Here is a 144,179-nt window from a genome sequence, read left to right as displayed (position 1 = left end):
GTTTCGGCGGAGTTGAGTCTAATTAGAGTTTTTCTGCTTGTTTTAAAGGTACCTTGCAGTGTTAATTTAATGTAGTACGACTTGGCAAGGATGCATATTCTCACAGGATGGCAACATAGTGAAAGAACTGGAAGCGAGGTGTAGCAAAGCTAATGCAGTGATCGTTCAGCTACGATCTACTCACTTCTGCAAGAAGGAAGTCAGTACCAAGACTAAGTTATCTGTGCACCGTTCAATCTTCCGACCAATTTTGTTGTATGGGAGCGAAAGCTGGGTGGATTCAGGTTACCTTATCAACAAGGTTGAGGTTACGGATATGAAAGTAGCTAGGATGATTGCAGGTACTAGTAGATGGGAACAATGGCAGGAGGGTGTCCACAATGAGGAAATCAAAGAAAAACTGGGAATGAACTCTATAGATGTAGCAGTCAGGGCGAACAGGCTTAGATGGTGGGGTCATGTTACACGCATGGGAGAAGCAAGGTTACCCAAGAGACTCATGGGTTCAGCAGTAGAGGGTAGGAGGAGTCGGGGCAGACCAAGGAGAAGGTACCTGGATTCGGTTAAGAATGATTTTGAAGTAATAAGTTTAACATCAGAAGAGGCACCAATGTTAGCACTGAATAGGGGATCATGGAGGAATTTTATAAGGTGGGCTATTCTCCAGACTGAACGCTGAAAGGCATAATCAGTCTTAAATGATGATTATGATGATGATGATGATGATGATGTTAATTAGTGTGCTGTTCGCCCAGTTTTGGATTTAGACTTTCTTTGATATGAAGAGCACAGCTTTTGTTAAGTCAGTTTCATTGCGACCACTGATAAGCTTTAAGGCCTTTTGGAGGACTAGACATTGTCACTTGCGCCTGCCCGTCTTACTCTCACGCCCTCTTTGGGTCCTGTGCTAATGTAGTATTCCTTTGTGTGTATTTGGTCTGTCATTGTGTATTCTAACTTTGGTTTTAGTTTTCTATAGATTTAGGAAGTGCTCTTTGTGGTCTGGCCGGTTGTCAGTTTGCCTTGGTACGCGAACCCGGCCGTTGCTTCCCTGGCAGTGGTGTTGACGTCCTACTTGACAGCAACCTCACTGTGGGTCCATGCGGAGCCTAGGCCAACTAAGCAATTCGCTTACACATTCTATTATTGCTGTATTTCAGTTGGTGTTGTTAACCCTCCTCGTGAATATGTTTACAAGGCAACTTCATCCAGTCGTTTTTAAGGGCTGCCCTTTTCCATTTGTTGATGCAGCTAGCAACTGAGTTAAATCAAAGTTTTTAAGATTCTGAATTTGTTTCCTTTTCCATTTGTTAAATTCATTAGCTCAACAGCTGTAAATAATTTAGACTTTTAAGTAGAAGCTTCTGCCATTGGTGAAAGCCAGTTGTATATTTTCTTAAGAGAACAAAGGTACGAATTAAAATTTTATATTGTTATTCTGAAATTTCTTCTTTAGTTGAAATTGAAATTTTGTACCAACCACAAGTTTGTCCATCAGCAAAGATCCCTAGCTTCCTAGGAGCTTTGAGTAGCTTTGGTTAGCAGTACCACAGCTCGATCTACTTTGCACTGGGTACTCTATGTTAGAGAACTTTCTTTGCCATATGAGTAGTTTTCAGAATTGTGACTATGTAGGCAGTAAAACAAATGGTTCAAATGGCTCTGAGCACTATGGGACTCAACATCTTAGGTCATAAGTCCCCTAGAACTTAGAACTACTTAAACCTAACTAACCTAAGGACATCACACACACCCATGCCCGAGGCAGGATTCGAACCTGCGACCGCAGCAGTCCCGCGGTTCCGAACTGCAGCGCCAGAACCGCTAGACCACCGCGGCCGGCTATGTAGGCAATAAGCTCAAATTGGAAAACGTTTATTCCACAATGGAGCAAAGCATTAGCCGTTTAAAAAGTGGTAATGATCAATGAGGTGTTAATAGCAGGGCAGAGTCTGTAAATGAGAAAATTAAAAATGTTTACTTAATCAGTTGCTATATTCGCCAGAAATTATAGTGTTGAGCTCTTCATTTTTTTTTCGTTTCCTGGTGCTTACAACCACATTAGTAATTGATGCATGCTATCGATACGTCATTACCTCATGCATCGTGTCTGTAAAAACTTCCAGATGAGATGAAGTCGGATTAAAAGCGGCAAAAGTTCTGGATTTAAGAAGGAAATGTAATCTGTTAGGTGCATGTGAGAAAATTCTGAATTTGCTTTTAGATTAAATTTTATTTTGCCGAAGATTAGGTACAGATGTGGACAGTTGGAAGGAATCTTGGAAAACAGTGGGAGTGTTACCTAAAAACTAAACTCCGTCCGAACAGGTCTTGGAAGGCCCACCGGTACTGACCGGCCGCCGTGTCATCCTCAGCCCACAGGCAGCGCTGGATGCGGATATGGAGGTTCATGTGGTCAGCATATCGCTGTCCCGGCCGTATGTCAGTTTACGAGACCGGGACCGCTACTTCTCAATCAAGTAGCTCCTCAGTTTGCCTCACAAGGGCTGAGTGCACCGCGCTAGCCAACGGCGCTCGGCAGACCGGATGGTCGGTCACCCATCCAAGTGCTAGCCCAGTCCGACAGCGCTTAACTTCGGTGATCTAACGGGAACCGATATTACCACTACGGCAAGACCGTTGGCACGAGATTATTACCAAATGCTAAACTTCAGGCATTTATGCCAGCTTCTTTATTTTCCAATAATGTTTATGTGATTGTGTTAATTATTTAAGAGACAATTCATGTAGATAATCTCACGTCATTAAAACGGCAATGGGTATGGGTTAGACCCTTTCGTCACTCATAAGTGACCCAGTACTTCACTGTCAAGTGGTGAGAACAAAACGCAGCGCTTAAGCCGCAACTGGTACATAAGTCTTTCCTAAAAGTCGGACCGTAAAAGCCGGACCGGAATGGGTTAGCTTATGTTTTCGCCTCGCTCAAGTTGGGTTGCCCCATTTAAAATCTCGCAGATAGCAAGAAGGATGCCGCTAGGTCACAAGCACTTGAGGACACTTGACTAAAGCACTGGCGTACCAGTTATAGGCAAATGGGTTCCGTTGGGTGGATGCTTGCTTGACAACTTAGGAACGCAAACAAATGCAGGAATACATACATGTGAAGTACCACTACAAGGAACAGTGTCAGGATCGGGTGGGAGTTTCAGGGTTACACATCAACTGCAGTAAGACTGGGAGGCGTGGATGCTCGGCTTTGACCGTTCGTTGAGTGAGGTTGCAAATTGAGCTCAACATTTAAAAAGACGATACGACAGTAAATTCAGCACCTTGGAAGGCAGTGAGGGAGATCAGTGTCACAAAGCTGCCTAGCAGAAGCAGCCAGAGGATCAGAAAGTCGATAGTCAACGAGTAGGCAAACAGACGTCAAGAGAGAGTGATTAAATTGTCAGCAGACAACCTGATGAGTCAGATGAGACGGTGAGCAGGCAGTCAGAATAGTCAGTCAGTGAATTAACGATGAAGACAGAGGAACTGAACAGAAGGAAAGAGACAGTGAGTTTGCTCTCCGGACGCTTGCTAACCTATTGTCGACTCAGTATTTGGACTTGGCCGATGCTTGAATCTTTAAGCATTCAGCTGCATTTCCTGTTCGGACCTCCGCCTCCAAATATTGCGCTAGGGCTACAGCTGTACTACACTCCTGGAAATGGAAAAAAGAACACATTGACACCGGTGTGTCAGACCCACCATACTTGCTCCGGACACTGCGAGAGGGCTGTACAAGCAATGATCACACGCACGGCACAGCGGACACACCAGGAACCGCGGTGTTGGCCGTCCAATGGCGCTAGCTGCGCAGCATTTGTGCACCGCCGCCGTCAGTGTCAGCCAGTTTGCCGTGGCATACGGAGCTCCATCGCAGTCTTTAACACTGGTAGCATGCCGCGACAGCGTGGACGTGAACCGTATGTGCAGTTGACGGACTTTGAGCGAGGGCGTATAGTGGGCATGCGGGAGGCCGGGTGGACGTACCGCCGAATTGCTCAACACGTGGGGCGTGAGGTCTCCACAGTACATCGATGTTGTCGCCAGTGGTCGGCGGAAGATGCACGTGCCCGTCGACCTGGGACCGGACCGCAGCAACGCACGGATGCACGCCAAGACCATAGGATCCTACGCAGTGCCGTAGGGGACCGCACCGCCACTTCCCAGCAAATTAGGGACACTGTTGCTCCTGGGGTATCGGCGAGGACCATTCGCAACCGTCTCCATGAAGCTGGGCTACGGTCCCGCACACCGCTAGGCCGTCTTCCGCTCACGCCCCAACATCGTGCAGCCCGCCTCCAGTGGTGTCGCGACAGGCGTGAATGGAGGGACGAATGGAGACGTGTCGTCTTCAGCGATGAGAGTCGCTTCTGCCTTGGTGCCAATGATGGTCGTATGCGTGTTTGACGCCGTGCAGGTGAACGCCACAATCAGGACTGCATACGACCGAGGCACACAGGGCCAACACCCGGCCTCATGGTGTGGGGAGCGATCTCCTACACTGGCCGTACACCACTGGTGATCGTCGAGGGGACACTGAATAGTGCACGGTACATCGTTCTACCATTCCTAGACCGGCAAGGGAACTTGCTGTTCCAACAGGACAATGCACGTCCGCATGTATCCCGTGCCACCCAACGTGCTCTAGAAGGTGTAAGTCAACTACCCTGGCCAGCAAGATCTCCGGATCTGTCCCCCATTGAGCATGTTTGGGACTGGATGAAGCGTCGTCTCACGCGGTCTGCACGTCCAGCACGAACGCTGGTCCAACTGAGGCGCCAGGTGGAAATGGCATGGCAAGCCGTTCCACAGGACTACATCCAGCATCTCTACGATCGTCTCCATGGGAGAATAGCAGCCTGCATTGCTGCGAAAGGTGGATATACACTGTACTAGTGCCGACATTGTGCATGCTCTGTTGCCTGTGTCTATGTGCCTGTGGTTCTGTCAGTGTGATCATGTGATGTATCTGACCCCAGGAATGTGTCAATAAAGTTTCCCCTTCCTGGGACAATGAATTCACGGTGTTCTTATTTCAATTTCCAGGAGTGTATAAACACCACAAGCAATAGTCGCCGAGAACTTAAGCGTAAGAACACGATGTCGGCGGCTAAGCGCGCTATACCTGAGGTATTAAGTCGGCCAGCATAAAATGAGAAAAGAGATAATTCACCCAGGACTTCACCGAAAAGCCGCAGAACATGGGGGGGGGGGGGGGGGGGTGAAATCTGCCGGCTGTCACTTCGGATTGGTATGTCATGCGAACCTAGCAGCTGCTACAGCAAGCACCTTCCTGGTTAACTGACTCTGTCCCCCAATAGTCCAGTTATTGAGTCGTGTCTATATCTAATCAAGCTGGCCCTGAGATTTATGAATTAATCGACGATATAATGATAAATGTAAATGTTTCCGTGTTTTAATCCTAAAATAAATTCACTTTAACTACGATCCGATTTGCACCTCATTTATAATGGTGACGCTTAAAATACGCAAGTGGAAAGGGAAAATATAAAACTATATTGAAATAAAGATGGATCAACACAAACTTCTTGCACTATCATGGAAGCGTCAACAGTTCTGTTAGAAAAACCTTTGATACAAAAGTAAGTATTAGTTGAGATACGAAGTTTTTGTCTATAGCTATCAAACAGAGTTAATGAGCAGTCCCAGAACATCCATGAGAGTTTTCAACTTTCAGAGTTTCTGTGAGTGCTAGTTGCAGTGTAAACAGCGCCTAGAGTCAGCCTTTCGGAACTGGCCGAGAACTAACGGATGTTCCTTGCGAGATAAAAGCTATCATGAAAGTGGAAATCCCAAGCCACACATAGAAGATCGCCACCTTTAAAACGAATAAAACTTAGCGGACGTTGTCGCAACGGCTGAAGTACTCTCAACAGGTTTCAGCAATAAATGTAGGCAAAAGTTGTTCTTACTATTAATTATGGAAAAATGAGTCTTCTACGTGCAGATAAAAGGAAACTGATAATGAAGACTTCGAGTAAATCGGCAGATGAAAACATACTATTTTTAATACATGAGACTAGTGTCATGGCCGGCCGGTGTGGCCGAGCGGTTCTAGGCGCTGCAGTCTGGAACCCCGCGACCGCTACGGTCGCAGTTTCGAATCCTGCCTCTGGCATGGATGTGTGTGATGTCCTTAGGTTAGTTAGGTTTAAGTAGTTCTAAGTTCTAGGGGACTCATGACAACTTCTGAGGTCCCATAGTGCTCAGAGCCATTTGAAACATTTTGAACTAGTGTTATGTAATGTATAATTAAGGAAGCATAGAACCCAATATAAAAGAAACATAGTTTAGTTTCTGAAACAGCAACGGTTCTCAAGGCATCAAGGAATAAAATTTACAGGGAAACTGACAACCTAAAAGATCAGGTAAACGAAATCATTTCAATATGATTTCCTAAAACCATGTTTTCTAGCGTATAGTTCACATTCCTCTCACATTTGTGTACCGAACATCATCAAAAATGGTTGGCTCTTCAAAGATTAACAACAACGCGCTAAGTGCCGTTATCACTATATTTTCAATATTTTTCAGATATCCTGACAACTGACTAAAACTCAGTAAAGAAACAGCTAGAAAATAGCATCGAAGGCTCAAGTCCAGGAAGCTACGCAACGTTTGATGCTAGTTTGTTGTCACTCCCACCGCAAAAGCACTTATACCAGTTTTCAGATAAAAACAGATTTAATGGAAAATAGCTATTCATTATTTGAAAAAATACTCAAAAAAAAGAAACTTACTAATAAATCTTTGGCATGATTTGATTCTATATTTTGACATCCTGACAAATGACTTCTCCCACACATGACATGAAGTACATTTGCAACTCGTCTCTAATAATATTTCTACGCACAACATCTTGCATTAGCGATATAAAAACTACGATTAAGTACTGAGATCTTTTTCTTGACAGCACGTACCAATAAAATATTCACTCTCCTCGAAATCGGTACTGAGATTACCCGGATACAGTTTCTGAATATCCTAGCAAGGTTGTTGCGGAGTGAGTACGAGTGAACGACAGAGTTACTTTTACGCCTACATACGTTTACAAGCTCATCGCACATATATTAATCATCCCCATAAAAGAGCTCACTAACGCTCTGGAGTACTGTAGATGGTGTAGTAAAGATACTAGGTGGTCACAGAGCCTCCACCTGTGACGTAAGTCAAGGCAGTGAATTACTGTGTGTGCGTGGCAGTAGGTGCAGTAACACATGTAGACTGGGAGACGTGACAGAGCTGCAGAAGAGAGCGACTGTGTTTGGACGTGTCCATGACCACATCGTGAAGAAATTGCCAGATTTGTTGATGTACTAATTCGAGCTGTTGAATGTTTCTACCAAGGAATGATAGGAATGATGTACTACATATAGCCATTTAAAAAAATAAAATTAAAAGACGGCGATCGTAAACGACAGTGATCGGAGACAAGTGCCACGCTTTGTCACACGCAATCGGCTTCAAATCTGACAACAATCACTGCTGAAGGTGAATTCAAGTCCATCTCAATGAGTTTCTGAGCGAATGATTTAAAGGGCATTGCATTCAGTAGATATTTGTAGTACAATGAAAAAAAAAGCCATTGCTCGAAGCACCACACATAGCTGGACGTCTTCAATGGGCTAAAAAACACAGAACTGGAAGCACCAAACAAACAGGAAGCATATACTGTGGTCCGACGAGTAGTCATTTTGCCAGTTATCAAATAGTGCTCGTCAACTGTGCGACGGCCAATACGGTGCTTAATACGCTGTGTGTATATGGTGTAGTTCGGGTCCGAGATGATTCTGTGGCGTTTTGGATGGGTTTTCGTAACAGTTTATCGAGAACGTGAACATGAACCAGAATAATTATTTCAGTTGTCTCGGTGATGAAGTGGTGTCCTTTCTCCTGCATCTTTATAATGTGTGTGCTGTGTAGACTGTCTTTATCCTCGTCATTTCCCGTCTTCGCGAGGCTGCACGCGTAAGTTCCTGGTTTGACGAACAAAAAAAATGGTTCAAATGGTTCTGAGCACTATGGGACTCAACTGCTGAGGTCATTAGTCCCCTAGAACTTAGAACTAGTTAAACCTAACTAACCTAAGGACATCACAAACATCCATGCCCGAGGCAGGATTCGAACCTGCAACCGTAGCGGTCTTGCGGTTCCAGACTGCAGCGCCTTTAACCGCACGGCCACTTCGGCCGGCGTTTGACGAACACTCAAGTTCACTTTCACTCCAGAAACGGCCCGCTAGCTCACCAGATCTTAAGCCTATAGAAAACATCTTAGACTACTTGAATTAGCGGATGAAACGTAGCATTCAACTTTCCTGCACGTTGGTCTCACTATGGGACTAATCAATAAGAGAATTCAGAGCGTATTTTGCGGGCTCCTGGTTTCAAGAATCGTTACGCGCTATTAGCGTGCGATTCATGAGAGGTGCTAAAATCTCATATTAATTCCCTACTGTCCTTTTGGTGTTGGTATTCCATGCACATGGCGCCATTGAGAAATAATTCTACCTACTAAAAATAAGAGACTTTTTACCCTCTCAACTGGGTAAAGGTAATGCCGGTGGCTGCGCTAATGTGTGAAACTTTTTCCCGTTTCCCCATGTCGAAATATCGGCGAGGTTCTTACCTGACTGCATTCCCCTAAGTTCCTAAGTTTCTTGTACATACTGAATCAACCAGTAGTAATGACACCATAAGACACTCGACTAACGCAACCAACATTGACTATACTGTCTACTACCAATAAGACAATGCTGTGCTTGTATGTAGTTATGGTAGTGACTTCCACAGATCTTTGGCATTTGATTAAGAACATGTTTCCTTTCTAAAGTAGCTACACTACGAGGAACATTCTAACTAGTTAGCACATGTCAGATACGGACTACCAGTTGTGAGTTAGCTTTGTACCCTGGCCGGAAACTGAACTGAGACTAGTTGCACTCCAACTCTGAGGAAATATCGTGGACCTTCCACTGGCATCCAAGGTAACAGAAATAAACAGACCACTAGTACCGGCCTTTTGCATTTAGACGTACACCCTAGATGGCTTTTTGTATTGTTCGCGATCTTGTTGCTCTAGATCTTCTTGGGTCCCGAGTGAGTCATCCGGAATGATTACTTTTGTCAACATGTCTTTCGGTACCAGCATCTTCTTCTCAATTTCGACCACTTTGTCCAGTACGCTCCCGCTACGAAGATATGTCAGAATAGTGAATTCTGTTAGGCCTCCTTCTGTTTGTTTTTCCCTGGGCTGCGTCTCTCACATTTTTTTGTCATCTGCTCTGTCGTTGAGTAGAACCCAACTGTAAGATCTCTTCTTCTTTGCTGTCGTTCGTCCTGGTCGGTCGTTGGTCATCTTTTACAGATTTCATTTGTCCTGTCGGAAGCTTCTAGCTGTCTAAAGCTGTTCAGTTGCGGTTCCCTGTTCTAGATCCCCTCTTATTCTATTTGCTATTGTTTGCAAGTGGTCTAGAAGTTTTAATGTACACTAGTTTGGAACATAGTACATCCCTTCCAAGATGCTCGATGATGTTTGTAGCCTGCACTTTTTGACGGAGCTTCCCTTGGTACCCTGCGTTCTGAAGTTTGGTGTATGTCACCACATTCCACACGACGTCCTGCCAACTACACTACCCTGTGGTTCACAGCTCGCATTGGCGGAGGGCAGTGTTGCCAGTGTCTACCCAACCGCGCTTCACCATTTGCTGGATGTACCAGCAAAACAGGCAATACAGTGAGCACATGGCACTAGAGAATGTACACACATCAAAAAAAGTTTTGCATCACCTCGGCTCCCAGTACTCCTGAAGATATACGTTGAATGTGGACATTGCATCACAGACACAGTCCCTTTGACTGTTCAGAGATGTCACTAAACCTGCCCAAAGATGTAAACAACCATGCATGAGCAGCGTCTATTAGATGGAGGGGGTCCGACAGCCGATCAGTTCCGTTCATTCCACCAGGAAGGTGGTACACGGCTCATGTTGTCTATAGTTCAACCATGCCTAGACGGTCAATATCGCGGTTCGAACGCGTCTGCACTTTACTTCGTGCCAGGAAGGGCTCTCAACAATGGAAGTGTCCAGGCGTTACAGAGTGAAGCAAAGCGATGTTGTTCGAACATGAAAGAGATACATAGAGACAGGAACTGTGGATGACATGCCTCGCTCAGGCCGCCCAAAGGCTACTACTGCACTGGATGACCGCTACATACTGACTAGGGCTCGGAGGAACCCTGACAGAACGCCACTATGTTGAATAATGGTTTTCGTGCAGCCACAGGACGTCGTGTTACGACTCAAACATGTGCAATAGGCTGCATGATGGGCAACTTCACTCCCGACGTCCATGGCGAGGTCCATCTTTGCAACCACGACACTATGTATGCAGCGTGGGCCCAACAACATGCAGAATGGGTCGTATAGATTTGCGTAGAAACAACTTATTTCTAGTAAAGGTATAAAATCAGGTTCTAATTATACAATAGTAATTAGTACAACTGATTTGTTATTCCTTTCGACACATCGAAATTAAACACGTAACCAGTCTGTAGTTGCCATACACTTTTTTATTACAAACATATGCTCTTAATGAAATTAACAGTAACAACGATTATAATAAAAGGCAGCTGCCATACTGAACCACCAGCAGGACTCTGATTAAAACATTAATATCTGTGTCTGATAGACACAGATCTTTCAAATTTTACTCAATCAGTTTTCACTAATTAAAACAATGTTCATAAAAATACCATTAATCAAATTTAACTGACATAACTGAATCACACAAACGTTTTAAACATGCTTCATGACTTACAAAAATGGTTCAAATGGCTCTGAGCACTATGGGACTCAACTGCTGTGGTCATAAGTCCCCTAGAACTTAGAACTACTTAAACCTAACTAACCTAAGGACAGCACACAACACCCAGCCATCACGAGGCAGAGAAAATCCCTGACCCCGCCGGGAATCGAACCCGGGAACCCGGGCGTGGGAAGCGAGAACGCTACCGCACGACCACGAGATGCGGGCCATGACTTACATAGAAACTGGCTTTAACATAACTCGTCAAATTCTAAAACTATTTCCAACAACTGGGACATCTCCCATGAACTAATCTTAAGCAATTCTAACAAATTAAAAGTATTATCAGATCAATACACTCAACTAGGCTTCTCTTTAGTACTACTTACAGGTACGAGGTTCACATATATTTCATCCCCAAAATATAAGAATAGCATATTAAATAGTCTTAAAATGGGGCCATTTCGATTTTACGCTGAAAATTAGTGATGGACGCGAGGAGACTGAAAGGTTCTAACAAATACGGGAGATTTCACAGACCAGAAGGTGAAGTAGAACTATACTTAACTTTGAGCTACAACGCTCCACCGGAAAGATGGAAGTGCAGGACACTAACAATGTAACCAGGGACACTGATCCAGGTCCTTAAATTTCCATCTTCCAACGTGATACCCCGATCGGAGTTTGCTCGTGTCGACCACTGCCGTTATCTGAAACATAAACACATTAGCGGCAGACAACATTCTGGCGCATCAGATACACAAAACATATCTGCCCAACTAGTTATAAATAAACCGTTAATTACACACGCCACAAAATGAACCCAAGCAGGACTAACCTACGTGACCACTTCCCCAGTAATGGCTCTTAAAATTTGATTAGGCATATCTATATAACAAATAAATAAAATAATAACATAGAAAAAGAAAATAGGGAAAATTATTTCGGCCCGCTCTCGAACGCCAGGCACAGACTTACACACTACTTGGTATGACCTCTAGCTACACATTAAGGACAGCTTCACGTCTATTTGTTGTGCGTAGCTAACACTCCCTTAAATACAGTAAACATATCAGGCGGCCAGACCAAATACAGTGACAAGTAAGTGAAAGATAGTTTTCAGTGCACTCGGGTATTCAATTGATATGACCAGAAGCCACCAAGGAACAATTCGACGACTCCAGTTCATTCACTTTGAGTAACATGTAACAGACGCGAAGGATATCTGTCCTTCATTACTCAATGAAATCCCAATCTCCGTCGGCAGCGGATCTGCATTCCAATGGCTAAACACGAGGCAGCAGCTACCTACGCTCCTCCATCGTACCGACTCGGCCCCTCGCCACGCTGCATACGTCCACAACGCCAAACGTCACTGTCGGTCACACAGCTGATACCGAAACTCAAGCCCCAGCAGAGCGCGCGCGCCGCAGATAAATATCCATTCGCCAAAGATGCGAAGAAGACAAGCAGGCATCGAAAATCGACTCACAACGGTCAGGATGACTATCTATGGAGACTGGCGCCAGCAGCGCACCAGCTCAACCATAAAATCTGTATTTATTTGCCTTTAGGTACGTGTTTAATCATAAATAAATTAGTAGATGAGCACAACTCAAATTAATCTTGTCATCATTCAAAACATTCTGCACAAAAATATCCTACAATCTCTTGTTATGCGGGGTTGGACAGCTAGCTGTCACAAGAGGCAGACCTGCCAGGGGAAAGGAGGGGGTGGGGGTGGGGGGGGGAAGTATTGTGTTGTCAGTTGAGAAGCAGTAACAGTAGAATGGGTCCGACAGAAGAGCTCAGTGGTTGAGAACGTATACTTGTCATTGGATGCCACCTGAGTAATAAATCCATCCGGGGCATTTCAGTCCTTCTACAGCTACCTGTTCAGGCCTAACGGCAAGTGTCAGCACGAAGATGAAGAATGTAAGAGCAGAGAAGGCTGTGAGACGACGTCAGCCATTAGCCTGCTGACTAAGACGTCACCACGACAGGAGTAGCCGCTACAAGAAGAGAATATGAGCGCCGCTCCTGCCAGCCTCGGCCGGACAGTAACAGATAGACACTGGCAGACTCGGCCTAGAAGAGAGCACCACGATAGCCGTTATTAGTGATCCTATGAACTGTGTAACAAACTTTCTTGAACATCGTATACAATGAAGGGCGTTGATCAATTACATGACGCCCTTCACTTGCGACACTACTGTAAACCAAAGTTAATTATCGTCAATCGACTTTATTGAAATAAAAACCATTAATGTGATTTGCTGGAACTGTTGCATAACTATCAAGAAAGCAGCATCCCTTAAGGACCCCACACGAGACGAGTGGGCAGGACCCCACACTGCCCAAGTCGACTTTTGGTTTTATAATGACACAGAAATGCGAAGGAACAACCACAGCTAAACCAGTCCAAGACAGACCTCATGTACTGATGGACACCGCACGAAATCAGCGGAATGAATAACTCGTGATTTCCGAAGTGCTACCAGCAGTCCAATCAGCACGAACACTGTGCGTAGGGAGTTGAAAAGAATGGGGTACAATGGTGGAGGAACTCCTCATAAGCAACAGATTTCTGAAATCAGTGTTAAGCGACAATTGAGATGGTGTACAGAGCGATGGCAACGGACACTGGGTGACTGGAAATGAGTGATTTGGAGTCATGAATCATGCTGTAGCCTGTGGAAATCCGATGGAGTGGTTTGCGTTTCGCGAATGCCTAGAGAAGGTTACCTGCTATCTTGTGTAGTGCCAACAGTGAAGTACGGAGGGGATGGTGTTACAGTGTGAGAGTGAGGTGCTGTTACTGTGCGCCCTTATCAAAACGCTAAATGGTGAACCATATGAACACATTTTACACCATTGTGTATTGTGTACAGCAAAGAAACTGTCCTGAGACGAAGACTTAGTGTACCACAATGACAATGCACATTGTCTTAAAGCAGTGTGCTTGGGGTAACGTTTTGTGGAAAAAACTTCCCTGAAATGGATTGGCCTGCACAGAGTCCCGACCAGAGCCCAATGGAACACCATTGGAATGAGCTAGAACATCGACTTTGTCCAGTCTCCAGCGTCCAACATCACTGCCTTCTCTGATCTCGGTTCTTGAGGGAAAACGGGGCTGTTATTCCTCCCAGACAAAGGCTCCTTACTGAAAGTGTTTCCAGCAGAGTTCAAGCTATCATGAAGGCGAAGGGTTGACACATCCCATATTAATGTTCACTTGTAGTTGGCTGAATACTTCTGATGAGTTTCTGCCTGAAAACAAAATAAATTATACAGTATTCCATTTACATTCATGAAGCTTTGTTGTATATTATGCACTCAAATGCTAATTTAATACTTCAGCATATGTTCTGACTTCAACTGCAATTAATTAATAATTATTACACGTAAGAAACATCATATTAGCTGTGTATTAAGATTCTAAACCGAAATCGTCACAACTACTTTTTAATATTTCGTCCATGGAATGACAGAAAATACTGTAAAGTCATGTTTTCTCTGACAAATTTTGTTCCATTTGTGACCAATATTATTTCTTACTCTGCCGCAGTCAGCTCATAAATATTTCGATAATATTGTATAACGAGTGCTCTAATCAGGTTCTTGCATTCTTCAAAATCGTCCTGCTTGTACTTGTTTAAACTTTCTCATGGTCGCCTCATAGCAAGGGAAACAGTTACAGTTTGACAACCTTCCATCACAATACTTAACTTCGAGCACAGGCTTAGAAATGAAGCACCTCGGAGAGTCCATTCTACAGTTCTGTCTCTCTGTAAATACTCACAGCCCCAAGCTAACTAATAAATGCCACTTGTCGCTTCAATTGTTATAGGTCTACATAGGCTTCTTTCCATTTAATTTCCGTCATCGTGTTGAATACTTCCAGTTCTTTCTTCTCTAGTTTTCCCTTACTCCGTTCATTCTCATATTAATTTCACAAAGATTTAATTCACTTACTTTGATTCAGAAAGGTGTCCATTATTCACCATTATACGTTTTCAGAACCATGCCAGCAGCCATAAAAAGCTTAATTAATAAGAAACTCCAGTTCTTAGCAGAACCTATCAATGCTTGTATGTTATTAAAAATCGCATAATAAGAATATCGCATACAACCTGACTTCTGTGTTAATTTTTTGTAGTAATGCGATCATTGTAAATGAGTGCTGTAAAATGTTTTTTTATTTTATTTTATTTATTTTATTTGGTTTTTTATTTTATTTTATTTTTATTTGCTGATGCGTGGCTACAGTAGTCTAAGAATTATCATATGTATCTAAGTTTAACTAACATTTAATATTTGCTGACAAGTTTTATGTGCTTTTAAATGTAAATATGCTTCATATTTTTTCTCTGATTCCTCATCCAGAAGGGTAATTTTATTTGGGATCTCTGGAAGGCACAATAGCATATTTGCTCTTCTTTCTCAATATTTATTGTGTATTCCTGTTTTCTGACATGTTCCACATCCCTTAGGATCTCCTAACTATGGATCTATTGGAACGAAAAATACATCTAATCTAATAAATTTCCACCTCACTCGTGTTAACGTTTTATATGAGTAAACTTGCTTTTATTGGTGACAGTCCACTTCGTCTGTATCAATCTACTCCTAATGTCATTCCTTCAATTGTCCTTTGTAAGCCGGCTTCCCATATAAATTGTTCAAAATTAAAGCAACAAAATGCTCCTATATAAACTAGTGTCCAAAATTAAAGCAACAAAGTGCTATTTCCCTGTCCTGTATGTAATTCATGATATAATCATACAAAATGTGAACAGATGTCTGTACGAACGTGTTGTCAACGGACAACCACGCCAATGATGACATGTCAAACGGGATAGTGTTTGCCGAACAGTCCAACACACACATTCGCTGTGTACAGAGTCACAGAGAGGACGCCTGCAAGACTCTCTGCGGTGGAGGGCTATAGCAAGAATAGGAGCAGCTCCAACTGATATGGCGTGATGGCTTAACGTGAATCTTCTGTTGTTTCTCGGACTTGGCGTCAGTTTATAGAGACAGAAACTGTATCCCGAAGACCAGGGCAGGGCCGACACTTGTCAGAAAGAAAGGACCGTTATTTGGCTGTAAAGGTACGCCGGTGCTGCCTTGGTACTGCACAGCAACTGGCGTCTGACTTCACAGCATCCACCGGATGTGTTGTATCGAGGCAAACGGTGTGCAGAAGGCTTCGGCAGAGTGGCCTTTATTGTAGGAGACCTGCTGCATGTGTGCCTATAAATGTTCTTTACAGAAGGGAACGTCTAGAGTGCACTCATTGACATACCACCTGGACGGTCGAACAAGGTGCCAATGCGCTTTTCATACGAATCCCAATTTGGTCTCAAAAGTGATTCTTGACAGATTCGCATCCGGATGGAACAAGAAATACGCTTTCAGGACCCAACCATTGAGGGAAGAGACCGATGTCGGGGATCTGATTGTCCATCCTTTTAGCAGGATGTCTCTGGGACGACGGCCGTTTACTATCGTGAAAAAAATAAAAACACCTACAGCCGTCCTTATGCGAGCTGATGGTTTGAGCTGATGGTTGGAGTGGTGACACATTATCTGCGTATCCAGTAATGCTGGCAACTCATGGGTAATGCATGGGGATCTTATCAACGAATACCGCATCAAAGACAGCCTGAAGATGACACAATGAAGCGTTGAAACTGATAGCGACAAAATAAATTAAAATAATAAGGACGGCTGTAGGTGTTTTTATTTTTTGTCACGATGTCGGGGAGGATTCCTGATGGCGTAGGCATGTTGACCACTCAGACACCTCTTCAGGAAGCCAATATGGTGAATCGGCAAGGTTTAACTGCGGTCATGTATCGTGACGAGACCTTGGGACCTCATGTGCGGTTATTGTGAGGTGCTGTTGCCCCAGACTTCGTACTGATGGACAATTATGCTCGACCTCATAGAGCACGAGTGGTTGATGTTTTCTGGGAAGCAGAAGAGATAGCACACATGGCGTGGCCAGCTTGCTCTCCCGATTTGAAGCCCATAGAGCGTGTCTGGGATGCACTAGGGAGTCTGGTTGCATCAGGTCAGCATCTACCAACCACTCTCCAAGGCTTGTGAGCAGCTCTGCAGAAAGAATGGGCGTTATTGCTCAGAATGAGATTGATGACGTCATTCACAGCATTCCCCGTCGTTGTCAGGCGTGTATTGCTGCCAGAGGCGGTCGCGCCCCATACGGAGCACATTAATAGTTCTCAGAATGCGTGTGTAAATGTATTAAGTTGGAGAAAAAACGAATAACATTTTTATTCTATCATTATGGATGTTGAACTTGTTTACGTTCTGTAGTCTTTACATTGTTTCTACTTTTCTGTCACCTGTTTATACTGTTTTGTGGCCAAATACACGTGACATTGCAAAATTACCGCTTGTTGCTTTAATTTTGGGCACCAGTGTAATAGGATTCTTTCATTTTTCATGCCCTTGTGAGTTCCTCAGATTTTAAGTTCAGAGAGTTTCTACCGTCCTTGCCTATCCTGTACGTTAAATTCGCATTCACTTTGCTTCTTTGAAGAAGCAAGTCTTCTGTAGTTCCTCTCCGACGAACTCTGTTGGCAGCCAGCGTTAGCGTTGATCTGTGTTTCCCTTGCACTTTTATCCTTCTTCCGATATTTTTGCATCAACAAAACATATACCATTTGTTTTGTCAAATAGTCCTTTCTAAATGATCTCTGTATTTGGAGCAGCTGGTTCCTTTTCATTGTCATCGAAGAGATTTTACATGTTTTCCGCACTATCTTACACACACACACACACACACACACACACACACAGAGATATTCCGTTACAAAAAAACGAATCTCTCCGGCCGGGAAGCTAGCACCGGACGCGGGACAAGTTCCGGTAATAATTCAGCTGCAAAACAGTGCCTTCTATCCGGTGGGGTGGCTCACGAAATCACCTGGAAGCAGGCCGAGTATTGTCTCCAGACTGCACCAACTTCACCTCGCCGGCGCGCTGCGGGAGGAGGCCTTCTGACAAACGGCCAGGGGGAGAAGAAGACGTACGAATGCCGGTTCCAAGAGTTCTGCAGAACTGCTGCCAGAAGCTACTGCGCGTTTGGACCGACCAGCCGCCCAGAGTTGCGCAGTGGGGAAAGTGAGTCGTTTGTTCGGCTCCATTATGACTCTGATAACGTACGTGCTGGATACTTGTGTGTGTGTGTGTGTGTGTGTGTGCCTGTGTGCTAGTGTTTGTGTGATGGAGAAGCGATGTTAGGGCCCACGTTGCTGAGCAGAAACCCGCCATATGGGTTTTGGCGAGAGTGCTGCGAAACTCTCACCCATGAAGGCCGCCGGTAAACGCACGGAGTTACTGCCCGGTGGACTACAGTTTATACGCAAGTTAAGACATAAAATCGATCGGGCTCCAGCCTTCCAAATGTTACACTAAATAAATATGGAAAGCGGTACAATGTTAGGCCTACTCGGACCAGTAGTGCCTTCATCATGAACGCAAACGATAACCACAAGGTGTGGCAAAATGTGATACGAAATCGTCCGCGTGAGAGAGCTATACTTGGAAATACTGTGTCAGCAAACCGATTCACGACATGAGACTAGACGTAACGAAATAATACATATTTATAATCCTTCTATTGGAAACGGCCTTGATTGTTTTGTTTTAACATACAAATTATTGCCTAATTTTTTAAAAAAAATTGTTCAAATGGCTCTGAGCACTATGGGACTTAACATCTGAGGTCATCAGTCCCCTAGAACTTAGAACTACTTAAACCTAACTAACCTAAGGACATCACACACATCCTTGCCCGAGGCAGGATTCGAACCTGCGACAGTAGCGGTCGCGCAGTTCCAGATTGTAGTGGCCGGCCTAATTTTACATTTCATGTGAAATATAGTGAATTTTACGTGACAAAGACGAGTACGTGTAACTAAATCTTTGCTTTGAAAAGAATATCCAGCTAAGCTCAACAGTAATAATATGAGAAGACTTTATTGTTTTTTTTTTTTTTTTTTTTTTTTGAGTAACTGCGTCGCGATATACTTGGTAGCCGTTATAGGAATGATCTAATGAGTCAAGTGAAGTTACACCATATGTGTATAAATAGACAAAGGACTTTATTTACCTGACAATATATATGGCAGTTAAAAACACTGTATTTACAAAATTATACATAATCTTCGTTGCTCTTCATCATCAATACTATCATTTGTATTCAGTCGACCAACATCTTCGATATTTTTAATAGAAAAGGCTGGATGTATGGCGATGAACAGATTGGATGAAGGCCGAAAGATATTCCACGAACTTCTTCACTTTTGTAACAGTCTGTTATCCTGTGTACAGCTTCCTCTGAGCTGTATCAGCCCATTTTGGTATCAAATGTACTATATTTTTAGCCATGACACCGAATGTTTTTTCAGTATCAGTCTCCTTTGGATGACTGACTTCAGTAAGTTTTCCATACACAAGAAAACTGTTTATCTTACAACTATATGAAAGAAATTCTTTATCTGACTTGACAACAATGTTCTACCAGTCACTGGGACAAAATGTTGTGTCTTGGTACAGTTATCTACTGAGACAAAATTACCATCATCAGGGAGACAGGAATGATGTCTTTGCGTGGACCTTTGGTCTATAATTTTAATATAACCCTTTTCTCTTTAAATTAGTTTGATTAATGTCATCGCTACTCTGTAATTCTTGCTCGTTCCTGTACTTTACGACATGTTTTGTGGATGACACTCTTATTTCGAAGCATGAATCCTAATTTTGTTGACAGCTTGTGGAAACCCAAACTGTCAACATATACATTGGATTATGTCACTCTAGGAAAAGACAGACTTTTCTAAATCAAAGAAAAAGCAAAGTAACAGCTGTAAGAAACTGACTTTTTGATGTCCACTTTCATTAAAAATTGTAGGATTGACAAAACTTTGCATCTGTGTAATGCTACAATTTACTAACGAAAGTATTATATTGCGGTGAAGTGTCCTTGTGTGGAGTGTGTGAAAACTGAACTCGTTTGACGTTATATGATAAATGGTTTCACAACTGGCTCTCTTCGATGATTTTCTGTTATGCCCAAGATCTACTTTATATTGGTAAAAGCTTTCAAACAATAAAACCATAAATTTTAATATAACATAATTTTAAGTTTAATTTTAACGTTAAATAATAAGAAAACGAGAACATAAATAATACTTACTTGTACTGTGTAACTCTGAATCTGATACAAAATATTCATCGCTGGATGTATTGTCATCTCAAATAATTCCTTCACTGATGCTGCCTTTATCGCTGTAACTCATATAGGATAACACTAAACACAATTCAAACTATAAAACAAGTAAACCCCTATTACTGAAACCATATGATGCTGGCGAACTGAGAAAATTCAGAACAATAGCAGGTAGTTCATATAAGTCCCAACTACATCACTTCAGCTGTCAGTGACTAAAATCGGAAGTTACAACCGGCTTCCAGTGTTTGGCTAACGTTCAGGTCACATAGCACCCCTTACCTGCTATTCTGGAGACACTTCATTGGATTTCCCTGTATTTTGTTGTTTCTGTGCTATAACTTGCGTGCTATAACAGTATTCTGTTTCAAGGCAATGGCACAATTAAGATTGACCACTATCGCGTCACGCTTGGTTCACTATGTTACAATTAAATGTAATTTACCAACACATCAGTGGAAAAAGCAAAGGAGATCTTCAGACAGACGGGGTGTTCTGTGTGTTCAGCGTGGCCTTGTGGTTGGAGACATGCAGTTATGAACTCTAGGAAAGAAGGTTCCATGAAGTTATTCCATCTCTGCGTTTATAAGAGATTCTGGTTCTTTCTTATTTATGTAGATGACGCATGCTCTGTGATATTCGATGTTGCTTACATATAAGAGCGCACTGTCTCAAAAATAATTTTCTGCTATTTTGTGACTTCAGTCTGATTAGAGAATGAAATTTCTGCGAGTAAAACGACCCACAATGACATTTACTCTCGTTTATCACGCAAATTTGGCTGTTTTTTCCGTGTATGTCTCGATTTCCGAGGGTGTTTTTAGGCAGGAACCAAGAGCACACTTGAAATGGCTACGAGCGAAACGAGAAGCAAAGACATTTACATTCTTGCTTGTCACAAGTACTCTGACTCTTGTTCAAAATATGTCGTGACTTCCCAGGGTGTGGTTAGTCAAAACTCTAAGAGGAAAGCTCAAATTTCTACTTAAATGTAACACTATCATGCTCAGGTACAAGGGTCAGTGGCTGGTCGATAAAATGTATTAATACTGTTCCAGCAGCTGTTATTTTGATATTGTTATATTATTGAAGTAGTTTCGACTTTCCAAACACGTCATCTTCAGGAATGTTATATGAACGAAGCCATGTCCCTCTGATGTATGAATAAGTTATGACACAAATATTAGTATCTGGTTCTGTAGATATGCAAACTTCATGAGCAAGTGCGTCCTTCACATATGCTCATGTCTTTTGGTTCCATCAGTGATTTGAAGTTATTGTGATGAAGGCATCTCGCCAATACTTTATAACATGAAATTAGGTCTCCTGCACTCTGTGCAGTTTGAAATCCCTACTTTTATGATTCCCAGTACAGGCTCAGACTACCTGTTGTTTATTTCTCTACCCTATATCCCATTCAGTCCATAGTCTGCTTTTGTACTTTGTTGTAGTCCATCCGTATTTTTCTTGAACCTTAAATGTCACAAAGCACTAGAGGGACCAATGTATTTCAGTTAATCACAAAAAGCTTGTTACTGAAGTTGTGGAGAGTGGAACTTAAAAAAGATGTTGAAAACAGTTCACTATTTTACTACATAAGTTATTTTAAAAAATAAAGACTTGCATTGGATAGTTTTAGGCATAGCGAGAAAAAGGTCACCTCATGGCGAACACCATCTTGAGAAACACTTGCTCAAGTGGATAAATCAGCATGTAATGGGAAATTACGTCTTCATAAGTGGCCACAAAAAATTATGTGAAGGACTGGGCCTAAGGGATTTCAAATGATTCATCCACTGGTTTAATACATACACATAATTTATGAACAAGTCTTCGTTACAAGTCAGATGAACTGGGGCATAAAATTTAATGTAAGGTAAGAAATACACTGGAACAAGCAGAGCAAATACTCCAAGTGACAAGTTACTATAGTAGTAAGTGGACATGTTGGGTGCACTCGGCAGGGGGTGGGGGAACAATGCCCCTATTTTTTGTCAACCAGGAGATGGGACAGGGCACCAAGGTAAAAAAATAAAATGTATATGATTTAGCATGCAAGGCTAAGCACTGTTTATTAATGAATTAGAAGATTAAACCAGAAATTCTAAATCATGAAATTCATTATAATTATTTTTATTTTTCTTCATTCCTTTGTCTCTCAGCTTAGAATTTCCCTCTTCAAAAACTTGAAACTCGCAAGCAGTAATTAATATAAGACATCTGTTTGACAAAATAATTTTAAACTTATTATTGAACAGCATAAAAACATTTCCTGCCATATCTAGTGCGCAAATATTCACATTCAGTGATAATAAGAAACATTTACTTGTAGATCCCTGATTTTTTAAAACAAATCAGAATTGCTAGTATTGTTGTGTTTCTAAAGTAGAGGTTCGATGTACATAGAGAAAACTTTTATTAATAAAATTTAAATTTTAGTTGATAATATACTACTGGAAATATAGTTTTTCATATGTTACTGTCTAGTATGGAGGAACACTGAGCTACACTACCCAGTATTTTTAAAAATCTCCTAGTATTTGAGTACAGTTCGAACTACGAAATGTCCCCAGGGAACATTTCAGCCGGCTGAAGGGGCCGTGCGGTTCTAGGCGCTGCAGTCTGGAACCACGAGACCGCTACAGTCGCAGGTTCGAATCCTGCCTCGGGCATGGATGTTTGTGATGTCCTTAGGTTAGTTAGGTTTAACTAATTCTAAGTCCTAGGGGACTAATGACCTCAGAAGTTGAGTCCCATAGTGCTCAGAGCCATTTTTTTGAACATTTCATAGTTGGAATCAAACTCACTATATGTGCTGAGCTACCCATGCCAGGCATAGTAAGCCACTTTTATTTCGTATCTCAAGCTAAGAAGTTGTGGTTCTGATATCTAGAAGAAGTGTGCTGCACTAGTAAAGAACAGCTGCTGCCTGCCTGCATCCAAATACATCGATTTTTGTTCATTTCTCAGACCAAAAAGCTAGTCAAATCTACACAAAAAGAACTATCCAGAGAAATCATCTAGTAACTGACATAGTAAATTTCTCCTTAGTCTTTATTTGCCAGAGAAATGTAATTTTTTATTCATTTTATATAATAAAAAATTTTCATTACTTTTGAATACATTTTGGGAGTAGCAGTGATCAATGAGTCACAAATATTTACTATTAAAAACATTCTTGATCACAATTTATTTATTAAGGTGATCGGTTTCGACCACTACCATGGTCATCTACAAACCATTGAGTGGGAACCTATTTCTGCTGGAGAATCACTACTCCAGCAGAAAGAGGTTCCTACTCAATGGTCTGAAGATGACCACAGTAGTGGTCAAAACCGGTCACCTTAATAAATAAATCGTGATCAAGACTGTTTTTAATAGTGAAAAAATATTTTCACCCAAAATTCTATGCTGAGCATCAACGTTAAATTGTTCTTACCATACATGACTATGTTGGCAAGTGTTTCATTCAGGATTTTATCAATGAATGTGGCACACAATTTCATTGTGTGGCTAAAACATTCACTCTTCTGTACATATTTATGACTTAGATAGGAAAATTTGCTATGAAATGTATGAATTTATAATTGATAGCATCATTCAGTTATGTAACTTGCTTAAAATCTCATAAAGCGTCATATGCCTTCAGACAAATATTTGGTCACATTTCTTGTGGAAAAATTTCATATTCCCAATTCTTTATATAGATATTCTGTAGTTTTATATGAGTGAACAGGGAAGAATCCATCTACTGATTATTTTTTCGATTTGTTTGGAAAACCAAAAAAGTTCTTCAGAATTATGGTAACTGGTGATATCTTCCTCAAAATTTCTCTTTCCATTTAATCCAGCAATCTCTTTAGTTTGTGGTTCAAAGAAAGGTATGGGAATCTGAATATTTAGTATTTCTTGCTGTAGCCAGAGTGAATTTCAGGTTCATATCTAATCATAGGAACATGGTTGATTACCCAATAATTTCTCCTTCCTCAGAAAGAGTGGTCACATATTTCCAACACCAGTTGGTTATGATCAGCCCACTGAAGAACAGAGTCATATGTGCTAAAACTCCAAGAAAAAATTACAGTTATATTTTCTTCACAGATAGCTTCTTCATAATCTCTGAAGAACCCACCAAGCAAGACTGGTGTAAAAATTCCTTCATTTTTCTTAGTTTTATCTTCCCATTATTGAGGATATGACATTCTATGGTTAACTCATCAGTTAGAAATGAAATATACTGCATAAAAACAGATGAAAAAATAAACAAATGTTCTATTCTAGACAAAATATTGTTTTTCTCCATCACAATGCAATTTATTGTTTTTCCATGTAATATTAGGAGTCAAAACTGTTGTACAAAACCAACTAGTGGGACATTACTATAGCTGTCTCTTGTAGTTACAGTCAATCTTTTTTGAGAACAGGTGGCTTACCACTCTGTTGAAATAGGCAAGGCATTTGATATTAATAAAACTTAAGTTAATCAGATAATAAAAGGAGGAACATCAGTCTGTTATTGATACAATTGAGCAAGTAAAAACGAGCAGAATTTCCTTACCACCATTACCTTGGAAAACGTAATGATGGACCAACAATTAAACATTATGACAGCATTTAAAGACATTATATGCTATGGTAATAAGAGATCCGAGATGCATTGAAGAAATATGAAGAGGGTAAAAGATGAAGAACAGAATGTTTAAAAAATAATGTAAGTGAAAGAATGCCAAAATATATTAATTATTTTAAAGATCAAGTTTTTGGACTATGAGCTGTTGGAACACTTAAATTTATTGTTGAATTCTGAGAAGAATTTAATGAAGATAAATTAACTACACATAAGAGCACAGTTGGATTGATGAACCTTGTGACTAAAAACCATATCGCTATGGAAGACATAAAAAATTTACTGCTTCTGATCTATCACATTAATGAAATATTTGTTTCATTTCTATTCTTTAAAAAATTCCAAGAAAACCAAGTGAAGGAAAGGTGTCAATGACAATTATTTGATGAGACAATTTATTGTGACAAAGAAATCTAGATGAACTACTACAAAGTGAGGACGAGAAACTAGGTGAAGGTTTAGTAAAAAGAATACTGAAAAAGCTGTTTAATATATTTAGATGAATGATGTGCCAGAGTTAATGTAAAGATTAACAGTAATTCATGGAGAAAAATTAGCTGGAAATAAACATTTTCATAATGAGAAGGTTGCAATATTATAGATGTTAACTAATAAATTTAGTGGCTTAATTATCAATAATCCTAACAGAATTCCATTTTCGATTAGATTTATCAATAGCATTCCTCTGACATTGTGGAAGAGCCGAAAGCACGGTAAAGGGATAGTAATTTGGGCTTCAAATACCTTGTCATTGCCTAATATACATAAACCAGGATATTCATACTGTAGATCATTCACTGCAATAGATGAAAGACTAGAACAGAGTAATGAGGGAATAAATTCATTAGCTGAAGCCTGCAAAAAAACCTAACATATCTATTAAGATAACTAAGACTCAGAAAAAAGCCACAAATCAGATAAAGAACTTTCATTAGGTGAAAAAAAGAATGCATGCTTCTGATGATTCACTTGATGAAAATTTAGCAGTTACATGAGTTAGACAAATACTGTATTGTTGTTGTTGTTGTGGTCTTCAGTCCAGTGACTGGTTTGATGCAGCTCTCCATGCTACTCTATTTTGTGCAAGCCTCTTCATCTCCCAGTAACTATTTCAGTGTACATCCTTCTGAACCTGCTTAGTTTATTCATCTCTTGGTCTCCCTCTACAATTTTTACCCTCCACAATTCCCTCCAACACTACACTGGTGATACCTTGATGCCTCAGAATGTGTCCTACCAACTGATCCCTTCTTCTAGTCAAGTTGTGCCACAAATTTCTGTTCTCTCCAATTCTATTCAGTACCTCCTCATTAGTTATGTGATCTACCCATCTAATCTTCAGCATTCTTTTGATGCACTACATTTAGAAAGCTTCTATTCTCTTCTTGTATAAACTATTCATTGTCCATTTTTCACTTCTACACATCGCTGCACTCCATACAAATACTTTCAGAAAGTACAGGGTGATTCAAAAAGAATACCACAACTTTAAAAATGTGTATTTAATGAAAGAAACATAATATAACCTTCTGTTATACATCATTACAAAGAGTATTTAAAAAGGTTTTTTTCACTCAAAAACAAGTTCAGAGATGTTCAATATGGCCCCCTCCAGACACAAGAGCAATATCAACGCGATACTCCAACTCGTTCCACACTCTCTGTAGCATATCAGGCGTAACAGTTTGGATAGCTGCTGTTATTTCTCGTTTCAAATCATCAATGGTGGCTGGGAGAGGTGGCCGAAACACTGTATCCTTAACATGCCCCCATAAGAAAAAATCGCAGGGGGTAAGATCAGGGCTTCTTGGAGGCCAGTGATGAAGTGCTCTGTCACGGGCTGCCTGGCGGCCGATCCATCGCCTCGGGTAGTTGACGTTCAGGTAGTTACGGACAGATAAGTGCCAATGTGGTGGCGCTCCATCCTGCTGAAATATGAATTGTTGTGCTTCTTGTTCGAGCTGAGGGAACAGCCAATTCTCTAACATCTCCAGATACTGTAGTCCAGTTACAGAAGCACCTTCGAAGAAAAAGGGACCAAAAACTTTTCCCTTTGCACAAACACCCATTCTCTGTAAACTGTTTATACCAACGTTTAATACACCACCTATCAGGAGGTTTAACACCATACTTCGTTCGAAATGCACGCTGAACAACTGTCGTCGATTCACTTCTGGCGTACTCAATAACACAAAAAGCTTTCTGTTGAGCGGTCGCCATCTTAGCATCAATTGACGCTGACGCCTAGTCAACAGCGCCTCAAGCGAACAAATGTACAACTAAATGAAACTTTATAGCTCCCTTAATTCGCCGACAGATAGTGCTTAACTCTGCCTTTTGTCGTTGCAGAGTTTTAAATTCCTAAAGTTGCGGTATTCTTTTTGAATCACCCTGAATATATGAAGGTAGAATCTGTTCACAAAACAACAGATACCATTGATTTACATGCAGCTTCTCTAGAATGAAATGATAATTAAATCGACAACCTAGCTGCAAACAGGCGTTGATATACGACATCGGGGATATGTTGAAAATGTGTGCCCTCAAAATCAAGATCTCCTGCTTACATGGTAGATGCTCTGTCCATCTGAGCCACCGAGGACACAGAGGATAGTGCGCCTACAGGGAGTTATCCTTTGCATGCTCCCCATGAGACCCACATTCCCAGCATGTCCACACCACTACATACGTAGTGCGCCTAATAGATGTTTGCACATCACACACGTTACTCGTGGCAGATTAATCTACCAAGTCCCGTACAAGTTGGGGCATAGTGTGCGTGTTTGCACAAATAGGTCAATGGCCAGGTAGCCATATTTTAACTATATATGAAGGTAGTGTCTGTTCCTGAAAGAACAGATACCATTGACGACTTTGCAGCTTCTCTAGAATGAATTGATAATTAAATCGACACCCTAGCTGCAAACAGGCGTCTATATACACCATTGGGGACATGTTGAAAATGTCTCCAATGTCGCATATCAACGCCTGTATCAAAACTAGTAAGTGAACACTTTTGGAAATAACCTGCAACCTAAAGATCACATGATTAATTAACAAATAAACTTAGAAAACATCAAAAATGAATTACACTCAAAAATTTATCCAAAAAATAGAGAACTGGACAATTTCAGAAACAATTAGGTAACATTTTTAAAACAATTAAAAACTATATTAAGTTCGATGCTAAAGGATTGGTAGATTTAAAACACCTAGAAAGTGGTTATGGTGCAGCTATCAAACAAAATTGCGAAAATGAAATAAATAAACTTTTTATGAAATATGAACATCTAAATATTGTAATACAATTGAATAACTATGTCAGTACAACACATTTCAATGAAAAGATTAATCAGATTCATAACACTACAACACATTTTGATGAATAGATGGAAGTGTGAATATATCTCTTACATTTGCTATTGATAGGTGCAACTGATTAGAAAATACAGCACAGCAAGACAAATAATTGAATTTACAAGTATATCTGAAATGCTATATGAAGTAAATAATAATAATGATCAATCAATATTGGCTTCACAAAACAAATTTTCTAATTATTAGATTAAAAGATACAATTACAAATGTACCAGTAAACTTAAAAGTAATTATATGTGCTGAAAGAAATTTAGCATATTACATTTTTAATATATGTAATTAGATACCTATATCTAGTGTTTGAAGTGTAGAAGATTACTGAAACACATCATCCTTGAAGTGTAACAACTAAAAGTGGAAAACAGAACTGGAGGTACTTATACAATTTGTAATACCAAAAAAGCTAAATTTTTAAAAAAAGATTTGTAGGTGCTGGAACCTAACCTAGTAATATTTGTGAAGAAATAATTAATGAATTATATAAAATAATAAGAAAAATTTTAAATGGATGAATATTGTTTCTTTTGGTGTTGATGACTTATGTCAAAGTGATCTAACAGAAATGGATCCTGGAAACATAAAAGGAGTTTCAGATAAATAAAGCATATAAATACTTATTAAATGTAATTTATGTTATCCAAAATTTGCCTGACTATAAAAGATAAAACAGGTAAAAATGAAGCTGATGCTTATGAAAAAGTTTCCAAGCTAAGACATCTAAGAGTTTTTAAAACACATAATAGCAAATACTTTTATAATAAGATTCTCAATAACTTATGAACAAGTGGAATATTAACCATTATTCTACTTTTTCAGAATTAAAAGCATCTGTGGTTGAAATATTTAAAGGAAAATTGAAGGAAAAAATGTAGAAGAGACTGGCTCTTCAAGGAAATTAGAAGTCAGTTGACTTAGTCATGAAACTAGTTGATAAATGCAATAATACAAAACATCGAACAATAAAAACCAATCCATTAAACCAGAATGCACAATAGGATATAAAATTCGAATGAGTAAATTTAAAGGAGTTTTTCAGGCAGGATCTACTCCTAATTGGTGAACATATATGAGCTGAAAGCATTCAATGGAAAAAATGTGAAAGGAAATTTTTATGAGCAACATCTACAGAAAACAAATTATCCTGAGGCATATCTTGTTGACAGAGTTTTGAAGAATAAAAATGATAGGGCCTATGTTAAGTGGCTAGAATTTGATGAATCACACATTACATGATTAACTGAAGAAAAAATTATTCCAAAATTTTATATACATGAATACTGTAAAAGGTTGTGTATTTCGAGAACACCCTAAATATTTTAACACCTACAATTCCTCATGATTTTATATTTTACTACTAAATCTAAATCTTATAAATAGAGGGGCCAAAAGCCTTAAAATATAGACCAAAAGAACTGTCATATAAAGGATATTTTAAAATCAGAAACTACATCGTTCTGATCTTATCCAAAATGGATACAACAACAACAGGATACAGTCTGTGATAGTGAAGTGATGGAACTGAAAGTTAAGCAAAGGAAATAGGAATTCAAAGATATTCTAAACTGAAAAAGGAAAAATGTATTGCATTGGTTAATTATGATTTGAAGAATGGTGTTCAACAACAACTGAAATATATATACATAAAGTTGATTATAAGATTCTATGAGAGAATTTCAAAACAAATTAGATTATTCTATTATATCATTACTACAAGATTTGTCTGAAGATTTTATGAGAGAATATGAAGAAAATTAAATGGGATATTGTATCAAATAAACGAAATTTTCCTAGAGAATTTCAAAATAAGTTTAATTGGGAGGATATCAGGTGAACAAGTATTGTTTGAAGATTTTATAATAAAAATTAAAGAAGTTGTCTGGGAAGACATTTTGAAACAACAACATTTGTCAGAATATTTCATACAAAAAACAACAACAATTGAAATTATAGAGTAGACAGAGGCCAGCGACTATTTTAAATTTTAATCAATCAAAATAATTAATATCCGACAGCAAAGTGTGATCATGTTTTTCATAAAGTGTGCATTGATAAATGTATAACAGATCATCTGTCCTCCACTAGTGATTTAAAAATTAAACGCTATAAACCAGATTCATTGACAAATACGGTGTGATGTGGAATCTGAGGGGTCCCTGAAACGGGAACCACTTTAATTTCGAGAAAATATATCTTTTTGTCATCATCTACACATTTTCTACAGCATTTACAGGTGTCTTATATTCCAAAATTTCGGCAAAATTCTAGTCTTCAATCAAGAATTATTCTTTTTATCAATTATCATGAACACTTATTTCACAACCAAGCGAGGTGGCGCAGTGGTTAAACACTGGACTCGCATTCGGGAGGACGACGGTTCAATCCCGCCATCCTGATTTAGGTTTTCCGTGATTTCCCTAAATTGCTCCAGGCAAATGCCGGGATGGTTCCTTTCCAAGGGCACGGCCGACTTCCTTCCCCGTCCTTCTCTAACCCGATGATACCGATGACCTCGTTGTCTGGTCTCTTTCCCCAAAAACAACCAACAACTTATTTCACATTGTATGTCAGCTGCTTGGTGACAAGGTCCAGAATTGTTCCTGAATAAAAATGTAATAGATAAAATGCTTTCAGTTGGTAATATTTTATCTGCTGTAAAGCTAAAATATTGTTATATCTTTCTGGAAAAGTAACTATCTTTTAAAATGCAGTAATCAGTTTTTTGAACCCTGGAAATCATACAAAAAGCACAAAATATTTTTAGTGATTAACATGTTCATCTGTTCAAACAATAAAATCCAAATCTCTTTATACCAAGAACCTAAATTTAGTTGAGAGTTATTATGGTTACTGAATTCAAATATGTTCATCGATTGATATTGGATACACTACCCTTGCATAGAATAAATTTCGTAAAAAAATGTAGTATATAATAACAGGACAACATGGAGTCGCCAATCAATAAATTGATTGTTGTTGCTTCATCCATCCGTGTATCTATAAAATTTGTATTAATTAAATGATAATTTCATTTAAACCTAAAAATGTTTCTGAATATATGAAAGCATCGAAGAAGTGTAAAAATTATGTAAAATGGAGACATCAGTTGATAATTTTTATTGACACATGCACACAATAGAGAAGTATTCATATATTTATAAATAATGTGATAAAATCGACATAAAATATATGTAATAATAAACAAGATCTTTGTGTTTGCGGTAACGGTGTCTCTGCTTCTGTGACAAGATGCATTTAAAAGTAGATTTCTATGATGATCATTGTAAATTATTATTATCTATGAAAAATGATAAACAACAAATAGGCTGTAAAAATGTATTACATGTCAAGAAGTTGATTTTACTTAAATCCTGCATCTTGGGAAAAGCTTTGAAGTAGATCTAAGATTTGCCGACTATAAATAGGTGAAGAAGAACAAAGGTATTTAAGTTTGGAAAAAAGTAAATGTATAGGTTTCAAAGACATGTACTGTCAGCCAAACAAAAAATAACTTTAAATCAAGTTTAATTAATAACTACATTTGTTATTTTCATTAAATTCGATTTTTGACAAATCTAATACATTTTTTCTCCTTCAATAGAACAAACTCTGAGACAGCTTATATTCACTCAACTTCATGTTTCTTACAGAGAATATAATTTAAAGGGATATAGTAATCCAACGAAGGAAGGTTTAATTAATTTAATCACATCACATGATACACCAGGTCAGTCTACCTACTTCAATACACTAATCTGAATATGATGAAAGTAGATGGTCTCAGAACTTTAGCTATAAATGTTGGTAGTAAAGCATGCAGCAAATTCAAAAAGTAAGTATTAATTACTTTATTTTCTCACAGGAGTGTCTTTTTCATTCTGAATTATTCCAACAGATTAAATCAAGACCAAAATGTTTATCTAATATAAATTATTTTTACAGGTTTGATGATGATCTTCAAAAAATTGACTGCCAAGATAAGAAAAATTAGTGAGACTAGATCAAATATACACATATAATAGCAAACGTCTAGAACAAGAAAAAATGAGTCCAAACACTCAAAAAAAAAACGTTACTTAAGATTAAAGAAATAAGATAAAAATTTAATGAAAAATGTAAAACTTGGTCTGTTGACTACAGCTTGTCTTTAAGAATACTAATAGTAGTAAAGTCGGTACTATTATTGAAAAAAAAGCAGATTATATATCGAAAGCACTTAATTCTACAGTAGAAGTAAATAAAAAGAGAACTAACTTCAGAAAATGAGATAAGTTGAATATAACAACCACGACTCCAGTTTCTACAGGCTATAAAGTATCAGACAACACTCAACAATCTCTTCCAGTTGTGTGCAATGAAATCAGGGATATATTATCACCTGATCAGTCTTTGTATAGATACTAAATTTAGTATTGTAGTGTTGGCAGTACATAGAAGCACCAGAGGTAATAAAATAATAAATTTTGGTGACAACAAAAAGTAAAAGGTGTTTACAAGAATTTATAGTGATGATCTATGTTGTTCTAGAGCTAGAATAGTGGCAATAACATATGATACAATGCACTGGATAATTAACTAACTACAGTTGAAAACACCAAAATTAGTGTAAGAGATAAATACAAAGTACAAAAAAAGTTAACCAACATATTATGTAACCAGTTGGGAGAAAACAAAAAAGAATGATTTACTTTACATGACATTCAAGAGTTGAGCAACTACTACATACCCAAATAAATGCTGTACATGCTAAGAATTTCAATTCAGTTATGTATAGTGATCCTAAGAAAGCAATATCTATACATCTGTATAAAAATGAAAACTATTTTGGCATACTTAACAGTATGTTGGCATTCTTAGCATTATCTTATCGTTGTAATATATGTAATAGAATGTGTAGTAACAAGAACAAACATTACTGCAAAGCATGAAAGTTTCTATGTCATGCAAAAGAGAAGAATAAAATACTGAGGGAAATAAGATTGCGAAAACTGCAATAGTTATTGCTACAACAAAGAATGCTTAAAAATCACCAAAAAGTTTATGATACATTTTGTAAAGGTCAAGAATTTAAGTGGATTTGTTTGAAATCGGTTCACAAATGTGGCTTCAAAATATGTAGAAACTCTCAACTTATAGTAAAAATTAAAAGTCATAAGTGTTACAAACAATAACAGAACACAGAAAGGTGGTGTTTGCGAAAGAAAGCTTGATGAAGAATTTATAATCATAGGCTACCAAAATTTTTGTAAAGGTGGTCGTTATAATAATGGAAAATAATAAGATTAGTATGTTTTCCAATGCTGGACATGTAATAAAAATAGTTACAGATAAATGGTTTAAAGGGCATGAAAAGGGAATACCAATCAAAATTGCTTGTACTTATTCTAAGAGATACATGTGGTTTCATTATGAAGCTCAACAAGAAACTGGTATATCTGTTCCAAATCTAGTAACTGCTTATAATTTTCATGCTTATATTGTTTATAAATTTAAGATTATTAGGAATTCTGTTATTTGGACGATAGCTGATAAACACCAGAATTATATACACTCCTGGAAATGGAAAAAAGAACACATTGACACCGGTGTGTCAGACCCACCATACTTGCTCCGGACACTGCGAGAGGGCTGTACAAGCAATGATCACACGCACGGCACAGCGGACACACCAGGAACCGCGGTGTTGGCCGTCCAATGGCGCTAGCTGCGCAGCATTTGTGCACCGCCGCCGTCAGTGTCAGCCAGTTTGCCATGGCATACGGAGCTCCATCGCAGTCTTTAACACTGGTAGCATGCCGCGACAGCGTGGACGTGAACCGTATGTGCAGTTGACAGACTTTGAGCGAGGGCGTATAGTGGGCATGCGGGAGGCCGGGTGGACGTACCGCCGAATTGCTCAACACGTGGGGCGTGAGGTCTCCACAGTACATCAATGTTGTCGCCAGTGGTCGGCGGAAGGTGCACGTGCCCGTCGACCTGGGACCGGACCGCAGCGACGCACAGATGCACGCCAAGACCGTAGGATCCTACGCAGTGCCGTAGGGGACCGCACCGCCACTTCCCAGCAAATTAGGGACACTGTTGCTCCTGGGGTATCGGCGAGGACCATTCGCAACTGTCTCCATGAAGCTGGGCTACGGTCCCGCACACCGTTAGGCCGTCTTCCTCTCACGCCCCAACATCGTGCAGCCCGCCTCCAGTGGTGTCGCGACAGGCGTGAATGGAGGGACGAATGGAGACGTGTCGTCTTCAGCGATGAGAGTCGCGCCGTGCAGGTGAGCGCCACAATCAGGACTGCATACGACCGAGGCACACAGGGCCAACACCCGGCATCATGGTGTGGGGAGCGATCTCCTACACTGGCCGTACACCACTGGTGATCGTCGAGGGGACACTGAATAGTGCACGGTACATCCAAACCGTCATCGAACCCATCGTTCCACCATTCCTAGACCGGAACTTGCTGTTCCAACAGGACAATGCACGTCCGCATGTATCCCGTGCCACCCAACGTGCTCTAGAAGGTGTAAGTCAACTACCCTGGCCAGCAAGATCTCCGGATCTGTCCCCCATTGAGCATGTTTGGGACCGGATGAAGCGTCGTCTCACGCGGTCTGCACGTCCAGCACGAACGCTGGTCCAACTGAGGCGCCAGGTGGAAATGGCATGGCAAGCCGTTCCACAGGACTACATCCAGCATCTCTACGATCGTCTCCATGGGAGAATAGCAGCCTGCATTGCTGCGAAAGGTGGATATACACTGTACTAGTGCCGACATTGTGCATGCTCTGTTGCCTGTGTCTATGTGCCTGTGGTTCTGTCAGTGTGATCATGTGATGTATCTGACCCCAGGAATGTGTCAATAAAGTTTCCCCTTCCTGGGACAATGAATTCACGGTGTTCTTATTTCAATTTCCAGGAGTGTATTTATAGCTCATTATGCTAAAGTTTATGATTTGCAATTAATTTTGATGTATTGTGCTAGAAATATAATAAAACTATGTACCATCTACACAGGTACTAAACTGATGTAATTGGAGATAAAGTATTTAAAATTAAAAATCATAGATAGCAGCAATTTTATGTAACACTTTCCTAGCAGCTTCCAAAAAAAATTCATCTAAAAAAATTGAAGAAAGGTTACGTCACACATTTGTTCAATAAAGATGAAAATGAAAATTAAATTGGACAGGTTCCTGATATTGAATATTATTGTGTTGACAGTATGATATCAAAAGGTACAGAAATAGTTCTCAAATGGTTTACTCAAATAGTTAAAGGGAATTATGTATTCAATGAGGAAATGAATTAATGGACACTGTAATTCATATGTAAATATGTTGAGAAGAGACTGTTTAGAAGTAAGAAAACGTTTGCTCAAGATAGCTAATATTGATCAATTATCTTATTTAGCAGTTTCTGTAGTTTTCATAGCTATATGCAGATCTAAATGTTTGCCAAATGAGAGAAGTACTGCAATGAATAAAGGAGAAAATAATATTTATAGTAAAGGATCTATAGCTTGTTTAAAGAGTTAAACAATAATAACATTCAACATACTCTTGATGATGGTGAAGTACATATATGGTTTTGATGAAGAAATGAATTCTGTTTATCAATATCATAGCTGTTTCTGGTATGGTTAAAAAACATGAGAAAACTGTAATGATAGTGTCTGAGGTATATCAAAGGACTTTAACAAGAAGTAGTGAGATTCCAAATACTGGATCTAATCGACTGGAGATGGGTGCTTGTGTTTGGGTTAACTCTCCAGAGTATAGAAGCACTTGAGAAATTAAAATCATTATCCAGAGATGTAGAACCATTGAATCCAATAGATCCTTTTATGGTGGTCTCACAAATGTGATAAAATTAAGGGTATACGGAACGCCCTATGCTTACAATGTAAAATTGAGCTAAAAGTTAGGAACATTTTCTCATTGGTTATTTGGACTATACTCTTGATTTTTTCACAGAACGCAGAGATATGTTCTGCTTTTATGCTGAATTATTAATTTTGAAAAAATAATGTAAATTTTTTCAGATATTTTATTTTTTGTACATGTTAAAAAAAGTTATACATTTCAACGAATATTTTAAAATTTACATCCATTAATACAAAATAATTCCACATATCTTTTAATTCAGATATATTAGAAGGTCTTAAGGAACAACTACAGAAAATTTCATCTTTCTACTATAAATAGGCCCTGAGAAAATGTACCTTATACACAAAAAAACTAAAGTTACGGGAAATTAGCTTCAAAGTTTTTACTTCAGTACAAGCCTGCTCCATAGTTTGTATCATCAGAATCGTCCAACAGCTTCCTCTTGATGGTTCTGCTATGCTGTCTAGCCATCTTTGAATATACTTTTATGGCATTATCTGAAGACCTGAGCCGTTCCTTGTCCAAACAAAGCATAGCTGCGGCAGTTCGTAGTCCTACACAGAGCCCCAACTTCTGCAGAACTTTTCACTTTGTTATATTGCCCTGATTGAATGATGACACAGCATCATAAACGCCAAAGTGAAGTGTGTTTATACCCACAAACACAGTTTTAGGTAGCCTATTCCATATCACATGGTTCACACACTCATTTGGATTTTGAGTCCGGCCATGAAGACATTTCTTTAGTAGACAAATATATGCGAGGTCTCGGAATATTGATTTTATTTCATCCATTATGGCAGGTGGCGGGTGATGAGGGTGATTGTATTGTTTCTTAGTTACCTTGCCTCTGTTGTACTTGCACCAACTATCGTCTCCTTTTGGACATAGCCCATGTTGGGGATTCTCATTGTTTGAAGCTGTATGAAAAAACAGAGCCCAGACTGCTCTTCCAATTAATTCTGCATCTGCTGTATTCTGTCTTATTGCTAGACCATAGCACTTCTGAATATGATCTATTGTAGCATCTGTCAGTCTATTTTTCCCATCTAAAGTTTTTCCATCGCTCAATTTCTTGCCTTTCGTGCTAGCCTTGAGCTGTCGAAGTCTTGATCCCATCCTTTTCTGAACATGGCCAACACACTCCAGTTTGGAAATTTTCACATCGTTACCATAGGGTCTCAGTTCCCCAATTTCTTTGAAAGCCTTTGAGGCACCATCTCCAAGATAATTTATGTATCTAACATTGTACCATTTTACTGAGCGTTGATAAATACTTCTTACACCAGCAACTTCCATACCACCATTTGACCCATAGTAATTTGCCATGCACTCCTCTTCAGTTTATTTTTCATTTTCTCCTTGCATCTGCAATGCTTGGAAAGTATTGCCACATCAACTACCTTACCAGTGTCCACACTTGTAGTTGTTACTACACCATTCAGAGATGTGTGGTCTCTCTTCTGCCAGCTTCCGTCAAAAGCTATGGACAAGTCTCTGCTATTATTATTTTCAACAACTGCTTCCTCAACAGCACTTTCATATTTTCCTGTGCCACATCTTCTACAGCAGAACCTATTGCAATTATGTGTTTGTTAAATTTTGAAGGTGGAGGAGGGAGGTTCATCACACCACACAACATGGCACCTGCAGCCCTGCCCTTTCCTATACACCGTAATCCATAAACCAGTCTAATGTTTATATTGTATAGTTTACCTGTATCTGCAGTAACATGTGAGGAATTGAAGAAAGTAACACTGTGTTTGCAATAACTGCACATCAACTCTAATTCACAAGCAAGTCCTACATGTAAGTTTGTTTTCAATGAAACACCACATTTTCCACATTGTATGCAGCACACATTGTTCTCCAAAACGTCTGATAATAAAGAGACATTAATTACCTCATATTTTGTAGTTCCAGCATTTTGTTTCTTGTATTCTTCTTCAATTCCAGCTAGTTTTCTTCTTGAAGCACTTTCCTGTGTAGTGGCAGCAGCATCACTCAATGTATCACTACCAGTGTTGAGGTTAGTCGCTACTGGGACATCAGATACTGATGAAGATGAATCAGACGAATTTTTAGTACACTTTACTTTCTTGCACCAATGTACACGCTTTCTAAATACCTTCAGACTAGGTCTTGGCATGTTGAAGGAAAGAAAACTCAATGACTTCTCCACATGACTTTCACAACAATGACATGGATGTACTCACAAAGGATACAATACAAATGGTGATGAATCTATTGTCAACTGTCTAGCAGTGTAGCCAACAGAAAAGCTAACTCTCTTATGCTCAATTATATCTCTGGCAAGGCTGTCTATATCAGGTATATTTCGCATCTCATATACAAGGTGCGGATCATCATGTGTGACAATTATTTTAAAAAATTAAATAAAATAGTTCTATTCACGTCATCCAAATATTTTATACATGGTATTAAATGGGAGAGTCTAAATTTTTCGAAAATGCATTTACCCAAAAATCGATTTTTTCATCGAAAAACTCATTCCGTATGCCCTTAAGAGCTAAAGCAACTGGTGTTAAGACAAAAAATATATTGATATGCATAGTTTCTATCCAACTGTAGAAGATTATGATTATTATCCTCAACGCCACCAATCAAAAGTGTATAGACCAAAATGTTACTCTAAAAATGGTATGGATTTATAACATGTAATCAGCAACCAGCATCTAGAGATTGTATCATCCAGATGGCTAAAGATCGATAAGAAAGAAAACTGTTGTTTCCTTTGTGTGTCAGATGTGCAAAAGAAAAATTAAATGTAATCACAATTATGACAAAAGAAGTTTCATTTGAGCTTTGAAACTGATGGAGCGATGAGTGGAAGAAGGGTACAAAATTTTAGATGTATATGAAGTACAGGATTTTAGAAATAAAAACAAAAGGTCTAAAATTATGTAAAACCAATCCATATCGTTTTGAAACCAATGAGATCTATATCAAAACAGATACAGAAAAACTGAATACTGAATTTGATTTTGATAAGATAAAGAAAATCCATGAAGATGTGCTGTTACTAAGATATGTCTCAATCCATTATGGGGAAATTTGAACAACAACAATTAGAAGTAAAACTGAGTACATAACACCTGCACAATTATTTTATGAGATATTCTTGTATGATCGATTACATAATAGATATAAATATCATTAACGAGAATCTGGTTCAAATGATGTACAATTTCAAAAATTATCATATAGAAAACAACACTACTGCACAAATTTTTACTGCTGTATTCACTGCACCAAAAGCAATGCTTATGTTGTATGAATTGTTACATCAGCTAGGAGAAAATGTTACATTTTTGATATGGACAGCATAGTTCATATTAATGACATTGAAATAGTGTAGAAACAGGTTGTATATTGGGTGAATGAGTGGTAAGTTAGGAAATAACTAGATTAGAGATTGGCCCTCCACTGGACAAAAAAGCTACTATTTTCAGAAAAATGATAAAAATACTGTGACAAAGATAAAGGGATTTATTTTAAACTATAACAGTATTCAAAAGCAGAGTTGTGAATCTGTAATAAGATTAGCAGAGCAAAGTGAAAAAAAGGTATACTTTCATTACAGGGAGACAAGTAGAGACAAAAATACAAACAATTTAATCAACAGGCACATTAAGCAGGAGTTCTCATTCTAAGTGCGAGAAGAAAATAATTCTAGAAGATTGTGATACAGAGCTGTATACCTATTAAGTTAATTTTCCTTCCTTCTAATTTAAAAATAAAGTCTATATCAGGTATTTCATTATAACAATGGAATGAATCTATTTCCTCTCTACATTTCTTATTTTATTAATTCATAATTTCGAGAATCATGAAAAATATCATAATCAGAACATAAGGAACCTGAAAATATATTGGTCTTTATTACATATAAGTAACTCTATCTTTCGTCTTTACCTAGTATTTTTTGAACCAAGTAACAATTACTGTAGACATATTCATACTATTAAATATAAGTAACTCTCCCTTATCTAAAATTTTTGAACAAAATTATAATTATAATATACATTTTCTTATATATAGACTTTGTTCAGTTATTCTTAAGTGTTTTATTAATTGTTTTAAGCATTTTCTCCTATTCTCTATGAGAACAAGAATTTTTTTCTATTTATATTTGTTCCTTGAGTATCTTGTGAGATAATTATTTTTAACAATTTATATTTGTAAATTTTTCCCTTTTTGTTTTAAATGATTTTGTTCTTTTTTAAAACATATGTAGCTTAAACAACTGATTAGCTTGAATAATTTTTTTTTGCTATCACTGTTATCCATTTATAATTATTTTTCTACTCTTAACAAAAATGTTATCCATTTAGATGAAGGCTCTACTCAAGAAACTCAACAAGTTGGGCAATTCTAATTTCTTTGCAAAGTTAACATTCTAGACATAAATAAATTAAATCATATAACATTATGTGGATACTTAAACATTACATATGGTGAAAAAATTTGTATGGATCTTTATTATAAATTTAAATTTATTTTGCCAAACATATTATTAACTAATTACAGGTTGGAATTTCAGTTGTTTGAAGAAGGATATATTAAGATGGAACACAAAGGGGTTAAGAAACTTCAAAATAACCATAATGAATTTCATGATCTAGAATTTCTAGTTTAACTTTTTAATTTAAAAATAGTGCTAGGACTATAATATACATTTTATTTTTTACTTTTGTTCCCTATGCTGTGTACTGACTACCATGGAGAGAACAATATTTATCCATATGGATGTATAAACAGTGCAATGAATTAAGAATGTTATAGTTCTTGAAAGACATACATAAAAATAGAATGAAACATTTTCATTTAATGTAATTGTATTTAAAAGCAACATTGGGTTATTATGTATATTATGCTTTGTTCTACATTAAAAATATTAATAACTGTGAATCAGTCAAATGCTTTGATGTAATTACTAACTCTTGTCTTGATCTTGGATGAGGATAGACATGAAAGACATTGTAAGTGTGCTTAAAATGTATTTTGGTTAAATATAGGTATTTATGTGGTCTTAAACCTTTATTAATATATCTAAGAAACTAATGATTTATTTTTTCAGAATATCATAACATGCATTACAGTGCAAGCTTATGAGTGATTATTGTCAGCCATTTCCATTGCTGCAACATCTTATTTGAATGTTGCCAATATTAAACAGCACAGAACCACAGACATAACTTTCAAAGTTAACATTTTTACTGTATTACTTAACTTCAGAGTCATTTTGATTTATTTGTAAAGATTAATAGTAGTTTTCATTAAATACTTGTGGTTGCTGCATGATGGTTATCTTTATCTCAGCTATGTAAATTCATAGAAATTAAGTTGTTCCAAAATGACCAGTGATAAAATGCCACACAATAATGTTTCTCTATGCAAACCCATGACATTAAAGCAGTATTAATTTCAATTAAATTACAATGAAAAAATAACCTGAGATACCTCATTAACATATGAGTAAGTATTGTGCCTCACACCACTCTTCACATGTTTCATATTGCAAGTATTAAACCTTCAAATTTTATTTCCGTATAAAAAGGCCTGTGTAATTTGCATATGATAAGCTGTGTTGTCACTTTTGTGTGTATGGCGTCATTTGATGTGTAACTATACATATATTTGCCAACAAATCTTACAGTTTAATGAACTGCACATATACATACAATTAAAAGGCACCACTTGATGAACATAACAAGACACAACATCATAGACATTAAAAAATAACACAGCTGCCTCCTGGTTCACAAAAAGTAGTGACATTATTTTACCCCACTTGTGCTCCCAAGGTGCCCACTTACTATTTACTTTAAAAAGCCTATAAGCAATTATAACACAAATGATTAACCATTTTAACAGTAGCAATAAAAAAGAATTGATGAATTTACCAATATGCAAATGCCCTGTATAACATGCACAAACAGTACCCAATAATGTACAGTAAGAATCCCAAAACGTACTTTCAAATAACAACAGAAATGAGCCATCCCTTAACAAAGCCTTTAAACTTTCTATTTCTTTTAAATAAATAATAACTTACATTGCAGTTTTAAATCAACAATCAATTAAGTTAAATTCCCCTACCTTAGAGAAAATACCCAGACATACTTTCAAAGAAATATTAATTTACTGAAAACAAACTTAGCATGATAGAATGGCTATAAGAATGGCTGAGGACCCACTGAAATGGGTTAGTCTTCAGACACCACAGGAAGCCCTGAAAGCTGGAAATTACTGAGTGCTTAGAAATCCTGTAAATCCATATCATGATTACTTGTCCACAATATATGTGAATAGAACTGTGACAGGCGCCACACCTGACTTTATGCAGAATGCTGCGGATGTGTGATGGTAGGAGAGCGGATACAGTGGCAAGGTAGCCTTGGGTTGAATGGGTTCCTTCCATTTGAACTCTGTCACCAATGATCCTCTTGGAGAAATCTCAATTACACTTTCCTGCAGTACAGAATATTTATCTTAAGATATGGACTACTATGAAGACAATACAAAGTGACCCCTTTCCAAATATGGATTCTAACGTCAGGCATTCCAAGAGATTGAGATTGATTTCCATTAAATTCAAAATAACAATCAAACGGCCCCTGTATGGTCTGAAAATATCAAGGAAAATAAATTTCTTTTTTTAACTTGAAGCCCTTGAACAATATTACAACTAAAAAAATGAATTTTTATCTCACATTGTATTTGGTTGAGGTGTAGAAATGCATCTACAATCGGATCAGCACCTCATAATGAAATCACCCCTGTGGAGAAACCTTGAGACACCAGTACACAGCATATCTGAAACAGACGAGTTACTATATGAGCCACTGTATTACAGTAAGCACATATTGAGTCACTTCAGCAAAAACAAAAGCTAGAATAATTTTTATTTAAGGGTGATATTTAAGAGAAATAGTGTACTGTGATTAATCACCTATTAAGAAGCATTAACGAATAATATCTCATTAGTGAGGTTACATGATTTAGTGCCAAGACGGCAAACCAAAGCCCACACAAATATCATAATTCATTCCACTAAAATACTCAGAGATAGGCTAGAATTTACGACATTAATTAGATTAGATTAGTACTTGTTCCATAGATCATGAATACGACACTTCGTAATGATGTGGAACGTGTCAGGTTAATAAAAGGTGTCTATGCAAGATATTACATTAGACAAAATATTACATGACACAACATTTTTAATTGTTTTTTCGTGGAGGTTGGGAAATTACCCACTTACTATATCCAAAAATTCATCTAATGAGTAGAAGGAGTTGCCATTCAGAAATTCTTTTAATTTCCATTTAAATGCTATGTGGCTATCTGTCAGACTTTTGATGCTATTAGGTAAGTGACCAAAGACTTTTGTGGCAGCATAATTTACCCCCTTCTGAGCCAAAGTTAGATTTATCCTTGAGTAGTGAAGATCATCCTTTCTCCTAGTGTTGTAGCCATGTACACTGCTATTACTTTTGAATTCGTTTGGATTTCATAAGTGAATATGCATATTGTGAGGCTACAGTGAAGATTTCTAGCTCTTTAAATAAGTGTCTGCAGGATGATCTTGGATGAGCTCCAGCAATTATTCTGATTACATGCTTTTGTGCAATGAACACTCTTTTACTCAACTATGAGTTACCCCAGAATATGATGCCATACGAAAGCAGAGAATGGAAATATGTGTGGTAAGCTAATTTACTCAGATGTATATCGCCAAAATTTGCAATGACCCTAATAGCATAAGTAGTTGAACTCAAACGTTTCGGCAGATCCTCAGTGTGTTTTTCCAGTTCAATCCCTCATCAATGCATACACCTAGAAATTTTGAATATTCTACCTTAGCTACTAATTTCTGATCGAAGTCTATATTTATTAATGGGGTCATTCCATTTACTGTGTGGAACTGTATATACTGTGTTTTGTCAAAGTTCAATAAGAGACCATTTGCAGAGAATCACTGAATGATTTTCTGGAAAACATGGTTTACAATTTCACCAGTTAATTCTTGCCTGTTGCGTGTGATAGCTGTACTTGTGTCATCGGCAAAAAGTACCAGCTTTGCATCTTCGTGAATATAGAATGGTAAGTCATTAATATATATGAAGAACAGCAGAGGACCCAAGACCGAACCTTGTGGCACCCCATTCTTGATTGTTCCCCAATTTGAGCGGTTTGAACTGTTTATTTCAACTTTCTGCACTCTTCCAGTTATTTATCATTTAAACCATTTGAGCACTGTCCCATTCATATCACAGTACTTGAGCTTATCTAGAAGTATTCCATGATTTACACAATCAAAAGCCTTTGATAGATCACAAAAAAATCCCAACGGGTGACTTCCGGTTACTCAGAGCATTTAATATTTCATTAGTGAAAGTATAAATAGCATTTTCCGTTGAAAACCCCTTCTGGAAACCAAACTGACATTTTGTTAAAACTTTATTTTTAGAAAGGTGTGAAGCTACCCTACAATACATTACTTTTTCAAGACTTTTGGATAAGGCAGTCAGAAGAGAGATTGGGCAGTAGTTGTTGACATCAGACGTATCCCCTTTTTTATGCAGTGGTATAACAAGGACATATTTCAGTCTATCTGGAAAAATACCCTGCTTCTGAGAGCTATTACATATGTGGCTAAAAATCCCAATTATTTCTTGGGAACAAGCTTTTATTAGCCTGCTGGAAATGCCATCAATCCCATGTGAGCTTTTATTCTTGAGAGAGTCTGTTATCTTCCTAATTTCAGATGGGGAGGTGGGTGGAATTTCAATTGTATCAATTGGTGTGGGTAAGGCCTCTTCCATTAACTGCCTTGCTTCTTCTAATGAACATTTAGATCCTAATGTATGTACATTTAAAAACTGATTATTCAAAATGTTTTTGACTTCCGGCTTGTTGTTTATCAAGTTTCCATTCGCTTTGATGGTGATGCCATCATCCTGTACTCTTGGTTGTCCTGTCTCCCTTGTAATAACATTCCAAAATGTTTTGATTTTGTAATCCATGGTATTAATCTCAGACATGATGCACATGCTTCTGGACTTTTTAATAACCTTTCTTAATGCAGCACAGTAGTTTTTATAATATTTGGCTGTTTTGGGTCACTACTCTTTCTTGTTGTTAGATACAGTTTCCTTTTGTGGTTACAAGATATTTTTATTCCTTTAGTAAGCCAAAGTTTTTGCATAGTTTCTTATAATTAGATTTAACTACTTTCTTGGGGAAACAGTTGTCAAACTCTCTTACAAGTGTATCATGAAATAGGTTATATTTTAAATTAGCATTGGGTTCCTTGTACACCTCATCCCAGTCTAACTGCTGAAGATTTTCTCTGAAATTTCTAATTGTCGAGTCACTAATTGAACGCACAACTTTGGAGGGTAGTTTTGAATTACTGAATGGAGCTATGTCATATACTGTAACTAGCTGAGCATCATGATCAGAAAGCCCATTCTCAACAGGACAAGAATTTACGTTTTTAAACCTATCTTGGTCTATAAAAGTGTTATCTATCAATGTGCTGCTGTCCTTTACTACCTGAGTAGGAAAATTAATGATGGATGTTAAATTGAAAGAACCGAGCAAAACTTCCAGGTCATTCTTCCTATTACACTCCTTCAGTGAATCAACATTGAATTCCCCACAAATAATAATTTGCTTTCCCCTATCCGACAGATAACACAACAAGGCATCCAAGTTTTCAAGGAATAAATGAAAGTTTCCTGAATGGGACCTATATACTGTTACAATTATAAAAGTGCCCTCCTTCAGTTTAAGTTGACAGGCACATGCTTCTATATGTTGCGCTAGACAAATATTTTTTGTATCTAAGCTTTCTACACAGTGATAACTTTTGACATATGTGGCAACTCCTCCTCCCACCTTATTCTCTCTACTCATATGTGCAGCTAGTTTATAACCACTGATATTTACCTTTTCCATATCAGACACAATGTGATGCTCAGAGAGGTGTAGTATATCTATTACATTATCAGATTCAATGTCATCTAAACAAACCAGGACCTCATCTACTTTATTCTTCAATCCCGGAATATTTTGGTGAAAATTGTTAAATTATTTTTTACTTTACCTTTGTGAGAATCTACTTTTTTCTTTAATCCATCAATATTTTGGTTAAATATGGTAACATTATTATTTACTTTCTTGTTGTGAGAATTTTGTGGGTTTTGGACATCTTTAGCACCTGCCTGCCTGAAATTCTCATTGGAAACTGATATTAGTCTAAAAAAGAGGTACATCCATGAGTACTAGTGTCCCCCCTTATGGATTTCGCTAACAACCCTGCCAGTTTACCCTTCCATTTCCTATTGAGATGTAGGCCATGCCTTGTGAAATCACCCCTATCAATAGCCTCGACAGGAACCAATCCAATATCTGACAGAGTGGCCACCCTACGCAACTGATCCAACTCCATATTTACCCTCCTGGCAGAGCGTTTCAACTGTGGCTGATCATGCCGCACGAAAGCAAGGACCAGCCCAACATTGGTATGGGTCGTTGCCGAGGCTGATCCCTATCAATACTGTTTCCCACTCCACCCACTACCATCACATGATCCTGCTTTGTGAATTGCTTGCACAAGGAGCCTATATCCTCTACCACCTGGCTGAGACTTGCACTTGGCTTGAAAAAGTTTGTGACCTGGTACCTGTCACCTAATTTTTCCTGCAAAATCTGGCTCACACCTCTTTCATGGCTGCTACCTAGCAACAGAACTTTCCTCTTACGCTCCACTTTTTTTGAAGCAGTTGGTTTCCTAGTGAAATTCTGTTGCATCTTAACTACATCTACTTCTACTGGAGCCTCTTCCTTACTTAACTGTGGTAACAAGGCAAGTCTATTGGATGTGGCAATTGGGAAACTGTCAAACACAGTCTTCTTCCTGTGGCCCCTGTTCCCAGCTACCACTTCCCACCGCTGTTTGCCCTCCTCCCCCCTTAACCTCTTCAGTTCCTCCCTCGCTCTGTCCAAATCAGCCTGAAGGGCTCTAATTTTCTCCTCCTGTTCAGCTATAATCCTTTCTCTTGAGAAAACCCTGCAAGAGAATGGAAGAGTCTCGTTTGCTTCCCCAATTCCCACGCCGCTACAATTTCCCCAGTGAAACCACCTGTCACAACAGCTGCACAAAACCTCTGAACTAACTTTCCTACTGCAGCTCACACACTTAGTATCCATGCTAGTTTGGAATTAGTTAATTTGTGACTTGTGCGTCAGACATGTACGAGGATTACAATTTGGAGTTCCTTTAAACACCAAGATAATAGCCAGAGCTGCTTAGCATATTGGCCTTCTCCTTCCAAGAACACTTAACATTAATTACAGGTCAGTGAAATAATACAATACTATAATAAAAATTCACACACAAGGAACATCAGAGCTAAAGTTCCAGTAAACATCTTGAAAGTCTCACAGAAATAAAATTTAACAGACAGTGTTATACAGTCCGGAACCGCGCGACCGCTACGGTCGCGGGTTTGAACCCTGCCTCGGGCATGGATGTGTGTGATGTCCTTAGGTTAGTTAGGCTTAAGTAGTTCTAAGTTCTAGGGGACTTATGACTTCAGCAGTTGAGTCCCATAGTGCTCAGAGCCATTTGAACCATTTTTAGACAGTGTCAACTCACTCTCTTAAGCATAATAAAGCCACTGCAGTCTATCACCAGGGACACGAAAATAGCTACAAATGGAACACAGCAGAGAAACACTCGTCAGTCACGATGAGAATGTTCAAAAAAATGGCTCTGAGCACTATGGGACTTAACAGCTATGGTCATCAGTCCCCTAGAACTTAGAACTACTTAAACCTAACTAACCTAAGGACGTCACACAACACCCAGCCATCACGAGGCAGAGAAAATCCCTGACCCCGCCGGGAATCGAACCCGGGAACCCGGGCGTGGGAAGCGAGAAAGCTACCGCACGACCACGAGATGCGGGCCCGATGACAATGTGTATGACAGCCCGATACCTCCCTCGTAAACAGCTCCACGTTTCTCGAACATGCCGAACGATGAATACAAGGTTCCTTCAGGCTGCGACACTGAGAGCCTTCTTCCCCTACTGCACCGAAAGACTGAACGTAGTCAGAAAAGCTGTCTTCCATTCTGCTCCACAGCCCATACTGCCACGGCCAAAGACAACCTAACCCCTAGTCGCAACGGTCCCCCCCTCAGAAGAACCCACACTCGTTTCAAAGCCCTGCAGTTGGTCAGAGATTAGAGGCGACTACTTAATTCAATATCAGCCGATAAACCGCCATGGCTCGCAGTTCATAGGACAAAACATTTGAGTGGTTTCATTCTGAAAAATAGCTGTCTTGTTGAGTCTCCCGGAACTGAAGTGTTTGCGGCATGTGAAGGGTTCTCTGAAATTTCAAAACACGTCACGTCATCATGTTAAAGATAACTGAAGAGAGATTGCCAGCGTAGACAGTTCCTTTCGTACTAAACGGACTGATGAACTAAAACAACTTTTGAATCGCTACGGCCAGCGCAACATATTCAACACGGACAAAACCGAGCTCTATCATAATTTTCTTCCTGATCAAACCCGAACATTCAAAGACGAAAAGTGTCGTGGAGGAAATTTGAACGAGGACAGATCACTGTGCTAGCCAGTAAAGTGGACCAATCTTCGAAGATAAAATCGCTTTGAGCCAGGACAGCTCCACTTCATTTTCTCTCTGTCTTCTCGGTGCCTTCTTTCACTATCACACCAATAGGCGGCGCGAATTTAACTTGCAATTTTCGTAGATATCGCTTCGTCAAAGGGTCTTAAATAGGCCGGCACTGGGTACTGAGATGAGAATGGAGGGGAGGGGCGCAGTGTAAGGGTATCACACTTGGCCTTTCGTGCGCAACGGTTCCTTCGGCTGTTAGCCCTGTTTCTACCGAGATCGACTTGACATTCCTTAGGGAAGTGGCAATCAGATTGCTGTATCGGAGGTGTCTTCCTACGGCCTTCATTGGATTTGTACTTCCGATTTTATCTATTTATTCCAATGCTGGTAATTTTGGGTGGAAATTAGTGACTGTCCCTGCGTTGGTGATCATATGTACGACTGAGACCTATACTTGCTGTGGATTACCAAGGCGATAAGCTGTGCAGCGCTCTCAAATTCAGCGGTTTACAAGTGAAACTTAACTTTCGCCTCGTGTGTTAAGGTTTTAGTATTTAATGAAGTTATTTACTCAGTTTCATCAATTTGGCCGTATACCATGTGGCATAATTCCTGTTCACTGATTTGGAGACTTTTTTTACGTTTTGTGAGGTTTGTAAATTTACCTTTTAATTATTTTAAGGGGAATTCCCTATATTAATATGTGTGCTTTCAAACTAGGTTCTAGATGGCTGTCAAGTCCGGGGCCTGGTTTTAGGAAACACTGTTTGTAATGCCTAATCACTAAGTATTGCCTTTGAGGGGTAAGCTTAATCATTTATTTGTTCTACCTGTTTGTTTGAAGGAGGCACCTGGCAGTGCAGTTTATCTAAATCTGTTTGATAAAATAGTAATTATTTTATTTTTGTATTCCCTAACCAGTGAATTAGAACTATTTTTAGGCAGTGTTTTTGGAGTTATATTTGCTGTCATATTTTTTGGGCTTATTGCCGTGATCTCTTAAATAGGTGGTGATTGGTGTCCATGTAATCTGTATTTCTGTAGCTTATATCTCACCTATGTGGTGTTTGCTGACAGCGTCTCTCAGCACTGCGAATCGCTGACACGGCATTTTGGCGACTGCTGGCCGCGAGGGCGTGTTGCTGTTGTGCCCCTGCACCTGCCTTCAGGCTGTCTGAGGTGTGTCCGCTATTGCCATAGTGGAACTGTTCACCTTGGCGGCTTGCCTTTTTTAAGTTTCGCCTTTCCCTTGTGAAGGCTCTGATGTAATTGCTTTAACTCCTACATGTTCTGCCGAAAGGCCCATATGTGGTTATGTTGTAATTAAATTTTGAAGTAGTTTCTTTGCCTGTTCAAATATTTGCGTATATGCTTGTTGCGATGAGGAAAATTGTAATGTAATTTTCGTTCTCATTGTCATCTCCTTTGATTTCTAATCTGAATTATAACTCACTATTCTTCGCTTGAGCTTAATTTGTCATCGTATCCTTTCTATTGATGTAATAGAATTTGTCAGATCTGTCATAGCTGGATGTTTATTCTAAATTACCAGTTAAACACAGTTTTTAAGTTAAGAACTGGTAATTTAGAATATTGTGCAAGAATCATCCTTTACTTACTTGTTGTTTAAGAGAGTTTTTATTATGATCTATTTTTTATTTGTTGCTGCCACTGATTCCCTTTTGTAGCAATACATGGATGATTGGCCAGGTCAATCTGTGTTTAAAATTTAAAAAGGTTTATTTTCATTTAAGAACCTCTTATGGTCAGAGATATTTGGTGATCATTGTACTTCATTTTGTGCTATCATGTGTACTATAAATAAATGTGATCTTAAAATTTTAAACATGGCTGTGTTGTCAGCGACCGTTACAAAGTAAAATTAAAGCAATAACAGCCCTCGGTAGCAAAATGAAGTCTTTTTGACCTAGCTTTCGGCTACTACTAAGAGTGCCTTCATCAGAAATAAAACACTTAAACTGGGCTATAAGTACATGGCTTTAAGCGTAAGTACTGATTAGCAGTATAAAAAGAAAAGGCACAGAACGTACATGTCACTTAAAAAATAAATATCAAGCGATAATGCTTTAGTCACACAATTTTAAAATAGAAAACTTAGAAGGCAAGTTTTCTGTTTTAAACGGGACGGACTGGGTGTGCGCGGTTACTGGAGGTGTTCGACCCAATTCCTTGGAAATGACGCATTGCACACGGATCACCTGGAGTAAACCTTGGTAACCTGATGGTACACCCACCCCTCATCAGATCCATGCTGTTGAAAGAAACGTTTTTTCGCACGGATGTAAGCAATGTAGCGAACAGGGGGGAGGGAGCCTTGGTGTATTTCCTTCAGTATTAGCCATTTATTACGATCAATGGACGTAGCACTCATAGCGCGGCTATTCAATGTAAGAGAATTTCCGAATGAAGAAGCACTGTGTTGCTACGAAAAATACGTGAACTCCATGAGTCTATTCGATAATCGCTTCACATTTTTGTATTTTTTGGACATTGATAGAAATGACATTGCGGCAACAGCCTCCGGTGACAAGAGACAAGGACGAATATTGTTTGACGTCATGTCAATGACGAAGTCTCTTTAGTGTTTACAGTCACAAAATAAAGTAGGTATTTCTCAATGGCAGTTGCTGACGCAGGCAATAGGAAGGACAGTAAAAGTAAAGTTTGCATCACCGCTCCTGCTTGAGAAACATCCCGCTGTGTTTGGCTAAGGAGAAATCCTCGCATAAAATCCGACGATCTCATCGGCTAGTTTCGATTTCCTATAACGCAAAGTAGGTGAAACAGTTACAGAAGGGCACAGCTGATAAGCGACATAGTCGAACGCAAGTTTATTGACTGCAACAACAGTTTACACACACACAAAGCCAGTTTTACTCTATCAGCGGTTGGAGCGTCGGTCGTTCTGTAACACCGAAAATGCAGATAAAATATCTTCTGCACCATACCGAATCTTCGCCGTTTAATATCCGTTGATAACTTGTACTACGCTTCTGATTCTGAATCTATAAGCTTTCTTACTGGAACTACACACATAAAAAAAGTTTGCATCACCTCGGTTCCGAGAGTTCCGGAACCTGTAAAGAAAATTGGAATAGAGATCAACATAAGCATCGTTTCCACCCTTTTTATCGCTCATGAAAACCACACATTGCATGTTTTACCACCATACGACAAGACCTTCAGAAGTGGTGGTCCAGACAGCTGTACACACCAGTACCCCTAATACCCAGTCGCACATCCTCTTGCATTAACGCATGCCTGTATTCGTCGTGGCATATTATCCACAAGTTCATAAAGGCACTGTTGGTCCAAATTGTCACACTGCTCAACGTCGATTAGGCGTAGATCCCTCGAAGTGGTTTGTGAGTCACGTGGTCCATAAACAGCCCATTTCATTCTATTCCAGGTATATTCGATAGGGTTCATGTCTGGAGAACATGCTGGCCACTCTGGTCGAGCGATGTCATTATCCTGAAGGAAGTCATTCACAAGATGTGCACGATGGGGGCGCGAATTGTCGTCCAAGAAGACAAATGCCTCGCCAATATGCTGCCGATATGGTTGTACTATCGGTCGGAGGATGGCATTCACGTATCGTACAGCCGTTACGGCGCCTTTCATGACCACCAGCGGCGTACGTCGGCCCCACATAATGCCACCCCAAAACAGCAGGGAACCTCCACCTTGCTGCACTCGCTTGACAGTGTGCCTAAGGTGTTCGGCCTGAACATGTTGCCTCCAAACACGTCTCCGACGATTGTCTGGTTGAAGGCACATGCGACACTCATCGGTGAAGAGAAAATGATGCCAATCCTGAGCGGTCCATTCGGCACGTCTGTAGCGCGCTGCATGATGTCGTGCTTCCAAAGATGGACCTCGCCATGAACGTCGGAAATGAAGTTGCGCATCATGCAGCCTATTGTGCCCAGTTTGAGTCGTAACACTATGTCCTGTGGCTGCACGAAAAGCATTATTCAACATAGAGGCGTTGCTGTCAGGGTTCCTCTGAGCCATAATACGTAGGAAACGGTCATCCACTGCAGTAGTAGCCCCTTGAGCGGGGCATGTCATCAACATTTCTGGTCTCTCTGAATCTCCTCCATGTTCGAACTACATCGCTTTCGTCCACTCCGGGATGCCTGGACATTTCCCTTGCTGAGAGCCTTTCCTGGCACAAAGTAGCAATGCGGACGCGATCGAACAGCGGTATTGACCGTCAAGGCATGGTTGAACTACAGACTACACAAGCCGTGTACCTCCTTCCTTGTGGAATAACTGGAACTTATTGGCTGTCGGACCCCCTCCGTCTAATAGGCGCTGCTCATGCATGGTTGTTTACATCTTTGGGCGGGTTTAATGACATCTCTGAGCAGTCAAGCGGACTGTGATAGTGATACAATACCCACAGTGAATGTCTATCTTCAGGCGTTCTGGGAACTAGGGTGATGCAAAAGTTTTTATTATATGTGTATATTTGATATACACTCCTGGAAATGGAAAAAAGAACACATTGACACCGGTGTGTCAGACCCACCATACTTGCTCCGGACACTGCGAGAGGGCTGTACAAGCAATGATCACACGCACGGCACAGCGGACACACCAGGAACCGCGGTGTTGGCCGTCGAATGGCGCTAGCTGCGCAGCATTTGTGCACCGCCGCCGTCAGTGTCAGCCAGTTTGCCGTGGCATACGGAGCTCCATCGCAGTCTTTAACACTGGTAGCATGCCGCGACAGCGTGGACGTGAACCGTATGTGCAGTTGACGGACTTTGAGCGAGGGCGTATAGTGGGCATGCGGGAGGCCGGGTGGACGTACCGCCGAATTGCTCAACACATGGGGCGTGAGGTCTCCACAGTACATCGATGTTGTCGCCAGTGGTCGGCGGAAGGTGCACGTGCCCGTCGACCTGGGACCGGACGGCAGCGACGCACGGATGCACGCCAAGACCGTAGGATCCTACGCAGTGCCGTAGGGGACCGCACCGCCACTTCCCAGCAAATTAGGGACACTGTTGCTCCTGGGGTATCGGCGAGGACCATTCGCAACCGTCTCCATGAAGCTGGGCTACGGTCCCGCACACCGTTAGGCCGTCTTCCGCTCACGCCCCAACATCGTGCAGCCCGCCTCCAGTGGCGTCGCGACAGGCGTGAATGGAGGGACGAATGGAGACGTGTCGTCTTCAGCGATGAGAGTCGCTTCTGCCTTGGTGCCAATGATGGTCGTATGCATGTTTGGCGCCGTGCAGGTGAGCGCCACAATCAGGACTGCATACGACCGGGCACACAGGGCCAACACCCGGCATCATGGTGTGGGGAGCGATCTCCTACACTGGCCGTACACCACTGGTGATCGTCGAGGGGACACTGAATAGTGCACGGTACATCCAAACCGTCATCGAACCCATCGTTCTACCATTCCTAGACCGGCAAGGGAACTTGCTGTTCCAACAGGACAATGCACGTCCGCATGTATCCCGTGCCACCCAACTTGCTCTAGAAGGTGTAAGTCAACTACCCTGGCCAGCAAGATCTCCGGATCTGTCCCCCATTGAGCATGTTTGGGACTGGATGAAGCGTCGTCTCACGCGGTCTGCACGTCCAGCACGAACGCTGGTCCAACTGAGGCGCCAGGTGGAAATGGCATGGCAAGCCGTTCCACAGGACTACATCCAGCATCTCTATGATCGTCTCCATGGGAGAATAGCAGCCTGCATTGCTGCGAAAGGTGGATATACACTGTACTAGTGCCGACATTGTGCATGCTCTGTTGCCTGTGTCTATGTGCCTGTGGTTCTGTCAGTGTGATCATGTGATGTATCTGACCCCAGGAATGTGTCAATAAAGTTTCCCCTTCCTGGGACAATGAATTCACGGTGTTCTTATTTCAATTTTCAGGAGTGTATAAGCGATGTAGTAGTGTATTTATTTCTGTCTGTATATAACTGATTGTAATCATAATGATAACCTTGTAATTTGCTGAGTAGTAGCCAAGGGAGCTTTATTTAGATGTGTCAGTAGCAGCGACGAAAAGGCAGTAGCCGCACATACGCGCGGTGGAGCTATGATCGCGCCAGTGAAGGTGCGCCTAATTCGTTAACCTGCGAGTACTGAAAGGACGGTAGGAGCGTACAGGCGGGGGAAGCTGCAAGTCTATTGCCTGTCCCATAATTGTCCGTGGCTCTGGAGACGACTCAGTGTTCTCATCCAGCAGCAGCACCATCGGCAGCTCAGCATTGTCGTCGGCTACATTCTTCCTCTTGCGCACAGCTAGAACATCGTAAGACCGTTAAGTGAGAAATTATGAACGCAGGTAGGCATTACTCAGTGACATTTCTTTCACAAAGTATGACTAACACGAATAATGACGTGCAATAGTTAAAACTTGTAGGGCACCTGTGTTGTCATTGTCCTCAGTTATTATTGTCAGGCAGGGTCCTTTTCCTTCCCATGCAGTCATCGAGTGTCATAAGAATGTGAAAATTGATTAACTATTTACCGCCAGTTTTGTTTGTTTGCTACCGGCCAGTTTCAGTCTACGTTTTCGCCTCAGTAACTGTTCATTCTTGTATTGCATAACAGAGGCTTAAATAATTTGCAGTTTTGAGTATTAACATCATTCACTTAAAGTAACGTAAAATTTCGCTGGCAAAACTAATAACTACAGACACAGCTTAAGTTAAGAGTGCACAATTTCATCTATTCTGTGTTTAGCTTAGCTAGTGTCTTATGCTGGCTTGATATGTATTTTATTGTTATTTTAAAAGAAAAATCAGTTGCTTATTTGCTTACAGTAAATTCACTTCAATCTTTCTACAATCAAAAATAAATTGCTTGCCTTTTTCTAAATTTTGCAACACGTTACACCGAGGTTACTGAAAGTCTTTTTTACATGACAAAGTTTAAGTTAAGCCAGTCATTTATTTAACCAGTAATTCCATATAACCTTACTTTGAAAATTTAATGTTTCAGAATAAGTAGCTGAAAACTCTGTACTTTCTAATTGATTTTCTTGTGAACTGTTGTCCTGTGGAAAAGCGTGATAACCTTATGTTGCCACGCCAGTGATCATTGCTTAAATTTCTTTACCACTATCTTAAGATTCTGGGGATTCATTTCCCTAGCATAGTGGCGACCGTTTAATTATCCCCTTTTTAGCTAATCAATGTTTTCTTTGTATTGTCAGTAAATTTTGTAGCAAATACTGCCTGGTACCCTTTTCTCCCCTCTGTGGTTCGTGAGCGATTGCACTATATTCCACCCATTTCAAAATTGTCATCAGTACTTAGATTAGATTTAGAATAGATTCTTCCTTCAGAAGAGTCTGTTGTACACTTTCCTCCTCCAAACAACCGGTGTTATTTTCCTTCGGTAACGATAGCTTTACTCACTGTAAAATTTCATTAGGCATATGCGATTACGGTGTTATATCTACCTCGAAGAAAACGGTCTACTGGCACACAGTCAACATGGATTTTACTCGCATGAAGTGTTGAGCGCTGTTGACAAGGGATTTCAGATTGATTCCGTATTTCTGGATTTCCGGAAGGCTTTTGAAACTGCATCACACAAGCGGCTCATAGTGAAATTACGTGCTTATGGAGTATCGTCTCAGTTATGTGACTGCATTCGTGATTTCATGTAGTAATTGACGGAAAGTCATAGAGTAAAGCAGAAGTGATTTCTGTCGTTCCCCAAGGTAGTGTTATAGCCCCTTTGCTTTTCCTTATATGTATAAACGATTTGGGAGACAATCTTAGCAGCCGTCTTAGGTTGTTTGCAGATGGCGCTGTCGTTTATCGATTAGTAAATTCATCAAAAGATCAAAACAAATTGCAAAATTAGTTAGAAAAGATATCTGTATGGTGTAAAAATTCGCAATTGACCCTAAATAACGAAACGTGTGAGGTGATCCACACGAGTGTTAAAAGGAATCCGTTAAACTTCGGCTACACGATACATCACTCAAATCTAAAGGCCTTAAATTCAGCTAAATACCTAGGAATTACAATTATGAACAACTTAAATTGAAAGGAACACCGAAAATATTGTGGGGAAGGATAATCAAAGACTGCGTTTTATTGGAAGGACATTTAGAAAATGTAACAGATCTACTATGGAGTCTGTCTATACATTACGCTTATCCGTCCTCTTTTAGAATACTGCTGCGCGGTGTGGGATCCTTACCACGTAGCATTGACGGAGTACATCGAAAAAGTTCGAAGAAGGGCAGCACGTTTTGTATTATCGCGAAATAGGGGAGAGAGTGTCACTGAAATAATGCAGGATTTGGCGTTTTTCGTCGGAATGGAATCTTCTCACGAAATTCCAATCACCAACTTTCTCCTTCGAATGCGAAAATATTTTGTTGACACCGACCTACATATGGAGAAACTATCACCGCAGTAAAATAAGGGAAATCAGAGCTCGTACGGAAAGGTATGGGTGCTCGTTCTTTCGGCGCGCTATACGAGATTTGAATAGTCGAGAATTGTGAGGGTGGTTCGATGAACTCTCTGCCAGGTACTTAAATGTGATATGCAGAGTACCCATGTAGATGCAGATGTAGGTTCAGTAGGCCGATTAGGAAGGGGGAGGTTACAATTCAACTACATATTTTTTAACTGTTCAATAACAACGGTAAAGTCAATGTATGATAACGTAAATACATTTCTCTAGCACTGAATAATATCGAAAGTGTTTCAACTACGTGCGGCCAACGCGTCGCTCATTCGGTTCAAATGGTTCAAATGGCTTTGAGCACTATGGGACTTAACTGCTCAGGTCATCAGTCCCCTGGAACTTAGAACTACTTAATCCTAACTAACCTAAGGACATCACACACATCCATGCCCGAGGCAGGATTCCAACCTGCGACCGTAGCGGTCGCGCGGTGCCAGACTGTAGCGGCTAGAACCGCTCGGCCACTCCGGCCGGCCGCTCATTCGCCACACGCACCTGTAACCGACTGCATACCACTTAACGCCCCACATCTTGCCTACGGGTACCTCAACGGCATTTTAGCGTTCTCCGTGAGACCCCGTCTTGAAGGCTGTGACGCCAAACGCGGATACTATTCCTGGTTGGCCAGCGCAGATAGCAATCAGAGGTCCCTAAAAGGGAAATTAAATTAAATGAATTCATTGTAAGGCATTATTGACGCTAGACTGGAGTGTGCTGCCACCTGAAGCGAGGATTTCAAACAGAACTGGTGCAGAGAAGCCGACTAACAGACGACGGAGATGCTTGGGAGCCGTCGCGCGTGCCAGCGAGCAAGCTACGGCGCGTTTCTCACTGTGATATGTGAGACGATACGCGATGCGAACGAGAAGGAACCCATACTGGTGGAGCGCTCAGAAACGTAGCTGAAGCGGCTGGTTTCGCACTGAGACGACAGTGGTACCGATGCAGTTCTCTGTTGTATTGTCTGGCGCAACACGGAATGTTGGGTGCTTCATGCAACTGTATCGTACGATACACAGGACAGGAAATTCCAAATCATCTGTTGTTCCTCGAACGAAATGCTTTATGTAGACGCAACAATGCTAAATCTGTCTCTATAGTTAGATTCTCACTAAAACTTTTGCTTTTTACGTAATAAATCAAAAAGCACTTGAAACCTGGTAATTAAGGAAGGCAGGATTGGGTTACGATTGTGGACGGGGTCCAAATTAGTTTATCGGTTTGCTTTGCAAGTTCACTCATTTATTTTAATAAATAATTTTTGAAAACAAGCCAATGAGGTCACGTAACCACAATCACGGCTGAAAGCCTTTAACGCGAAAAATGGCAATTATTTAAAATTTAACAAATACAAAAAATACAGACAGCCAATAATTTTGAAGACAGGTCAATGTGGTCGGAATCAGAATTTTAAAGCAAGTGACCACAATCACGGCTGAAGGTCTTTAACGCCAAAATGGCAATTATAAAAAAATTTAACAAATATACTGTCAAACGGGGAATGGCATCGCAAAAGTTAATTTAAAAAAAAGAAACAAACAACAGATCACCAAACAGATGAGACAAATGATGATTATGATGAGGTGCCATACTCCGAGGAGCGTAGGGGACGATGCGGGAGACCCGCACCGCTGTACTAGGCAAGGTGGTTTGTCATTGCCTTCCTCCGACCATAATGGGGATGAATGATGATGATGATGATGAAGACGACACAACAACACCCAGTCATCACGAGGCAGGAAAAATACCTGACCCCGCCAGGAATCGAACCCGGTAGCCCATGCAGGAAGCTAGAACGCAACCGCAAGACCACGAGCTGCGGACCAGAGTAACTTAATAATACAATAATAAAATAAAACACAAGGGCCAGTGACAGACGGTGCTCCAGGAATCGACGTCTGAGTAGGTCACACAAAAAACACTTTCGCGAGTGAAGAGAAAGGCAGCCAAGAGTTGCATTCAGATCACAAGATGGGAACTCGGACTAGTGGCAGTCTAACGAGCGACTAATGATAATCTTGGTGAGGTTACCTAACATCCAACAAAACAAATGCAAGATGTAAAATTACGCCAAAGCCAGAACCGGCGGTCGCGACTCCACCAGCAGAATACTGCGCTCAGAGTGCCCGGAACAAGAAGGAGTGACTACCACTAAGGTAGGGAGCGCCATCCAACCTACAATCAAGAAGCTATCAAACTTACACGCCTCATCGGGCACCAGCGGCAATGCGAGGAAATGTACACTGCCGTTACATACACTAACCCCCAGGGCAGGTAACTGGGGCGTTAGCGGCCACAGGACAGGAAATACCGCTGGTTGAACTTAACAATGTAAAAAGCTGAAAATAGTAATTAGAAGCTCAGGAAGGCTAATCAGATCCGCCTTCCCCAGATACTCCACTCGCTGCTTTTCGCCTGGAGAATCGAGAGGATTTCACAATGGAGAAAGTTTCTCTGCGCGAATTGCAATGCACTTAACTTAAACATGCAGGATCCCGTTTCGACAAGGTCGTGCACCATCGTGACCACTGCCCTTCGATCCGGCAGTCGATACACGCCGCCAGCAGTCCCGGCGTGTTGTCGCTCTGCGTGGACCTCGCTGTTCTTGCGTCCCCAACTGAACTCCATACTCACACCACACAGAAGAAGAACGAGGTCGCCCCCAAGATAGGGCAGCAGAATTACATATCGATAAGCGCCGCTGCTGCCACTAGCGGACAGGCAATGCTTATGAAATCGAATGGCGCCAGTGAACACGAGAGGAAGACAAATAACGCAACCATGCCAACTAAACGATACAGTCTGGCAGAAACCTACACACGGCACCAACCTCAAGCCGCAACACCGCTCAGCACTCTCTTCGGATTCACACATGTTCTCCGCTCTTTCTCATACAATTACAAGGAAACTCTTAGGTGAATAAATTTGCTCTTTTTTTGCCACCTTTTACTCTGATATCACAGCTTTATAATGAACTGACTTCCTGTTTCCTATCACCAATAGTTACTGCGGTTTTTTGAAATAACGTAAAACGCAGCACATATTTTGAAAGATTTGCCACAAAAGAATGTAGTCACTGGCTAGTTTACGTTTGGTGTATTGTAGGCTTATAATGCTGCATGCCAAATGTGTCTAACACAATGAAATGCTTTTTAGTGCTCGGAAGAAAGCCGTGCCTCTTTCCGGTCTCAAGGAAATATGTGACCTATTTGGAGGTTGAACATGCAACACGTCAGCCTCGGTTGCAAATAGAAACCAAATTTTACCCAGGTTTCAGCCAAAATAATTTGGCTAGTTCTGGTGCAGCCCTCGCGGCCTACCGACCTCGTCCGCGCATTGGGGCCTGCTGTTGCTCTTCACCCCAATTAATGTAGATTATGACTGGTTACTACGGTGCCACAGTTTTATATTTGACATGGCCAAACTTTGGCATGCAGTAGTTTAGTGTCACTCGATTCTGAAGAAGGCCAAATTATTTTGGCTGAAACCTGGGTAAAATTTGGTTTCTATTTGCAACTGAGGCTGAAATGTTCAATTATGACTGTTTCCGACAGGGCTGCACAATGTATAAATTCTTATATCTGGAGGTTGTTCGAGACACGAATTGCATACCGTAATTAACACAGTGAGAACTGAACGTTACAGTAAATCTTACTCCGTGTGAGTCGGTCTTTACTTTTCTTCCTTCAAGTGCCGCTGCTCCAATCGTCATCTACTTTCCACAAATTTACTACCATAGACCATGTTACGAACGTCTGCCAGAGATAAGACTTATCAAGCTTTGTACGTAAGAAGACTGGTGATGGGGCGATGCACAGTGACAGTGCGCTGTTTACCACGTGACACTCTAGCCAACAGTGTCATTCCAACATGTCTGACTACAACGTGGACTTCGAGGTACGTGTAGATGGTTCAAATGGCTCTGAGCACTATGGGACTTAACATCTGAGGTCATCAGTCCCCTAGAACTTAGAACTACTTAAATCTAACTAACCTAAGGACATCACACAGATCCATCCCCGAGGCAGGATTCGAACCTGCAACCGTAGCAACAGCGCGGTTCCGGACTGAAGCGCCTAGAACTGCTCCGTCATAACGGCCGGCGGTACGTGTAGAATTTAGCGTTGATTTTCGTATTACTTTAGTAATGTGAAGATAGTTAGACACAGTAGTGTTCATTATGGCAGCTGGCTTAAAGGAAATAGGGCAAGTATTGTGTTCAGAAATGACAGTGACTCTTTTCCGATCATATTAATTCTTTGCGTGGGACAAAGACACAGAGCAGACTGCCGCCCTTAAAAAGTACGTTCCATCCATTTTTGCACTGAATTTTTCATGCAGTCGCTTTCTTACCTGCACCTCACTATAAAGACAGTCATCTCCAACACACACATATCTGCGGGATGGAAGTTCTCAATCTGACAGTTTGTCATATCTGTGCCGTGCGTCGAAACCTTCCGCAAAGTTTGGTATGTTTCGTCTTTGTGCCTCTATGGTGGAATCTCTGGTTGTGTAGAATCTCTTTGTCAGAGAGTCTTGTGGGGAGAATGTGGTACGCGAGGCGGCGTGGCTAGGGCGCGGAGGAGTCTCGAGTTAGCAACGGCACGAGGAAGGTGGCGAGCGGGTCCCTGTCACGTATCTGCCGGAAAATGACTTGGCCGCACCTGGAGTGATAGAGCGGCCTAGTTGCAGTTGAGAGCCGCTGTTTTGAAAGCCGTAATTTGGAAAGGAGCTCCCCTTTTGCATGCAAGAGCGTTTCGGTTGCACCATACGGCTGTTGCCCGAAGGAGAGCGGCGGTTAAAGCAGTGGTAGGAGGTACGTACATCCGTCACTATACTAGCGCTGTGTCCTGGTTGCAATGACGCACGAGTACCGGATAACTCCACGAGAAGCTGAGCAGCCTTATGATTGAGTACTTGCCGATCTGCGTGTTTTAGTTGTTCATGTTGCAAAATTGTAATTAAGTCTGCGTTTGGGGGCGCAATTAGTTCCACTATTTCGTGACCCTTTTTTTTTATTTTAAATTTTCATGTTACAAGGTCGTCATTGAGTTTGCCCTGGTACACTGAGTTTGCCTTGGTGGCCCCATTATACGTATGCATGTGTGGGACCAGTGGTAATTGATTTGTTTCAGGTCTTATCGCGCCAGTTTAATGATGTGTGTTCTGTATTTCCAGGAAGTTTGCGCAAGACTGATGTGTGAAATAAAATAAGATGGCAAGATTACGGCTCAGTAAACCCACTGAGGTATGTTACGTTGCCATTTGTTATATATATATATATATATATATATATATATATATATATATATATATATATATATATATATATATATATATATATATATACTCCTGGAAATTGAAATAAGAACACCGTGAATTCGTTGTCCCAGGAAGGGGAAACTTTATTGACACATTCCTGGGGTCAGATACATCACATGATCACACTGACAGAACCACAGGCACATAGACACAGGCAACAGAGCATGCACAATGTCGGCACTAGTACAGTGTATATCCACCTTTCGCAGCAATGCAGGCTGCTATTCTCCCATGGAGACGATCGTAGAGATGCTGGATGTAGTCCTGTGGAACGGCTTGCCATGCCATTTCCACCTGGCGCCTCAGTTGGACCAGCGTTCGTGCTGGACGTGCAGACCGCGTGAGACGACGCTTCATCCAGTCCCAAACATGCTATGGGGGACAGATCCGGAGATCTTGCTGGCCAGGGTAGTTGACTTACACCTTCTAGAGCACGTTGGGTGGCACGGGATACATGCGGACGTGCATTGTCCTGTTGGAACAGCAAGTTCCCTTGCCGGTCTAGGAATGGTAGAACGACGGGTTCGATGACGGTTTGGATGTACCGTGCACTATTCAGTGTCCCCTCGACGATCACCAGTGGTGTACGGCCAGTGTAGGAGATCGCTCCCCACACCATGATGCCGGGTGTTGGCCCTGTGTGCCTCGGTCGTATGCAGTCCTGATTGTGGCGCTCACCTGCACGGCGCCAAACACGCATACGACCATCATTGGCACCAAGGCAGAAGCGACTCTCATCGCTGAAGACGACACGTCTCCATTCGTCCCTCCATTCACGCCTGTCGCGACACCACTGGAGGCGGGCTGCACGATGTTGGGGCGTAAGCGGAAGACGGCCTAACGGTGTGCGGGACCGTAGCCCAGCTTCATGGAGACGGTTGCGAATGGTCCTCGCCGATACCCCAGGAGCAACAGTGTCCCTAATTTGCTGGGAAGTGGCGGTGCGGTCCCCTACGGCACTGCGTAGGATCCTACGGTCTTGGCGTGCATCCGTGCGTCGCTGCGGTCCGGTCCCAGGTCGACGGGCACGTGCACCTTCCGCCGACCACTGGCGACAACATCGATGTACTGTGGAGACCTCACGCCCCACGTGTTGAGCAATTCGGCGGTACGTCCACCCGGCCTCCCGCATGCCCACTATACGCCCTCGCTCAAAGTCCGTCAACTGCACATACGGTTCACGTCCACGCTGTCGCGGCATGCTACCAGTGTTAAAGACTGCGATGGAGCTCCGTATGCCACGGCAAACTGGCTGACACTGACGGCGGCGGTGCACAAATGCTGCGCAGCTAGCGCCATTCGAAGGCCAACACCGCGGTTCCTGGTGTGTCCGCTGTGCCGTGCGTGTGATCATTGCTTGTACAGCCCTCTCGCAGTGTCCGGAGCAAGTATGGTGGGTCTGACACACCGGTGTCAATGTGTTCTTTTTTCCATTTCCAGGAGTGTATATATATATAGTGCTCAGAGCCATTTGAACCATTTTGAAGTAAATATGAACCGGGTTCTTGAAGGGCCGCTGTTATTCATGTACCAACTTTAGATCTTGAACGTGATGACTAAAATATAGTTGCCGTTAACTAAATTGAATGTAATTTAGTTAATTTCTATTTATTGATTGCAAAGCAAGGCTCGAGAGAATTTCGATTGTTGCCGTGGAGCGGCCAAGATAAAACTTACTGAACTCGTGGAATCTGTATCATTTAAAAAATGAACTTTGTCGTAAATTAATTATATGTTGCAATTTAAAAAGGTTCTTACAACGAAATCTGACACATTTACAGTTACTGTTAACACTTTGAAAAATAAATTAGTACTTCGGCGAGTAATGGCCGACCAGAGGCTGCATCGGGAGATGAGCTTCCCGCAGCGCAAATTACTGAAAAAATGCTTATTAAAAATAATTAGCCGCTGCGACCATTTGACGTTACAACCATTACAAAGAAATTCATTTTGTTATAACAATAATTAGTTTATTTTAGCAGAATACCGAATAACTTACATAAAATATGTGTAGCCGCTCAATGGCTGCCTTCCGTATCGCGAAACAAAACAGTGTGTGTACCATAAAGTACGTCCTTCCTCCTGGGCCGTACAGTCGCGGTCTCTTTCCGATCCTTTTTTTATTTTCATAGACATTTTTTAAATAAAGATGCTTCTTTTAAATTATCGCTGCATATCAATTGTTTCAAGAACATTAACTGAATCTTTTATACTAATTATGTTCATAAAATACAAATACATAAAATACAAATAATTTTTGGTTCACCCTTAACAATATTGTTCACTGTTTACACCCGATAAAAATGTCAATATTTATGTGACGTACCGTCACAGGTAGCAGCGGATGAATTCTAATGCTGCAGATTTGTTCTTGAGTTAAGTAATTTCCTTTTGTAATTGAACTGTTCACGCCTCTTAATTTGGCGTTCATCTGAAGGAGTTTGCATCAGAACTTGTTTGAAATTGTTCAGTACTCCTATGCAGTGAATGAGCAAATTTTAGACTGTGGCTCTAGAAAAACTGGCGAGCACAAAACTTGTAATAAGATGCCAGCTGTAATTTGCTGTGTATTTCAAGGTCTTCGGTAACTTGGATTTATCTTAATACTGTTTTTAGGTTTGAATCGCAGTCAGTTTGTTATTATAAGTGTGTTTAAAGATTACTACATGCATTCTTGAAATGGATTGGGCATTCTAAAATTACTATCACGAGTAGTTATCGAGCCTGATTTGAAACTTTTAACTGGTGTTATAATTGCTTTGAGCTCAAATTTCACACCAATGTATCATCGGTATTTTATCCCTGATGTTGGATCAGTATAAATAACGTTAATTAATAGTAAACCCCGTACAGGATGCCCTTTAACTAAAAAATTAAGCTGCCGGACAATGTTGTTGTTGTTGTTGTTGTTGTTGTGGTCTTCAGTTCAAAAATGGTTCAAATGGCTCTGAGCACTATGGGACTTAATATCTGAGGTCATGAGTCCCCTAAAACTTAGGACATCACACAAATCCATGCCCGAGGCAGGATTCAAACCTGCGACCGTAGCGGTCGCGCGGTTTTAGACTGAAGTGCCTAGAACCGCTCGGCCACACTGGCTAGCTGCTCTTCAGTCCAGAGACTGGTTTGATACAGCTCTCACAGTAAAGCTGCATGCCCTCGGGAAAATTACGGCTGTAGTTTCCCCTTGCTTTCAGCCGTTCGCAGTAACAACACAGCAAGGCCGTTCTGGTTAATGTTACATGACCAGATCAGTCAGTCATCCAGATTGTTGCCCCTGCAACTACTGGAAAGGCTGCTGCCCCTCTTCAGGACAATATGTTTCCTAATAACTGTTGAGTAAGAATTGTTTGTTAATAAATTAGTTTCAAAGGATGTCTGAATTCATGTTAGCGCGACGCCTTACCATTCCTTAATATCTCCTACTGCATCAATATGACTCAATTTGAAGCTGGAGATATCATTTTATTTCTGTTCTTGTGTCATTTTCAGCAACTTTCTAGCCTCATCCGGCCAAAATTTTGACCTCCCTACCTAGTAAATCCTGTTGATAGCACTCAGCGTGGAGCTAATCACACACAGAAATGGCCTACATTCATTTTATTTCGCCGGCTCATTAACGGCTAGTTAATACGCTCGAGTTCGAAGCTGAAAGGACCATCGGGGGACGCACTGCGGAAATCCGACAAAGATCTTTGAGCAGAGCGGAACTGTACCTGCTCGCAGTATTGTAGGGTCAGCCCCCCCACCAGCCACAGGTTAATCTCCGCGTCTAATAACTTGCACTTAGGATTCAAACTGTGAAGGCTGACCTAGATAGAACGCTTTTGTGAACTGCAAGCCCGTGCGCGCTACTCCATTTTCGCACAGATTGCGTCCGGCGACCCGCGTTCGTGCGTATGACGCGCGCAGTTTTGGAACTGAACTGCGCGGCTTTGGCGGGACCAAACCCCGGGTGCAGCGTTGTGAACCCGGCGTGGGTTTGGCGCAGGTTGCTGGAGTGAGGGGGGTGGGGCGATGGAGGGGAGAGTGGCGGGCCGGAACGGAGGGGAGGCACTGTGCAGTCGCATCGACTCGCATTATTATCGGCTTCCCCAGCGCAGCGCGCGCGCCAGGAGTTTCATTTCCGGCCCGCGGTGCCTGTCTCTGCAGTCGCGAGCGGTCGCAATATTTCGCCGGCTAATAGTGAAGCCGCGCCAGGTGGCGGAAGTCGGCCGCTGTCTGTGTGTGGCCGCCTCATTCCGACTGTCCGACCGGCGCGCCGCGTCAGCCAGCGCCGCCGCAGGCTTCATTTGTCCCCGGAGCGGAGCTGCATCACGCTGCGGAAGACACGGGGCACTCGGAGGCACGGGGGTGCTGTGCCACAGGGCGAGTCGTAATACACTGCATACTTCTCACATACGGGGACTTGCACAACGGAATTAGAGACGAAAAAGCGTGGAAAGAAATCAACAGCGCGGCAGACTCGATCTCAAAGGGCTTCCACCTCCAGAACGTGAACGAAAGACGAAATAGATCTGACATGAGAACCAGGACAAAGCAAACAAATACGAGACACACCTCAGAGAAAGATAGCGAAACTCACTCAACCATCAACACAGACGATGATAACAACTACTTCTGAGACGGCCTGCTTAAACCGCAGGACAGGACAGTAATTTTAAATTGTGGAAAGCGGCCAAAATAAGGGGCTGTCAGGTACACTCGAGCACACAACTTTGTTATTTGATGAAACATTACAAACGCCAAAAAAAATTTTTTAACCCACAGTTTTAATCTTTGGGACTTAATTATCGGCTGTAAGCCACTTTAATTTAAAAATGCTGAAGGCCAATAACTTAAAACGCAAGCATAATCAGAAATTTTAAAGGCAGGCCTTATCTTACAACAGTTCTTTATTTAGGCGAAGGCCCAAAGAGTCAGATTGTCAGAGCAAACAATTTGAATTCAAAATCGGCTGAAAGCCTAACACTTAAGGCTAAACAACATTAAATTTTTAAAAAAACAAAGGCCTTACATAAAATAGTTCTTAATTAAGCAAAACTCAACCAAAACAGAAATTTAAAAGTCAAAGCCTTATCTTAAAACAGTTCTTTAGTTAGACTAAAGGCCCAAAGAATCAGACACTTCAAGAGCAAACAAGTTAAATTCAAATCGGGTGAATGCCTAACACTTAAAATTCAACAACATTAGCCGGCCGGAGTGGCCGATCGTTTAAAGGCGCTACATTCTGGAACCGCGCGACCGCTACGGTCGCAGGTTCGAATCCTGCCTCGGGCATGGATGTGTGTGATGTCCTTAGGTTAGTTAGGTTTAAGTAGTTCTACGTTCGAGGGGACTGATGACCACAGCAGTTAAGTCCCATAGTGCTCAGAGCCATTTGAACCATCAATAACATTAAAATTTTTAAAATGCCAAAGGCCTTACGTGAAACAGTTCTTTGAACTAGGCTGAATCCCTTAAGAGCAAAACAACTCAAAATCGGCTAAAGGCCCAACACTTACATTTCAACAATATTAAAACCTTTAAAATGCCAAAGGTCTAACGTGAAACGATTCTTTAAATTAGGCTCAAGGCCTAAAGAATCTTACGCCTTAAGGGCAAAAGACCTTAATTTTAAAAAACAAAATCTGCTAGAATCCATACAAATACAAACAACAAGAACAAATAAAAAAGAGGCAGTACACACCCAAGAGAGCTCAGATGTTCGAGGGTCGGCCTACAATTCAAACACTAACGCTCGCTTAGGTGAGACAGGCAGTCGGGCCAACCATTCACGATCCGACGACAACCCAACCGACTGACAGTCAACGGACCCACCGACGGGATAACTTCCACCTCACCCGACCAGGACGCAACAGGGAGTTGAACGGCACAACGTAGGTGATATTGGCGTCCACAACCAATCATACACGGAGCTGTCAAACTACACGCCGTGCTGATCAGCAACAACACGAAGAGGAAACTACACTGCCTGAAATTTACGTCAACTGCCAGGGCAGGGAACCGGAACGTTAACGGCCACAAGGCAGAAGATTCCGCTGGTGCTCTTCAGTTCAAATAAGCAAATACAGTGAAACTCCACCGGAGGGTGGCTGGAATTTTCGAACTTGAAAACCACGTTTTTGCTCGCGGGAATATCCCAACAGCCGACAACGAAGTCCAAACGACACATTGTGAACAGTCTCGATCTTCTGGTAGATAAAATGAAAACTCAACTTTCGTGTTCAGGGTCGGTGAGCCACGGACCTCGTAGCAATGGGAACAGCACACACACTACGACACGCGTAGAGACCACCAGTGGCCCCGGCAAAACAACGTCCCGCGGAGAATTCTTCCCTGCTCCACGCCAACCGACTGGTCACACACCGCCCGGTCGGAAACTATAAGCGCTGGGTCAAAGGTAGTCCAATGTGTGAAAATCGATACACACCGCTGCTGCCACCCGCGGAAGGAGAGGATATCATCAAAATCGCGATAACTGCTGCAGACTAAACACAGAATCGGAACGAAGGTTTAATCCAGCGCATAGCATGAACCAGCCACGGCTCAACTTCCTTGACTAAATCACCTAGTACATAGAGCGTGACAGGCTGTTGTACCTAGTGATGTAAAATCTGTACAGCAGATATCGGGACATACAGTAGCTTACAAGGAACCCCAAGAGTGCGAGGTCGTAAAAAGCCACAATATTGCCTGCTAATGGCAACAGAGGGCAGAACTCGAAGTATCCAGTGGTCACAACAGCATGAAGCTACGGAGAGTAGTCCAACCCCTTAGTCGACGAGTAACCCACAACATTGCTGTAGAGTTAGTAGTGTTGATACAAAGCAAAGCAATGGTAACAATAAACAAAGCAAGCACTGCAATATACTCTTATCTACAATAACAGTTGCCGAAGATGACATTTCTTCATAGAAGTATCCAAGGAATTTCGCAGAATGAAAAAATCAAATGGTTCAAATGGCTCTAAGCACTATGGAACTTAAAATCTGAGGTCATCAGCCCTTAGACTTAGAACTACTTAAACTTAACTAACCTTAGGACATCACACACATCCAAGCCCGAGGCAGGATTCGAACCTGCGACCGTAGTAGCCGCGTGGTTCCGGACTGAATCGCCTAGAACTGCTCGACCACAGCGGCCGCCGGAATGAAAAAGAAGTGGCAGATGGAATATTAGCGATTCTGCAAGATGAGTCAGTGGAATCTGAGGTGTCACATACGCTCGACTTTGCTGACAAAGTACATGAGGGGTACAATGATGGCGATACGCGCTTAACAAGTGAAAGTGGTATTGGAGCAGGTGTCAAGCCATCTAGTCTTCATCCTTGTCGGACAGGAAGCCACAGATCTCGCCTCCAGTGAATCGTAGTAAAGAACAAAGGAGCGGGCATTAAACATAATTACTACATGGTAGATCATCCGCAGCATAATAAAAAAACTATTATGAACAGATTTGGAATGACTCTACCGCAATATGACCGTGCTAGTGCATAACAGAAACTGTGGATATTGGGAGAACGAGACGCATTTGCTACAAGGACAGGTGTTTGCATGTTTCAAGGATACTCTATACAATTCTGTGCATGATAATGGTCTATTACGTTAAGCACACCATATTGCGTGCGACATGGATTACAGTCATTTCAAAGGAAGCAGTCGATGGTTGCATACTTCAAACAGTGCTACAGAACTGCAAGACGTTATATAACGAAATTTCAAACAAAGCGTCAATTTGACGATGCACAGCAATTTGAGGAATCGGCCCGAAAATTTGTAGATAAGATAAACGAACTTATCCCATCCTTTAGCAAGGAATTGGTTTTCAACTCCGATCAGTCGGGACTTGGAGAGGAAACCCGTATGAAAGTAACCCCGAAAATCAGTGTTGCCAAGAGAGCTGTATCAAGATCAGCTAATATCAATACCGTAACGTGTTCGTATTGAATTATACTGACTGTTTATCTGGATGGTAAATTGGCTGGGGAGTTAGTTGTTGCGCTGAGAGAAGTTGGAGTTTCTCAGCCCCCTACGATTCCTTCTCGTGTGCGTGACCTTGCAAGGGCAGTAGGGAATATTTCCGTCACAGCAAGCAAGAGTGGAAAAATGGGTCTGAGAGAACTGTAATTATAGTATGAGCACTGCTTTTGACCCATAGCTGGTTAAAATAACTTGCTTTTCCTTGATTCCTGGTCTACGTATAAAAACCATACGCCTATCCCTATATGCATACTGCTGTTGTTGTGGCCTTCAGTCCAGAGACTGGTTTGATGCAGCTCTCCATGCTACTCTATCCTGTGCAAGGTTCTTCATCTCCCAGTACTTACTGCAACCTACATCCTTCTGAATCTGTTTAGGGTATTCATCTCTTGGTCTCCCACTACGATTTTTACCCTCCACGCTGCCCCCCAATACTAAATTCGTGATCCGTTGATGCCTCAGAATATGCCCTACCAACCGATCCTTTCCTTTAGTCAAGTTGTGCCACAAATTTCTCTTCTCTCCAGTTCTATTCAGTACCTCCTCACTAGTTATGTGATCTACCCATCTAATCGACAGCATTCTTCTGTATCACCACATTTCGAAAGCTTCTATTCTCTTTTTGTCTAAACTATTTATCGTCCACGTTTCACTTCCATACATGGCTACACTCCAGACAAATACTTTCAGAAACGACTTCCTGACAAATCTGTACTTGATGTTAACAAACTTCTTCAGAAACGCTTTCCTTGCCATTGCCAGTCTACATTTTATATCCTCTCTACTTTGACCATCATCAGTTATTTTGCTCCCCAAATAGCAATACTCATTTACTACTTTAAGCGTCTCATTTCCTAATCTAATTCTCGCAGAATCACCCAACTTAATTCGACTACATTCCATTATTCTCGTTTTGCTTTTGTTGATGTTGTACGCATACTATCCCTCCCGTAAAATGTGTGACGTTGCAGCCCATACCACCTGGATGCTTGCTTTTTCCGTGCCTATAAAACATATTATCGCACTATGTGCAGAAACGCCTCAAAGGATACCTAGTTCCACGGTAAGCTCCACGACAGACTGTTTCGCATTCGGTTGCATGCCATCATATTCCATCAGTTCTCATTTCCCCGTTACACCAAAACGATCTATATACATTCCTTAAGAGTGGATAACTAGCTAAACGTCCTGCGCGGTTTGAAGCTCCCAAGGAGTTCACCTTCGGTCTTGATGGTGGAAACCTTGGTGATCACTGTGACGTGCCATTTTTCATTCGGTATTCATGGTGCAAGTTAATACTTTGTTTTGAGCATGTCTTGAATATCGATGGTATCCCTATTGTGGTGTAATACATACACCCGAAAAAAGGTTGACTCATTTTCTGTCGCCCTCCTGATTCACAAGGTGAATCATTATCAGCTAATATTTTTCCTATCGTCATTGTTAACACAACACTTTCAAATGAGCCTTACTATAGATTAAACTTGCGACCTCGTACTCAAGGTTTCTGTTGTGGCGTAACAACGAGCTACGCCACACTGAGGAGGAAGCCGAAAGGCACGCGTACACACACGCCGACTGGCGTCAAGTCTGGAACAGGAGACTTAATGAATGCTATAAAGAAAATACGTAGCTTTGGAATATACTTAACTTTTAATCACTCTTTGTGATACATCTCTCTTGACTATACAAATGAGACTCGTAAGATACATGCACTGTGACTATTGGCGCCTTGCTAAGTCGTAGCCATTAACTTTAGCTGAAGGCTATTCTAACTGTCTCTCGGCCAATGAGAGCAAAGGCTTCGTCAGTATAGTCGCTAGCAACGTCGCCGTACAACTGGGGCGAGTTCTCGTACGTCTCTCGAGACCTGCCGTGTGGTGGCGCTCGGTCTGCGATCACACAGTGGCGACACGCGGGTCCGACATGTACTAATGGACCGCGGCCGATTTAAGCTACCACCTAGCAAGTGTGGTGTCTGGCAGTGACACCACAGTTTCCTTGTTAGTAATAACAAGAACCAGCGCACGGCTCGATGTCTTTCCGACGCATCCCTCCCCCTCCCCTCCTCAACACCACCTGGCCCGCTGGACTGCGGTGGCGGAAGCTACTTCTCATCTCTGATCTTTCATATCATCTTTTAACTTCCTTCAGTTCTAAAAAATTACCAAGTAACTTATTTAAAACCCTCCATTTCTGTTAATTACTTTAATTTTTTCTTTGTAACTTATTATTATCACTTCGTTTTTTTAATATTTCGAGGTAGGTACTAGTTCAGCCGCAACTGAGCATCGAAATAGTTCAATGCCGAAAATTGAAAATTTGTGGCGGAATGGGACTTGAATTCAGATTTCCCGCTTTACTCGAGCAGCCGCCTCAAACACTTCAGCTAACCAAGCATGCTTTCCATTCGACCCACATTCTCAACTTGTCGCACACTGTGAAGTAGCCGGCTGGGATGGCCGAGCGGTTCTAGGCGCTACAGTCTGGAACTGCGTGACGGCTACGGTCGCAGGTTCTAATCCTGCCTCGGGCATGGATGTATGTGATGTCCTTAGGTTAGTTAGATTTAAGTAGTTCTAAGTTCTAGGGCAATGATGACCTCAGATGTTAAGCCCCATGGTGCTCAGAACCATTTGAACCATTTGAACTATGAAGTAGCATCCCTGCCCATTTACATGTCCGACAGAACAGACACCATACACATACTGTATAGTACAGAATGTCAATAATTAAAGTTACAGTTTCAAAACGCCATAGAGAGGAAACCACTGCTCAGAATGACGTCAAATTTGAACAGCATATTACTGACGCAGGGGGAAACGTGATGGAAAAACAAAATTTAGCGAAAATTTGACCATTAGATAGTGCTTTACGGTTCAGGATACGCACACCAACCTGCGCATGGCACACGGCTGTTCCCCAGTTTGCGGCCGAAATGCCCAACAGGTCTCCATGGAGGATCGCATGCTACTTGTAACTGTGCACCAGTAGCCCTGTGGAAGTTCCGGACACTCAAGGGTACGAGAAAAGTCATTGGTCCGATCTCTGCTAAGGATCTGGAGATAAAGTTCACAAAGTTCGAAAGACAGTTTCTTTCGAACTGCAGTGTGACAGACGGAGGAAGGTAGTTGATCTGACGGTTATCGAAGATGTTATTATAGCAGTGCAAGAGGGATTGAGCGGTGGTGCGCAAATATGCAGTGCACGGAGAACTGCTCGAACATTGGAGATGCATGCGAGATCGCTGCATAAAACGCTACAAAACATCCTGCACTGCTACCCACATAAAATCTCCCTTCATCAGGAGTTGCTTCTCGTTGAGCTGCCAGCAAGACAGACGTTCGCTCTGGAATTTCCTGCTCGCGTGTAAGTGAACACTGGATGGTGATTAAACATTCTGTGGGCAGACGAAGCCCAAGGAAAAATGAACACGCAGAATTGCAGAATATCGGTAACGCAAAATCTGCACACACATCAACCACTTCATTCTGCAAAGGAGGCTGTGTGATGACGCTCGATTCATCGTACGGCCGTATTTTTTCGAGAAGCGTCCTGTTGGTCCTGTTGCCTTTGCCGTCCCAAGAAAACGCTATGTAAGTCTTGCGCACCACGTCACTCCAATTCTTCAACAGCCTGTATATGCGAGTACGATCATTTTTATGCAAGATGGCGCTCTCCTTCACATTGCACATCCAGTGAAGCGGCTGCTGCAAAGGCATTTCGGAATCCTAGAATTATCAGCCGTCATTTCCCTACAGTCTAGCCTTCCAGATCACCTGACCTCTGGCTGTGCGGTTATCTGGAACATATGTTCAGTGTACCGATTACGAACGTACCTGAACTGAAGCGAAACACTGCGCAACGAATTCTGAACGTGACCCCCGAGACACTCCGATCTGTTTTGGAACATGCTGTTTCGCGACTTCAACTTTAGCACAAAAGGGTAAACAGCATGTTGAACATATCTCGTGCCAGCCTGAAGACAACTATAACCGATCTCATTTTGTTTTTATCCGGTTTTTGGCCTCAGGACAGTTAAAAACCGATTTTTACAATCTGATGTGGTATGACCTTGCCCTTGACGTATAGAAAGGGCTTACGCATCTAACAATACCACAACTGTTGACTTTCGAATTTGTTCGGTCATCCACATTCAAAAGTGCGGATGGTGTAATGTGCAACTTAAACCACATCGGTCGTATTGCGATTCATCTGTCGTTTGTAGCCGACCCCATTTACGTAAAGACGCTTACAGCGCCATCTGTTGATCAAATTTTAGTAAAAAAAAAATTTTTGTTTTGTTCCATGACTTTTCCCCCTGCACCATATGCTGTTCAAATTTGGCATTCTGAGAAGTGGTTCTCTTCGTATAGCATTTTGAAACTGGAGCTTTAATTATGAACATCCTGTACTTTGATTTTTGCTGCCGAATACAATATTTACTTGGAATTAGGACAATATAGTAATTCCAATCCCAAAGAAAGCAGGTGTTGACAGATGTGAAAATTACCGAACTATCAGTTTAATAAGTCACAGTTGCAAAATACTAACGCGAATTCTTTACAGACGAATGGAAAAACTGGTAGAAGCGGACCTCGGGGAAGATCAGTTTGGATTCCGTAGAAATGTTGGAACACGTGAGGCAATACTAACCTTACGACTTATCTTAGAAGCTAGATTAAGAAAAGGCAAACCTAGGTTTCTAGCATTTGTAGACTTAGAGAAAGCGTTTGACAATGTTAACTGGAATATTCTCTTTCAAATTCTGAAGGTGGCAGGGGTAAAATACAGGGAGCGGAAGGCTATTTACAATTTGTACAGAAACCAGATGGCAGTTATAAGAGTCGAGGGACATGAAAGGGAAGCAGTGGTTGGGAAAGGAGTGAGACAGGGTTGTAGCCTCTCCCCGATGTTATTCAATCTGTATATTGAGCAAGCAGTAAAGGAAACAAAAGAAAAATTCGGAGTAGGTATTAAAATTCATGGAGAAGAAGTAAAAACTTTGAGGTTTGCCGATGACATTGTAATTCTGTCAGAGACAGCAATGGACTTGGATGAGCAGTTGAACGGAATGGACAGTGTCTTGAAAGGAGGATATAAGATGAACATCAACAAAAGCAAAACGAGGATAATGGAATGTAGTCGAATTAAGTCGGGTGATGCTGAGGGAATTAAACTAGGAAATGAGACACTTAAAGTAGTAAAGGAGTTTTGCTATTTGGGGAGCAAAATAACTGATGATGGTCGAAGTAGAGAAGATATAAAATGTAGACTGGCAATGGCAAGGAAAGAGTTTCTGAAGAAGAGAAATTTGTTAACATCGAGTATAGATTTAAGTGTCAGGAAGTCGTTTCTGAAGGTATTTGTATGGAGTGTAGCCATGTATGGAAGTGAAACATGGACGATAACTAGTTTGGACAAGAAGAGAATAGAAGCTTTCGAAATGTGGTGCTACAGAAGAATGCTGAAGATTAGATGGGTAGATCACGTAACTAATGAGGAGGTACTGAATAGGATTGGGGAGAAGAGAAGTTTGTGGCACAACTTGACTAGAAGAAGGGACCGGTTGGTAGGACATGTTCTGAGGCATCGAGGGATCACCAGTTTAGTAGTGGAGTGCAGCGTGGAGGGTAAAAATCGTAGAGGGAGACCAAGAGATGAATACACTAAGCAGATTCAGAAGGATGTAGGTTGCAGTAGGTACTGGGAGATGAAGAAGCTTGCACATGATAGAGTAGCATGGAGAGCTGCATCAAACCAGTCTCAGGACTGAAGACCACAACAACAATCATGAAAAGCAGTAGAACGTATGACATTTTTTAATTCTAGGCAACAGATCTCTAAATATGCAATAAATTAATGAAATCGAAAGTCAAATGAAAATGGTGCGCTCTACACTCGGTACCAGCTTCGTGGTGACGACAAAACTTGTTAGGTTCTTTGGCATATTTTCGTGAATTCATTCCTGGCACTTAACGGTTGCGGGCGGGAAACTAGAGAGGTTATGGACTGGGAATGACACTTTTACATCCATAAGCGCATTTTACCTTTAAAACAACGTGTACACCAAAATTTTTCTCTCAGTATCCATCTTAACATGTAGTAACTGTCCCAATCCTTCATTAAAATAACTGCGACGTACCGGAGTGGACCCAAGGGATCAAAACTGTACAATGAAATACATCATTAAACGAAATTGATTTGTTACTATCCGACCACCGGCGGCAAACACAACTGTAAACTGATTAAACAGGTCTACACTAGTCTAATGGGATGGTTGTGCGCCGCTGTATCGTGCCAAATTAAATCTAATGTAAATTATAAACCTAGATATGGAAAAGTTAATGAATAAATTGCGTAACACAAATAAATTAAACAGATAATAAAAATTATACGGTAGGAGCAGTCCGTTTGGACAGTGATGTACCCATCACATAGCAAATTCGCAGCTATATACTGTTGAACTACACTGAAACGCCGAAGAAACTAATATAGGCATGCGTATTCAAATATAGAGATATGTAAACAGGCCTATAGAAGAGAACAAGTGTTTGGCGCTGTTGTTAGATCGATTATAACTGCTACAATGGCAGGTTATCAAGATTTAAGTCAGTTTGAACACGGTGTTATAGTCGGTGCACGAGCGATGGGACACAATATCTCCAAGATAGCGATTAAGTGGGGATTTTCCCATATGAAAATTTCACGAGTGTACCGTGAATATCAGGAATCCTGCAAAACATCAAATCTCAGACATCACTGAGGCCGGAAAAAGGTCCTGCAAGAACGGAGCCAACGACAACTGAAGTGAAGCGATCAACACGACGGAAGTGCAACCCTTCAGTAAATTGGTGCAGATTTCAGTGCTGCGCCGTCAACAAGTGTCAGCGTGCGAACCATTTAACGAAATATCATCGATAATGCCTTTCGGAGCCGAAGGCCCACTCGTGTATCCTTGATGACTGCGCGACACAAAGCTTTACGACTCAGCTGAACCTGTCAACACCGACATTGGACTGTTGATGACTGAAAACGTGTTGCCTGGTCGGACGAGTCTCCATTCATATTGTATGGAGCGGATGGACGTGTACGAGTATGGAGACAACCTTATGAATCCATGGACGCTGCATGTCAGCAGGGGACTGTTCATGTTGGTGGAGACTCTGTAATGATGTGGGGCGTGTGCAGATGGAGTGATATGGGATCCCTGATGCGTCTAGAAACGACTCTGACAGGTGAAACCTACGTAAGCACCCTGGCCGATCACCTGCATGCATTTAGGTCCATTGTGGATTCCGACAGATTGGGCAATTCCAGCAGGACAATGCGACACCCCATACGTCCGTCATTGCTACAGGGTGTCTCCAGAAACACCCTTCTGAATTTAAATACTTCCTCTGGCCACCAAACTCCCCGGATATGAACACTGTTTAAAATATCTGGCCTGCCTTTCAACGTGCTGTTCAGAAGAACTCTCCACCGCCTAGAATACGGACAGCCCCGCAGGATTCATGGTGTCATTTCCCTCCAGCACTACTTCAGACATTATTCGAGTCCGTGCCACGTCGTGTTGCGGCGCTTCTGCGTGCTCGCGGGGGCCTTACATGATATTAAGCAGTTTCTTTGGCTTAGGGCGCATCGATGTTTTCTGCGAGAAATCAGTATCACGGAGCATCGGATATTTTTCTTGTTTTAGAGCACAGCGATCGCATTAAAGCCTCAGAAACGGAATGCACACCGATTGTAAACGGCTTAGTTGATAATTATGTGATTTATGAAGAAGGTATACTTGCAGAAATTCTGGACCTGAGAAGATTTCTGTAAGCTACCAACGTTGGACGTCTTCAAGATTACTACACTTCACGGTTGAATATGAAATTTCCGAATCTGTTCCCAGCCTCATTTTGGCTTTCAAATTTTTGTTAAAATTGTGCGTTTGGTAGCCTCAGGAGTTTTTCTAAACCGAAACTAGTTAAGAACTATGTAGATACGCTCAGAGTCAAGTACGATTCTACTTTGGCAGATTTGTCAGTCGAAAATCATGTGCCTAAAAGTATAGATTTTGATGAAGTTATCTCAAAATTTGAAGCCAAAAAAATTCGAAGGAAGAGATTCTAAGCCACATGTTAAAACCACCTGTTACTAAGAAGATCTTTGGTATTTTTATACTGCTTCATTAATAATCAATCAAACTGCATTACTTATAAAGGTGCGTTTTACTTACGTTTGCATTCATAAAAACTGGTACAAAATAATTAACATTACACTTTGCCTGATTAACCACTTGTATCGAAAAATTGCTTCTCTAAAATTAATTTGGATAAGCCTCCTAAATTGTACAACTTCCTAGATTTTATTTATTATAGGCTGAACAGTAAGTTACGAAATTATTGAAACCATGCCATCCTCAACTGCAGGATGTTGCTGTTGGTGTCTGATTTGAAGACTGGAAATTCTGAGAAACATAAACACACTACACTTAGTGTTCCAAGCATGTGCAAGTGGTAGACTACAAATCAGGAATCTGATTTCGTAATCGGCACCAATGGGAGCATAAATTGTACTAGCCTCATAAACTATGTTTGTGATCTTAAAGATATGTACTAGCCTAAATTTAAGAAAAGGTTTCATGTTTTAGTTCCCCCACATCTATTTGCAAACATGTCAATACAATTTTGAAATGGTGCTAGCCAGGAGCTAGATCGTGAAGTGGGGAGGGGCTGGATTAGCTGATAAATACATAGCAGTTTAGAACACATTTACTACGGATAAAATTTCCCAGAGCGTAAACAGGATCTTAATTACTCCTTTAATTCATTGCGTCCACAATGAACTCAAACAAACGAGCATAACAGAAGAGAACTCAATCGCAGGTTCTTATTCAGTCCTTGAAATGCTCAATTAACTTCAAATTCCACAAAATTATTGTGGCTACAAGACAAAACGTTCTTACAGTGACAAAATTTACTAGCAACCAAAGAAAATTGCAAGACACTGACAAAGTTAAAAGCTTTCACAACATTCTTTTAAACGTTCTAGTTTCGCCGGCCAGAGTGGCCGAGTGGTTCTAGGTGCTACAGTCTGGAACCATCGCAGGTTCGAATCCTGCCTTAGGTTAGTTAGGTTTAAGTAGTTCTAAGTTCTAGGGAACTGATGACCTCAGAAGTTAAGTCCCATAGTGCTCAGAGTCATTTGAACTAGTTTCTAAACCACTTAAGGAATTAGATTTCACGAATCAGAAATACTGCACGTTGTCTTAATAATTACAGTTATAACAGACTCAAGCCTCATGCTCAGAATGAGCGAGCGTAACTAGTGTGGTAAAATGACTGAATTATTACACGTAGTCGTAACAAGGGTATACTAAGCCATGACATACACATTGCTCGTCAGTCAGTAGTACAATCTCCGGGACTTACAAACCACAATTATTAAGCTACTTGTAATACACGAAAGAAATAAAAACATACGTACAGAACAAATGAACACACACAGTTTGAAACGAAGTCGTCCAGATTTACAAATCTGATAAATTTTAACTACTTGGAGTTAGCAACTATCGTGCTAATTAAGGAACTGGCTCAAAATATCCATCTAAATGTATCAACAGTTCCGACCAGTGTCTTACACAATTAGGTAATTATTTAAATATTGTGACTTCTCAGCACACTTTAATTACTTCACAGGTATAAGGACAAATTTTATCGCAGTCCGGACACTCGTCCCTATTTTTTAAATAGTCTCACGGTCTCATGCAAAGAGAGTGCCATAAGGCTGGTAGAATTCTACGTAAGAATAACAGTTTCCTTAGAAAATTTGTCAGAGATCACATTAGACAAGGAAGTCTCCGCAAAAAGTGGACAAATGAAGCCGGATCCACAGGATGTTCACGATCCAGGCGAGAAGTCCCCATCGCAGTGCCGTATCACAATAGCCGTGGCTCATGCTGCGGGGTGCAGCAGAAGTTTCCGTCCGCTATGCCAGACGCCAGCGAACCCTCTCTCCGCGACGCGCTTCCAAACACCACGGCAAACAGTGCGTGCTCCGTTCCTTCGCCACTCAGGTCCGCAGCAAGTGGACAGCCACCACTAAGAGCACACCAGAGTTCACGCCTTTTCAAGGAACGCCACCCAAACTTCTTTCCTCTCTTCGTCGCTCACCAAGCAAACATTCCCGAGTATCCGCTGTCGTCCATCATACCTTATGGTCACAACGAAACAGCTGGCTACTATCGATATATGAGGCAAAGAGATCTTCACGCAAAGGTAAATGGAACTGATGCGCCGCGGCTCCAACTTTTTCCCACCTGTCCCAACCACTACACCTTTACATTAATCGACATTTTGTATTTCATGCATCTGATTATTTATTCCATCCGATCTTCCTCGCACGATACCCTACACCATTCCTCTGTTTTACGGATGGGTTTCTAGGTGGCCTTCCGACAGAGTCTTCATTACTTCTCCTTAGATGCGGATAACATTTAAAAAAAATGAACCGCTCCTCACCTCACAGGCTCTTTGGCCGGCTCTTGGAAGTTTTTCTTGCAGCTTTCATCATTTCCGTCGTATTCGGTGATATTTCTTGGCTGGATATCTTCAGCAACGTTTACCTGCCATGACTTCTTCTGTACTGAAATTATGGACCCATTAGTTTCCTTTGCAATGTCGAACGCAAGTTCTACACTCCTGGAAATTGAAATAAGAACACCGTGAATTCATTGTCCCAGGAAGGGGAAACTTTATTGACACATTCCTGGGGTCAGATACATCACATGATCACACTGACAGAACCACAGGCACATAGACACAGGCAACAGAGCATGCACAATGTCGGCACTAGTACAGTGTATATCCACCTTTCGCAGCAATGCAGGCTGCTATTCTCCCATGGAGACGATCGTAGAGATGCTGGATGTCGTCCTGTGGAACGGCTTGCCATGCCATTTCCACCTGGCGCCTCGGTTGGACCAGCGTTCGTGCTGGACGTGCAGACCGCGTGAGACGACGCTTCATCCAGTCCCAAACATGCTCAATGGGGGACAGATCCGGAGATCTTGCTGGCCAGGGTAGTTGACTTACACCTTCTAGAGCACGTTGGGTGGCACGGGATACATGCGGACGTGCATTGTCCTGTTGGAACAGCAAGTTCCCTTGCCGGTCTAGGAATGGTAGAACGATGGGTTCGATGACGGTTTGGATGTACCGTGCACTATTCAGTGTCCCCTCGACGATCACCAGTGGTGTACGGCCAGTGTAGGAGATCGCTCCCCACACCATGATGCCAGGTGTTGGCCCTGTGTGCCTCGGTCGTATGCAGTCCTGATTGTGGCGCTCACCTGCACGGCGCCAAACAAGCATACGACCATCATTGGCACCAAGGCAGAAGCGAATCTAATCGCTGAAGACGACACGTCTCCATTCGTCCCTCCATTCACGCCTGTCGCGACACCACTGGAGACGGGCTGCACGATGTTGGGGCGTGAGCGGAAGACGGCCTAACGGTGTGCGGGACCGTAGCCCAGCTTCATGGAGACGGTTGCGAATGGTCCTCGCCGATACCCCAGGAGCAACAGTGTCCCTAATTTGCTGGGAAGTGGCGGTGCGGTCCCCTACGGCACTGCGTAGGATCCTACGGTCTTGGCGTGCATCCGTGCGTCACTGCGGTCCGGTCCCAGGTCGACGGGCACGTGCACCTTCCGCCGACCACTGGCGACAACATCGATGTACTGTGGAGACCTCACGCCCCACGTGTTGAGCAATTCGGCGGTACGTCCACCTGGCCTCCCGCATGCCCACTATACGCCCTCGCTCAAAGTCCGTCAACTACACATACGGTTCACGTCCACGCTGTCGCGGCATGCTACCAGTGTTAAAGACTGCGATGGAGCTCCGTATGCCACGGCAAACTGGCTGACACTGACGGCGGCGGTGCACAAATGCTGCGCAGCTAGCGCCATTCGACGGCCAACATCACGGTTCCTGGTGTGTCCGCTGTGCCGTGCGTGTGATCATTGCTTGTACAGCCCTCTCGCAGTGTCCGGAGCAAGTATGGTGGGTCTGACACACCGGTGTCAATGTGTTCTTTTTTCCATTTCCGGGAGTGTATTATGTCCGACATGCTTACATAGAATATCATCTCTTCAAATGTAAGAATATGCTCCTCCAATTCATTTTCCACTTCATTTAAAAACACTTCACTGCAGCCAAAAAATTTTATACCCAAGTTAGCATTTTCGTTTTTATTTTCAGCATACTTAATTGTTGTCTTAGGCACATTTTAAATATTTGCATGCGCAATCATTTAATTCATGATTTCCACTTAGATATACTGTTCAGCTAAATACAATTCATCTGTACTCTCTTCCAAAAACTCCTAGCTGTGTTGCTATACTGTAATACAAAATAATTATTTAACTGATAACATAGCATAAAGTACACATTACAAAATTGATCACCCCATTCTTAAAGATTATATTGCTTCCATAGTGCTAAACACATTTTTAAGTTCACCATATAAAGAAGTTTCTCAGATTGTACGGGTACGTTATCAAAAACTTACAGCGGCACATTATACGCAAAGTATCCATTTTCTCTTTCCCAGTTTCCTGCAAAAGAACCAATACGATTACAGATTAATGACTCATGACAGTATGAAAATTAAGATTCTTTGATATACATTCACCTTAAAAAAAAATTATGATGCCACTTACCTACTAACAGCGAATCTCTTTGCCACGTACACAGAAAGTTAGATAAAAACTACAACAAAGCCAACGCGGTCTTCAGACGATCTGTTCCTCAACACACAGAGCTTGTAGCTGATAATGTGGCTCCAAGAAGCTCGTAGTTCACGTTGACTTCACAAACTGTCAGTTAGTACAGAAGGTTCGAATTTTATGGCAGTGCTACAAATTAGGAGCCGATACAAGATAGGCAACTCTTATTTATTGATGTTTTTATGGGGTGAGGGGGGGGAGGAGGGGCGGAGATTGACAGAATTCGGCATCGAATGCCAAACTACCTAGCTACTCCAGTGAGAACAAGGTCCTTCTTCGCAGAAGTCGATTGGCCTCCACAACCACTGCATACAAATTGCATGCAACCTCCCTTATACAACCAATCAAGGCCTTGCGGAGAGCAGGCTTTGCACAGTGCACCCACCAAGAATTGGCAGACTGATAGGCATCACGGCGTTGATAAGCTGCCCACGTCGTCTGATGAGCTGCTGGCAGTTTCCATGGTTCACGGGCGCGCTACACGCTTTGGGGGCAGAGATTGATCGCGCAGATATATGTGTCAGTCATAGAAGTGGGCCAGACTTCAGCAACCTGCACCCCACTGACAATATCGAGGGAGAGGTAAACACGATCGAGGCGGCCGCGCACAGATAGTGACGTGGTAGTTGGTCCTTGGGAGGCTTGGTGCAGCTGAAATCACCTCCCATGATCAGTGTATCCTGTCAACCAGTAAGAGAGGCGTGACTGAGAAGAAGGTGGAACGTTCAGGGCGGCGACCCGAACCAGATGGCGCGTAGACACTGACGATCCTGGCACCACTAAACGTGAGAACCATACATCTTGCATCAGGGAGGTGGACAACTGCGTCAGCGAGGATACCGTCACGTTAGAGGATTGCCACCCTACTACCAGTAGGGGAAGCATGAGACATAAGTGCAGTAAAACCATGGGGAGCACAGAAAGTTGCAACATGCACCTCCTGAAGGAGAGCTACGTCAACGTCCGCGGCATAGAGCATTTCATGGAGCAAAGCCAGTTTTTCGCGTACACGAATAGTGTCGACATTGGCCGTGGCTATGCGATAAGTCTGAACAGCTGCAATCGCCAGGAGGACAGGCGATTCAAACACGGGGGAATCGCAGGGAACTCGCTGTTAGGCCCCCACATCACTGTGCCGGGGAGGGAGTCGACCCCACCAAGGCGGTTCCATCGTTCTGTACACTTCCAGAATGGCCATCCTCAGCATCGACGTCGTCCACCCAGGAGACAAATGTGTCACCGGGCCGGTTCAGTGGAACATTATCAGAAGTTCTCCCACAGATAGCGTCAGACATAGAAAGTGAGGCTACCGCATCAGACGCAGGCGGGGGAATGTCCATGTCCAGACGTGAACGCTGACTGGAGATGGAGGCAGGGAAGGACGTCGCGTCGTCAGGCGTCAGGGCCCCAGAGGACAGCGCACCATCAGTAGCAGGGTCGCCATCCTGTGCACACTTCCGATGGACGCGGTCATCAGAAGGGGTACGGCGTTGTGTCTTCCGTTTCCTTGGTGGCAGTTGCCTCCTAACATGCTGTTCCGTGTTGGATGACGGGTGGCTATCGTTCGACACAGGGCCAGATGGCAGAAAGGCCGAGGTAGTTACAGCTCCATGATCGACACCCATGGGGTCGAGGCAGACAGCTTGAACCTGCTGACAGTCGTCCATTTGTATTGCCTCCGGCAGGGGTGTAGGAGAGGCAGACACGGGTACCGACTGATTCAAAGGCGGAGTAGCAGGCAGCACCGCCGCAGACGCGTAAGACAGAGGTATCACAGTGGACGCCGCAGGAGGAGCGACGTCTCCGATCGGCGTCTGAACCAGCCTACGTCGGAGGCTTTCAGAACGGACGTGGCCTTCCTGGCCACAACCTGAACAGGTGCGCGGTTGGCCATCGTACATGACGACAGCCTTCCAACCGGATTTAACCAAGAAGGAAGGCACGTTATCCGTAGTTCAATTTCTATCTGACGGTCACCATTGAGGACACGGTACGTTTCGAACGACTTCCACGTTTCAGACACGTGACTCACGACGTTGCCGTAAGGTTTAAAAGCGGCCACCACAACGTGAGACGTTACTTCAAACGGGAATCCGAAAACCCGCAACTTTCGGAGACCAAAGCTACCGTGGTCAACCATGACAGTCCCTATACGTCCGTCAGAGTATCGGAACTTGAGATCGTTAGGGTGACGCCGCACAAGATCGGAGCACAGCTCGTCATTCGCCAACTTTATATACACAGTAGTACTGAGGATCGAAAACTGTATTCCGAGAACATATTGTGGTCGGAGACGCATTTCTTCCTGTATAAAACATTCAATCTCATACGCCTTCGGTCGTTCGCGATCTAATTTAAAAGTGTCGCTTAGCGGTAAGAAAACGCCATGATGATCAATCAAGTCGGACTCGGAAACAAGCCGCTACGCAGATGTAAACAAACGTGCGCTCGCTAGCAAGCAGCTCAGCAGGTGAGACGCAAACAAGGCGTGTGCGCCTGACCACAGCCGAAGGCCGACTGAACCGTCTCGGCGACCGGTACATCTGTCACATACGACCCAAACTCTCAGCTTATCGCACGCTGCAGTGCAGCATTCCTCGTCCACTACACCCCAAACTCACAAATTCTTATTACCGTAGGGGGTCGGACGATATTTATGCATCCACACCCAAACATATGCCATATAGCCATCGCTACAGAACAGAAAATATTCAGTTACATTAACATGATATTTTATTAAAACTGATTATCTGTTTCGACTTTGCACCCATCATCAGATCAAAAATGCGAAAAGGTAAACAAAAACATATCAATAGATTTACCAAATAAAAATGCACAAAAATGTACGGACAAAATGAGCACGTTACCTAAAACCTTTAACAGCGTTACGTCTGCGAAGTAGCACCCGTGGTCTAGGGATAGCGTCTTTGATTGATAATCGAATCGTTTTCGGGCCAGGTTCGAGTCCCGCCGCTGCTTAGATTTTGAATAATAATCAGCATAGGCAGCCGAAGACTTCGGGCATAAGAAGCCACCCTCATTCAGCCAATGACCTTGTCAGAGGTTCAGGCACTCTCTTGTCCTGGGGTGGTTCAAATGGCTCGGAGCACTATGGGACTTAACATCTGAGGTCATCAGTCCCCTATTAGAACTACTTAAACTTAACTAACCTAAGGACATTACACACATCCATGCCCGAGGCAGGATTCGAACCTGCAACTGTAGCAGTCGCGCGATTCCGGCCACCGCGGCCGGCTCCTGGGGTGGGAAACTGCTCCTAATGGCGGTAGAATCAGCATTGATCAACGGCATGAGGCTGCAGAGGGCAATGGAAACCACCGCATTAAAGACACATAATGTGCATCCACAGGACATGTGACCTGTAACTGAAGAAGTGTCATGATGATCTCTCCATTAACAAAAGGTTCCGGAATAGTCCCCCACTCGGATCTCTGGGAAGGGACTGCCAAATGGCAGGTTACCATGAGAAAAAGATTGAATAATGAACGAAAGGATAACGTTCTATGAGTCAGGGAGTGGAATGTGAGAAGCTTGAATGTGGTAGGGAAACTAGAAAATCTGAAAACGAAAATGCAAAGGCTCAATCTAGATATAGTAGGGGTCAGTGAGGTGTAGTGGAGAGAAGACAAGGATTTCTGGTCAGATGAGTATAGGGTAATATCAACAGCAGCAGAAAATGGTAGAACAGGATTCGATATGAATAGGAAGGTAGGACAGAAAGCGTGTTTCTGTCAACAGTTCAGTGACAGGGACGTTCTTATCAGAATCGACAGCAAACCAACACCGACTGTTCAGTTCAGGTATCCACGCCGACGTCGCAAGCTGAAGTTGAAGAGATAGAGAAAGTGTATGAGGATATTAAGAGGCTAATACACTACGTAAAGGGGGATGAATATCTAATAGTCATGGGGCTGGAATGCAGTTGTAGAGGAAGGAACAGAAAAAAAGGCTACAGAAGAATATGTCCTTGGGACAAAGAATGAGAGAGGAGAAAGACTAATTGAGTTCTATAACAAGTTTCAGCTAGTAATAGCGAATACCCTGTTCAAGAACCACAAGAGGAGGACGTATACTAGGAAAAGGCCGAGTGATACCGGAAGATTTCAGTTAGATTACGTCTGAGATAGATTCCGAAATCAGATACTGGATTGTAAGGCGTGCCCAGGAGCAGATTTAGACTCAGATCACAATATAATAGTGGTGAAGAGCAGGCTGAAGGCATTAGTCAGGAAGAATCAATACGCAAAGAAGTGGGATACGGTTGAAGTTCTCTGAAACTATAGATGCAGCAATAAGGAGTAGTTCCGTAAGCAGTTCAGTTGAAGAGGAATGGGCATCTCTAAAAAGGACCATCACAGTAGTTGGTAAAGAAAACATAGGTACAAAAAAGGTAACTGCTAAGACACCATGGGTAACAGAAGAAATACTTCAACTGATCGATGAAACGAGGAAGTACAGAAGTGTTCTGGAAAACTCAGGAACAGAGAAATACAAGTCGCTGAGGAATGAAATAAATAGGAAGTGCAGGGAAGCCAAGAGGAAAAATGTGAAGACATCGAAAAAGAAATGATTGTCGGAAGGACAGACTCAGCATTCAGGAAAGTCAAAACAACCTTCGGTGACATTAAAAGCAAGGGTGGTAACATTAAGAGTGCAATGTTAAATGCAGAGGAGAGAGCGGATAGGTGGAAAGAATACATTGAAAGGCTCTATGAAGGGGAAGATTTGTTTGGTGTGATACAATAAAAACACGAGTCGATTTAGAAGAGATAGGGGATCCAGTATCAGAATCAGAATTTAAACGAGCTTTGGAGGATTTAAGGTGGAATAAGGCAGAAGGGGTAGATAAAATTCCATCATAACTTCTAAAATCATTGGGGGAGGTGGCGACAAAAAGACTATTCACGTTGGTTTGTAGAATGTATAAGTGTGGCGACATACCACCTGACTTTCGGAAAAGCATCGTCCACACAATTCCGAAGACGGAAAGAGCTGACAAGTGCGACAATTATTGCACAATCAGCTTAACAGCTCATACAAATGGTCCAAATGGCTCTAAGCATTATGAGACTTAACATCTGACGTCATCAGTCCCCCAGACTTAGAACTGCTTAAAGCTAACCAACCTAAGGACATCAAACGTATCCATGCCCGAGAATATGTACAACAGCCAAGAAGGATTAATAAGACTGAACGACCGAGAACGATGTGCTCGTATTAAAACAGGGTGTAAGACAAGGATGTAGAGTTTCGCCCCTACTGTACATCTGTACATCGAGGAAGCAGTTATGGAAATTAAAGAAAGGTTCAGGAGTGGAATTAAAATTCAAGGTGAAAGGACATCAATGATACGATTCGCTGATGACATTGCTATCCTGAGTGAAAGTGAAGAGGAATGGAATGAACAGTCTAATGAGTACAGAGTATGGATTGAGAATAAATCGAAGAAAGACGACGGTAATGAGAAGTAGCAGAAATGAGAACAGCGAGAAACTTAATATCAGAATCGATGGTCACGAAGTAGATGAAGTTAAGGAATTCTGCTACGTAGGCAGTAAAATAACCAATGACAGACGGAGCAAGGAGGACATCAAAAGCAGACTAGCGGTGGCGAAAAGGCATTCCTGGCCAAGAGAAGTCCACTAATATCAAATATTGGCCTTAATTTGGAAGAAATTTCTGAGAGTGTACGTCTGGAGTACAGCACTGTATGATAGTGAAACATGGACTGTGGGAAAACCGGAACAGAAGAGAATCGAAGCATTTGAGATTTGGGGGGGGGGGGGGGGGGGGTACTACAGACGAATTTTAAAAATTAGGTGGATTTATAAGGTAAGGAATGAGGAGGTTCTATGCAGAATCGGCGAGGAAAGGAATATGTGGAAAACTCTGATAAGGAGGAGGAACAGAATGGTAGGACATCTGTTAAGACATGAGAGAATGAGTTCCGTAGAGGGCAAAAACTGTAGAGGAAGACAGAGATTGGAATACATCCAGCAAATAATTGAGGACGTTGGTTGCAAGTGCTACGCTGAGATGAAAAGGTTAGCACAGGAGAGGAATTCGTGTCGGGCCGCATCAAACCAGTCAGAAGACTGATAGCCAAAAAATAAGTAAATAATAAAAAACGTATGCGAACAGCCAGTACAGAAACCACCAAGAACAGGGAGTGCATATTTGTAGATTAAATAAATTTTACAATGGTCGGCGACAGTTGCTCTTGTAGAATACAAGTTATATACAATTGATTATATACGTATATAAAAAATCATTTTAAGATGTAGAATAGAATATACATATTTCTAAAATGCGATGTATTCTAAATATCCAAAAATGAATACTAAATTTAATACATGTCAAAGCTATAGATATCTATCTTCACATGTGATAAAAAAACGTAGGCCAATACGTTATGTAAAAAAAAAACAATTAAACTGCGCTTGAAGGCTTTATCTATGCAGCTGGAGCTTATATTGAAAGTGGTCCATTGCATCGGAGCTTCCACAATTTTATATATGATACCATCTAGCGCTAGCACAGTATATCGTATGTAAAGACGATTTTTAAAAGTTAAAACCATTGACTTTCATAATCTAATCGCTTTCGAAGCGCTCACTGCTTCATCAACAGACGTGCGTGGTGACTGTCGACCTTCTTTGCAACCGCAAAACATGTTTCCGCAAAGCATGGCCCATTATCAAATGTGTCCCAACCTTTACAAACAAAATCAACTAAAATGCTAGTGCTGCCAACATACTGATCAACATGCAAGTTATATATTTCTCACTCATCACAAATTTGTAAACTGCATGTTGGTCAATATGTTGAAAGCACCTACCGTATGTTCCTACTTTGTACAGTGGGCCTATAATTAATGTTCCAGTTTCAAAACTCTGCAGGAAGAGAACCACTTCTCCGAATGACGTCAAATTTGAACAGCTTATTGTTAACGCAGGGGGAACAGTCACGGTACAAAAAAAGGTAACACGAATTTGATCAACAGAGGGTTCCGTGAGCATCAGAATATGCACACCAACAGACACGCGGCACACGGTTGATCTTCAGTTTGGTCCGAGACGTCCAACATGACTACGCGCTGCTGGTAAGGCTCCTTTACAAGAACGGTGACTATGATCCAGTAGCCCTGCAGAAGTTCCGGACACTGAAAGGCCTAAAAAAACGGTAATGGTCAGATATCTGCTAAGATCTGGACAAAGTGAGTACAAAATTCGAAAAGACAGGTTCTTTTGAAGTGCAATTTGGCAGAGGGAGGAAAGCAGTTGATCCATGCTCGCAAGCATGTCCAGACGTTTTCAATGTCTGCGCATCATTGCTCAAGCCCTTCCTACAATGTTCTGTCGGATCAACTGCTTTCCTCCCAGTGCATAAAATCTGACGAAACATTCAGCGTTGCTGTACAAGCAGAATCATTGCTATTCAGGAGTTGCTTCCTGCTGACCTGCTAGCAAGACAAATGTTCGCTCTGGAACTTCTTTCTCGCATGGAAGCGGACAACGAATGACCATGGAACATTCTGTGGACAGACGAAGCTCATTTGCATCTCCATATCCAAGGATAAGTCAATATGCAGAATAGTAGAGTCCTGCGGGTTGTGTTACCTGTACTGTCATTGGTAAAAGGTGTGAAAATATTTTGCGCACCAACGTCATTGCAACCCTTCAACAACGTTGATGTTTTGCCTAGGATCATTTTGATGCAAGATGACGCGCCTCCACCAATTGCACTGTCAATGAAGCGGCTGCTGCAGAGACATTTCGGAAATACTAGAATTTTCAGCCGTCATTTCCCTACACCCTGGCCGTCCAGATCGGTTTATCTTAACACCATAGCCAGAAGTCACACGGATTATCTGAAAGATGTTGCATTCAATGCTCCAATTACGAACGTAGCTGAGAAGAAGGCACACATTGCGCAACGCATTCTGGACGTGACTCCAGAGACACTCCGATCTACTTGGAACATGATATTTCTCGATTTCAACTTGTGGCAGAAAACAGTGGACTGCATATTGAACATGTCTTTTGCCAGTCTCACGACAGTTAGACTTGCTTTTTACATGGTATTTGGCACCATGAAAATTAGAAACCTATTTTCCCACCCGATGTGGCACGACTTTGCGTGGTGGATGGATTTACCTAACAAACAGTGCCACAACCGTTGACTGCCGAACTTGTGCAGTCATGCACACTGAACAATGCGGATGGTGCAACGTGCAACTCATACCATAGCCGTCGTACTGTGGTCCATCTGACATTTACATTACGACGCTTACATCGCCATCTATTGGTAAAATTTTCGTTAAAATTTTTTGTTCCATGACGTTTCCCCTTGCGTCAATAATATGCTGTTCAAATTCTCTTTCTACAGCGTTTAGAATCTGGGGCTTTAAGTATAGACACCCTGTATGTTGCTCTCTTTGAGCAACCTAACTGACAATTTAATTGATATTGCTATTTAAGATTGACATGTAGTTGAATGTTCATCATTATGAAGTAATGTATTTTGTGACCAATCAGAATGTCGGTGATCACCACGTGCGCCTGATGATAAAGCGCTGAGGGCTTCAAAATTGACACCAGTTAATAAACAACATTGAATAAGCTGTATATAGTGAGCTACATAATAAAGAGAATAAATAGTTCATTATTTCCCGCAACACTCTTACTCCTTCTCTTTCTCTATCATGAGTTATAACAGCTTGCATTTTTTAAGGATTGCTGTGATGGAAAGCAGCAGTATAGCGACGTCAACAGCCAGTAACTGCACGCAAGGGCAGATGGAGCTTTCTGGCAACTTCTGTAGCTGACGTTAAGCGATTCTCGATGCTGACATCTAAAATAGCTCCATCTTGGTTCCTAGTAGTTGTTTTACGCCTTCCTGATTTTCGGTTACATGTACCTTCTTGTCCGTCTTCTTCATATTTTCTTTTTCATATTATTGCAGTTAGCTCTGCACGCTATTTGTTTTTCAATAATCACAATGCGCCCCTTGTTACCTTAGCCAAGTGACAAACGATCCGAAAAGAACAGCTTCCTGTTATTCATTTCCTTGTCTTTGTTTAGCTGTTGAGGCGACTCGTACGTAATAATAGAAGAAATTTCTCGCCGCAATGCCGGAGGAAATAATTATGCGGAGCTCGCATGTATTGACAAATCCGACTTGGAAGAAGTGCTGTCTACAGATGTGATTCCAATCTGTTGTCGTCAAAAGATACTCTTGATCGCAGCTGTTTAAATCTGAGAGCCACTATTTTAGTTACCTTCACTTGCATCCTTAACATCTCCTAGCGAAGTTGTGATGTGTGACCAAAACTGTTCATTTACCGTACAGGCGTGATCACACATCGGTACAAAATGTCCCTTTATAAAAATGAAGCAGCTGAAAAGTAAAGTTAATCAAAAGAAAGCGCACTGGCCTTTAATGTGTAGCGTTAGAAACAATCTGACTGTAGCATTTGCTTGTTCAAAAGCTGTTCATATTCTGCTAAATTAGTGAAACTGGAATAATTTGAGAAGGTAACCTGCGGTTATGCGCCACATGAAAGTTCAGAAACAGTTCTAAACACTGTGATATGTTCCACTAATACCAAAGAAATGTTCAGCACGGCCAATTCATAAACCAAGTCATCCGGTAATCTATTGCTATTAGCACAAGTTCTATCCGCCTCAGTAGCAGAGGTCGATACCTCACGTCTGTGAGATGGCACTCGACTAGGAGGGAAGCCGGTCCGAGTCCTGGTAGTGACAGAAATTTTTGTTGTGGCGTAACAAGCTAGGCACGCCACACTGAGGAGGAAGCCGAAAGGCACGCGTACACACACGCCGACTGGCGTCAAGTCTGGAACAGGATACGTATTGAATACTATAAAGAAAATACGTATCTTTGGAATATACTTAACTTTTAATCAATCCTTGTGATACATCTCTCTTGACTATACAAATGAGACTCTTAAGATACATGCACTGATACAATTGGCGCCTTGCTAAGTCGTAGCCATTAACTTAGCTGAAGGCTATTCTAACTGTCTCTCGGCAAATGAGAGCAAAGGCTTCGTCCGTATAGTCGCTAGCAACGTCGTCGTACAACTGGGGCGAGTTCTCGTACGTCTCTCGAGACCTGCCGTGTGGTGGCGCTCGGTTTGCGATCACACAGTGGCGACACGCGGGTCCGACATGTACTAATGGACCGCGGCCGATTTAAGCTACCACCTAGCAAGTGTGGTGTCTGGCAGTGACACCACAATTTTCACTGCCAACATTTTGCCAGAGAGAAGAGGACAAGACGTAGCGTAAAGTTTCTGATCACGTCTTCGCGTAGTGTCCTCTGTTAAATTCCAAATCTCTGAAGTGTCACAGAGAGTGAGAGTATGTGGCACTGTTAATGGTGATCCGTACGTCACGGATGGGTCTTTAAGTTCAGCGGCCCCTTGGTGCTATTCGAGAAGGCGAGAAGGAGTCTTACAGGGGCCCTTTGTCGTTTTATTCACACATGGTCTATGTTGCACCCGCCCCCTCTCGTGATCACACCAGCAGGAGGGCTGGAAAAGAATACATGCCATTTGCTACTGCGGACCACGTTCCTATTTCGTGGAATGGTCTTGAATTCTAACTTCCTACGGCTCCATGCCGAGTCGGCCCCGGCAGAAAAACTATCATGGTGAACCACAATGGTCCCAGCCCTACGTAATCCTCCCTACTAATTATACACCACTCCACTGGCCTCATCATTGCCATCATTACATCCTTCAGGACGTCGTTTTCTCCATGTGTCACCAAAATTGTGTCAGGTTGCGTCACACGCCTCTTAGGCAGGGCAAAGGTCAAGGTCCATCTGAAATATCACTCGTCCTATTTCAGAAATGGTCCTTGCAGCACCCAGGAGAGATAGCCACCACCACTGGCTTCCCCAATCTCTGGATTCGAGAACCACGATACCCGCAGAACACTAGTTTTCTGGCTGCCACCCCTTCAATACCCGATACTCTTGTCCCCATGGATGTCGACAGCAGTTCACCAGGTTTTCTGCTTCCTCAGGACACCGGCAGTGGCAAGGTTAACTTTCTTATATCTCTGGCAGGAAACAAAGGGCGTTATTAGGAAAGAGACATGTATTAAGCTATCAGGCATCATTCAATTGGGAACTAATTACATGTGGGGTCCCACAAGGTTCCATTTCAGGGCCCTTACTTTTTCTTGTGTATATCAACGACCTTTCATCAGTAACATTATCAGATGCCAAGTTCGTTTTGTTTGCCGATGATACAAACATTGCAATAAATAGCAAATCAAGTGTAGTCTGAGAAAGATCGGCTAATAAAATATTTTTGGATATTAATCACTGGTTCCTAGCCAATTCTATGTCACTAAACTTTGAAAAAACACACTACATGCAGTTCAGAACTTGTAAGGGGTGTCCCACGAGTATATGCCTAACATACCGTGACGAGGAGATAGAAGAAGTGGACAGTGCTAAATTCTTGGGATTATAGCTTGATAATAAATTCAACTGGAAGGAGCACATCACAGAACTGCTGAAGGGTCTTATTTGCGTCTCTATTTGCAATGGGAATTGTCAGACACAGTGGATATAAAAATGAAAAAGCTGGCATACTATGCTTACTTTCATTCCTTAAAGTCATATGGGATTATTTTTTGGGGTAATTCATCAAGCCAAGCTAAAGTTTACCGGGCACAAAAACGTGCAGTAAGAGTTACATGTGGTGTGAACTGAAGAACATCCCGCAGAAGCCTGTTTAGGGAACTATGGACACTAACTACTGCTTCCTAATATATTTATTCCTTAATGAAATTTGTCATTAAAATATATATCACTTTTTCATACCAACTGCTCAATTCATGTAATCAATAATAGAAATAAGAATAATCTTCAGAAGGATTTAAAGTCACTTACTCTTGTACAAAAAGGTGTGCATTATTCAGGGACACACATTTTCAATAACTTGCCAGCAGCCATAATAAACTTGACAACCAATGAAATTCAGTTTAAGTGAAGCCTGAAGGATTTATTGCTGGCCAAATGCTTCTACTTCACTGATGAATTTCTTGGTACCACCGAATAAGTGTGTGTGTGTGTGTGTGTGTGTGTGTGTGTGTGTGTGTGTGTGTGTGTGTGTGTATGTAGGTAAAATCTAACTTTGCACCATTTCAGTGCAGTAATGTGTTCATTGTAAATAAGTAATGTAGTAGTTCTGTTACACGTTTATTACTTCATAAAAAAAATCTTTTTTTTATTTTAAATTCAGTGCGTTAGTGTTTGTAAGATGGTTCTTTCATATTGAGTTCATTATAAAAAGACGATCATTCCACTTGGGACCTGTGGAAGGCTCATTAGCTTATTTGTTTCAGTTGTAAATATTTGTCATGTATTGTTGTTTTTCTGACATGTTCCGCATCCTGGAGGACCTCCTCACTATGGATCAATCGGAATGAAAGTAAATCTAATCTAAGAGACATGTCATGGTCTCTCCTCTGGAGACGGAGGGGAGAGGGATGCTGTATCATGGCACAAAGCCCACCAGCACGACGGTACTGCACAGTGTGTTGCCCATGCACGAGAACACAGAGGTCATGACAACGCAGGCCAAACAAAGTGTGGCAGTATGGCAATAACAGTAACGAGCTAAGTTATGGAGCTCTCAACGCTACGCCTGCGACTCCGGGCCCTCACCTTACCGATAGAGGGCAGCGAAATCGTTCCAGCCGACCGCTGTGGCCGAGCGGTTCTAGGCGCTTCAGTCCGGAACCGCGCGACCGCTACGGTCACAAGTTCGAGAATCCTGCCTCGGGCGTGTATGTGTGTGATGTCCTTAGGTTAGTTGGGTTTAAGTAGTTCTGACTTCTAGGGGACTGATGACCTCAGATGTTAAGTCCCATAGTGCTCAGAGCTATTTGAACCATTTTGAAATCGTTCCTAGGAGACACAGCTAGTGGTAACCTATTTGCCTCCGCCATGTCATGTCGCCGCAAAGTGCCCGCAAGCAATTCATCAGCTCTTCGGTATTTAATCCCCCATGTGGCTGGTATCCGGCAGACGCCGTCAGCCAGCTAACAACCCAGGATCGCCGCCTCCCAGAGCTATGTGGAGCTGCCAGTAGCTTTCATTTTGGCTGTGCAGATACTTGGAATCTCAACGCTCGTGCCTCCCGGACTTCATCTGAGCTCGTTACTGTGATCGTGTTTGAGACCGCAGTTTCACCGAGTGGTCTTTAAGACTGACTCTATCATCTCTTTTGTGACTTGTTCGCCATATTCGGCGAACAGTTAAACATTGACTTGATCTGAAAGAACTGTTTAATAAGATAGTTCGGTTGACAAATTATTTTTGGGGTTCACCTGAATTTATGCTCTAATATCCTTGTGATTACCTGTGATAATCGTTTTCAGTCTTCAGTATAGCGGTTTTATACATTCTTCTCTGACTGAATGCTATTTTGCGACATGAACGTCACCAGCTTGGATGCTTTGGTCCAATACTCTTAATTACATTGCGCAGTGTTACGAAATTTGGACAATGGAATTCTTATTTATCCCACTTCAGTGAGATGTTTTTCAATTGTAACTGAAATAGTGATACATGGTTATTACAACAAGAGATGGATTTTCATTCACTAGAAGTGAACATTACATTTTGAGAAAAATATTTATATAATTCAACTAAATAAAAGGTGTAAGTGTTTTGGATTGACCGTCATATGATATTTAATAACATTACACTTTTTATTATAGGGTAAAAAGACAGTACGGAAAGTGCAACGGTATTTAAAAAGCAACAAGTTAAAAAACGACTGATTTAATTAAACAAATTACCAAAGTGTAAATTTTAATCTGTACGGTTCATTGAATAAAATGTGAATTTTCAAGTTGTCGAGGTGAAACAGCTACTAAAGAATAGCCAACGTATTCTCAATTATCAAAATCTATTTTTATTTCTTTGGTTTATAGAGGGCTTTAGGAATGGAAAAAAATCGAAAAAAATCATACTATAACCTCTCTGAAACAAGCAACTACTGTAATTTTAGCACGAATACTCCTACCTCAATTGATAATACACCACGATGAATAATTGACCGTTTTTAATAAATTCGGCGAGGATGTTTCGTGGATTACGCACCAAAACCAACTCCTTAATATTAATCAACGGGGCAGAGTGTCGCACCTGGCTAAGCGTATGAGACTTCCGCCTTTAGCCAGCTCTATAATAGAACTGTAATACATCTTCCTATTCCGTTTTTAAATGATGGAATCAACTTTGTGTGCTGCAGTCTTTTTCTGAAATTTCTCCGGTGATAAAGATTTTTCCAAATGTGAAAACGTATTCCAAAGTGCAACGTGGTGAAATATCTACGAAATATTCTATTGAAATCTAAAAGAGTTCCAGTCGACAAAAACATTGTGAGTAGCTCATTTAATCGTCTATCTCTTGCATCGTTACTCAACTACGCATCAATACACAGTAAGTGAAATCAAATAAAGCAGAAGGATTTTAAACACATTTTGAAACACAGGTTGCTGGTAAGCAACAAAATCTTCCGTTTTCAAGGCAGATTAAATTGTTAATACATAAAAGGACCTCAGCCCATTTGCTACTATCACATGTTCCATGGCTAGAGACCTTCTTCTGTTTCAGTTTACAAAATGATGCACGTCCGAAGAAGTATCTCTTAACTGTCTATATTTTATATAAATAGTTCTAAAAATATCCAGCATTTTACTCATCGTAAAATTCTGTAACTAAATAATTAACAATTTGTTGCAAATAGCTTTAGTAAAATGTGGAATACTCGACGTACGAACGCCTGCAGAAAACACAACCTCGGGTCTACCAACAACAAAAATCGTATAAAATGGCAGAAACTGATTATTTTATCTTTAGTGCGCATTCGTTCACATATTTCAATCAGCAGTCACTAGTCTGAAGTACGATCAAAAAAACCTGCGATCCTACGCACACTATCCTCTAGGTACTCCCCTGTTGTGATAGCTCAATAAGGATGAAACAAAGATATCGTGTGTCGCTTTCTGCACGACTCCAAGAATTAAGAAGCTAAACCGGAACCGATACGTCCACAGCCAGCTTAAATTATTACATCAATCCAGGCTACTCCGAGAAATGGTGTGTTACAGCACATCTGATAGGCTTCATACACTGGGTGCAGCTGCCAAGCCAGAGGCTGAAAATACCGCTACAGTTGCAAGGTCTATTTATTTAGAATACGATCGGTTTCGGGCTATTATACGCTCATCTTCAGGTGTTAATCTGAAAATAGCAAGAGACGGGAGATGATAATAGGTTTTACACGCAGCAAGACACATAAAAAACAAAAGAAGTTCCATAAAACATTTCAGAAACCACCGGTCGGGCTAGGCGCTGTGCCAATGGCAAAGTAACACCAGACAATACAGTGAACGACTGCCTAAGTAAAGAAATATGCAGTGAATGGCGGAACACTTACAATTCGTGGTGTGACCCCGCTCGCCGCGGTGGACGAGTAGAGGTCGCGGTGTATTACCAGCGTACGCAAAGAGGGAAACAAACCGGTAAACCAGAGTGACAGAAGTACTGCCATCTGTTGACGGGAAGAACAACGCGGGGCCACTATCCCGGCCGTTCGCAATTTTAATAGTGATTTACATCTGAAATGAAAAAAATTCAAAAACTATTACATAGAAACTTACCCGAAAAACGTTAAAAGTGCATTATAAGTGGTAAATGAACATATTGAACAGGACAGTACAGAACTGTAGCAAAACTGAGTGGGAGCCGGTGCCACAAAATTTACGTATAAACCGTAAAACACAATGAAACTTTTCCCTTTTTCTTCTTTCCCACGAGTGGTATGCAAGTCTTTAATTTAGTGGGGATATATATGGCGACGTGGAACAACGCGCCACAGTCATCACTTAAAAGAACATACACATGTGCCACTCCTATTTAAAAGCATTTCGCTATTGAACAAAATGAAAGGTAGCAAAGGCTTTCAGTCCACAGGGCCAAAGCTACTATTCCAATTAACAGCTAGCAGCAATAGCACTAAAGGGACACATTAAAATTGGGGTCAATTTAAAACCTGCCAACTAAAAGTCAACAATTAATTGAGGCTTACATAAGATAAGACCTGAGACGAGTTTTACACCATGAAAAACAGATAAATTTTAAATTAGATAGAACACAGGTAATGAAGCGGCACAATAATGTGCCACAGTTATAGGACAAAAAATGAAAAACATGTAAACTGCTATTAAAAGACGACATTTTACAGCTTTGTAAAATAAACTGGGTGGATCTTGCAGACCTCAATATAGGAGACAGGCATATGCCCTACATTCGTTAAGCCTAATTAAGGGCCACAAGAGCAAATGTGAAAAACACTGATCCGGTTAAGAAATATACATGTATGGCGTACAGTCATTAGAAACCAGTAAAAGAAGGAAATGTGGCTGGACGCTGCTTCAAAAAATAAAAGTTATTCAGCAGGACTACTTGCTTAAGCCCAGTTTGCTCATTCAAATTGCTGGACGGGTCACGGCAAATGTTGTGTATAATTTCTATTTCTTCTAAAATGTTTAAAACTGGGCCCTTACGTTGAATATGTAGAATTCTGCAATTTCTGTTTGAGGTGGTTAGTGAGAGAGGATATGGAATTGCTAAGGTCCTGATGCTCCCTGAATCTTATGTTAAAGAAGCGGCCAGTCTGGCATATGTAGGCGGAAGGACACTCATTACACTGGATGTAATAGGCGCCCGATTGTGCGTAGCGATTGTCTTCTCTGGTTTCGTGGTGCTTTAATAGGTGCTGGATCTTATAGGGCGTGTAGAAGGAGGATATAATCCCCTCTTTTCTTAGCCATTTGCCAATCCTGTTACATATAACACCTACGCATGAGGTCCTGAAAAAAAGTTGTTTAAAATTGTCATTACTAGTAGATGACAGGGTACTCCGGTACCGGTTGCTAGAAGCGGCTTTCTATATCATTTTCTGGTGAAGAACTTCAACAAAATTTGACTGGTAGCCATTAGCATGTGCTAAGAATTTAATGGTATCCAATTTACTGCCATGACTGCAACAAGCTGGCCTCGCTAAAAGTACGAATATGAAATCACCCATTTTCTCTCGACACACTCTGGCGAACGGAGTAGATTATAGCGTTCAAGGCTCTACTTGATGCACATATGATGGAATACGCAAATGCTGACTATCTTCCTCAAATCTGGCTTGTGTTCGCAATTCGTGTAGTTAAATAACACTGTGAACACTACGCTAAAACACTTTAAAGTTGATCTATGGGGGCCGTTGTGGCCATTATAGTGCCAAAACAAGTTTATTTTGCTGTGAATTAACACACATTAGCTTTAATCCTCTGTTAAATAGGTCTATGAACTATCAACAGCGGCAATCGAATTTGTTACGGTCAGACTAAACGTTACAGAGCTTATCACACAGGTTTATGAATTAGTCAAAATAAATTCTTTCCAGAATAATTGGAATCTCTTAAGAAATAGCAACACAATAGAAAAATGCATGTAACATTGGTATCTCCTAATTACATCGCTTATTACGACGGTGTAAAGAACACACTTCGGAACTGAATCACTTCATTTTCAATGCAGCAATGTGGAAGAAAACACAGTAGTTTCACCACAATCACACAGGATTCGTGCGTTCACATACATGCAAATGAAAGACATACTAACAGTAATTCCTGTAATCAAACAATGGCAGAACATCTGTGAGACCTGGTGGTCATCAAGGGAGGCAGGATTCGGTTACGACTCTGGACGGGGCCATAACCAGTTACTACTGGTTCCCTTTTTCAATTACACAAATTTATTTTAAAAGGGAAATTACAGACTCAGCAACAAATGAGGATATCGTATGTTATTAATGAAAGAATAAACAGCTGCGTAATTAATAGTGCTTTCAATGCTTTACAATTTACCAAATGAGCATAAAGTATAGACACAGCAGATAATGTTTTAAAAACAAGCCAATGTGATCCCAATTAGAATTTTAAGGCAAGTAACTACAGTCACGGCTGAAGACCTTTAACGCCAAGAACGGCAATTATAAAAAAATTAACAAACATACTGTAAAACAGCAATGAAATAGCAAGGTTAATTTAAAAAGGCAGGCAACTGATCACCAGACGGGTGAGACAAAATGACGGTAAACTTGGTAGCACAACAATTTAAACGTGCAGTAACGCCAAGAATGGCTATTATATAAAAAAAATTTTAAAACATACAGTAAAACAGCAAATACAACAGCAAAGGTCAATTTAAAAGGACAAACAACTGATCACCAAACAGGTAAGGCAAAATGATGGTAAACATGGTAGCCCAACCATTTAAACCTGCTGTAATGCCAAGAATGGCAATTATATAAAACAATTTAGAAACATAAAATAAAACAACAAATACAATAATAAAACTCAAGGGCCAGTCACAGACGGTGCACCAGGAATCTACCTCCGAGTAGGTCTGTCAAAAACACTCTCGCGAGCAATGAAATAGGCAGCCAACAGCCAAGACTTGCATTCACTTCACAAGGTGGTAACTCAGACTAGTGGCAGTCTAACGAATGACTAATGATAATCTTGCTGAGGCTACCTGACGTCCAATAAACCAAATGCAAGAATGTTAAAATACGCCAAAGCCGGAACTGGCGGTCTGGACTCTGGACGCAGAATACTGTGTTTAGAGCGCCTGGAACGAGAAAGGAATCACTACCACCAGAGTACAGGATCGCCAACCAACCTACATTCAAGAAACCTGTCAAAACTACACGCCTCATTGGACAGCAGCGGCAAGGCGAGGAAACGTACACTGTCGTTACATACACTAACCCCCAGGGCACTTAACTGGGGTGTTAGCGGCCACGATGCAGAAAAATTACCGCTGGTCGAACTTAACAAATAGTAACAAACTGAATGCAATTAATAGCAATTAGAAGCCCAGGAAAGCTTATCAGATCTGTGGTGTCACCGCCAGACATCACACTCTTGTCGTCAGCAGGACAATAACTTTTTGTAGACTTTGACATTAACGGCAAAGTGATACCATTCCAGCTCGATACAGGGGCTGCAGTTTCAATGATCAATCAAGACATTTACAAACTGCTGGGCACACCTCCGTTGCGTGCCGCAAATGTTAAGTCAGCTAGCTATTCAGGTCAAGAGATCCCTGTGTTAGGACAATGCAGCCTTCTTCCAACATACAAAGGACAAACAAAACTTGTGTCATTTTACGTCCTTCGTTCTTCTTCTGCAGTGAACTTGTTTCGTTTCGATTTATTTCAGTTGTTTAACTTGTCTATAGTAAATCAGGTCCTATCAGTGAACCAGACTGTGCCTTCAGACAGTGTTACTCGTCTATGTGAAGAATTTGCAGACATTTTTGCACCGGGCCTCGGTTGCACTAAGAACTATAAAGCACATTTGGAACTGAAAGTAAACGCGCAACCGAAATTTTTCAGAGTGCGCAATGTTCCCCACGCATTGCGTGATGAGGTCGCAAAAACATTACACGATTTGGAATCACAAGGTGTAATTGAACATGTGCGGGCTTCTCTCCTTAGTAATTTTGCTAAAACCTTCCATAAAATTGAGACTTTGTGTGGACTTCAAGGCAACTTTTCCTTTACCCCGCCCGGAAGATCTTTTTGACAAACTGTGCCCGGGTAAATATTTTTCGAAGTTGGACCTAGCAGATGCGTACTTGCAAATACTGGTGGACGAAGAATCCCAGCGCGTTTTGGTGGTTAACACGCATCTTGGTTTGTATCGATTCAAACGACTGCCATTCGGGTGTGCATCCGCCCCTGCATTGTTTCAGCAATATCTACAAACTGTTTGTGCGTCGGTCCCTACTGCAGCAAATTATCTGGACGATATTGTGATCTCCGGAAAGACGGAAGAAGAACATTTGGCCAATCTCAGAACATTATTTCAGGTCTTGCGACACAATGGTCTTCGCTTGCGGAAGGACAAAGATGTGTTTTTTGCTCGTGATTTGCCATACCTGGGACATGTACTCAATGCCCAAGGCATACATCCCAGTCCCACGCACCTTCGTGCCATACAAGACTTGCCTTCGCCGCAGAATTTGAAGCAGCTAGAGAGTGTGCTGGGAAAAATCTACTATTATCACCGATATGTTCCACACGCCTCTTCCATTTCAGCTCCGCTTCATCGCTTACGCCGTAAAGGTGTTCCGTTCGTCTGGAAGACGGAATGCGAACGCGCCTTTCGCCAGTTGACATCGGCGTTGCTTTCCAATACTTGCCTGACGCCATTCGATCCCCGGAAGCCCCTTTTGTTGATGGTGGATGCATCGGATTTCGGGATCAGTGCTGTGCTTGCGCACAAAGATGGGTCGCACGATCGCCCTATAGCCTTTGCGTCCAAATTGCTCTCGTCTGTGCAAAGAAATTATTCACAGATCGAGAAAGAAGCATTGGCTCTCGTATTTGGTGTTACAAAGTTTCATGATTTCTTGTATGGTCGTCACTTTACCATCATCACAGACCACAAACCTTTGACATCGCTTTTTCATCCGAACAAGCCTGTACCTCCACGTACAGCGCAGAAATTCATTTGCTGGTCTGTTTTCCTCTCGCAGTACCGCTACGATATCTTGTATCGGTCCACTGCTAAGCACGGAAACGCCGATGTGTTGTCCCGTTTGCCTGTTGCTGAGGATAGAGCATTCAATTCCTCCGAACTTGCTTGCATGTTCATTGATTCGGAAACCGATGACGTGGTCGAATCGTTTCCGATTGATTTTCGTCGTGTAGCTACAGCCACAGCTGCCGACCCTGTCCTTGCTACCGTTCTGCGTTTTGTTGCTACGCAATGGCCCTTGTCAAAGTCACAGATCGGGGATCTGTCGGTTCGCCAATTTTTTGCTCACAAGGAGAGACTTTTTGTTCGACGTGGTGTTTTGCTGTTGCGTTCTGATAATGATCAGTCCAGGGTCGTGGTACCACGTTCGTTACAGTCCTCAGTTTTACAGCTTCTCCACCAAGGACATTGGGGTATAGTGAGAACGAAACAACTTGCTCGTCAGCACTGTACTTGGTTCGGAATCGATGCCGCGATTACGAATATGTGCCGAACAACAATCAGCACCACGGCGGGAATTCTTTGCATGGCCAAAAGCCACTTCCCCTTGGCAAATCTTACACGTCGATTTTTCTGGTCCATTCTGGAATGCTCGATGGTTGGTTGTGGTACATTCATTAAGTAATTTTCCTTTTGTTCTCCGGATGTCTTACACGACGTCATCTGCCACCATCCAAGCGTTATCTGCTATCTTTTGCGTTGAAGGTCTTCCACAAACAATTGTTTCTGACAATGGCCCACAATTCATGTCCGCAAAATTTCAGTCATTCTGCAAGGCCAATGGTATTCAACATCTGACGTCCGCGCCGTTTTCGCCACAGTCAAACGGTGCCGCTGAACGATTGGTCAGGACTTTCAAGTCACAGATGTTGAAGTTGAAAGAGTCGCATTCTCGGGAGGACGCGTTATTACTCTTTTTGTCCTCGTATAGTCGTATCGCTCTCAGCCCCGAGATGGTCGCTCGCCGGCTGAGTTGCTCCACGATCGCCCTCATCGAACTTTGATGTCTTTGTTACGTACGCCGCATCAGGCTCCTGTGCAGCGGCAGACACCTGCTTTTGCTCCAGGCGACGTTGTCTACTATCGCCACTATCGAGGTTCACGGCGTTGGCTCGAAGGGCGCATTCTTCGCTGCCTCGTCCGCGCTATGTATCTAGTTTTGGGGGCCTCTGGTGAGGTGCGTCGGCATCTCAATCAGCTGCGCCTCTGTCGTCGCATGGGATCTGCGGCTCCCCGTGTGCTTTCAGCGACGGTGCCGTCCGGTCAGCGCCCTGGGGACCCATCTACTGGCTCGCCTCAGCCCCAGGTGTTACCGACGCTGCCTTCCATTTTGCCACATGGCGACGCGCCGCCGCAACCGCCGCCGCCGCCGCCTCCCGTCGGCGACGCCCGCCGTGGACGCGTCGCTGCATCCGCCGGGCGCCTCCCTGGGTCACGCGCCGCCGATCGCTTCCCGTGACCAGTTGTCCTCCGACATGGAACTCTTGCCCGCTCTGGACCATATATCGTCTTCGCCCGTCGGGTGCCCCGGCCCGATGGAGGTCGACCCTTCGGCCCCTCCTGTCTCTCTGCGGGCGCATACACCACATGTTGTTTAAGCTTAGCTGGAAAATTTAAGTTTAAGGGAGGTGGTCATAAAGTCTGGAGCAGGTTTTCAGGCGTTTCCTAGCTCCCCGCGGTCCGAATGGCAGGGTGCGGGTGGCACAGCCTCGCCTGTTGTTAGGCTCCCCACCTCGTCGCATACGTCAACATGGGGTCTTCCCCACGGCGGGCGGAAGCCTTATGCCACAACCGTACGCCGATTTGCGGGGGAGGAATGTGGTGTCACCGCCAGACACCACACTTGCTAGGTGGTAGCCTTTAAATCGGCCGCGGTCTGTTAGTATACGTCGGACCCGCGTGTCGCCACTATCAGTGATTGCAGACGGAGCGCCGCCACACGGCAGGTCTAGAGAGACTTCCTAGCACTCGCCCCAGTTGTACAGCCGACTTTGCTAGCGATGGTTCACTGCCTACTTACGTTCTCATTTGCCGAGACGATAGTTTAGCATAGCCTTCAGCTACGTCATTTGCTACGACCTAGCAAGGCGCCATTATCAGTTACTATTGATATTGTGAATCATGTACCGTCAAGACCGACGTTCATCATTAATGGATTAAAGTTAAGTATTCCACCAGCTACGTCCGTTTTGCTAAATTCTAATTTCCTTGTCATGTTCCAGACCTCACGCCAGCCTGCGTGAGCTAAAACGCGTGCATTTCGGCCTCCCTTAGTAAAACGGTGTTGGCTCTCTTGCCAACCACAACAAGATCCACCTTCCCCAAGCACTCCACTCGCTGCTCTTCACCTTGGCAACACTACGAGCAGCAACACAAACCCAAGTCACTGGAGAATTGCAAGATCTCACAATGGCGGAGTTTTCTCTACTTGAATCCAAATCCACTCAACTTAAAGCTTGCAGGATCTGGTTTAAGACGAGGTCGTGCACCCTCGTGACCACAGGCCTTCGATCCGGCAGTCCATGCGCGCCGCCAGCGGTCCTGGCGTGTTCGCGCACTGCACGGACCTGCCTCCTCCTGAGTCCTCACCCGAACTGCCCACTGACGCGACCTGGAAGAACAACAACGTCGCCCAAAGAGGGGGCCACAGTTACTACATATCGATAACCGCCGCTGCTGCCACTAGCGGACAGGCAAAGCTTGCGAAACCAAGTGGCGCCAGTCAACACAAGAAGAAGACAAACAATCGCAACCGTGTCAACTAAACGATACGGTCTGGCGTCCAACAGAGGACGGAAACCTACAAACAGTACCAACATGAGCCACAGCACGGCTCATTCAGTAAATGGGCAACGTAACCATTTCAGGTACGTCAACACTTGTAAAGAAACTTTTCAGTGCAATTCAGTATGAAACAACATGTAGCTCATTGCAGAGCTTTAGATCTATGACAGTGTTATTAATTGCTAAGTATTCCAGAATTGACATTCACGTAACTCCACCTTCTGCGATTGTTAATTATGCGAGAGGCGTTCCGTAAATAACGCGACAGACTTTCTTTCTGAAAGCAGGTTGTTTTAATTTCAAACTTTTTTCGACATAGCCCCCGTTCAACGCGTCGCCTTTTTGCCACCTTACTGAGAGGGCCTTTATTGGTCAACGTCGGCTGCATAAGTAACCTCCACATCATCCACATACTGCTTCCCATCGAGTGCATTATTCATTGGGCTTCATCCGTTGCTTTTTATGGTCTTCCATTAGGCGACTAGGAACCTAGTGGGCACAAACCTTTTAGTTCCGCAACTGGTGGACGCGTACGTCGGCACTACCAACAGAGACGTCCAGTTGTGCTGTGTAGAGACGGCCGGCAGGTGGGAGATCGGACAGGTTCAAAAAAAATGGCTCTGAGCACTATGGGACTCAACTGCCGAGGTCATTAGTCCCCTAGAACTTAGAACTAGTTAAACCTAACTAACCTAAGGACATCACAAACATCCATGCCCGAGGCAGGATTCGAACCTGCGACCGTAGCGGTCTTGCGGTTCCAGACTGCAGCGCCTTTAACCGCACGGCCACTTCGGCCGGCCGATCGGACAGGTTTGCGCGACCTTTTTGGGATGATGACAGACGCTTCGCCCAACAACTCACCGTGCTTTTGTTCACTTCCAGAGCTACGGAGACATTCTGCAAGCTCTTATGGATATCTTACAAGCTCTGGTTTTCCGCCTGAAGACAGATCTCTGCTTGGAACGCAGAGCCATTGACACGCCACCTTGAAGGCTACGTATGCTGCACCAACAATCGGAAATTAATGAAACTATAGGGGCTGAAGCGGGTATTTTCCACGATGTCCCACAACAAATTCCGCATTTTTTCAAACGAAATTGGACGATAAAAGAATGCGTTGCATTATTTATCGAATGCCCCTTGTAATTACAATTTCTCCGCACTGATTAGCTACTCTTATGCATCGGTTACAAACAGAAGTCCAAAAATAGAAGAATATGCTTTGGAGTAAACCACCAGCCATATTCTCAAGTAGGTTCCAAGATTTAATGAGTGGTCGACTACACAGACTGGCTTAGCCCATTCTGAAGCAGCAGAACAATAACGACGTGTTAACATTTGCAGTAATGACTCGGCCGTTACTGGCGCCTTCTACCTCATAAATGAGGAAGTCCACGCTCATTTAAATTATACGGCCATGCTTTTGTACTGGTTCTGATATTCTTCATACAACAATCAGCGTTTTCAGTGGACTCGCTACACATTACTACCAGTACCACAGCACGCGCCCCTTTCCATAGAAAGCCAGTCCGTGATCACCGCAGTAGTTCGTACACTATGTAATCAAAATTATCCGAACACTTAGCTGAAAATGACCTACAAGTTCGTGGCGCCCTCCATCAGTAATGATGGAATTCAGTATGATGCCTTGATGACAGCTTCCACTCTCGCAGGTATACGTTAAATCTGATGCTGGAAGGTTTCTTGGGAATGGTAGCCCATTATTCAGAGAGTGCTGCACTGATGAGAGGTATGGATGTCGGTCGGTGAGGCCTGGCACGAAGTCGGCGTTGAAAAACACCCCAAAGGTGTTCTATAGGATTTAGGCCAGGACTCTGTGAAGACCAGTCCATTACAGGGATGTTATTGTCTTGTAACCACTCCGCCACAGGCCGTGCATTATGAATAGGTGCTCGATCGTGTTGAAAGATGCAATCGCGTCCCCGAATTGCTCTTCATCAGTGGGAAACAATAAGGTGCTTAAAACATCAATTTAGGCCTGTGGTGTGATAGTGCAACGCAAAACAATAAGGGGTGCAAGCTTCCTCCACGAAAAGCACGACCACACCATAAAACCACCGCCTCCGAATTTTACTGTTGGCAATACACACGCTGGCAGATGACGTTCACCTGGCATTCGCCATACCCGCACCCTGCCATCGAATCGCTACATTGTGTACCGTGATTCGTCACTCCACACAATGTTTTCGCACTGCTGAACCGTCCAGTGTTTACGCTCCTTACACCAAGCGAGGCGTGGTTTGTCTTTTACCGGCGTGATGTGTGGCTTATGAGGAGCCGCTCGACCATGAAATCCATCTTTTCTCACCTCCCGCCTAACTGCCAGTGCTTGCACTGGGTCCTGATGCAGTTTGGAATTCCTGTGTGATGGTTTGGATAAATTTCTGCCTATTACGCATTACGACCCTTTCAATTGTCGGCGGTCTCTCTCAATCAATAGACGAGATAAGCCTGTACGCTTTTGTTCTGTACGTGTCCCTTCACGCTTCCACTTCACTATCACATCGGAAACAGTGGACCTAGATCTGTTTAGGAGTGTGGAAATCTCGCGTACAGACGTATGACACAAGTGACACCCAATCACCTGACCACGTTCGAAGTCCGTGAGTTCCGCGGAGCGCCACAGTCTGCTGTCTCACAATATCTAATGACTACTGAGGTCGCTAAAATGGAGTGCCTGGCAGTAGGTGGCAACACAATGCACCTAATATGAAAAACGTATGTTTCTGGGGGTATCCGGATACTTTTGATCACTTAGTGTATATCATTTTCCGCATCCCATTCCAATGGTCGGAGACATCAAACGACAGTTCACGTTCAGTGATTCATCGTCTTCCTTAGATCCTACCAAGAAAGAGATCAAATACTAAAAACAGAGGAATAACTCAAAAATTTATCTATACACTTTATTAATAAGAAATTAGCACTACAGTGTGGGTCAGATGTCACGAAGCGGTTTTAGCTGTGAATAACTTTTTTGTTGATCACTAGTGAACTTGATAATGCTTCACAGTTGGTATATATGCATGGGAATTAGATATACGTCCCAATCTCACCCCTCTCTTTATCCCTCTCCTCCCTCTCCCCCTCGTTTCGCCATCTCCCTATTTCTCGCCGTTCCCTGTACATCTCTTATCCCACACTCTATCCATCTTCTTCCACGTATCTTTATCCATATCCTTCCTCCCCTTCTTTATATCCATTTCCTCTTCCCTTCTCTGTCCATTTCTTCCTCCTCCCCCCCCCCCTCTCTGACTTAGATTGGAAATAAAAGTCAAAATGATGGCTAAATCGGTTGGAATCATTGGTACACGGGGTATGAGAGACACCTTTCCAGATGCCGGATCTGTGAAGATAGTAGTTTCAGTAACAATATTTCTACATCTACATCTACATTTATACTCCGCAAGCCACCCAACGGTGTGTGGCGGAGGGCACATTACGTGCCACTGTCATTACCTCCCTTTCCTGTTCCAGTCGCGTATGGTTCGCGAGAAGAACGACTGTCTGAAAGCCTCCGTGCGCGCTCTAATCTCTCTAATTTTACATTCGTGATCTCCTCGGGAGGTATAAGTAGGGGGAAGCAATATATTCGATACCTCATCCAGAAACGCACCCTCTCGAAACTTGGTGAGCTAGCTACACCGCGATGCAGAGCGCCTCTCTTGCAGAGTCTGCCACTTGAGTTTATTAAACATCTCCGTAACGCTATCACGGTTACCAAATAACCCAGTGACGAAACGCGCCGCTCTTCTTTGGATCTTCTCTACCTCCTCCGTCAACCCGATCTGGTACGGATCCCACACTGATGAGCAATACTCAAGTATAGGTCGAACGAGTGTTTTGTAAGCAACCTCCTTTGTTGATGGACTACATTTTCTAAGCACTCTCCCAATGAATCTCAACCTGGTACCCGCCTTACCATCAATTAATTTTATATGATCATTCCACTTCAAATCGTTCCGCACGCATACTCCCAGATATTTTACAGAAGTAACTGCTACCAGTGTTTGCTCCGCTATCATATAATCATACAATAAAGGATCCTTCTTTCTATGTATTCGCAATACATTACATTGTCTATGTTAAGGGACAGTTGCCACTCCCTGCACCAAGTGCCTATCCGCTGCAGATCTTCCTGCATTTCGCTACAATTTTCTAATGCTGCAACTTCTCTGTATACTACAGCATCATCCGCGAAAAGCCGCATGGAACTTCCGACACTATCTACTAGGTCATTTATATATATTGTGAAAAGCAATGGTCCCATAACACTCCCCTGTGGCACGCCAGAGGTTACTTTAACGTATGTAGACGTCTCTCCATTGATAACAACATGCTGTGTTCTATTTGCTAAAAACTCTTCAATCCAGCCACACAGCTGGTCTGATATTCCGTAGGCTCTTACTCTGTTTATCAGGCGACAGTGCGGAACTGTATCGAACGCCTTCCGGAAGTCAAGAAAAAGAGCATCTACCTGGGAGCCTGTATCTAATATTTTCTGGGTCTCATGAACAAATAAAGCGAGTTGGGTCTCACACGATCGCTGTTTCCGGAATCCATGTTGATTCCTACATAGTAGATTCCGGGTTTCCAAAAACGACATGATACTCGATCAAAAAACATGTTCTAAAATTCTACAACAGACCGACGTCAGAGATATAGGTCTATAGTTTTGCGCATATGCTCGACGACCCTTCTTGAAGACTGGGACTACCTGTGCTCTTTTCCAATCATTTGGAACCCTCCGTTCCTCTAGAGACTTGCGTTACACGGCTGTTAGAAGGGGGGCAAGTTCTTTTGCGTACTCTGTGTAGAATCGAATTGGTATCCCGTCAGGTCCAGTGGACCTTCCTCTGTTGAGTGATTCCAGTTGCTTTCCTATTCCTTGGACACTTATTTCGATGTCAGCCATTTTTCCGTTTGTGCGAGGATTTAGAGAAGGAACTGCAGTGCGGTCTTCCTCTGTGAAACAGCTTTGGAAAAAGGTGTTTAGTATTTCAGCTTTACGCGTGTCATCCTCTGTTTCAATGCCATCATCATCCCGGAGTGTCTGGATATGCTGTTTCGAGCCACTTACTGAACTTCGTAGGATTTTCTGTCAAGTCGGTACATAGAATTTTACTTTCGAATTCACTGAACGCTTCACGCATAGCCCTCCTTACGCTAACTTTGACATCGTTTAGCTTCTGTTTGTCTGAGAGGTTTTGGCTGCGTTTAAACTTGGAGTGAAGCTCTCTTTGCTTTCGCAGTAGTTTCCTAACTTTGTTGTTGTACCACGGTGGGTTTTTCCCGTCCCTCACAGTTTTACTCGGCACGTACCTGTCTAAAACGCATTTTACGATTGCCTTGAAATTTTTCCATAAACACTCAACATTGTCAGTGTCGGAACAGAAATTTTCGTTTTGATCTGTTAGGTTGTCTGAAATCTGCCTTCTATTACTCTTGCTAAACAGATAAACCTTCCTTCCTTTTTTTATATTCCTATTAACTTCCATATTCAGGGATGCTGCAACGGCCTTATGATCACTGATTCCCTGTTCTGCACGTACAGAGTCGAAAAGTTCGGGTCTGTTTGTTATCAGTAGGTCCAAGATGTTATCTCCACGAGTCGGTTCTCTGTTTAATTGCTCGAGGTAATTTTCGGATAGTGCACTCAGTATAATGTCACTCGATACTCTGTCCCTACCACCCGTCCTAAACATCTGAGTGTCCCAGTCTATATCTGGTAAATTGAAATCTCCACCTAAGACTATAACATGCTGAGGAAATTTATGCGAAATGTATTCCAAATTTTCTCTCAGTTGTCCTGCCACTAATGCTGCTGAGTCGGGAGGTCGGTAAAAGGAGCCAATTACTAACCTAGCTCGGTTGTTGAGTGTAACCTCCACCCATAATAATTCACAGGAACTATCCACTTCTACTTCACTACAGGATAAACTACTACTAACAGCGACGAACACTCCATCACCGGTTGCATGCAATCTATCCTTTCTGAACACCGTCTGTACCTTTGTAAAAATTTCGGCAGAGTTTATCTCTGGCTTCAGCCAGCTTTCTGTACCTATAACGATTTCCGCTTCGGTGCTTTCTATCAGCGCTTGAAGTTCCGGTACTTTACCAACGCAGCTTCGACAGTTGACAATTACAATACCGATTGCTCCTTGGTCCCCGCATGTCCTGACTTTGCCCCGCACCCGTTGAGGCTGTTGCCCTTTCTGTGCTTGCCCAAGGCCATCTAACCTAAAAAACCGCCCAGCCCACGCCACACAACCCCTGCTTCGCATGGTGTTAAACAGTGAAGAGGTAGGATTATAAAGTTAGCCATAAACACAACTTTCCTGTAATCGATCTTGTAAGGGCATAACATTTTGTTCAATCTTTTGTACCCTGTATTTATCTACATTTAAAGAAAATTCAGTGCACCGAGTGGAAACACTGTTCGTGGCGTGCCTTTACATCCATCCAATAGTGATACCAATCTTAGATATAACTTTTTGAATTACTACCAAATGGTGAACTATAATCACTCTGCCGCTCACAGTTTTACAATACACGAAGGTAGGAATTTTGATGTGAATTGTACTGATTGCGAAGGAATATATACACCGCTATAAATCACGACGGGATGTTGCTGTTGCTTGTACTGAGGCACACCGTCGAAATACTGAACAGTAAGTCTTATTCTCCTGTACCCACATTATCTTACAGTATCATTACCACCGCTTCCACAAGTCATATCTTGCCTTAAAAACACAACCTCCAGTTCAGCAGTTCCCAAGCTTTCTGAGACCATTACTCCTTAATGCAATCAGACACTGCCACCCCGCTCCTCACCATCATCAGCTGTAGCACCTAACTAAACTTCAGAATCAAAAACAGTTTTCTTTGACCAGAACACTCTTCTTTTTAAATGATAATTAGCTTTTATTGGTATTTTATTTAACCACAACCTAATGAGTCAATGAGGCAATTGGTACCGCCCGTTTCTGACAACCTTTTCTTATAGAATGATGAATCAATTCTCAGTGTGTTGTGAACAAACTACAGATCCTTCACCGAAAAGAAAAGTAAGTGCGAGAACTGATGGTGGACACTTGTTAGAAAACATGTTTCGTCTGTACCTCTCCTCTCCCTAGCGAAACTTGCTTCATCCACACACTGCACCACCATTCAAAACCAAACAAGTTAAAATGTGTGCACTGTACTGTTTACTCGTAAGTTAGTTCATTGCTGGAGCTCTTACTTGAGAACTGGCAGAAATTAGAAGACTTCAGGCTGTCAGTTCCTTGTGTCTGACATCTACGACTAATCATAATGATATTATAACATTTGTATTATTATAATTATAGTCTGTTGGCCCTACACCAATGTAGTAGCCACTATATAGTTACTGTTCTATTGTGATGTCAGTTATTTTATTAGTTTTGAAGCGAAAAAGAAGAAACTTCTGGTCCATTTCAGGAACTAGCTACAACCTGGAGAAGGTATTTTCATGAGAAATTTAAGTATATGTGATGTAAATGTCTCGGCTTTACTGTCACAGATGCACGAGCGAATTATGTGTGCAATGGGTGGACTATGTTAGGAAGAAGATGTTCATACAGTCGTTTCGTAAGATATCTCCTCCACGTTGCGTCACGTATTAACGATAGTATTAATAATGTGGTTATTGGTAACTTATGTAATCAGATTACAGGTATACGAAATATTGATAATAGTGACAATATGTTAACAGCAATTTAGTTTCTTTACCAAAACTCAATCTAAAACTTTTAGTTTGACCATCAGAAAATTCCATTTTACACCTTAGGGGCAATAATCCCTCTACGAACATGAAATGCTGATGTTTCTCCCATAGATATTCCGTCTACACAACTAGGAAGAAAACGTAAAGCTATTGGCTAGATATGAGACTAGCCCTCCCAGAGGTTTACCAATTTTATATTTTTGATAGGATAGGTGGAATCTGTACTTTACTGGCGATTTCGCCTTCTTATCGTTACTGACAATTAAAATTTCTTCAAATTATTATATCATGCTCTTAATTTCTACACAATTGTAAATGTTCCCATTGAAAAGTGTCTTTCTCACGTAGGTCAAACAGTGATCTAAACGATTCTTTCTCGGTCAAGTAATTTTTCATTTATAGTTTTCCTTCTCTACTGAAATAGTAGAGTGGACTGTTTTGTATCCGGCCCATTGCAGAGTCGAGGTTCTCTTCAGCCAGTTACCAGGCAAGCTGCTAGAGAGGGAGAGGGGTTCCCAGTTGGGAATAAATGGTAAGGAGTTACCAGTCCCGACTTTTACCTGACATCCAAGGGAACCCTTGCAAAAATCTCGGTCGAGACCAGCGGATTGGAATTATTTAATTTTTTTCTTGGAAAATTGTTCTCCATTGTCTCAGACAAAAATCAAAATTCTGTTTATGTGATTTGCGTTTTGTGTGTTGCATATGAAAGTGTGTGCCATTGTAGAGTGTTGTGTCTGTTTGTGAACAAGCAATTTCTCTCAGGGCTACATTAGAAAGGAATCATTTCCGTGCGACTGAGAGAACTATTCATCAGCATCGCAAGGAAAAGCCTTTCTAGATAGCCCAAGCGTTACGATGAAGAGAGAATGTAACATTGTAAAGAAAGTTTAGAAATTAGCCGTTTAATTAGCGGAACGACAACGCCTCCTACCATAAATCAAGAAGCACTGCACTAGCCTACTCTAAAACGTATCCTGGGCGCTACTGTGCAATAAAGGACTGAAGCAATCACTTTGATATTACAAGACTAATTTCAGCTGTAATTCACGGTCATCATTGGAATTCGTATTCTAAAAACATACAAAACATAGACTGTTAGACAGTGAAGCCACGTTAATATTAAAATGTTGTCATAATTTGTTTTAAACATGTCCAGTACAATACCTTTTTCTGTTTGTTACATATGGCGTCTTCAATAACTTTTCTATTATGAAAATGTAAATTTACTGCAGTGATGTAATGAGCGAATGCCGTCTTAGGTGTTTACGTCGCTTTAGTACAGGACGGTTGAATCACCCCTCTGTGCACAAAAGTGCTGTTGTAGAGGCTACTACCGGCCGGAGTGGCCGTGCGGCTCTAGGCGCTACAGTCTGGAGTCGAGCGACCGCTACGGTCGCAGGTTCCAATCCTGCCTCGGGCATGGATGTGTGTGATGTCCTTAGGTTAGTTAGGTATAATTAGTTCTAAGTTCTAGGCGACTGATGACCTCAGAAGTTAAGTCGCATAGTGCTCAGAGCCATTTTATAGAGTCTACTGTCTGTGTGTGATGACGTAATTTTTTACCTGGCGGTCACCAGCTTGTTACACTTGGTAATACTATACGTGTACGACAGAGTTACAATACCTCTGTTTGGTATACTGACGTCTGCTGCACGAGAGTCAGTTCACAGATGGGAGGAAGGCAACGAAATATCACCTCCAGCATTGTATTGTTGTACCAAACCTTTTGATTGAGAATAAATTTTTTATTAATTCAGTGTAGTCGAAAATCAGTCAGTCACAGTAAACGCTTGGAATAGACAAGTTGGGAATTTGTGGTACAGTCTTATGGGACCAAACTGCTGAGGTCATCGGTCCCTAGGTTTACACACTCCTTAATCTAACTTAAACTATGGACAACACACAGACCCATGCTCGAGGAAGGACTCGAACCTCCGACGGGGCAGAGCCGCACGGACCGTGACAAGACGCCGCATCCCGCCCGGCTACTCCACGCGGCACTACAATTTACTGCTTTGCCACGTTAACTGTACAGGGTGATTCAAAAAGAATACCACAACTTTAGGAATTTAAAACTCTGCAACGACAAAAGGCAGAGCTAAGCACTATCTGTCGGCGAATTAAGGGAGCTATAAAGTTTCATTTAGTTGTACATTTGTTCGCTTGAGGCGCTGTTGACTAGGCGTCAGCGTCAGTTGATGCTAAGATGGCGACCGCTCAACGGAAAGCTTTTTGTGTTATTGAGTACGGCAGAAGTGAATCGACGACAGTTGTTCAGCGTGCATTTCGAACGAAGTATGGTGTTAAACCTCCTGATAGGTGGTGTATTAAACGTTGGTATAAACAGTTTACAGAGAATGGGTGTTTGTGCAAAGGGAAAAGTTCTGGACGGCCGAGAACGAGTGATGAAAATGTAGCACGCATCCAGCAAGCATTTGTTCGCAGCCCAGGAAAATCGACTCGCAGAGCTAGCAGAGAGCTGCAAATTCCACAATCAACTGTATGGAGAGTCCTACGAAAAAGGTTAGTTATGAAACCTTATCGTCTGAAATTGGTTCAAGCACTGTCTGTAGCTGATAAGATTAAAAGAATCGATTTCTGTGATCTTATCCTTGCTCAAATGGAAACAGATGAATCTTTCGTTTCAAAGATTTTGTTCAGTGATGAAGCAACTTTCCACACTAACGGGAAAGTCAACCGTCACAATGTCTGTATATGGGGCACTGAGAATCCGCGGGAAACAACTCAGTATGAACGTGACTCGCCTAAGGTGCCATTTCAGCCAATAAAGTTTTTGGTCCCTTTTTCTTCGAAGGTGCTACTGTAACTGGACTACAGTATCTGGAGATGTTAGAGAATTGGTTGTTCCCTCAGCTCGAACAAGAAGCACAACAATTCATATACCCGAGGCGATGGATCGGCCGCCAGGCAGCCCGTGACAGAGCACTTCATCACTGGCCTCCAAGAAGCCCTGATCTTACCCCCTGCGATTTTTTCTTATGGGGGTATGTTAAGGATATGGTGTTTCGGCCAACTCTCCCAGCCACCATTGATGATTTGAAACGAGAAATAACAGCAGCTATCCAAACTGTTACGCCTGATATGCTACAGAGAGTGTGGAACAAGTTGGAGTATCGGGTTGATATTGCTCGTGTGTCTGGAGGGGGCCATATTGAACATCTCTGAACTTGTTTTTGAGTGAAAAAAACTTTTTAAATACTCTTTGTAATGATGTATAACAGAAGGTTACATTATGTTTCTTTCATTAAATACACATTTTTAAAGTTGTGGTATTCTTTTTGAATCACCCTGTATGTGAACTTGCAAACAGAGTACCAGAGAGACAAAGCGTGGGGAAAGAAATCTATGTGCCTCGAGAATGGTAGTAATCTTATTTGAAAGCCCTGTTGACTGCACGCCTGAGCAGTTGACAGAGAGCGTGCAAACAGCGGCTGGGCTGGCGGTCTGCGCTGGCGGACGCGCGCTGTGGTGCGGCTTCACAGCGCTGCGGCCTGCTTCTGTCGAGCCGTTAACGAGAATGAATCGAACAGTAAGGGGGAGAACATTGAAATTCTGCACTCATACAAACCCATTCCAGAGGAGGTAATCGTGACTGATTTGCCACTACACTGATACGAAGCGCATATTGAAGTAGCAGAGACCATGTATCACTCAGTTGCTCATGTTTTATATTTTGACTAGCATTTTTCCCTGTGGGATTGCTTCACACACCACTTGCACCCTCTTTAAGTCCACCTCGACCTCCCACCTCTATCTGTCTAAGCCCCTCTCTCTCTCTCTCTCTCTCTCTCTCTCTCTCTCTCTCTCTCTCTCTCTTTCTCTCTCCCTCTCTCTCATCCCCCTCTCCCCCTCTCTCTGCCTCCGCTCTCCAACCCCTCTCAATGACTATATCTTCCCACCCCCTCCTTCTGACCACATCCTCCTCTGCCCTCTCTTTCCACCTCCCCCTCTTCCTTTAGAAGCTGCCTATTATCCCTCTACATATTCCACCTACCTCATGCATCTCCTATCCCTCACCTCTCTCTGTCCATATTCTCAACCCCCCTCCTCCCTCTGACCATCCCCTTCTCTACCCACCTCAATCAGTCCCCAGCCACGTTAATTGGCACACGCAGTGCCTGCAGTACAATTCAGTAAAATGGGCTTATACTGCATGCAGAGCAGGATACACTTCAGGGGCTTGAAAATTGTTTGACCGTTGACGTATGGGCCACCATGCAAAGCAGGTCGACAAAAGGGGCTGATATTACTCCAACACAGCATGCCTGTCATCCATGGTAGCCTAAGTGTTGGTGTCTGTAAAATCGTTGCTTGCCCCTGACATGTAGGTTTCCATGCAAAGCAGGTAGATTTCGCAGGCTGATATTTATTTCACACAACATGTCTGTCGTGCAGGGCAGCCTATACCCTAGAGATGGAAAATACACGCTTCTGCCCATATCTCTTCTTCTATTGGAGCTACAAGGTCATAAAACACACAATGCTGATGCTTGTAGACCTGCTGTTTCTGTGTCAAATTTGGCTGAAATCGATACAAACATAAATCTGCTTATATGCAGGCTGAGGCACTTAATACGGTTCGTGGAAATATCTGGGATGCCCAGATGAAAAAAAGGTTGTAACATAAAAGTTCTCCATCTCAAAATGGGACATCTTGTAACACTAAACTCGACCCCCTGCCCCACCACCCAGGTGTGAGATGAGGATTCAACCCTAAAATCTTCAATAGGAACCCCCAATTTTTATTGCGGAGCCGAATTTTCCGGAAAAAATACGTGTCTTTTGCGTGGAACAATGTTATCGTTGCGTGACAGATGGTACTGTAATCGACACAAATCAAAATGTCTCTGTAGGTTCGTCGTGGACAGGGGATACCGGCTGGTTAAGTAACTGTCAATGTCAATGAAAAATTCACCAGCAGCCGTGTATCTTAAGATGTTATTTTATTTTATTTCAAAGGCTACCAGTTTCAGTATTTCACTCTCCCATCTTCAGGCCCCATAGGCATCTCTCCAATATAGAGCCATAAATCTCTGGATGTCGTGAATTCAATTATTGCACTAGTGCTTCATTCGAAGACTTGATAACAACTATCAATCTTCGAATGAAGCACTAGTGTAACGATTGAATTCATGACATCCAGAGATTTATGGCCCTATATGAAATTTTCGTTTATAAGGAGAGATGCATATGGGGCCTCAAGATGGCATAGAGAAATGCTAAAACTGGTAGCCTCCAAAACAAAATAAAATAACATCTTAAGTTTCATCTTAAGGTTTATTGAGATAAACAGTAAATCAAAATGGGTTACAAACCATTGAAAACTGATAGAAGAATTTCGATATGTCAACCATTGTCTTGGACACATTTTGTATTATTCGAGTAACCGTCTGTGGTCAGACTCTCGCTGTACGTGCAGCACCTGTAGGTGCAAGGATGTAGTTCCATTGTATCGAGCACGACTGTAGCCGTACCGTGAACGACGGCTAAGAAAATTGCTGCGCGAAGCTGTCGCGGTTAACTTTACTGCAAACATTCGAACTGAAAACGTCTCTCTCTATGTGTGCAACGATGTTGACATTTGTGGAGAAGGAAGGTATCATTGTTTCGTACTTTGCGTCAAACAGGCAAGTACGAGAAGCTCGTTGACGGTACGTGAACTTGGTCCCTGAAAGTAACTTTCCTTCTGCAGCTACATTTCGCAGTATTATCCAACTGTTTCATGCAACTGGAAGGGTTCAGCACACACGAAGAATCTGACTACTGGTTGACGAACGAAACCGCGGCGGTGGATGTTTTAGCTGTAACTGTTGCATGTCCTCACATTAGTCCGCGGCAAATCACACAAGGTGCAAGAATTTCACGACTAAGTGTTCTGTGCATGCTTCATGAAGACATATACCATCCGTATCTCATGTCATCAAGTCCCACATGGGGCCGATTTTCAAAGCCGCTTGAACTTCTGCTGTTGGATACAGCAACTAGCAGTCAATGATTCCAGAATGAGATTTTCACTCTGCAACGGAGTGCGCGCTGGTATGAAACTTCCTGGCAGATTAAAACTGTGTGCAGGACCGAGACTCGAACTCGGGACCTTGCCTTTCGCGGGCAAGGGCTCTACCAACTGAGCTACCCAAGCACGACTCACGCCCCGTCCTCACAGCTTTACTTCCAGCAGTACCTCGCCTCCTACCTTCCAAACTTTACAGAAGCTCTCCTGCGAACCTTGCATAACTAGCACTCCTGAAAGAAATGATATTGCGGAGACATGGCTTAGCTACAGCCTGGGGGATGTTTCCAGACTGAGATTTTCACTCTGCAGCGGAGTGTGCGCTGATATGAAACTTCCTGGCAGGTCCCGAGTTCGAGTCTCGGTGCGGCACACAGTTTTAATCTGCCAGGAAGTTTCACAGCAGTCAATGATGTCTTTCATTCACAGGTACAGTTTTCTGACGAAGCAACGTTCACGAATGGTGGTCGCATGAATCGGGATAACGTGCGTCGCTGGACAGTCTAGAATCCTCACTGGTTAAGCCAAGTCGAGCTTCAATGATCCTGGAGAGTTAATGTTTAATGCGGTGTGTTACGTACCCGGATAATTGGCCCATACTTCATAGACGGTAATGTGAACAGTCGAATGTATGGCCAATACTACTGAGAGATGTCCCACTTCAAAAAAGAATGCATATGGGGTTTCAACACGACGGCTGTCCAGCGAATTATTCAGTGATATCTTGTGAAATTCTGAATCGACACTTTCTGGTCGATGGACTGGACAAGGAAGTTCTCACCAGTAGCCACCTAAAATAAGCACTCCAATGGTAAGAGGCAAGGGAAGTCAAGTTAAACAGGCACCCCAAACGGAACAAAACACTACGACATCCACGTCGTTGTTCCTGGGTAATGCTAATGTAGTCGCTACTGCACTGATAAACTAAGCAACAATCTGTTCAAATCGCTTTCCATATCGGTACCATCTTTGAAGTTAATTACGCTGTAACGTGCTATGGTTTGGAGTATCTTGCTGGTTTTCTATAAAACACCGGTGTCGCTTTACATGATGTAAGAATACCACCGCTCTACTCTCTTGGGATCCTAATCGGTTTACCCCCCCCCCCCTCCAACCCGTGGGAGTAGGGCACGGGGAGGGGGGGGGGATGGTCGAGTGTAATGTCACTGCATGTCCTCCTTCGAGACGAACAACTGTTGTTATTACAACCCTTTTTATAATCCATATTTTTCCAAAACAGTTTTTGCCGCCCCACCCTGGATATACCAGATAATCATAGTAAAAATGGAGATTTCTTAATTAATGGCTTTGTAGTTTCTAACATACTTGGCTTGCCCATTCTGTAGCACAGAGTTAATTGTTCAGAACTTTGGGACATGTTTGACTTAGAATTCACGTTATTTCGAGGAGGTTTTCGACGCAGTTTGTTGCACGAAGCTAATTTTCTTAATCCCTAGGTAAGCTGTATTTGAATTGTAAGTGTAGTTCATTAATAATCCGATAGCATGTTTCTCCATCCACACTCCCTCACAAAAAAGTTAAGTACCCAGAGGGGAAGAGAAAACTAAATGAAATTTCACAGGTCGAGAGGGTACATGACGTTATTACAGTGCTTGGAAAATCGAGTCACATTTACAAAGAACTTGGTAGTATGAGCCCATTTATCGGTATGGCGTTGCACCCCATGTGATTTGAATGCAGTTCGGAAGGGTGTCAAAAAGCCGTTGTATCCTCACCTGAGGAAGCTCGTCCACAACTATTGTAACTGGCCTTTGATAACGTACATCCTGGAATTAGGATATCACCTGTTGGCATGTGATGATTGAAGTGGTTTCTGCCTCCAAAAATCTGCGGATACCAGCCTTTGGATGCTGGCCCTTATTTTGACTGCACCAGATGTGGGAATCTCCCTCAAGGTGGCATAATATATCTTCGTAACTGGATGCTCAATAAAATAACAATTTGGAAATTTACACAGCTGAAAGGTGTTTGGTTTGACGTTCTGTACTAAACAGCCGAGGCCCTGCAGCCATCTGTGAAAAGATGGATTTTTGTATTTTTTTGAAAGCCTGTGCTCAGAAACTTTAGATTTCTCCAGTTCTCGATTTTTAATTTTTTTCCGTTTCTGATGATATGTAGACTTTACCGAAATGAGAGTGGTAGACTCTGGTGTATTCCCCGACGTCATCTCACTATTTAGACATTCGACCGTCTAGACGGGTTCATGCCTCTCAGAACGTAAACTGTCAGTAATAACTGGCTTTATTAAGTTTCACTTCCGTTGGTGGTTGCTTCAGTAGTGCTCCTCATTACACTGTGGAACGTGCAATAATTCATTTAGATAACATGGGACATTAGACCCTGAATACAACTGAGGATGTACCTGTATGGTATGACATCGGTTGTACCAGTCTCTGAGCGGCTGCTATAAAAAGGTTAACTCGGCAAATTGGATTCTCAATGAATATTACTAGCATTTCAACACCTCAGTAAGTTTTTATTTGAGTGTTCCTTTCAGTACGTATATTAATATGCCGTTGATGTTCTGCACGGCGGTCGGAAACGGTACGGAAAGACTGACCGATGTAATCGCTTGCCCACTCACAAGGGATGTTATAAATTCCGGAGATCTTGAGATCGAGCCTGTCCTTAACAGCGTACTTATCTGCTTGACCTTCTTAGGAGGTAGGAAAAGAGGTCTTATACCTCGTCTTCCAGGAGTCTGCCTACTTTGCTGGATGTAGCGCCGCAGAAAGGAAGAAATACAATCGTTTGCTCGTCACGTGAATATTCAACATTTCACGTTTCCTTTTCTTGAAGAACGCTGACTTCATGTCATGTAAACCATAGCCGTTCATTTGGAAAACGTACTTCAGATGATTAATTTCGGAATCCATGTGGTACTCGTCAGAAACAGTTTATGCTCTGTGTATCAATGTATTTTAAACTGCTCTCTTTTGGACTGGATGATGAAAACTCTAAGAGCTGAGATGTTAATCAGTGTGCCTCGGCTAGCGGTACACTGAGTGGCCGAGATGTACCTCCGACTTTCGTTATACCAAAACATCTAAAAAAAATTGACTCGCCTTCATCCATCTTCATCCATCTTCATTTTATCGCTAGGTTGACGACACGTTTAGGATCCGACCACATGGCGCAGGAACTCTTGAACACTTCTTTGAGCATATGAACAGCATGTACCCAAACATCCAGTCGACTGTCGAGACAGAGAAAGATGGAAGGCTGCCATTTTTAGATGTGCAAAGTAATTTTATGTAGGCTCCAGTCGAGTGTGTAAACGTGCATCGGATACCCAGACACAAATGGGGGGCATGTTTAGGCATATCGTAGAACACAATAATGAGTAAACAGAACACACTACTACAAAATTTTGAAAATTGCAAGCTGTTTTGGGAAATATATGGGAAACTACACATCGGATTACAAAAAATGTTGTAACAATAGTTGTTCGACTCAAAGGAGTTCGTAATATGACACCACACCCAATCCTCCTGCCCCACCCCCCCATCCCCCCCACCCCCCAGGAGGTGGGAAGGGGTCGACTGTGAAATGTTCAACAAGAACGCCCAATTGTTGTTGCGGATTCGGATTCTCCAGGAAAAAATATGCAACTTTTGTGCGGATAAATTTTATTGTTGCGTGATAGACGGCGCTGTAATCTACACCAATCAGAACGGGTTACAATCCGTTGAAGAATGATATTATTTCAGGAAATTACTTAACAGATTAGGATCCCAGGAGGGTAGAATGGTGGTACAGAATTTTATTGTCAGCAAACAACCTTTTTGGAGAACTTCCACTTCTTAGCATAATATGGTCTACATAGGAGTCTGAATTTTAGTTAAAGCCCCACTCGTCATAACTTTCTGAACTGCAATTTATACATGCAAAAAATAACGTGTTTCTTGTGGCACAATCGTCGCGAGATCACGTATTGCATCTAAGGCAGTGAATCATTTTATTACTTTTTGATCGATTTATCGATTCAAGCAGTAAATACAAAGACAGTTTTCATCGTGCCCATCGGGCTGCTGAAGGTTATAAGAGAAAGGATGAAGAATGTACGTTGAGACGGGAGTGAATTCATGCTAACAGGCGTTGTAGAAGCAGTAGTTTGTGAGGGAGGTTGAGAGAAAGGAGGAGATACAAGGCGATAAGCATAAATGGAAGCGGAAATTACGGGGTCCTGCAGAGGAAGGCATAGGACAAGAGAACATGGAGTGTCACCATATGAAAACCTTCCTTTGAGCAGAACACTGATGATGACATCAGAAGTAGACCTATCTACATTTTTTCTTGTTCTTGGTTGTAGCAGTTTCTAGCCTTTATCAGTCCTTGCTCTAATTCTTTCTGCCTGAGATACATTACCTTCAAATAGCATTTCTAGTATTTTCTACCTTTTATTCCTCTGTGGCTTCATTGTTTTTGGATTGCGTTTCCAGCTGATGCGCCTGTAAGTATTTCTTGACTGGGGTACCAATTAAGGTAGCAAAGCAAAATAATGCTTAAATGTGACGCAACAGGACTGCGTAAACATGCTCTATCGGAGGGTATGAACTAATTTCGTAACTAGAGTAGCAACTTTCAGTCTTTAAAATCATGTAAATGTACCTGGTAAAAATAATAATCTCTTGCGAACGAACATATATTTATCTAGTCTCAGTTCTAAAAACCATTCAACAGCCAATATTGCATTTTTTTTATATTTAAGACAACCAGTTTCAACAGACATCTTCAGGTCTAAATATTATGTTGTGAAACATGATTATTTTACGCTGACCTCAAGCATAAGATGTCAAGTGGATAGAAATAGGTCAGCGTAAAATGAACGTGTTTCACAACAAATTACAAAGACTTACCGACAATCATTCTCCCCACGCGCCATTCGCGAATAGAACAGGGATGGAGGGATCAGTACTTGGTACCAGAATTACTCTCCGCCACACACCGTCAGATGGCTTGCGGAGTATCAGCAGAATTACTCTCCGCCACACACCGTCAGATGGCTTGCGGAGTACTGATACAGATACAGACGATGGTCATCCTAGATTGTGCAGAATCGCGATTCGTCCATGCTTCACGGTTAGGATACCACTCCAAACGCAGCCGTTTGTGTTACGGTGCTAACAACTGACTGCGCAAGGGACAGCAATTCTCTAGTCCCACTGCTGCTAGCCGCTCACCAGGGACACGGGATGACACAGAAAGTGGCAGGGAGTGCATTACTTTACTCGGGTACCAAGAGCAGATATGAAGGGGTTACGATGTGCTTCATGCATAACACGGTGATCTTTCATTGTGGTTTTCAGAAGTCGTCGTTTGGAACTTTGACAACGAGTATTCCTGCAAAAAAATTGTTCAAATGGTTCTGAGCATTATGGGACTTAACATCTGAGGTCATCAGTCCCCTGGAACTTAGAACTACTTAAACCTAACTAACCTAAGGACATCACACACATCCATGCCCGAGGCAGGATTTGAACCTGTGACCGTAGCAATCGCGCGGTTCCAGACTGCAGCGCCTAGAACCGCTCGGCCACAACGGCCGGCAATATTCGTGCCTTCACGTTTCCATGCAGTCCAACATTGGGCCTCACAGATCTGGATACCGCACGATTCGATCAGTCGGTCAAATGGAGACCCACAATGAAGCCCCTTTCAAACACTGTCAGGTACTGATAACGCTGTCTGATTCGAGCATGTGGCGAGTCCTTCACACTGATCTCCCAGTTTCTGACGCTGTTCACTCCCCGTATACAACCTAGTAGGCCTGGTAAGAATAATAAAAGTGAGCATCACTACTTCACTCTGCCACAGAAAATTGGAACTAATCATTTAGACACCTGCCAGTGTTGTGTATATGTACGAAGTTACAATGACATCCTTCCATGTCGGGAAGTAGTTCTGGTATGACCGTCACTTCCCACTTTATCTATTCCACTCGTGAAAGTTGCTTCAGAAAAACTACTGTCGGTAAGTCTGCGTATGATCTCGGATTTCCCCGAGTAGACTGCTGGTTGATAACAGTCAGCTGAATTTTTGTTGAGAGTTCTATTGACAGGTGACAGGCTACAAGAAAATGCAAATTATAACGAGATTTTGAGGGGTCAAGTGACGAAATATTGGCTGTTAATACAGCCGATCAAAAACTCCCTGGAGATTCTTAATATACTGTATTAAAATATGTGGGATCAATAATAAGTGTTATACCGTGTACTTGTATATACACATTTAAGAAGATTCACTTATTTTATACCGAATATTGTTTGTGATGCACGTGATCAACAGGGGCAAACCATAATGGGAAGAAAGGAGGCACTTATAATTAAAATCAGGAAGAAAGTCCTTCCAGATACCAAAATCCTACTGACTTCTTTCAGAACACTGCGAAATGGAGCCAATATAATGGTATCCCGTCCATAATGGGTAACAACAGTGCTATGTCGTCAGCAGAGGGCGCCTCAGACTGGTGTGTGTGCGTGTGTGTGTGTGTGTGAGAGAGAGAGAGAGAGAGAGAATCAGCGTCAGAGTCTGCCACGGGCCCCAGTCTATTTATAACCAGCCGACTGCGCTCGGTCTCAGTTCTCTGCGTGTACTGCTACACCTCTTTGTGTACGTAACTGGGTCCTGCTGAAAGTTACTTAATTACTGTGTTCACGATTTTAATGCTTCCGTGGAATAAAGTTGTGTTCAGTCTACTGGTAATGTTGTTCTGAGTTAAAAAGCATTAACAATTATCATCGATGGCATGTTATACAAAGACGAAAATCGCTATGTAACCGTGTTCTTTAACTTAACTACAACGTATTATTGCGGATATCCATGGATACATCCAGTAATACCCCTTCTGAGAAGACGTAGGTCCATGGTCTAGATCTAGTACAGGAATCAGAGGCCCTTAATATCATGGCTCGATTTATTTGCTCGGCTTGGGCAGTTTAACCGTCCGGGTATCCAAGTACACTTAGCAAACGCTTTATAGACTAATGTGCGTAATGAAACTATCGAATCCCAACACAAATCTGATACACACAATCACCAAAGGCTGCCGACAGGTCTCAGTCCTTGGACGAACTTTCCGGGAAATTAATATCTTCTGAACGGCTCACAATAAAAAATCTGAGTACAATCTTGTGTAGCTAATCCCCACCTACGAGCCGAAGGTAAACGAGGACTGAAATAAAACCACACGTGAAATTTCTGTTGGATGCTGTCCACGAATGTTGCTGCCTCTATAAACTTTCCATAGCACTTCAGAAGTCTACCTGTGTAATGCAATGTGAATTAATGTTTCACGTATATCATTTACCTCAGGCTGCACTTGTATGAGAAATCAAACTTCCATATCATAAACGCAGCACTCTCGAAAGGTTTCGTTATTAAGAAAATGTTTGCGCAACGAAGGTTTGTCCCACCACTAAAAATTGTCCACCATGCTGAGATAGTACATACCTGTATCATATTGGGTTACAGAGAGAGCATATACTCGCATAGACTAAGGCTGGTGAAAGGGAAATTACTGGGGAGGCCAGTATAGCGCGTACACGCTGAAGCTCAGCTGCCGTTCGATACAAAATTAATTGTCGTGTTGCAAACTGCGCTTAGGGTTCTGTTCCTCGACCTGCACGTGAGAGGGAGAGCAGCCATCTGCTGGGTGAAGAAAAATAATCAAATACTAGGTGTTCGAACAGACTCAAATTTGCATCAGGGGCTTATTATTGATTTATGGTAAGTGAGATAGTAGTACTTCCCTGTGACTAAAAGACAAATCCTTTTCTGCCTTCCAGATGCCAGGGACACTACGAACGGTTCCCTGTCAACCAGCCCCTGGTGTTGACAGGACATAGTCCCAGCCCCGAATATTTTTCCAGAAATAAAAGAGACGAGCTGTCAAGATGCGGTTATCGAACAATAGGTACACCTGATCACATCCTACAGCAATGTCTAATTCATGAAATTTTGGAGGCACATGAGAGACGTTAGCTGTATTACAGTCCTGATTACCAAGCAATGCGTAAAGAGGAGGAATTTTACCACTTTTTTTCCTTTTTCAGAGGGAGAACATGCTGACAAACTACAAGTGCCCGGAACAGAAGGATGTTGCGTGTTATGTAAGTAGGAAATGACTCGCGACAACATGTTATCAAATGAAGTAACCAAATGAAGAGAAATGTGTCCAGTAAACTGTTAGCTTGTCTTCGGATGCAAAGTCGATTATCAGGGGAACACTATGTTAAGCATCTAATTTATCACACAAGGGGTTAAAGGGGATTACCTACAGGTCTTACATCATTACAACCTTAAGTGACCTATGTAAGAACGAGCATCACAAGTAAAGTTTTATTATTCCAATACTTTTCAGAGCATTCCTTTTAAAATTACGTACATACATTAATTAAAATGACGCAAATGGACATAATGAATAAAACATTTACATAGATGTTACAAGAAAGAGATCGGTGATACGGAAGTCACATTAAATATAAGCAGACAAAGAAAGTAACAAGTATATATGATGTCGACAATAGTGGTACAAACACATCGACACCTATTGCGTTTGAAAATTGTCTGTAAGGCCTAAATTAGCCAGTCGTTCAAGGTAAAATAAACTGAATACTCGTGAAAAAACAGGCGAGCTGCAAAACTTCAAAATGATCTTTAACAAATATACGGTGCCACACATGAAGGAGTTAAAACAATTTTCTTATTTAGTTTAACCACTGGCAGTACCGCATTTGTTCGGCAAGTGGAACTTAAGGGGACCACACCTTGCCTATCTAACCCATGTTAATTTAGGCAAGTATTTGACCCATTTATGAAAAAACTATTTGACGCAGGGCCTTAATATTTTTACTGTATGTTACATGATGCTAATAGAGTCAACTGTACTAAAATCTACTTTATCCATTTTATAGTTTTTAAGAAAGACTTTTTTAAAATTTATTAACAAATAATATTAAGTTTTTTCTGCAGAAAATATTTTTTGTGAACTTCCTAATGGGGGAATATTAATGAATGTAGTACCAGAGGTGACTTTTTATGTTATGCAGAGTCTCTGAAAATTTCATTCATTTATCTAAGACAGTTTCTGATGTAATGCGGCATATGTACTGAAAATTTGAGTTTTTTAGAGAAATTGACTTTAAAGAAAAAACTTTTGAAGTGTGTTACTTATAGTTAATTAAAACTGTCCTGCTGCATATTATGGCTCTTCTTTGGCCTCTAGCAGGTCTTCCAGCTTCTTTTTCACCTTCCTGGATGTTTGTCTTGCTTTCTTGGCCATATTAGATGCAGACCTGTCTGCATCGGCTATCCTCATTTTATCGCCATGTTGCAGCCCAGTGAGCATATTTTCACCAGGATTAATTCCCAGCTTTTTCAGTACCCAACACTTTGCAATATTACCACAATTGAATGTAATAACAGCATCATGAACTCCTAGTTTCATTGTATGCATGCCTACAAATACAGCTTTAGGAAGGCGGCTTCAAATTATTCTGTTGAGACATTCATTTGGGTTCTGTGTCTGCCCAAGCAGACATTTCCTTAGAAAGTCAGGATGAGCCAAGTCTCTGAAAATATGTTTAATTGCTGTAATAACAGCAGCAGGAAGAGAATGCTGGTGAGAATAAGATTCTCCAGTTGCATGAGTCCTATTGTATTTGCACCACGAATTTTCTCCTGATGGACACAATCCATGACATGGCTTATCATCAGTAGAGGACTTATGGAAGAATATGGCCCAAACATCTCTCTTCATTGCCTCCATATTTTCTTTATTTCTCCTAATTGCCTGCCCATAGTATACCTGCAAGTTTTCTATAACAACCACTCGTAATCAGACTTGAACAAAACTAACCACGTGCTTGAAAGCATGTTGTTTACAAACTGCAGAGACAAAAGAATACCGACCGTTGCATTCCAAGGGTAGCCAACACACTCGGGAATAAAAAAAAATCCCTAACATGCAATGTAGGGGATTTAAAGATCTAAAATATATGCAGAAAAGTGGGTGAACGAAAAGTGGGCGTGGCACTTAAACACACGTCGTAGGAAAATGCTCTTTAAATGCTCGAAAACATTTTTTCAACAAAATCCTTTTCAGTGTACTTAAATAAGACGTTAATCTATCAAAATATGATGAAAACTGAAAATCGAGTTTTTCGACCTGAAACACGGTGTGGTCCCCTTAATCGTAAACGTAGACTCCGTCCACACGGACCGGCGGCCCCATCGGTACCGACAGGCCGCCGCGTCGTCGACCTCCAATTGCGTCATTGGATGCAGAACGAAGGGTCAGGGTCTTGCCATACCGCTCTCCTGGCCGTCGTCAATTTCCTTGACCTAGAGTCTCCACTACTCGCTCAAGTAGTTGAGTATTCGCATCAGCCTGTCCCGGTCCTTCCACCGACGGAATATGCCTGGCAGTCACCCACGCTAGCCACTCATTTACGGAGGCGGACGGCGGCAAAAACGCCTCAGCCAATAAAGCTACCTATAACTCTTCCGGACGCGCGATAGATGAAGTTCGGGCCTCCTTGAACTTAGTATCTCTTACGAAAGAAAGTTCTTAGACGATATCAACGCAGAACCGCGTTCTCTCGCTTCCCCTACTTTCTCTGCGGCAGCGCCTGTAAGCTCCTCACGATTAGCTTATCAACAAGAGATTTCAGTTTCCGACTTGACAGTTTTAGAACACAAAATTTAAGCAGCTTCTAAATCCTAGCAGCAGATCAATTTAGACTTGCAATATTACTTGACAGACTGGGCGCAGACTGCACCGCAGTATCAATAAAAGTGAATTTGTGTTCTACACGTGAGACATTGACATTAGAGAGCGTTAACATTTTACTGGTATTAGACATCAGTTCCATTTGCTAATAAATACTGCGAGAAGACTTTTTAAACTGTTTAGTGATATTTAGTCGGGGTGTTGATGATGGTCTTCCTCAGAGGTCGCAAACAATAAACAAAAAATATCGGTCGCCGGTCTGTAATAGATATTACATTGTTAAATCACAGTGTGCTTAGAATCCAACTCGTGCCTGTTAAAACAACATTTGTCAGTCATTATCTCCTCTGCATAAATACAAGGGTTGTACAATAGTATTGAACGACCGCTAGAAATGCTTGATTGAACATAAATGCAGATGCTAGCCAAGTCTGGTGATTGCTCCGTGCAGTGCCCTCAATCCCTTGCAAGTATCAGACGAAGTGAGATCAGCATTCTGTATCATTTTAATAAACTTTCTTTTAAATTTTTCTTTTTAAAATTCAGTCTTGATCGCACCACGTATGCTACAAGAACATACGTGACCGGGTTCGGTCATATCACATGACCATCATCAGACCTGTAATTTAATTTAGAAAGTAATAGAAACCGTACTATGTTGACAATAAAATATGACAAAATGCTTATAAGGATAAAATACAATAAGACTTGTATACCCATGGCATCCTTCGAAGATGGTAGGTGGAGCGCTCTTCTCAGCTGCTGTGATGCCAACTGGTGCCAGCCAGTGACGGGCATACGCTTAAATACGAAGATGCTCCGCCTAACTCTTCTACCTCACGTCAACCAATCAATGTAAAAGGGGTTCACATAATCGTCAAAACGTAAAAAAACAAGCACAATAATAACATAAAAATGGTTATGTACAAAATATCTCTTTGCAGCCATGGAAATACTTAAATATTGTATGAAAATCAATTAAAAGCTTTAAAATAACTGTACAGACGATGTACACTGAGTGTGCCCTCTGTGGGCTAAGGTCGTACTACCACAATAGTTTCCAAGTCAACGATGTTGTGAAGGTCTTTGACATTGCGCCATCATATCGATATGTGAGCTGTGACTGGACTGCAAGTATGCTATGATATTACATACACTTTTAAATGTCATAAAACTGATTTATTAAAATTGGAGTCATATTCCGTAATATTTCTAGTTGGAAGTTTAAGATTGTGATATACATATTTACGTACTGTTCTAAGGTACATTTCTGCCATGGATACAACTGGGTCATATGATTTTATGAACAGAAGAGTACATACGTGTTCATAGAATTTCGTCGAAGAGATCATAAAAATGTTTTTCACGAAAATCCAACTGTTCATTGAGAAGCATTGACGGTTCAGTATTCTGTATAGTTATGAGTGCGTAATGTCGAAGCTAAGTGAATTCGAACGTGAGAAAATTGTGGGTGCTTCTGTAACCAAGTTAGCCGAAGCGTTTGGTGTTTCACGAGGCATTGTATCGAAGATAATAATGCATACAGTGAAAGTAGAAGGATATCAGCCACAAAGTCCCGACAGGGTCGAAACTATGTGTTAAAGGATCGTGACAGGTAGCCACAGCAAATAATTGTAAGGAAATGTAAGAGGACGACAACTGCAAAAGACACTGCGTAACTGAATATCACTCTCAGCACCAAAAAAACACTAGGGGTACTCCATAACCACGTAATTGCAAGCCACGCTGAAACTGGAAAACCACTCATTAGCGATGTTAATGCTCACACCAGGAAAACGTGGTGCCTAAACCATAAAACATGCAGTATGGAACAAGGGGAGAAAGTCATTTGGGTGGATAAGTCTTGTTTGACGCTGTTTCCAACTTCGGGGCGAGTTCATGTCCCAAGACTGAAACACGGCGAGAGTTCGCTCCTCGTTTGGACAGCCATGGTATTTCATGGGATCCATGGTTACCCTGCAAGGTCGTATTACTTCCAAGGATTACGCGACAACTTCGACTAACAGGTCCATCCCATGTATAAATAATATAGATAATAATATGCTTCTGCGTGTGAGGATTGGAATACAGATCAGATAATTAATAATATTTCAAAGTATTAATATTAAACAATATTGTTTCCTCATACATTGTCTGGCGTGCGAATAATGGTATTGGTGGCTGAGGTTGTGCGTTTGCTAAGTACTTTTGCATTACCGTGTGCCTTGCAAGTTCCCAAAACAAAATATCGGATTTCTTGTAGTAAAATTGCCACGAAGACTGACTTATGGTTCAAATGGCTCTGAGCACTATGGGACTTAACAGCTGAGGTCATCAGTCCCGTAGAACTTAGAACTACTTAAACCTAATTAACCTAAGGACTTCACATACATCCATGCCCGAGGCAGGATTCGACCCTGCGACCGTAGCGGTCGTGCGGTTCCAGACTGAAGCGCCTAGAACCGCTCGGCCACTCCGGCCGGCAGACTTATTTATGGTTCTTTTAGCTAGGACTTTATAATTTTCCATCAGACTGCACACAAACCTCTGCCATGTCGCAGCATCATTGTTGAAACTACTAAAATGAGAAAAAGACGTAGAGATTAATAAAATAATTCAAGAAATCACATATGCACATAAATTATGAATAGACACTTACATATAAATAATAATTGTTGCTTGGCAGTATATTAATATAAATGAGTACGTGGATGCGCCTCTTTACATCTGCCTATGTTCAGTACGTAACAAAATGTCTGGAGTTACGGAGCAATGACAGAATGCGTCGGTACAGAAACAGATTATCTCACCACTCTGAGAAACGCGGCAGGAATCAAGGCTGAAGTACAATATTAAAACATTTGGTGGTTTTTCGTCGCAACCACGTATTGTTTATCGATAGCACTTCACATCATGTCTTTGACAATGCGAAAAAATTATATTAGCGCTTTCGCATGCAGATGAGGCCGTAAACATGGTAAAATATTTGCTCCCCAATGGTGATGCAGACAGGGCCCCTGCTCACACAGCTCGCCTCTTCCAGGACTGGTTTTATGAGCACGATGATCAACTGTAACATCTACTGTAGCCACCATAGTTACCACAACTCAGTATTACTGACCCATCGTGGTATAAGTTGGAGAGAAGGTTGCGTGATCGCTATCCACCTCCATCATCGTTATCTGAATATGCCATTATTTTGCAGGAAGAATGATGAAAAAGTCCCTTGAAAAACACACAAGACCTGTATTTATTTATCCAAATTATCCATTCCCTTGAAAACCATAGAGGACCTGTATTTATCAGTTCCGCCGCGACTGGAAGCTAATTTGAATGGAAACGGGTTTCCTGTACTGTATCAGGTATGGTGACGAATTTTCGGTGTTTCCGTATTTTGGTCCACCTCTTTATTTTGCTAGCATAATAACGTCTTCGGATGTGTCAATCTGCGGTTTTCGTCGTCGACCGGTGGGCTTGCACTGGATGTATTTTCCCTTCCTCTTTCCTCTCTTCTGTGGTCTGCTCCGGTGCATCCCCCAACACAGTCGATGAAAATAATGATGCGCGAGCATTTGACTTCATTGTGTATCCATGGTGGAGAAAAACAACGTGATAAACTCAGAGCAAGGACGAATCGAGTAAAATTCCCAAATAACTGTAGGTCAGAAATGCACTGTTGTGGAACAACAGCCAATCAAAGACTAGTGCCCGGAACTGTGTCCATTTAAATTAACTTGTCCAAACCAATACCAGTTACGCCAGACAGCAAAGCTGCTAATTAAATCAGCTGAATATAGTGGTTTCAGATGAACAGCTGAAGCTGAACAAACTTCAAATTCCCATCCTGGGCTTGTTACGTTAGAAGCAATTCTTTTACTTTTTAAACTGTTGCTTCCTGGTTTGTTCCCACAAGCAGCAATGGGATGGTGTACTGGAGGCAGCAAAATTTTGCAGCCCTCTTCCTGTATGATGTTTAAATTTTGAAATGATTATAATTTGTTAGTGAAGTGCACCAGCAGTATCTTCTGCCTTGTGGTCGTTAACGTTCCAGTTACCTGCCCTGATCATTGGCTGAGTTTTCCAGCAGTGAGTTTTCCTTGCCGTGTTGATGCTGTCCGGCATGGCGTGTTGTTCGACATCTTGATATTGTTCTTCCTTTTTCTTTGAGTGGTTATTGTGCCTTGAATGTGTTTAGACGCCAATTATTAAGACATGGTCCTGCTGCGATCCTCACCGTCACTGATATTTTGGTTGTCGTGTTGTTGGTCGGGTGGAAGGGAATTGATTAGTTTGTTGGTTGGGTCTTCAGCCGTCCCTAGGTCGTGCTGCCTCCCGATTGTTTAGTGTTACGCTTGGCTGCCTGCCTCACTTAAAATGTTGTTAGAGTTTCCTCCCCAAGCCGACACTTGGAACACTTCTGAACACCACTGTTATGTTGTTTGTGATTCTGATTTTCTTTTGTCGCAAGTACTGTGCCAGGCCTTCAGCCGTATATTATTTTGTCTGTTCTATGTTCAGTATATGGCGTTCAGCCGAACCTTATGTGAAATATTTTAATATTAGGCCTTCAGCCATGTTTTATGTAAAATTCTTGTTTGCTCTGTATTTAGGCCGTCAGCCGTGTTTGTTTTAAAACCTGGGTTTTCAGCCATTATGTGTAATTTCCTGTCTGTAAAGTTTCTCTTTGTTTCTCTTTGTTTAAACTGGCCTTCAGCCATACTGTGTAAATGCTTATCTTAAGGTTTGTCTTGAATTATTTTGAATAATTGTTTGGGCCTTCAGCCGTCAAGATATTTCAAGTTTTCCTAAGATGGTTTTCTGTTTCACTGTGTAAATGGTTGTCTTTAAAGGTTCCCTTTTATTATGTTGAAATATTATTGGGCTTGCAGCCGAGAGCCGGCCGGGATGGCCGAGCGGTTCTAGGCGCAGTTTCGATTCCTGCCTCGGGCATGGATGTTTGTGATGTCCTTAGGTTTGTTAGGTTTAAGTAGTTCTAAGCTCTAGGGGACTTATGACCTCAGACGTTAAGTCCCATAGTGCTCAGAGCCGTCTGAACCATTTTCAGCCGAGAAATTAGTTTAAATTTTCCTTAATATCACTTTTACCCGAAATTTGTAAATGCTTGCCTTTTAAGAATTTCCTTTGTTTATCTGAAATATTATTTGGGCCTTTAGCCGAGAAGATATTTTAAATTCATTTAAGTAAGGCCTTCAGCCATTTCTCTAAATTCTTGTTCCTTAAAAGGAATTATTTAAGGACATTTTAATTTTACTTAAGTAAGGCCTTCAGCCGTTTGTCTAAATCCTTGTGTTTGTAAGTAGGCTGTTTAGGTTTTTTTTATTGGTAACGCCACCTCTGTATGAAAATCACTGGCTGTGCTGTGTGCAGTCTGTGGCTGCTTTGCATTGTTGTAATACTCGCCATTGTAGTGTTAGGCAGCTGGCTGTGAACAGCGCGTAGCGTTGCGCAGTTGGAGGTGAGCCGCCAGCAGTGGTGGATGTGGGGAGAGAGATGGCGGAGTTTTGAAATTTGTCATGAACTGCTATATATATATATATATATATATATGATGACTATTAAGGTAAATACAACGTTTGTTCTCTATTAATATCTTTCATTTGCTAACTATCCCTATCAGTAGTTAGTGCCTTCCATAGTTTGAATCTTTTATTTAGCTGGCAGTAGTGGCGCTTGCTGTATTGCAGTAGTGGGAGTAACCAAGATTTTTGTGAGGTAAGTGATTTGTGAAAAGTACAGGTTAATGTTAGTCAGGGCCATTCTCTTGCAGAGATTATTTAAAGTCAGATTGCGTTGCGCTAAAAAAAATATTGTGTGTCAGTTTAAGGACAGTCGTGAATAATTGTTCAAAAAGGGGACGTTTCATATGTCGACCCTTAGCCGAGGATACCTCACTGGAATCTTCTGATTTTTTTTCTTGTAGTTTGTGTAGTTAGTGTGGCTTTTGTTTATTGCTAGCGCGTAATTGTAGATAAAATCTCCTTTGTAGTTGCAGTCTTTCATTGTTGTACAGTAAAACAGTTGTGGCATGCATGTAGATTTGCACCAAGTATTTCGCAGCTGCAATTAACTACATATTATTTTCAGTGCTATGTTAATGTGTTCTCTTATTTTTGCTCTTCAAATTGTGCTTTTCTGTGTATCGTGTGAAGTATTGTGACAATAATGGCGTGTGAAAAACGTAACACTAGGCTCCAAAGTAAACTGAGAAATGACAGCGAAGACAAAAGCAGTGTGCTAGCGCCACCGAGTAATGAATTAACTGATGTTCAAAGTAATAATTTGGTAATTGTGCATAGGGATATGGAGCGGGCGGCAAACAATGGCGTAGACAGTGAAACAATTAGTGAGCAGGGAAGCATTATCGATCGGTCGGTCGGCAACAGCTCGCCTCAGGAATCCGAAATGACAGGACACAATTTCGCAAATACTGTAGATTCAGGTTCTGGGTCATCACCGTTTTCTCAAATGAGTCAAGACACATTTTCTGCTTGTCAGAATGTGAATGTTGCCGGTGAAAATGCACTGCCAAAAAGCATAGAGAAACAGATTCCAGACACTAATACATTATTATTGCAATTAATGCAACAAATGGAACAAAATCAGAGACAAATGGGACAAAATCTCAAAAAGTTAGACACAGTGGAGCAAAAGCTTTAAAAGTTAGACTCATTGGAACAAACTCTTGAACAAACACGTGAAGATTTAACTACTGAGTTACATAACATTGAATCGAAATGTCAAAAAGTCTGTAATGACGTAAAAACACAAATTTGTGAGCATTTCCAACCTATTTTTTCGCGGCATGAAAATGCACTACAGAATCACGAAGCAGCCATAAAAGAACTGTAAACTACTGTTCACGAAAATCATGAGACCTTGCAAGCTAAATTTGACTCAGTTGCATCTACCGATTCGGTTACGCAACTTGCAAAAACTCAGGAAAACTTAAAGGACACAGTAGATACTCTGAAACTTGGTTCAGAAAAACACACTGAGGAAATGTGTTCACTATCGGAGAAAGTAGCAGAACTTTCGGATCAGTTCACTAACTTATCTACGAAGGTAGATGATAATCTGAATGACACAAAACCGGTAGTCTTTAATGACACAGAAGAGAGCGAACAAATTAGGAAACTGAAACAAAATCTGAATCAAATTAATACGCAACACCAAAGAGAAATCCGCGAAGTACAAGATCAGCTGACACAGGTAATACAAGAATTACGTATTTCAGAGGACACTCGCGCCCCAACACGGGAAGAGGGATTTAGAAATACGGAAAAGACGCAAAATAATAACGCAGGGCATTTCGGGAGGTATGAAAGAAACTGGCAATGTGCAGCGAATTTTGAGATGGAACGGCCGACACGACCTAACAATGACCGATATGCGACTCGCCGACATGATGATTTTGACTATAAGCTGTTCATTACTACACGTAAATTCAAAACGTTTATGAATTCTGCCAACGACATTCATCCACAAGCGTGGCTTCATCAATTCGCTCATTGTTTTCCTCCCAACTGGTCATTAGAACACAGATTAGAATTTATGTGTGGCTACTTAGAGAATGAACCAGCTGTAAGAATGCGATCGGTCATTCACGATTGCCACAGTGAAGGAGAATTTTACCATGCCTTCCTCTCAGCATATTGGTCTCAAGCCACACAAGACCGAGTAAAACATAGCATCATAATGATGAAACGTTTCCAACAATCTGAATTCTCCAGTCTTGTGAAATATTTTGAAGACATGTTGCATAAGAATCAGTATCTTTCAAACCCATACAGCCCCTCAGAACTCATCCGAATTTGCTTAATCAAATTACCTGAACATTTACGGCATATTATTTTAGCAGGACGTTGCAAAGACGACATTGAAGCTTTTCAGGGACTGTTACAAGAACTGGAAATTGACACTGACAATCGCGGAACGCGAGAACAGGAACACAACAATTACAGGTCACATCTGTCACAATTCCGCGATGACAGAAATAATACACGACAAGGCTATTCTTATAACGTAAATCGTGACCAAAACAGACACCACCCATATGACAACCGTTGGCAGAGTAGTAATAATTACAGGGAAAGATCACCTCTCCGCGGTAATGACTATTACAGAGACAATCAGAGAAACAGACAATATGGGAACCAAAATAATTATTATTACGGGAGACAGAATAACTTTAGACGCAACGGTCCAGCGCGCAGTTACGATTCAGGGAGAAATTCTCCACCACTTAACCGACAAGAAAGAAACTACAGGAACTACCAACATGACGACAGACGATGTGATCGTAACGACAGACCTGAATTGCATCAGAACTGGCGGGATTTAAACAGGGCAGGGCCCTCTCGTCACGGTGAATTTGTAGAAGTTAGGTCTCCAAATCCCAATAACGGCGCGCGCCAACAAAGAGACAGATAATGACTCGCACAGCAGGCAGCCGCGTGCGCCCGCTGGCTCCGAGAAAAATAACATAGACGCTAACCTTGAGCAAAATTCCAGTATTCTTTACCGACGTAAACCACATGATAATTGTGTTGAAGTTGAAACTCTGCGTACTAGGAAGAGTAAAGGTTTACACCACATTTCACATGTAAAACCATTTATTGAGAGATGATCTGCTTTTTAACTTTGTCTTTGCCATAAAATTTTTCACATTACATTACTAGTATGCTTGTCAGATTTAGAATCTGTTAACATGCAACAATGTTTGAAGTTAAATATCCAGTCAAGAACCAAGAAAACTTATTGAAACAGAAATTACGAATGCATTGTTATAGTGAACAGACGACACAGTGTTGTATTTGTACATTCTTGCTTGTTAGCTGCACGATTACGTAACGACTATCAGGCTTACATAGGACACATACTGGTAAATGAGATTTTAATGCAACATTTTGGTTTACTTGAAAATACATTCTGGGTTTAAAGTACTTTCTGTGAGATACCAGATGACACAGAGGTTAGTTTATGTGACAGCTACACGATTTTATCACGACGCTACTAATGAGTGACAATTTACAATGTTGCTTTTGCGCTGTATCTGTTTTATATCTGCACAGTTTTCTGAATTCTTTTGGAAAGAAAAACATGTTTTAGTAGTAACTTTTGTGGTATAGCAACAATGAGACAGCCTTTTTCGTGGCACAACAATACGTTACAGTACAGTACATTCTTCATCACAACAATAAGCGTAATAACTAAGATATCTATTCGCAAAGCATTTCATTTTTGTGTATCGTGAGGTAAGTACATTGACTTCTGCAGAACTTAGCTTTCGGAGGACGATAACTACGACACTTCCACAGAGATTATGTTGCAACAAGATGCACAGTTTAGCGCTACAGTACACGCATTTGAGTGATTAATTTTGTACTTAAAACATTTATTTTTAAAGATATTTGAAGTACAATGATACAAAGGTATTCCGTGATACATTTCATTCCATTGCAATAATCTATAACACCTGAGGGTATTATTCATTTATCCTCAGGGGGGTACACGCCTACTTTGTGTACCATGTGTTTGGCAAGCACAAGGAGCCCTAGCTAATATGGTATTTGCTTATACAACTTTACACATCGGTACCATATTTCTCTAACACAAATTACACAGCTATCTGATCATTTAACTGAGAGATAAACATTTTTTTTACTACATCAGTGACACATGTTTACGCAATTTCACAGTTGGGTAACTTCACACTTATGAAATTGTATTTTGTCTGTATTTTGTGAACTGTTCATATTTTTTCAGAAACATTGTGATACTATGAGAGCTTTGAATGATGTATTTGGTATGGGATCATGATTTTTAAAGTACGTTTGAGGTTGATGACACTATTGAAATGAGCAGAGAATTTTTTTAGGTTTTGAAACTATTGGAGGAAGCTACGACGATTTTGAGAGTTGACTGAGGTGTTATGATGTTATTTTTACGACGACGATGTGTATTATGCTGCTGAGGTATGTTTATGGTCAAGAAGCTGATGCTATATGAGGAACTTGATTATGCTACATATTTCATATAATGAAATATTAAAGAAGCGTCGACGAATATATATAGGTGTAATAAGGTATGGAGTAATGAACAGAAGTTAGGGACTATGGTTTGTGAAGAAGGTTGTTGGAAACCAAGAATCGTACTTTAAGAGTTATGAAATGTGTGTATATGTGTGAATCTATCACAATGCTGGCGAAAATTTTTTGGACGCTGTTATATTTATAGGATTTTGTTTCTACAGATTTGTAACCCAAATTCTTGATCTGTGAAATATTTTTATATGAGACTGTCACTGTAGCGGAAACTGGTGTCGTAAATATTTCGGTAAGAAAGTTCAGTGACCACCTGCACGTAATGCGTCGTGGGCACCCAGCTGAGTGGCCAGGTGTGTCAGACGCCTGGAGAAAAAGCCATTATTGCGAGCCCTTTTCAGCGGCACAGAAGAAAAAGAAGAAAAAAAAAGGGAGGCCATTATCCTCACTATTGACGTTCCTTTGTAGAGAGCATCGCAAAAACGACACAGTCGAACTTGAAAACATATGATTACACTGTGGAGCTCTTAATTTACGATATTTACTAAAATGCCTAATGAAACGATGAGAAACATTTCACGGCTATTGTCTTGCTAATTGAGAGAAATGCCATATGGCTTGCTTTATGTATTTATTAACTCATTTTGTTTAATATCTAGTTTCTAGCGGCACTGCAGCATTGGTTAAAATAAAATTTATAGATGTACTAATATAAATATTTTCTGTCTACAGATCGAGTAAATAATAATTTTTTTCAAACAAATGAGGGAGCACAAAAAGACATTTACCTTCACAGGAACTGCATACATAATTTTCTTTTCTAGTACTTAGTAATTTTTTGTAGAATTAGTTTTTGTGGTGCACCACTTTAATTACTTAGACATTAAGATGTGATTATACATTTCCCTTATCTGCATTGTTATCTTTAGTGTACTATTTTTTCTGCTTGAGCTATGTCATGTTTAGGTATAAGATATTTCTTTTTCTGCTTCTGCTTGCCAGGCATAGTGCTATTAAATTTCACTTTGCATTACTCTGTTAATCTAGTTATGCTACTGATTTATTTTTCTTGTTGCTGCACATTGGCTCATATTAGTTGTAATGTTGCTTCGCTTGGTAATTTAGATTTACTGCAGCTTGCTTTGACAATTTCCATTTTTTTCATTGCTGTTTGTATTAATTGTTTTATGTGCTGCTGCATTGCCTCGTCCCTTAGTTTAGTATCTGAGCTCAGTAGATTTAAGTTAGCTTAAGAGGGGGTAGACTATATAAGAAACTGACTATGAAGAATAGGGAAAGAATGCATTGAGAGGTTATATGAAACAGATTTGGCAAAAATGAGTATTGTGCACTGAGAAATAATTATTTTGAAAGAAATATGAATAGAATACAGAAAGCAGGTATAGATAGGACTTTTTGGGAATAATGATGAATGAAGGGAGATCTCCAAGCAGTAAAGAAAGTTTTGTTTGCAAAATACTGCAGTCACACGAATCCTGTCCTTTCCTTTAATGTTATTCCGCTATATGTTTGTGTACCCTTGTGTATTTGTTTTCTTCCTGTCTCTGTGTAGTTTCGTAGAATTTTTTTTCTAATACTATTCACTATGATGAGGAATACTGTTATCCTCAAATATAATTGGTTTTAATAATATGTTATTTAACTTGTAAATATGCTTAGATATTATTTATTCTGTTTTGTTTTAATGCTCATGTGTGAAGTTGATGTTTCGAAAGTTATTCTGAACTTTTATGTATCTACTTATCTCATCATTCCAGTAACACTGTTGTATATGTTATTTTGATTCTTTTGTAAAGCCTGTACTACAAATGTTATCTGTATTGTTATGTTCTTTAATGATGTATTTTGTACCTTTGTAATTGTATTCTTATGTTATAAAATTGTAATTGACACCAGGTCATCAAATTAAGTAACTTGTAAGTTCCATTTCACTGCACACGTTTCTGTTGGTCATAGTATATGGACAATATGTGAGAAGTAGGGACTGTTAGTGTTTGCACGTGTGTTAATAAATCAGCAAGGGACTGGATAACAGCATTGCTGGTTCTAAGGACAATTCCAAAAACTCTGTGAGTGCACAAGTGGTGGTTATGGACTTGCTATATTATCCGCAAGACTCTTCAATGGTGATTGTGCACCAGCACAGTCACAACAGATGGCTGCTGGCCATCTCTACAAGGACTGCAGTGGGTCTGCACCTCTGGTGGCCCACCAGTACCATTATCTCTACAAGGACTACAGTGGGTCTGCATCTTTGATGACTCACCAGTACCATTATTTCTGCAAGGACTGCAGTGGGTCTGCGCCTCTGGTGGCCCACCAATACCGTAATCTCTACCAGGACTACAGTGGGTCTGCTCTGTGATGATCTACCAAACGATATTCTTCAAAACTTCGATTGACTCCGCTGTGGGTTTGCTCTGTTGTGGCCCATGACCTGTCTGCATGTCGAGAGTCAGCACTGTCTTTCCGTTGGAAGGACAACGCTACTTCTTCAAGATTGCATGGAAATCCACTACTTCCGTGTGCTTTTTCTTTTACTGCTCAGACTTTGAGAAAAACACTGCAATGTGATGAATGATCAGGACTGTCTTTATGGACTGTGAGAAAATTTTAGCTGTTGACCAACATTGTATCAATAAGTGTGTGCATTTGATTTCTTTGTTATTGTAATTATGAAAAATTTTTTCGAATCTGTATTGGCCACTGCCCAACCCAATTTGTAAAATTTTTTGTGGGGAGCATGGGGGCTATGTAAGTAGGCTGTTTAGGTTTTTCTATTGGTAAACGCCACCTCTGTATGAAAATCACTGGCTGT

The sequence above is a fragment of the Schistocerca nitens genome, chromosome 5 (assembly GCF_023898315.1).
Source record: "Schistocerca nitens isolate TAMUIC-IGC-003100 chromosome 5, iqSchNite1.1, whole genome shotgun sequence".
NCBI classification, from domain to species: domain Eukaryota; kingdom Metazoa; phylum Arthropoda; class Insecta; order Orthoptera; family Acrididae; genus Schistocerca; species Schistocerca nitens.
The sequence above is the reverse complement of the archived record's forward strand: the minus strand, read 5'-3'. Positions refer to the sequence as shown.